Raw genomic sequence first — 144179 nt, 5'->3', positions numbered from 1 at the left:
CGGATGATAGGAGAGAAAAAATATTGATGTTGGTATGAGTAGATTCTGAACCGGATTATCTAAAATGAGATTATTACTGTATAATATTGTTCAATTCTTTAACTCTTATGATTTTGTTGATTTGTTATATTAATAATGAGTTCTCCCAGTTTGCTTTTCCATTTGTAAGCGATATTTCTGAGACCCGACCTTATGAACATAGAAACGTCACATTTTGCGATGTGGATGTGGAAGAAGGACAAGGAATTAAAAGGTTCCTTTAAAATGGTTATTCTTGTTTTTGGGAAATTTGGATACTTTTGGAAATAAAACTCCTTGCTTTACCTCCGAAGATGTAAATAATATATATAAACAATCATGTCTGGATCTAGATAACGATTTTGTGTGTCCATCTACTTCTCGCTATAACGATTTCCTTCGTCGGTCAACTTCTTCTCCTACACCATCTATCAATTTAACCCAAGAAAGTCAATCAATTTAATTTTTACCAACGATATTTTTTTTTTGGTACAAGATACTCCATCATCTTTGAGTAATTTATTAGAAGGTATAACTCAACTTTGATAGCACAAATACGGATTTATCTACATCTTTTGATCCGGATCGAGAACTTCCATATAAATCAGAAAATAATGAGTTTAAATCACAAGGAATAAAAAAAGTGATTTCCACGTGATGGATGTCATTTGTGCAGTAAATATTTGAAAAGGAGATCAAAAAATGAAGATATTGCACATATTGTATTAAAAATCGTACCAGTCATAATTTGTCATAATTATAAGGAATAAGAAAATTTTTCTTGTTAAAGGATTTTTGTAGTCTACTTCTTGCATTCAAAATAATTGGTTTTCGATAACAACCCATTATAAAAGTATATGTTTATATTTATGTTTTATAATAAATTATGGTTGTTAATAAACCAAATATTGATTTTTGTTCATTATTAAATTTATGAATAGTTCTGTTTTAATATTCATATATATTCTATATTGAGATTTAAATATATAATTTTTGTATATTTTATTCTAGATCAATTATTAAAATTATACATAAAGGGGGGATTTGTACTAACAATCCTTATTTCTTACAGTCAATTCCATAATATCTAATTTTATAAATCGAAACCAAACGTGACAACTATTTACTGTTAAAATAGAGCCGAAATACTTTATTAACCAATTGATAATAATAAAATAATTATCTTTTTTAAAGCAAACAGCTAAATCAATTTAATAAGGAATATAATAGTGTCTTTAGGAAGAAATATCTTCTTATCTTAACTGAAAGTATATATTAATCGACTAGATTGAAAACTTTTTTATTTCAAATTATAAGACTATCCATGGTACTTCAACTATTCTTAATCCTTCAGCAATGCGATCCTCTCTTTCAACTAATATATAATGCAATTACATGATACAAGTTTCATCAACAGTCTGGATGTGGTAAGTCAGTACTTTTGCATTTCAAAAAAGTAAGACATTAAACTAGACTAAATATCTATAATTCATTTGTAAGTTATATAGAGGGAAAAAAATCACTTTATAAAAGCTCCAAATTTGCTATTAGACGAAATTCATATCTGATTATTAAAGTTAAAAAGCAATTCACCACCAAACATTATTTCAACGATCAATTTATAGATAAGTAATTGAGACTAAATTATTTATAAATTGAAATCGGAAAGCTAAAATTATATTTTAGAGGTATGTAATGGCTATACATAGATACAATAGCATGTTCGAAAAACTAGACATTTTAAATTATAATTTATTTAAATTAAATAGGAAAGTTTCAAATCTTGGAGCAAAAAACTTTGATTCGTGGGCATTCTGTTATAATTACAATATTTACCAGAAAAATATGAGAATATTAGTATCTTATAATCCTTGAAGAGAAGATAAATGCATATTAGATTTGATATTTTCTTCTTGTACTAGAGGATATTATTTTAAGTCAAAATCATAGGATACTGAAAGATACAGTGGTATGCAAATATTATGAATCAAAATAATTTAGACAACTTGAAGACTAATGTTACTCAAATAAACACTGCTCGGGTCCTTGCTAAAAGCTCAATAGTATTTAACAGAAGTGGGAAAAAGGCTTTAAAATGTCAGTTCAAGTCCTTGAATATTTTGATCATATTTCTGCTGAGAATATTTCAAGTCCATAATTATAATAAAGGGGCCCATAGAGTTTAGGTTTTTCGCGAGTTTAGTATAAATATTTTCGAGTCGCTTTTCTTAACTATCTAGTCCAAGTTAAGTCTCGAGTCTTTGATCATGAGATCAAGTTGAGTTGCAAGTCTTCAAAATACGGACTCAAGTCCAGAGAATACTGCTCAGGTATTCAATTAATTCACAACATAATGAAAAAACACAAATTAACAAAATTAAACAAGGGATTTGAGTTTTGGTGGAGATTGAGTTTTTCTCTCATTACTTCTAAAGCTTTTTTATTCCTACCACTTACAGAAGTACTTCCTATTAAATGTGGGAATACTAATTACCATAGCTTAATTTTTATTTACCGGGATATTTTCATAATAATTAACCTTATATATCAGATCGTACAGTAGAATAATTGAAATTTTTCTCAAAAAGAAATTGCAGAGCAATAAAAAATGAATATAAAACTGTCTTTAGTTTATTTTTAGAAAAAAAAAAATGTTATAACCTTTTTTGTATTCATCAAACATATCCATTTTTCCCCAACTGTGGAATAACTATTTAATAATTCTAGGGAATGGTTCAAAGTTTAACAAGATTGAATTCGAGCTCAACCAATCAAATCCCAAAAGACTACGCACTGGTAATAAGTAGAGATAGGCGAAGGTTCGGATTCGGCATCGCCGAAAGAAAAACGAGGTTCTACAAAAAATATGAAAAATATCGAATCTCTTATTTCCCTTTTACTAAATAAGTTGTGTGTCCAGTTACTCTTTTAGTCTGTGGTACTATGTCAAAAACAAGAACAATCAAAGTTGAGAAGAAAAATATTGCAATTCTTTCATGATCACTCTTTCTTTCTTTCGTGCATCTTTATATTTGTGAAAGAAAAGGGGTTTGCTAGTTCATTGGCAGTCTATTTATGGTTCGGAGTGTAGTTTGGGAGCACTTTGATATCGACTATGTTGACGAATGTTTAGTGAAATGTAAGATTTGCTGGAAAAAAAAATTTATATGGGGGGATCGGTCTAATTTATCCACTACCCCTCTATGATTCAATGAGAAACGAGAAAATCAGAAAGTGTATCCCAAAGTTTCCTCTTGTTATTTTTTGGAATTTCTTCTCTATCTGTTACTCCGCGCTTTGAATTAACTTTGTGATGGGAAGCTGCAATGGTACTCTCTTCTTTGACGAAGAAGATCATTAGCATTCTCCAGACTTGAATTATCTAGGAAAACATGAGCTTTAAACCTGTATTACAATATTACTTAATTACATGAATTAAAAAACTTTTCCTCCTCAGCTGACTATACTGTCAGCCTTTTGACCTGACTCTTCATGTAGGGATTTGATTTAAGCCACCAAGACATTTAAGTGGTAGATTTAGTTGACCTGATATTGAACAACCATAAAACCCTACAGTCAGCATTTCACTCCCTACCTTGGCTCTGCAGCGGTAGAAAGGATGAGTTTCTCATTACCGAAGTGTTCCTCAAATCGTTTGATGATGGAGCTGATTAAGTTTTGCCTAAGAGTCCGAACTCTTGTATACTCTCGGTTTTGCATAACGACTCAATATATTTTTTGATGGTTGTTAAAACCTTGAATATCATAGACTTAGAATCTCTTATTAAAAGAGTGGCTTTTTGTAAAATAACCGAGACGTTTATTACTCTAAATATGAATCCCCATTGATAGGCAGAGAGTGATATCAAAGTTTACTCAGTCTCATAGGTGATTTATAATTACGTCATCTTCGACTTCAGTTTGAGGCGAAGGTAAGTCTGAACTTCGACCTTCGGCCCTACCTCGGTGTATCTCTACTAATAAGTTGCTCCTTACATTATGTCACAACTTTGTATCAAAAATTAGATAGAAAAAAACGCTCTATTAATAAGTTGCTCCCTATATAAAATGTCACAACATTGTATCAAAAATTAGAGCGGGAAAAAATGCCCAAAACTATGGGTAATGATGTTATTATTAAATAATTGTTCAGAATGTAACGTGATTGAATTCGAGTACAACCAATGAACGTACATGAGACTACTAAGGATAACAAGTCGTTAATTTTATTTTATCTCACAACGTTGAATCCGAAAACTGACATAAACTGTAGAAGACACTCTGTAGAGCGCAAAATCTCTGCCTAAAATCAAATTGAGTGATGTATCTCAATTTGATCTAAAGTTATGGTCTATAATGCATTTTTACTTTTTGTGTTACCTTGACTTCTCAAAATTTAATGGCCTCTAACTATGACCATATAAAATATTGGACCCAAGTTCATTCAAAATATATTTGTAATTCCTGGAGTAATTCTGGCAACCAACAACCAAATGAACTAATTAACAAACAGAGGGGAAAACATAATCTCTGTTCAACTTCGTTGCAGTGGTGCAAGATTGAATTCGAGTTAAACACAGCAGCATTCAAAACAATACTGTGGGTCAAAAATTCCTAAGCTTTGTTAAATTTTGCAACCTTTCTTTCAAAAATAGACAAAAAAAGGGACCAAAACAGTTGGTAAATAGCCTATTCTTCCCTATTCTGTATTTATAACTAAATAAATGTTGATAATGGTTCAGAAATGAACAAAATTGAATTCAAATTCAACGAATCAACATTCAAAACACAACCATCTTTATAATATATCCCAACCTTGCATTTAAATAAAGATCAAACTGGGTGATAGTAGTCCAACTCTGAAATTATTGTTAAATCCTTGTTGGGAATAGTTCAGAGCTTAACAAGATTGAATTTAAAACCAACCAATCAACATTATAAACCCTTGTAATTGGTAACAATTATGTACTTTTAGTATATCTTCCAACCTTTCTTCCAAAAATATACAGAAAAAATGCCTGAAATTGTTGGTAGTTAGCACAATTCTTACCATTTGTGTATTTACTCTATAAAAAATGTTTTCGGAGAATTATACGGAGCTAATTCGAATTCAACCAATTAACGTTCAGAACATTTATACAGGATAATAAAGATTAAAAAAACAGTAGATCACAACGAATTTTTTATTTTATTTTTAATAAGCAAAGCAAACGTGGTGAAAAATAGTTCAGCATCCTTTTCAAAAATAATTAATTCATTTTTATGTTAATAGGATAACGCTATAAGGGGAATCAATGTCCTTTATTAGAACAACTCTGACAAATAATGATATACTATGTATATATAGAGTCAGATGGGACCTTAATCAAAGAGACACAATTTATTAATTCACTTAAGCACTTCGAAAGGGGAGGTAATACTAAGATAAGAGAGAGAGACTCAATTAAGTAAGAAATCAGAAAACCAAACAGTATATTTTATACCTGTATATTATCAAAGTGTAAGAGAGAAAGCGTCAAGATGATGATGAGCTTAGACTATTTATCAGAGTTAATTTATATGTTGTATTATATTTCCTGTCTTTTCATTCCTTGTAATTGTCAAGCTTATGGAAATGATAGTAGTGGCCTACTGGAGGGTCAAAAAGATATATCAAAGATACAATATCGTGCTTCTTAGGAGTACCAGCAGAAAGCGTTCGTTCTCCAAGACCGAACAAATCCTGAGGAGGACTAAACAGAGGCTGAGAGACTACAACTTTTAGAAGTAGTTCTTGTTAATGTCAAGTAAAGAGCTAGAAGAGAAATGATTTATGTAGATATTTTAATATTCGCCGGCAGACTATATTGCTGTTTATAAACCGTTTATTTATGTTAAAATGGTATAATTATATAATATATAGGTTTAATTATAGGCTGAAAGAAAATTAAATTGATCGGATCGCTGATTGCAAATGGCCAGATAGTTATATAGCTAGATCACAGTTAATTTCTGATCGCAATTTTTGATGAGATCGAATTTTTTCCCTGATTGCTCACAAGCCTGGTAATTTCATTCCCAGTAAATTCGTCCCCGGATATTTCAATCCCACTTTGAAGAGGGATATTTAGTGGCGTCATACGGTTTGTGCATATTTACTTAGTAGTGTTTATATAGGGATGTAGAAAAAAGCCTAGGCAGTCAGCACTAGAAATGAGTGGAGAGTAATCGGTTAATAGTGATGGATGGGAGACGGATATGAATTATTTATGATGTTTATACATTGGGAAATAGAAGAACAAGATTAAGTACTTCTATATTCCAAGGTATAAATATTATCCATGGAGCGGGATTCCCTTCCGACTCAAAATATTGATTTATCATGACGTCATGTGGGTTAAAGGAAGCAGGAACATTGTTTTTACGTATTTTTAAATTATATAATTATTCTTCCGAGAGACGCCACAATAGATCCCCTTAGATAAGCGGAGCATTAGGAAATTTTCAGAAAATCAGATTCGTCTTCCACTTCGAGAGGTTGTTTGGGATCCAGTAGATTCGAAAGGAGTCGTCTCGTTAGGACCCGAAATATTTCCTCCAATTCTTTCAATAGTTTCTGGTGTCGATGAACTTTTGCTTTTTGACAGCCTATACATGCAGATACACAAATCTCGGTATCAGTACTTTAGGTTGGCCAAAAATAACGAGATTTGAGAATATTAATCGAAGCTTTTACACCAGCTTTTATGTCAGTGGCCTTCAGTCACACATTAAACAGATTAACCTTTTGGCATAATGGGTACCTTGCACTACACATACACTTAATTTAATCTGGGTTAAGAGCGTTAACTGCTGCCGCCTTGAGTCAGAGGAATTTTTTAACTTCGTACAGACACTTTTTATTCTCCTCCAAATCCACTTTCCGTTGGCAGGTTATTACAGCGGGTTTACGGCCCAATGATAACCACAGAATAGAAACATTAAAAAGACTGTCTGACATGACATGGTCAGCAAACGCACAAGCGTCAAAAGCACTGCACAAGAACTCTGGGAGGATCCAAGAGTCCTTACTGATGTTAAGTGATGACTCCAGCCAAAATCTTATAATTCAAAATGAAGCATGGACGATAGTGTCCAAGTAATATACAGCGGACACACACAGATGTAGAAGAAGAAAAAAACAAGCAGATGAGATAACTGAGCCGGGCTGTGAGCAGTCAGGCTGTGACAGGCTCAGAGCGATAGTGTTCATTGCTAACATTAGTTATCACTCCTACACACATATTCAGCTCACATTTGGATTTCTGGACAACGTTCATCTATCTTCACACGAGATCTCTGTTCAGAAGCAGCTGATCTCAAGAGGAAATATTCTGGTGATCTAGAAGAAGATTTTGGTGATGAAATTGGACAGTTCAGAGAATTCATTAAAGGGCAGGATGACACAATCTCAACTAGGTCACTGTTGATTCATATAAGAGGACGGACACACCAGTCAGTGTTTAGGAATGTTGATATAGAACTGAGACTCTTTTTGACTTAACCTGTTACCAATGCCACTGGGGAGCGTTCATTTTCAAAACTTGTACTTGCGAAGAATAAACTGAGGTCTACAGTGGCCAAAACAGATTCAATCATCTGTCTTTTATGAGCATTGAGAGTGATATTCTTAGAAAACTGGATTTTACCAGCCTCATCAAAGACTTATCATCCAGGAAAAGAAGAAAAAAGATTCCTGCAAAAATAATTTGTGTGTATTGGGCTACAGTTCGGTTACATTGCTACCACACACACAAAGTTTTCTGCTGCTGTGTTATGTTTTTTACTTAAAATTATATCACTCCGCGTGAGTGTTGAATTACTTTTTTTTGCGATAACCTGATGCATAAGGGAGGCCAAGAGAAAAAACAGCATAGAAGCCCATGACTACCTAAATCCTCCCCTGGTTGTGGCAAACAACAAGTTCAGTTTTAAGTTATTCATATCCAGCCAATACAAAAAACTTAAGTTAACTTGCCAGTTTTTTTTTTTTTTTTTTTTCATCAATCGCATTAAACTATTATAGAGCCTAAATATGTTGTAGAATATTGAAATTATTTCAAACTGCTAGAATTTTTTAAATCAATAATAGATTTGGGAATTGCGTAAGCATAGACTCCATAGTATCGTACATCGCTAAGAAATGTGAGCTATAAAACAATTTCCTATGATGAAAGGTTTTGAAATGGTTTGTCAAAAGAAACATGCAAAACAGCAATTCACACACCTAAAACTTAAGCGAACCGTAGCTGTAAAAATTCTAAATTCATTTTTATAAGAAAGGTAAATTCGGATCCTATAGAAAGTAGATACAGGTGGTATCGACAACTTGGTGGAGGAAATTATTTTATAAGTTGAAGGTAATTTTCAGAAAGTGAAAAGAAAATTCGAATAAAATCTTTATTAAGAACTACCATTTCGTCATCTTCATCTCTCAAGGAGATTTTTCAACAGGAAATGAACCAGTGATAAACGTGGAACATGGTGCAAATACAATTATAAAATTGGTTAGTCACATAGATATTTTAGATTTTGACGATACTGCCGGTGTTACTGTTTTATGTGAGCGGTTTCATAGCACATTCAATTTTTTTTTTTAAATTACCTCTGCGATGTTGCAGAATTTTAATTTGTACCTCATTGGAAGATGTAAAATAGCGATAGAGGAGACAAGAAGACGTCAAATATTAAGTTAATTCTTGGATGTTTTAATCAAGGAGTGTTAAAAAAAACCATGACATTTTAAATATGGTTGCAATACATTATTATAAAATGTTGCATAATAATTATTTGATTTCAGTGCCGAGACAAGTGTTTTCTACTACAATGGATCGAATAATGAACGAAAAAGATAATTTAACTGGGATAGTGGAATCAAAATGTAAGAACGGTCACTATTTCAGGAATTTCTTGGATATAACATCCTTTCAAAATGTTTAAGTTGTTTGAATCAAAAAATCAAACATCAGAAATTAAAAGCAAAGTCCAATCTTTAAAGAAAAGAAAATAATCTTTACAAAAATATGCCAAAAAAATGAAAAAATTACAGTCAAATTAAAAACTAATATTTATTGATTTCCTTATATATCATGTATCAGTTCCAATGACCATTTAGAATCGGTTGAATTGAATACTTTTGTTCCTACTAATAATCATCATCATACATGTAAATCTGGTGTGTTTGTTAGCTGACCCCTTAATTTGTAATTGTTAGTATACGAATTTTATTTTCCTTGGCAGTTGTCATTATTATTTAATTCCTGAGTAGTGAACAACATCCTATCCTAAAAATATTCAATTATATTCAAAACCTAATATGTAGAACGTTCGTGTGTGCTCATAAAAGACGGGCGTACCCCTGAGGATTTGTTGCAGGGTTATCATTAGAAGTTCTTGATAGACTAAAAGTAGAATTGGGAATTACAGTCGGGGTAATTCTAGCTCATGTACAATTTTATATTCGTTTTTCCTTCCTCTCTTGTCATCAGAGCTGATCTAATGAAACGTCATGAGCATTATTATGTATCTCTTCCCAAAAAAGAAACTGAAAATATTCAAATTGTTAAGGTTACCATATTGATTTTCGTTTTTTTTTTTTTTTAAACATGCCCATTCCACACCGGATTAGCACCTTTGATCATTGTTCTTCTATGAGTATATCAACAACTCTTGGATCCGATCCTGATGTCGGAAGAGATGTGTATTTCTTGTGTGCAACTAGTTTAATGGGAAGCCATTAGTTATTTTTTAATCCAACGACTGAAACTAATTCTTATATTTTAAATCAAGTATTCAACCCATCATTTTTGTATTATTATTTTTTTTCTTTTTATGATAGGCATTGATTCTCGAGTCCGAATCAGATGAAGGTGACAATATAGTTGGTAGCGTCGTGACATGCATTGCTGCTCTCGAACACATTTTGCAGGACATGGATGAAGCATCACACATATTCAGCCATATCAGCCAAAACTCAAGACATTCCCCAAGAACAATACAATATCGACACAAAAACAACAACATTTTTTTGTTCTATTGTACAACAAGCTTCCGATGATAGAGTATAGCAACGATATAGATGCAGTATATTGCTTTGCTTGCCCTCTCCTTTCGCCGCACAATGCATGGGTTGATCTTGGTTATTTAGATACCCTACACAACCAAGTTTTGTAACAATAAAAATATTTTTTAATGGTAAACTATTGGACGTCAAAACTGGACTAACAAATAAAAATACTTTAACTTAACTGTCTATCTAAGATATATTTCTCAATTCCTTTGTTTTTATTATTCCTTTATTAAATCCTGTTATTGTATCATCCTACAAGCTTATTTACAAATTATAGATAAATATTAATTATTACAGTGGAGAAAATAAGATATTTTTCTTTAAATATCCTACTTTTTATGTTCCTAGTCGATCAAAAAAAACAACTGTAAAAGGGATTTTTGCTACATATTACTTTGATTAAATTGAGATATTACTGCTTTGATTGTCATCAAGTAATATTCCATGTAGGTATAAGGTTGTTATTTTTATTCTTAAAACCATTTGATGAAGTTTCATGAGTATTTATGGGAGATTGGTTAATTCTATATAATAAAACTATCCCCTGTGATCCCTGAAAAATGGGCCCTCTTCCAATTATAATGAATGCCCTTCTAGTTAATTCTGAATATATTCTCTGTAGTATGGACCAATTTTATAGATGAATTGTTGATGAATATAGTTGGGTTTCCAAATTGTAAACCTCGTCACAATACCATTCCTTGTGTCAAGAGTTGTCTCTCCACCCTCACAATGCTTTTTCTACTCACTGTTTTGATAACTCTCTGGACAGGCTGGTGTGAAACTCCCGAGATTTTTTAAATGAGCTCTCATGGACTTGAAGGGATTAGCCTGGGCTGTTTTCTTTAACTCCTCTAATTGTGCCTTTTTGATAGAGGTATTCTTCCTCTCGAACGTTTGAGACTTCTTCGCGGCGTAGACAGATGTCCTAGAGAACCTTAATATACTTGGGGTGCAGAAATGAAAATTAATCGATCATGTTGAAGTATCATTTTCTCGACTTGTAAGTAAGCTAGAGAGCTCAAATTTATTTTGTTTTGTAACTTAATGCTCATACTTTAATATATCAATTAATTTCAATCACTCAACCTCTATTCATTATTGAATTAGTAAGTGTTCAGATTTTAATGGAACACCAGGAAATTTGTTAATACTGTTACTGGTTTTTTTTCAAGTACAAGTGATTACTTTATATTCATATGTTCTTCCTTCAAGAAAAAAATAATAATGATAACAACTTTGGAAAATAAAAAACACGGCTCAGTTTGTAACTTCAACAACCCTCACGCTCGTACAATGCCAATGTTTTGCAACAATACGCATGAATAATACAGAGTGACATTGATATTTTGTTGGACTCAAAGAAGAATTGAGGATCGGCATTGGGATCATTAGTGATTATGTCCCTGACATCGAATGGGATTTGTACTTGTTCCTCCTGCCTCTCATGGCTACTTAAAGCTAATATAATAAAATACATAAAACATTCTTCAAATTGTCAAACTATCTACGTCCATTTTCGGATTCTTTCCTTATACATACCGGCCGTACTTAGAATTTAAGACGCATGCCATGAAATGTTCCATGGACATGTTATTTTCATTTATGCAAATTTTATGCTATTATCAAAATTGGAAGCTAAATTAATTTGAGCTATGTAAAGTTTGTCAACTTTATGTAATGGTGGATCGAGTGGAAACGCTTGAGAATTCCTATTTGGTAATTGCAAATCAAATTAAGCAGGACATGTAACCCGACCCTCTCATATTAGGATGATGCAAACTAGCTCAAATTCATGAATAAATTAAGTGTACCAAATTTCAGTTTATAATATTTTGTCATTCATGAGATATATATACCCGTCCCAGTCCCTCATTGCAACAACATTTTCAGCGTCACTTTGTTTTTTATTAGCGACCGCAACTGTTTCTTGTAGATATATATATATATTTTTTTATCCAAAAGAGCTTACCTCTTGAAATTTGGTACTTAGCTATTTTGGGATTTGTTATTTTTTGTAAATGAAGTCAAAAGTAAAATATAAAAATATAATTTTTTTTTAAATAATTATGAAATATACTATAACAAGTACTTGATCGAGAATAAGTAAAAAGGCCCAACGCATATAAAAATGTAACTTAGTAACATGTTTTACATAGCTATAAGTATCACTGCGCAAAAAAACAGGTAGGCTTTTTTATCTTATCTCTTAGGATAGGATCTCAAATGAAGGTTAATTATCTCTGGAAAATTTTCCATATTTACCTACATGTTTATATTTTAAGCTTATTTTATGAGATAAATAGGTATAGAATAGAAAAACTAACTATAGCTATTCTCTATATTGATTAGGAGTTGATAAATTTTAACAAAATATGAGAAAGATATAAAATATAATATCACTTGTTCATTAAGCTGAATATAATTTTAACATAGTTTGTTCATTCCTCTTTGAGACTTGGAACTATCGTATGTCACTTCTGTTGGTGCAGTTATCACTAGTGTTGGTTCTGTTGTTACTAGTGTTGTTTCAGTCTTTATTTCGGACTGAGGATTGCAGTCCCCTCCAGTTCAGTCCTTCATATTAGTCCTAAAACTTATAAAGTTCGGCTCTTGATGACATCATTCTGCTTTATATATCCTTCTTTTAATCAGTTCTAGATTGGACAGTTCGAAGGACAAACAGTCTTAAGACTTAAGTCTTATCAACCTAAGACTGGACCGAATAAATGAGAATTGACACCACAACACTAGTTATCACAGCGTTGTTGCTTGCCCCTATTTAGTAGATTTCAAGCGCCTCCAATGTTTTTAAAGCTTTTTTACTACATAGAATGTAGTAAGGATTTAGTGAATGTATTACTATTATACCCTATTTGAAATGCCTTGGAGCGAAAGTTATATTTTTTGTTTGATAAAGACATAAAAAATCAAAATGGTATTGATAACAATTTATGTTTAACTTGCAAGTACATTTTTTTGAAGAATAATAAAACAATTTTAAGGAACAAAAGAGTTAAGTAATTTACTTATTATATATATATATAATTTTTTTTTTTTTTTGTTCCTTACAAGTAGGTTTGATATTTCTTCCTAAATGAACTAAGGGCTCTATTTTAAAAGAGAAAGACATGTAACTAAGAAAGAAATAAAGAAAATTTAAACGCATTCATTGTATCTTATTATACGTAACGACAATGCTTCTTTCTTAAGATATCTTTGAAATCTAAGAAAAAAAAACGAAAAAATAGGGGTTTATGCCCTTCATTTTATTTTTTACATCACTTTCTTTCATCACCCTTTTAGTCTCTTTTTCTTATCCAAATTAAAGTAGTATTATAGGATTATATTCATTCTGGATCTGGGTCACACTTTTGATTGTCAAAGAATAAGTTAAATCGTCTTGAAACTGGCAAACCCCACATAAATAAACCGCAATAATAATAATATGGATATAGATTTGATATTTCCACAAAAACGTAAATTGAAATGGATACTACTTAGATGCATTGAAAGATGACTAAGATACTACACCCAATAAGTGGTGTACACTGTACAATCTTACAAGAGGAATCCGGAAAGAACAAAGACTACAAACATAAACGATCTTACCTTATTTGTAATGGGAGCACCATCAACATTGAGAAGATCTTATCCAACTGTGACGACTATCTTGAGACACCGAATGGTCTAAGTGAGTTATGTTTTGTTAAGACTTTCTCACTTTAAGGAATTGAAATTTTTAGCTTCAGTGTCGATGCAAATAGAAAAAATAAATTTAAAATTTTATCTACTAAATAGAAAAGTGTCCGATTTTTCAATAAAACCCCACTCACTAGATATGAAAAATTGAAGGCCTGGGATATCAATATCAATTCCATCTGCTGATATATGTGTCTTTTTCAAAGATGATATGTGAGAGCATATATAAATTAAGGAAAAATTTAGTATGGGGCACGCAAGAGCATACGTTTCAAGGACGAGGATTAATGCTCATATAACTCGCTAGGGTTTTGGTTCTACACACATAGAAGTTATGTGGAAGGCGTTGAATCTCTCGTGGTTTTAAAATACTCAGAAGCTTAGTTATTTTTGGGCAATTAAAATCAAAACAAAAATCTACCAAAGGATTAGTTTTCAATTTGCTGAACGGATCTGTATGGGTCCATCTGAAATGCTTGGAGTGTTGAAAAGATTGGGTCATCATTGTAGGAAGATGTGCTCAGTATGGAGCTCTATCATTGAGAATGTCCTCCCTTTACTAGGTTCAAACGAACCACTTAATTATAATCCTCGACTGAACAGTTCCTTAGCAGTACAGGGATTACTTTTGTAAGCCAATATATATCAGACGGGAGCCCCGTGATGAATAACTTCTTTCTATGCCATAGAACACGGTGGATGAGCTCTGAAAGAGATTTAAAAAGTAACTATATGGTTCCTCCGATCCCTGATTTCATTGAATTAGAAGTCGTTCCTAACGAGATGATAAGGCAAGCTTCTACTGTTACTAGTGGTAGTGAAGAGAAGGATCCTTCATCAATCACAAGGCGAAGGTTTGAACGGCTTGGAACATGGAGATCTACACGTCATTTTGAATAACCCATTCACTGACACACGTCTTGTATCTTTAAAAACAAGTCCCAGGAAGATCCTTAGGAGAGAAATTGTTATTTTTTCAAAAAGAATTGGAGACTTGTATTCGTTTATTTTACCAATGTTTAAAAATTACCTCGATCCTAAGGATGGTGGAGAAATTTTCTTGAGAGATTGAGTCCCTCAGATTGGCTCATTGTAAAATCCTCACTATATAAGGATAGGTGGAAGAATAAGTGGTTCATCTCCAAAATACAATGTTTAATATATGCAGTGAAATACAAGAACCATGATTTTGTCTCTAAGGCTACAATAATCAACAATTCCTTCTCCATCGATGGGAAATACTAATTCACTAAACGCAATGTTTTAGAATGTGTATGTAATAATAATTACTTTCGGAATTAGCTCAAAATCCTCGCTTCATGATATAATATGGATTTACCGGGTTTTCTTTTTTTGTATTTTTATCCTTGTGTTGTTGATCTAATATTAATTAAACATGCAGTTGTCGTTTCTTATTATTATTTTTTTTTTTTCAAATCAGAACATGATAATAATGTTTCCGTTGTTTATAAATGTATTGTTTACAATGAATAAATATATTTCACCCTAAAAAAAAGACTACAAACATAAACATATGTGACGTCAGTTTATTACCCTTTCCTAAATTAAATACAGGCATACGAGAAGTTCCGAGTCACCTTCGGGATGTACTTCATAAAATGAAGAGAAGTCAGGATAATGATAAGAATCGTGTGAATTTTGGAGGAGAGCAGCTTAGTTGTCATGAGGCTTCATTAGATCAGCTACAATCTGTATGTATTCCTGCCTCCTATCCTAAATTATCATCTTGTAGTTATTGTTATTATATATGTATAAAGTACAATCCTCATTGTTCTTCTTCTAAATAGCCGTGCATTGTCTATGTTAGTCAGAGTAGTAATGATTATGTATTAATAAGAATATATACGTGTTCCTATTAAATTGCATCCTTGCCTTATTCCTCCACGTCACTTTCTCTCTTCCTTTCTCTTGGTCGTCCTGGATTCCTTTATTTAATAGTTTGAGTCTCTTCAACGTTTGTCAATACACAACACAATCTGTTGTGACGAGGGAGATGGAGATAAACAAGGCTATTAGCTAGAATGCCCATCTTTAATTCTAATGTGAGTCCAACAAGGACTTACAACTATACGGGGTTGTCGAACTAAATGTCCCCATTAAGCGCATCTATGTTTATTTACTTATATATATATATATAACCCGAGATATAATGCCACAAAGTTATGGGGATTTTTTTTTGCGACGACCCAGTAAATCCTCCACGCATCTTCAAAAGTTACTTGCCATCTTTTATGAGGCCCCACAAATGTTCAATCAGGCGTTTTTGTCATGTTGTTAAATTAAAAGTTTATTGAAATAGAAACCAGTTTGACTAACTTTATAACTCTATGGACAACTAAGTAAAACGTACCCTAGCCTTATTGAAATGTCGGCTGTACCCAAACTTGCAAGTGAGTCGTTTTCCTTACTCCACAAGTTCCTTCACAAATTGCACAAAGGTATTATCTACGTTTTCAGCTTTAGAAATTTTCTTGACCATGTGGCTATTGGACAAAAGAGAGTTCTCATTTTTTTTTTTTTTTTTCATTTTTACTCGTAATCTAGCTTAGAAAACTCCAACTTCAAGGTGAATCACCCACAGAGAGAAAAAGGAAGTCAAAAACATTTGAAACCAAAATTTTGTTCACCAAAACATTGTAAATTATATTATTTATGGAATCATTATATCCTTTTGTGAAAACCGAAGAGTTTCCGAAAGAAAAATATAAAATAGCAGGTTGGATCGAATATAAAAATATTTGAATCACTCTTGTTAACATACTTGTTTATTATTACAAAGATTCGAATGTTTTGGTCAACTACAATGGCGTCAACTTCTTCTTAACAAACATCCCTACATGTATTTTTATCTCTATGGAAGCACTTCATTTGAATGCCCTGTCATTATTCTTTTGATGAACCAGAACTTTAACAGATATATTCAATTTAACCTTATACAAATTGTATTTTAAAATTAGTACGGGGGTTAACCCTTTCTGGTTCTAGTGCTATTGGGCTCAGACCCCAAGGGCCCAACAGCTTAATCCCTTCCCTAAAAAAATTGGGAATTCATTGTCGTTAACATATAAAATGTATTCCCTTGTAGGAAAAATTGCAATCACAAAATATACTTTTTAAGTTTTCTTGTTTTTACATATTAATGGGGATTTGTAAAAAAAATCTTGTCTCTTATTAAAAATAAGAGCACCCTTTAAAATGAAATCCTGCAAACTCCTCTAAATTTACACCAAAGGCAAGGAGGAATTCTTTTTTTAGAGAAAGATGTAAACACCACGGTAGCTCCAACCGTTTTTCCTTGTCTAGTTTTTGATCAATTATTTTTCTCTACTTTTTCCCCATTTATACACGGTCATGGATCTAGTAAAATGGAATTTCACTCTAAAAAAGTAGGTTTATTTTAAAAGAAAGAATGATTTCAGAGAATACTTTGGCATTCTTCTTTTTTATAAAGGGCATATTCCAATTTTTTCTTCAGAGCATCAAATTTTCTGTACCGGCTACATTTCTTGACAACAGGTTATCTAATTCAAGTAAAATAATTGTTTTGATCAGATGTATATGATTTATTATTTGTACTGCAAACAAAGATTTTGGAATCATAAATCCTTCTTATGAGACGTTTCTAAGCCGCAAGAGATTTTAATTTATATATATATTATTTGATTTTTATTACAAGCTGTAATCATCAATTATCAAGTCATGGCAACAAAATAATTTTTCCATTGAGGGAAAGAGGAGTTAGTTGATACGACATTCACTTTTTTGCATATTTTTGATCTTGCAGAGGGTGATTCAGATGAATCGGGAAAATCTTTATAGGTGTATAATGAAGGAACTAAATGGGGGATAAACATAAATGTTTATCACCTGTTCCATTCGAATTAATGACGTGTTTGCTTATTCTTCTCTTTATTATTTATTTAGACTCTGGTTCGAACTCATTAGTAATTAGAAAAGTGAGATAATTATTTACTTTAAATAAAGGAAGGTGAGTTTTCTGACGAGTGAGCTTTATCCAAGACTAATTTTCCCAGGATGAGTAATCCTGGGACAAATTTTTAAAAGACAAATTTTCCGTCGGTGAGCCTTCCTGACACCGATTGAAAACAACTATAAATTATTTGATGAGATAATTTCTAAACATTTCAACATTAAAGGTGTAGGACACTCATATCTTAGTAAATGCATAATAAACTAATAATATTCACCTCCTTCATGTACCATAAACTATCATACTTTCATAAAATAACAAGGGCTTAAGAATTTCAAATATTACTTGAAAATAAATGGGTATAAAACAATGACTTCAAGGTAGTAAATAGAGAAAATGTCTCCCCCCCCCCGTCTCACCTCAGAACCTCACCAACCTCAGAGTGGCGTAGCTAATGCAGTACCAATAAATTGATGATCATTAAACTAAAGTTTTAAAAGTTGAGGAGTGTTTATTTTCCTGCGTTTCTACTATAAGGGGGCCAGATTTTTGAACTAAAAATCCCGGATATTTTCAATGCAATGGCAAAAAATCATCAAATACAATCACTATCAAATTAAAAACAAGGGATTTACTTTTTCAAATATTTTAATCAGCTTTTACTTCAGAGATCTTTTAATCAAATAATGTTGACATGACCAACCATTTAGCCACTGAGAAAGATAAAAACATCCATATAAATTGGGGGGTAGATCTTTCCGTAATAAGTTACTCACAACTGAATACTGAGTTGATACTTATACAAAAGCTATCACTATTGATAAAAATACGGTGTATTTTATAGTTAGCCAGTATTTTTTTTTTTTAATTGGAAGAAGGAATTTTCTTTTCATAAACTGTTATTAACTCAATAGTAATGATCTCTCTTTCCAACTACATTAGATTGTATTAAAAAACCTCATTGAACATTTGTGTGGCTCGTTAAAGACGGAGAGTAACCGTGAGGATTGGTTACAGAGTTAAAGGCGCATGTCATTGTTGGAGTTAGAATAGAATTAAGGATCGTCATTAGAGTCATTCTCAGCAATGTATTTGTTTATTTCCTTCTTCCCCTCCACCTTTATCACAGCTGATTGTAACTGATCTAATGAAACGTCATGGCAAGTAAGCTGCTCTTCGCCAAAATATTCTTTTAATTGTCACAATTCACGATTTTCACCACTAGTTATCACGTAGGATACAGCGGCGCCAAAAACAGCAGAATGATTATAATTGTAACAATTTTTAATATTTTGAAAAAATTTAATTTTTGGATTCTTTTTCGAAAAAATCAAAAAGGGAATGGATTGATGTAACTTTATTTTCCTACAAAACTAGATAAATGAAGTTATGATATTAATCAACATAACCATTGCTACTGATTCTATAGTGATTCCAATCGGAAGTTTTTTAAACAAAGTTATAATTATGAATCTTGCAAGAATTTCAAATAAAAAATTGGGCTTCCTTTTGACTTACAATGTATCACTCATCAAATAGTCTTCTAGATGCTAAAATTTTCATCTTTAAGGACTTACAACTCAGGGTTGGATTGATTTTAAGCTACAAAATTTCATTTCTGAGCTAATTTACTCTCAATAATAATACCAAATGAAAAATAATATAATGTATGTACTTTATTTATTCGTGTTTTAATCAGTTGTAGTCTTAAGGACTTTTGCTAAGGTCTGATAGGACGGCGGTCCTAAGACTGGACCTGACGGAATAAATAAGGACTAACACAGCAGCTCTACTTATCATTATCCTAATGATTCATTTCCTCTTGCATGAATGAAAACAATTGTTTTATCCCGCTATTGTTTTTTTGACTCAATATACAAAATATACCTATATACAATTGACTAACAATTAAGAATCCCAAGAAATGCTGTTAATATAAATATAATAAGAAAATCACGGCTCTTAACATACAACATACCTTTAAATAGGTCATGTTTCTTGTAGAGAAAAGCAATTATTTTGATAAAAATCAAATATTGTGAATGTGTTTTTATATCACAAAGACTCCTGACCCACGCCAGATCCCTTCTATTTATTTTTTTACCTTAAAAAAACTGTTAAGAAAAAAGATAGTCTTTAAGGGAATCACATTGTTGTTCCAACCTAGACCATTTGGGCAAATTGTGTTTTCACTATTACGATTATATGGCTGCTTTTTATTATTGATCTCCTCCTATGACCATTAACAAATGTAAAGGAACACGCACACTTCTTTCCATTCCTCTTTTTTGTGACCAACTAAAGGCTATATTTAGTCTTTTCTATTTGTGTAATAGTTATGAAATGAAAGGAAAAGCGGAAATAAAACAACAATGTATTCAGAGAATAAAATAATTTTATTAATTTATTACTAAGAGACATACCCAACATTGTCCGTAGTTATTAGACAATGCCAAGCAGAAAAACTAATAATAACCGTTATAAAAAATAATTGATTTTCAGTGCAAAATCATCTTCAGTGATGAAGTTCATTTTTGGTATAATGGCTTTGCTAATAAGCTAATATGCGTGTTTGGTCAGGACAGAAATCTTCAAGTCTTTCATGCAAACATCATTGTATCCTTAAGAAATTGCTGTTTGGTGTTGACTTGATGCTGGAGGGGTGATTAGGCCATATTTTTTTTGTTGATGATGAATGTAGCTAGGTTAATGGAAATGGAAATCGATATCACAGAATCATAATTGATTTTTTTTGGAAAAAATGTAGTTTCAACTAGATGGTGCCACTTGTTACACAGCAAATATTACAATGGATTTATTGCAAAGCAAATTTGGAGAGCAAGTTATTTTTAGAAATGGACCAGTTGGTTGGCCGCCTCTATCGTGCATTTTACCGCTTTTTGGTTATTTTCTTTGGAGTCACGCGAAGTCATTGGTCTTCACGAATAGGCCGGCGACGTTACAAGAGCTCATACATAATATTGGAAGCAAAATTTTTGCAATATATAAGAAGAAGGACTGAAAAATTAGGTTCAGCGATTGAATTTTGTAAAAGTACTCGCGGGCATGCTGGAGAAAACGATTTTTTTACAAAAATGTATATGCTTATAATTTGTACTGAAAAAATAAATTTGTCAAAATCTTTAACAATTTATGTTTCATCTATAAAAAAATTTGAAGCACTTGTAATGAAAAATATTTTATAATGGATTCGAATTCTACAATGAGTGGAGTTATCTCACAATTTTGCAACACATTCACATGTATTATTTGATTAATAATTTATTACTGTTTATCATAGTACATTAGTAGATATACATTAAAAAATATTACAGATATTCAAACATTACAAAACTCTACATGCATACGGTAAAGAACATGACCACACAAAGGGGTATATGTGCTATTATAGCAGAAATTCATCTTAAGTCTTACTTAATTTTATATTTACTATCAATAATTTGTTTCATTTTTGTGGTATTTAATACATTTTAGAATACTAATATTAATATTCATCCTTTTCTTGAATGGTTTGGTATCTTTCATATGAGAGGAATGGATATCTGTTAATAAGGTGGTCTGCACTTTGTGGTTCTTCCATGTAAATTTTGCTCATTCTGCATTTTAATTATTCCATTTGCTCAGATGGGCCAAAAATGGTCCATGACCTGTGTAGGTTTGAACCAGTAAGTTCATGTTTTGATGCATAAGTTTGACACTCTTTTGTCTTGATTTCCTTAATCAATTGATGTATATGTTTCATTTTTTGATCTTCCCTGTATCTGTACAAAACTTTTAAGAAAAAATCCCCCACCACATTCTATATGTAACTAGGAGGCGCTCCTACGCACAAACGCTTTTGAATTTCAGTACTACTCTTTTCAAGATTTCCTGAAATATCTGAATGTCATTTGTACCAATCGAGACATATGGGCAACGATAATATAAAAGCAAACTGGAATACTTTTTCTCAACGTTGCGGCAGTATGATAAACGTATCTGTTGATATGACTACTATAATTTATATTAATTCAAAAAAGTGATAAAGTCCTTAGGAGCTTCGGTTTTTAAGGTTAACTGAGCCTGAGAAATATACAAAGGTTATCTGGTATCACTGATCATAAAATATACTGAGACGTCATGACTTAATTTTTTTTTCCAAAAGAGTGTATAAGTATTCATGTTGCGAGAATAACAAAAAGAAGACAGGGATACGATGGGTAAGAGCATGCCTCACCAACTGAAATTGATTATATTGATGATATCAAAATTCGATTTAAAGTTCAAAGACCGCACGATCAAATTGACTGAACTTATAAATAATAGGTTCACGTAAAATTTTTAACAAATATCAGTTATAATTAATATCTTGTTGGAGTTTTTCAATGGTTTAATATTGTATTTGACTCTTTAAACATCACTTTTGGTTTTTCATACAGGTAAAAAAATTACAATGCGTTTTTCTCTGTTGAATCAAAAAGATCCCAGCTTACTAGTATGTTATCGCCACACATATATTTATTTCACATTTTCCTATGTTTAATATTTCTTTGCACTTCTTAATTGTCTCACTTTATGTTAACAGATTTAGAATAGCAGCAATTGCCGATTGAGAATCCGATCGAATTATTACGTTTTTTTTTAAGCATTGTCTTGGTTAAAAAGAGCTACCACGGATTGTGTGATGGCGATTATTTCAGCTTGGAAGACCCATGTTTCGTTATTTATTTATACTAATGATTGATGAATCGACATGTCACTTCGAGTGATAACCTGTCCCAAACCTGTGTTTGGCTTACTAATCGTTGCATCCCTTTGTATATATAATTGGATCAGGGTGTTCGACTTGACGGTTGTCGACCAAGCTACGATGCATATCTCATACTTTTTCCATCCATATATAATTGGGGAAAGTATTTAGATCTTAATTAATATGCTTTTGAGAATACTTTAGCGTTTTTCCCTATTTTTTTTTTTTTTTTTTTTTTTTTGAAGATTCTTGCAACTATTTTTGAAGAGGGATATAATATACTCCCTCTAAGTCAGTCAGATATCTGGAAACGAGTGATAAGAGAATGCCAGAAAAGCAAAGCCAAGATTTTTCAAACAGTACAGAATGGAGATAGTTATTTTGTTTCTTTTTATAGTTGGTATAAGATTAAGAAAAGAATAATAGTTTTGCTAAAAAATGCCACTTTGGAAATCAAACTTGGGCTCTTAAAATGTAAAAATGGTTTTCCCATGGCCATTTACAATAAATTGAATTAATTAAGTGATTACTACCAACCCTAATAAAATATTCGCATGATAATTACCGACACGGTAGCTGTAAATACTGGGCATATGAATGACGTATATAAGACAATGTCATATAGGGAAATTTTATTTTTATTTTCAAAAATAATAATATTCTTCTTCAACTACATAAAAAAGTTCCTCGTGTGTGAATAATTTAATATAAATAAAGAAATTGCCATTACCCTACGATATTGTCTTACTGACAGATGTTTTTGGCCTAAAATACAATCAAAAATGACTTTAATGAGTACAAATACACAGACAGACGAACATTGCGTCATCAATATAGATTATTTAGATAACGCAAAATTAAGGGGGATAAGTAAAATAATCTATTGAAATCTACTTATAATTAATATCAGAGATGGGGTTTGTTATTGAGACTACTGTCTCGACACTTGATCTCACAATAAAAGACTCAAAACTTGAGTCTATTTAATTTTTGGAACTCAAGAAAAGTCTTAACGCTATGGATCCTATATGAGAATTGTTTACTTGAAATAAGCCAGAAAGAAATCTGAAGACTCAAACTCGATTCAATAAAAATGTTAAAAGACTTGAATTAAAGTCCATAAAAATATTCAAGGACTTGCACTTCAGAGCAAAGACTTGGGACTCAACTTGGACTTGTCCAAGGATATAGCCACCTCTAATTCATACTACTATATCACTTTATTCTAATTAGTTACACTTATTTACAATCCATGCAAATTAACTGAATGTAGCCACAGAATAAGTACAAATAGTTGACACTTTTCAGTCACTAGTATACTTTTAATAATGAAGAAAATCAAATGTAAAATAATTATTTTTTATTCGTAAATCTGCTCAGGAGATGATGAAGTCAGATATTATATAACTACGTAACATTGATAAGCTCTTCAAGTATAAATTTTGTGTAAAGCTTAGTAAACAACGTACATTACAAATAAAGCGTAAACAAGGTCATTACGATATTGTATTAAGATATGAGGATGACGCCGCAGTGTCAAGATTATTTTGAAGGAGTCATCAACTTTTAATCAATTCATCAATACATACGTTAAAAAAGTAGATGTATCGGAAATTAAAAATAATTGGAAAATAAAGTATTATTTTGTGGTATACAAAGTGTAGCTTGAATAAGCAGATTGTACAGAGTGCATCACAAAAATATCATGAAATATTTTAAAATACAAAATAGAGTAGGGTAGTGTTTCCCAATCGGGGGGCCTCGACCCCAAAAGGGGGTCGCCACACCAATTCTATGTGTTTGTGAATTGATTTTGAGACGAATGGGAATACTCTGTAAAGCTAGGTAAAAAACTTATTAAGATAGTTATTTCAATTAATACTATGGAAATAAATGTAACAATTCGCCAAAGTCACTCAGTAACACGTTGAGCCAGTATTGAATATATTTTGTATTGGTCGCGCCACGGTTGTCTCTCCTTTGACCAATTTAGCCTAATTTGGCAGAAGTGAATTCATGGAGACTACAGAGTAAGTTAAGGAAACTGTATAAGTTTGTCATAGTTTATCTTTCTATCTATAAATTGTAGACAGCGACAGCGGAAAATTTAAATTCAATCCTAAGTACATTTTAATAGTAAGGAAACAACTAGAGGAGATTGTGACTTTGTTTCTTATGGAGAATTTGGAAAGGGGGAGGAGACGGACTCGGAGTCGATCCGTGGACAGAGGGATGAGGCGGCCAAGATACTAGACAAAGTCGGCGTGCCTTACATAATAAGATGTGATCTCCTACAGCCTCATCTCTCAGTCCACGGATAGACCTCAAGTCACTTTCCCCCTCCAAATATTTCATAACGATAAGTTCCTCCACATGATACCGTCCATCTACTATCATGATTCTCCAAGTGTTAATTGTCAAAAAAAAATCCCTTTAAAAAGTAGGAATCCATCTTGTCCCACTTTTACTTCGAACGAAATTATTTCCTTATTATTAAAAGGTTGCAATAAGTGAATTCCAAATTTCCGCTGTCCCTGTCTTCTATTTCGAAATAAAAAGAGAAAGTATGACGTCCAAACAGACTTATACAGTATAACTCACAAAAAAGTGTTGCCACGACCACTAAATTGTACGTACGAGGGTGATCTGAAAAGTTTCCTACCTAACACAGACACACGATATTTTTTTCATTTTTTCAACATAGTCTCCTTCTAACCCTACACACTTCTATCAGCAATACTTCCATCTTTGTAAACTTTTGACGTAGTACTTGGGGGTTTTCTCTGTTACATAATTGCTGAAGATGATTGTTTTTTCATTTGACAAAAAGGTTTGTTGTTCTTGGCGCAATTTTGAAACAGGGGAACTAAAAGAAGTCCTTCGATGATAAATCTGGTGAGTAAGGAGGATAGTCTAGCAGTTCAAAACATAATTCGGGGATTTTCGCTACGGGAAAAATTTAATTTTTTGGGAAAAAAATTAAATTTTGTATTTTTTTTTTTTTTTTTTGGAAACCAAAAAAATATATATATATATCATCCAGCGGACACCCCTGTCCCCTTAATTTATCATTCCTATGGATAACCATACAACTTATTCTTCCCTTTCCTGAATTTCACCTTCTTAGTTCAGTTTAAAGGGTAAGCTATTGAAGGTTGCATTGTTAGTTATCCAGTAATATTCAAATATACTCGACATCAATAACGGAAAAAGAGTTATCACGTATCATATTTGGACAAATTACCTTGCTGTCAAAAAAATACCACATATATTTTGTTATCAGCTGTTGATTCACTCCTCTGACTTCATATGTCATAGTCATTTGATAATTTATTCATTTTGATAAATGAACGAAGTTATAAGTTAGTGAATACTTATGCTCTGTTTCCAAAGTGGCAGAATACCATTATTTGTATATCCCTCGTGGTTTTATATATTATAGTTCTCTATGATATATAAATTAACTGGTGTTGAGACTCGATCCAGCACCGATTTTTATTTTTTTTCGGTTCGGTCTTAAGGTATTTTTTCTAGACCGATTTTCCGGTCCAACCCGTGGTCTCAACCAGTCAACCCATTTTTTTTTTCTTATCAACTGTCACCTATTTTTTTTTTTAAATCTTAAAAGTACACGATAAGTTCTATAAAAACTACTGTATACATATAAGAGACGGTGGGGTCAAAATTAATCCAAGCTATCTATGTTTAAACTTCCTATAACGTCATTGTACTTGAAAAAACATATGATGTCATGTTATAAACAATTTATTTGTAAAATCGTTCTAGGCCAATTTTTTGCCAATAATTTGCATGATGTTATACAATAATTTTTGTGACTTTTATTTAAAAAAATTACTCATGAATGAACAGATTTGACAGATAATAAAATCACTTATAAATAAAAGTAATTTATGACTTCTTACGTCAAACATCAATTATAATGATTGATTAGTTGGTAATTAAAAAGTCGGACCATAAATGATATCAGGGGCGTCTTTAGGATAACATTTTTTTGTGGGGAGTGTCTTGGTTTTTTTTTTTAAATAATCAAGTATTAAATTTTAAATTTATTAAAAATTTAAATATCTTTTTTTTTCAAAAAAAATATCCAAATTTCATAGATATGCTCAAAAAATTCATTTTTTTTTTGCAGAAAAATCCAAAACAAAACTACATATATTAAATTTTTTTGGAAAAAAATTCAAAATAAAATTCTAATATTAAATTTTTTCGAAAAAAAGTTCTAATATTACATTTTTTATAAAAAAAAGTTTCAAAAATCCATAGCTTGCTCAAACAATTAAATTTTTTCATAAAAAAAATTCCAAAGTTAGATTTTAAACTTTAAATTTTTTGGAAAAAAAAATCAAAATTCCATAGCTGTTAAAAAAATTAAATTTTTTACAAAAAAAAAATTGAATTAAATTTGTAATACTAATTTTTTGATTTTTGATAAATTTAATTCAAGTATTAAATTTACTTGTAAAAAGCAAAAAATTAATAAGTAGTTTTTTTTTTTTTTTTTGGGGGGGACTACACCTCCTCCAGCACATACTATGTAGAATTTTAAGACTTGCTAATTACTAAATAAACTTTACTTCTTGTCTTACATAATGAAATATTATAAGTTACAAAGGTTACTGATTTATCTTATGTATTGCTGCCAACAGTTCACCAAAATTTAAAAAGAATAACCAAAATCAAATATGTACATTTAAAACAAACCTTTAAACTGTATCTATAGGATGGGGATAGTAAAGCCGGGAAATTTAAGGCTACTTAGGTCTTCAAAGTAGAGATTTATTTTCAGTTGTTTTTTTTAGCTTCGGCTCAAAAAAAAAAAAAAAAAAAAAAGTTTGAGAAATAAGGATAAAATTGTGGAGGGAGTTACACTGTTGATTTTGGGTTTCCTTTTTTTTAATTTGCCTAAAATACAAAGGATTTTCATCCCGAACTATGATACTCTATAGGAGGGGTACCCCCAATCCTCTGACACCCGTCTTATACATTATATTGTGTTTATTTTTATCAATTATGCTTTCATTCATGAAAGAAAATATTGTACGAGTCTAACATAATATAGCTTTATGTCGAATCGATTAATCGAAATCTAAAGATTCAAGATTAATCCCATATATACATATATTAACAGTGGGTTTTATCTCATTCTGAATGCAATCCGATCATCCAATTTAATGTCTTTAATCTTTTTCCCTACTAACAACTATGATAATATTACCTTTTATTTTCTCTTATTTTTTGTAATGTTGATGAAAATTAAGATAAACTCAATGGGAAAGTATAAATCTTTTCTTGTGTTTATATATTTGTTATTATTATCCAACATCGTTTTGGAAGACTTTTACATGTAACCAATAGGGAAAGAGCAAATTAAAAAAGAAACAAGATGGTGCAGATGTACTAAGCTGTCTTAATATACAAGCTGATAATAAGGAATAATAATCCTTGAGTATGTTAACAAACTACTCAAAGAAAACTCCTCCAAAAAGGAAAAAAAAAACAATTCCTGAAATCATCTTGTATTTGGGTAAATAAGTCAGTCATACCAACTGATAATAATCTCGTAAGTACTCTCATTGTCCATCATTTATTCACGATCTTTCAAATGAATTAAATGTATTTGTATAAATATATTTCACAATATTAAAATCCTATTTTATTCGATACTGTATTATTTTACCAACTTAAATTTTATTAAAAGAAACAATATGATGGCCAATATATATATACGACAAGGGATCAACAAAAAATTGTATTTTGCTCCCTTTAGAAGCGGAACAAATGTGTTTATTACTTTGTTCATTTATTAAAAATAAAATAGATGAAGAGTACAATAAGTGAACAGATTGGCAGCTCTTGACGATGAAGCTTGTATCTATGAGGTATCACGATATAATGTATGGCAGCTCGTAGCTCATCAAAATTTAGATGAAAAGTGCAGCAGATATGCATCTCCTAGATGCTTCAAACTACAAAGCCCTGGGGTTTCATGTTAGAGCTGGAGGTAGCCATATTGTTTCTGCAGAAGTTTGGTGTCTTCTTGATTGTAATGAACTTCTTTGTTGTATATATGGTAAAAATTGGATAAAGATGTAATTAGATTGTATGTTTGTGGCTTGATTGATGAGGGAACAGGAGCCCGGGGACGCACCGAGAGGAACTTGAAAAAAGAACAGAACATGAAGAAGGGGACGTAAGAAATAAAGTAATACGTTGTTCAAGTATAAAGGGTTAGAATATAAATAAATTATACTAAGAATATATCTACGTTACAACAAACTACTTTTCATATGGTACTAAAATCAGTTTTACTTGCATTCCCAAGATATACAAAATACTCCGGCATGTTTTGAATTCCCAATCGGTATATACTGGAATGACTCCGGTGTCGATTTTCAATTCTACTCCGAATGAAACAGTGCCTTACACCTAAAACTCACAAGCAAAACCTCATTGTACTCTCCGTCTTTCATGAGTACATGATCATAAATAATACTTAGTAGAAAAAACCACTCCCATATTCTAGAAAATATTTTATACACTCTGTACATCGTACATATATTCAGTTCACATATATAATTTTTGCTCATTTGTTACTAAGTCATATATATTTTTGTAGTCAATTGTCAATATGAAGAGAGTAAAATCCAAATATTTATTCTACTAACTGTTGACAAAATATACTTGTAAGTTGATCAATGTTTATTCAAAGATAAACTGCAACGCCTAGCAGACAGTGATTTCTTTGTTTTTATCAGTATCTTTTCCACTGAGAGGTGTACTATTTCATTCATTATTGTGTGTTAAAATATAGTTCAGTGTCTTTGTATACTTAATCATTTGTTTTTTAACCAATTAACGCACTTATCTCCTCTCAAACATCATCTTTAACAATGTATGATTTGCAATAAAAGATTAACTTGATAATTATCGTAGAATCAGAGTTTAAAAGTATTTTGTTCAAGTAACAATCTTTGTAAAAGTCTATACTTCTTATTGGTGTCATTTTACTGTAATGAAATACTTTCGTTTTCGATTTTAATCCTAAAAAGAAAAATAATAAATGCCTTGTTTTTAAGTATTTTGTTGAAAATAAAAGTAGATACTTAAAAGACTCACTGAAAGGGGGCGCTTATTTCAAGAAAGAAAGGAGATAGACGTGGTAGTTTATAGAGGACCTCTATCAAAGGAAAAGTAAAGCTATGGCTTTTAACGTTTTTTATTTGAAGTATCAGCTAAGTAATGATGTTCTATATCTTACATGGAGTATGGATTACTTTACATCTGTATAAACCATTCAGATAAGAAACAATCAAAAAAGAAATCAAAAAGGTTCATCGAAATATAAAACTTATTAGGTTAAAATTAATGGTTTAATTAAAAAAAGTACAAATTATAAATAACCAAAGAACAAGTCAAGAGTCGTTTGTTAACTGAAGAATACGTTCATCCCTTCAATAATTTCAGGCTTGTGAACAGAACGCTAAATTGAACGGCATTCCATGGAACGTGCGTTCAATGAACGGAACGCTGAACAGAACAGATTTATTTTCTTTGAACCATGAATGCTTAAAATAAGATATTAGCGTTCCGTTCTAATAAGTGATGGTAATTTCGGGAAGGATGAAGTTATCCACGGGATAAGTATCCTAGAAACACTAGTAAACAAATTCAGGGGCAATTTTTGAAATTGGGGAGGGACCTAAAGCCTCCCCTCCTGCAGACGCCCCTGATATTAATGTAAATGTGAATTAATCACTCTAAAAAGTACATAACTATTATTTGTATCCCTTTTACGTAGCAATAATTTTATTTATCTTGTACTCAATGACACACATTCTCACGCTCTTTATTTTTTATTTTTGGCTGTAATTTTTCGTATGGATTTAAAGTACTTCACATTGAGTGGACATTTGAGTTTAATTATACATAATATGTTTAACATTACAAGTTGCAATCAAGGTTAATAGTATTTCTAAAATTATTCTTTCTAGTTCCCCTTTGGATTGACGTGCAACAAATATTCAAAATATGTTGGTCATATGTAATAAATAATAGATTTAAAAAATTAATTATGACTTAATTCATCTAATTTAGATATGGGATTAAGAGAAGATCGATATGATTGAATCACAACAGACATTCTACCTCTCTGAAAATAAAATATTGTAATTCTTAGTCGGCCATTAAAGCTTTGAACTTGAGCTTGATTATTTTTTTAAGGTTTCTCATAGACATTTTAGACAAAAAAAAGCTTTGGCGCCCAAACATACATGAAAGCGCTCTAGTTGTTCTTCATTCAGTTTAATTCAGCAATCCCATTTGGAGTATCCGACTTTTGTATGTCGAAAAAAACAACAACAACTGTAGAGCTTCATTTAACGAGCACGCTAGTGTATGTATGTATAAAGTACAAGCCTGGTACTACCTTATAATTGGAACGCTGAATAAAAAAAGAAAAATTGAACGGAACTCCAAAATAGAGGAACGCTTACAAGCTTGAATAATTTCGTTCTACAATTTTAATAGCAAAGGGTTGCACGGTTTTGCTCGGGCCAAGGAAGGAGTGGGACATCATCACATTGGCAATTGGCAATGCGTTTCTGATGATATTAAATGAATTGGCGGTGGGTTCCAACCCGTGTGTTAGTAGTGCTAGCATGCAAAACAACCCATACTTGGGATATCAACCGAATCTATAGTGGATGGCGTTTCTGAAGATATTAAATGAATTGGTGGTGGGTTCCAACCCGTTTGTTAGTCGTGTTGGCACGTAAGACAACCCGTGGGCCGGGATATCAATCGAGTTTACAATGAATCCCTTATTGCAATACATTAATTTTGGAAGGGTGTCGATTCTAAATCAAGCCTTGTGGGCATTCTGCATATGCTATGGGCTGAACATCAATTTATGTCTGAGGAAAGGGTCTCGGAAGATAATCTGACATTTATGATTGCTATGATTTGGCACCTTGACGATCTCTATCTGTTATTATGTGCATTAACAGTCTAGTTCAGTTATTATGCACATTATGTAGTTATTTTGCAAATTAACATTAATGGATTTTAATAGCCCTACAAATAAATATATATATTTAAACGTGTACATCCACATAAGGCAAAATTCCATAAGAAAAATGTATAATTTCCATAGGGATTATCTATTAAAAAAGTATATTTACTTTATAATTACTCAATCTCTTTAATATATGTTTGGATCCAATTAATTAGAAAAACATGAAATATTGTATGCATACTTATTAGTGATGTGTCGGTCCTTATTTAGTCTAACTCAAGTCCAGTTAATTCTTGCATATTATTAATCGTTTGATTGTGTTACAAATTGCACTTAAATTAGCCAAAAATTGATCATTAAAATAATAGAATAAGACATTTCTAGTTTTTATATGAAAGGGAGCATATCGGGGACAATATGAGTATTTTAAATTAAATCAGACTTTTACACCCTAATCAAATTTATCAAGCATCTTAATTCATCCCATAAATTTGAATAGCAAAATTATAATTGGCTCAAAAAAACTATGAAATATTGATTACGTAAAATAATAAAATTGGGATTTTAAACTTTTTTTGATTTTTGTTCAATATTTGATGTTGATACACCATATATGTAAACATCAATAAAAACATAGTGTAAAGATTGAAATTAAAGAAATATCAACTAAACTTCAAAAGGTGCATTGTCTTCAGTTTGAACTTTAGCATAGATAATGAATTGTTGCATTAGGTGAAACAAAATATGATGGGCTCAAGTATCACTACATTTTGATTTTTAATCCATAATTTAAGTTTAAATTTCCTGATGTTGATGATATAGAGGGCAGTAGAAAATAAATCCTTGTTAAATTTACATTCATTTAAAAGAAACACTATTAATATTGTGAAGAACGTAAGATTTTTTTGTTTGTAGTTTTTTTTTTTTTTTCAACTGCATATTTATATAATATACAGTTATTAAATACATCTACAGCTGATTAAAAAAAACAATGCAAGAAGAAAAGACAATAGGAGAGAGAGAGAAAATAAATCACGAACTGCCTTTGGAACACTATTAGTTAATGCATTGATAAATGAACAAATTCTTTCACTAGACGAAAATTATGTTCCTATACCATGGAGGTTGTGTATCTATTCTCTATCCAGATATTTAGTAACTAATGCATAGAGTACCGAATTTCCTCTTTTTTTGCACCCTGTTTGGGGGCAAATTGCAAAATTTAAAAGTTAGTGTAAATAAATAACAAATATTTGGATTAAAAAAAGACAAAAACAACTATAATTAATTGATAATATTCTAAAACATATTTAATTCAGAATCCCAATCCCTCTAAGCCATTTATACTCATTTTGGAAACCAAAATATGGACACCCCACTTTTTAAGAATCTACAATTATATAAAGTATAAAAAAATCTTTTTTAAAGCACAGTTATTGGCAAGTTTATGCCAGTTCAAGCTCAGTGGTTATCTCAGTCTCCGTTTTATCATTTAAACAATTTTGGTCTTGGTTCAGCATCATCGGTCTTTGGTGTCGGATCTTTTTTATAGGGGCTCCGTTTGGTAACATGTACTTAAAACCAGGGGACCCCCTAGCAAATTAGGGCCCAAGAAATGATATTAGATACAAACAGGGATACAGCTATCTTATTGGCATAGTGCGTAGTGCCCCAAGTTCTAGCAGTGGGCAAGGAAAACTAAGGTTGCTTAAGAAAATGTTTTTCAAAGTGGGGGCCGTGAGGGGAGGCTACATTGGGTGCAGTAAGATTGATAATTGATCATAAGTTCATTCTATACATCCATAGCACAAATGTTTCACCTAAAGGGGGCCTCAACTAGCAATGTATATCTATAGGGGGGCTTGGCATTGTAAATTTTGGGAAACGCTGGTATAAGAAATATTACAGGTATCATATTATAGGACCCGACAAGCATTGTAACGGACCTGGATCCATAATTTACCACACCACATTCTTCATTCATTTACACCGTCTGGTGGCTAAACCCGATTTTCCAGAACCATAATCTATTTGGAACAAAGATACAAATGTGTCACCTTAGCGACGTAAAAAATCAGTGAAAAAGCGTTTCAATAACGGAAACCGCTATACTGATAAGAGCACAACCTTTCTTATTGGCCCTTAGTGCTGCCCTTGTAAGGAATCTAATCTGCCGTAGGGATAAATTATATTATTCAAGGATAAAATTAGCTACAAGTATCCCCACGTCGGGCTTTTTATGTTTACTTTTCACATTAGAAAGTTTTTTTCAACAATGATGTCTCAGCAACTAGAAATAGGAATAATTAAGAAAATATATATTATTAGTAGAGGGAGGAGTTAGAATAATACATAACTCACAGAAGTTATGTTTTATCAGTGATGGATTTTTTCGACAGAACATTTGGAAATATGGATCTGCATCCTCCCATAATTCCAATGAATTCATATATTTTCATTTCAATATCCTAGGAGAAAGCCTCTTACCATATACTGATGCTTGGAGATCTCCTTATGGACAAAAGCTTGATCACTTTATTTTGTGCTTTGTCTTTGAATATATCTTAACCAAAAACTTTTAGAGTATTCATTCTGGGGAAAAGAAAGAAGTGATCTTCACAAAGATTTGTTGATTCAGCTTTATCAGCTTTTTTTCAGTTTCCGCGGGTATCCTGTATAAGTTTTCTCGCACGTCATACTTTCTCTTTCAATCTCAAAATTGGAGACAGTGACAAAGGAGAGTTTAGAATTCAATTATCGCAACCTTTTCATAAAAAGGAAATAACTTATTATAAAAAAGTTGCAATAATACTTGGAGGACGGGAAGATGCAAGCTTCACAGATTTATAAATTTTTAGATAAGCTACAAAAACATATGCCAACCAATAACATATGAGAGATGCCTAAATAAGATTGAGTATATGCTGGCACAATCAGTTCAAAAATCAAATTATTTTATAGGTCAAAAAGCATCAAAGATGATCTCATTTTTACCTTTCATACCTTGGAACTTATTGAAAATAGTGAAATGTGAATAATGGAAGTGTTTTATCCTAGAGAGATTGAATGGACGAAGGAACATCAAGAAGAAAAAAAGAATTGACGATTTCGTTGATGTCTCATAAAAAAAATGTAGAGTATGGTGGTCCAGTAACTTCAGGAAGTTCCGGATTAGACATTCAGTAAATAAATGATTATATGTTATATGTTAGGTGGATGTCTGATCATGAAAAAAAAGCATTGATAGCTGTGAGTTAAAGTTCCACTTCATATCAAGCCATCAAGATCATTGGTAAATGTCACTCCTATTTCGATCCTCAATTTTACTTGGAGCAGTGTTACTCTACATCAGTGGTTCCTAAAATGGGGGTCGCGTAACAGAACGGAGGTGTTACGAGATATTTTCAAAAAAAAAAAAAAAAAAAAGATATAATTTAAATAGGTTATTACTATTATTAGGTGCATCAAAAATTGAATAATATTGTTCATACACATTTTTTATAAGTCTCTTTCGGATCATTTTAAAAAATATTTCCCAAAAGATAAGTGCTCCAAAAAGCATAATTTCACCTGTCGTCTGATATGTAAGATGCGCTTATCATGTGACCAAACAATGTAAATAGATTTTGATTCAAGAACACTTTTCTGTGATGAAGGCAACTTTAGATTTACTTATATTATTTGTCTTAATTTATTTATATTCTTTGTATTAACTTATATCAAAAATAATTACAGATCGAAGCTTAACGTGGACGTTAATATTCAAGTTGCTGTATTCTAAATTAAATCCAGAATCTTGGATCTATGCTCAATGCACATGAGTCACATTAAGACCTTGATTCGTTTATAAACCTTGAAAAGGCTTTAATGTGATCCATAGCTTAAGCAACAATAATCAAAGACATAGTGTTATTCTCTGTTGAGAGAGTTTAGGTTAATATTTGTGGAGAACAACAATGTTTTGACCCAAAAATTCATAAATTTCATCAAGCAAATCTCAACGAGACAACCACTTACATTTTATTATTTTTACCAATTACCAATGATCCCCAAATTATACTTACGAAATTTATAAATAAAGTGTACATGAAATTCACAAATAGGGAAGATAAGTTGTGAAAACTAGCATTTTTTTAAATATATAATCCAAAAAATTAGTCTATTTTTTTGTCAACATTCTCTATATAAAAACGATAATTTAAAATTTATGCTGAAAAAAATAATAAAAAGGTTATTTTGATAAAAAAATATAGCCACTCAACCTCTACAGTTGTACTACAGATTTCCAAGATTAAGACAGCAAGTCATATTACATTTTACAATTGGATCATTCACATGTTATAGAGATTTTGTTGATGGATATCATAAATTTTTGGTCAAAAAGAATATTGTCCTCCCAAAATCTTAAACTAAACTCTATCAAGATCATATAACACTATGCAACAAAAATCACGTCTTTGAACTCCCATCGGCTTAAGCTCAACTTTATTACTGTTGATGAAGCCATGGATTACGAAAACGATCTTTAAAACTTTCAAATGCAAAAGGTTTGCCCTTTGATGTTTTTTTTTAAATCACATTTTTGGAGTATAATTTCGGTTCAGAAAACAATATTTTTTATCAACTGTTATTTTCTTTTATTTTCATGAAATAGTTGATAAAAAATATTCCAGCATTGGAAATATAAAATATTTATTTAGTTATTTTGAATACATTTCCTTAAGGATCTCGCCGTAGCTCATGGATAACGATCTCGAGAAAAGTTATTTCCTTGAATACAGTGTGTTTACTTTCGAACCCAGGTGATTTTTAAAGAAGAAAGTATAATTTATATATTATACCAAAATATTCCTAGGTAAGATGGAGTCAATAATATAATAATACTATAATGTTTACTAAACTCTGACAGTTTCAATTTTCTGATGAAATTTTTAGATATTTTGTACGATATATCAGCAATATTTTAATTGCTGTATATTATAGCAAAAAATACAGAATAACCCTTATGTTAGAACTTAAAACGAGTTTCCCCCAGAAAACAAATTCGATTTTGGCTGATTTTTTTTTAGTTCAACTTTTAATTTTTAATAGAATATTAAATAAATATGCTGAAAAAACCCCAGAAAAAGGTCAAAAATGGAGTATAAATGAGTTGATTAGATTATTTACATATAATCAATCAATACTAATCAAATATATATTATGAAAACATTATAAATTTTAAATCTTCCTACTTCTAAAATATTATTTGCTTATTAAAATTAGTGAAATATATCAAATTCCAAAATATTTTCACACAACTTTACATTTAAAAAAAAAATAATGGTCATCTTCAGGTTCTTTGGCTTACATAACAATAAAAAATATTAGTTTTTTGGTATTGTTGCATAGTATAATATCTTAAAATATTATTTTTATAAAATTTGCCGTGGAGGTGAAGTTGAGTGTTTCAAATATGAACCTATAATTCATGGAACAAATCCATATGGTATTAACAAATGCTGAAATGCCTCCACTCTTAGATAAGATGGGGGGTTATAACATTTTTAGACACCGATTGGCTGATATGGGTATTATATATAGGATGAATCTCCAAAATTATATCACAGGTAGCTAATGTCATAAAGTGTGTTATTTATTAAGTCAATACTAATAAGAAGTTTTGTCTTGATCCTATCTTCTTTTTGCACTCTACAAAATGCCCATCCTTACTATTGACCATCAAGGCTAGATAAATGATTTTGAAGAAATCTTTTGTTCTAGTTACTGTCTGACATTTTCCACAGAGTAAAAATTAAAAAAAATAATCATTTCCTGACGATTAATTAAACAATTTGATTTATATAGCTGATTATATTGTATTGCATTTGAGACATTCATATTTATCGATATCTAAAATGATTTGTGAAATAGTTTGTGCTTTCGAAAATACATTCTACATTTCAATCTCAGGCACAATGCTCATTTAAAAATATTATATACTAGCGGTAGTGTTCAGCAATGTCTAGAATTATTAGTCGTCGACGAACATACCAATTTTGCTTTAATAATATAGGAGAAAAATTCCCCAAAAATCCTGGTTGTCACTCACTGTTTTTAATGAGCACGTAGCTACTCACTCAATACTTGGACGTTTCTCCTCAAAAATGAAAAAATAATTATAGTGACTGGATTATGTTTATAGTGATTATGTGGTACACATAGGTTCCTACATTAAATTGGAGTTTCTGTGAACTTGATTTTAAACAGAGCTCCTTGTATAGGATAGTCCTTTATCTTTATATTGTATTGACGTGGGAAAACTATGCATAGTGCACTCACTCTCTGACTTCTTTTCATACGTACATAAATTATTTTGTACTACTCGCTTGATGGTCCTTTATTTGAATAATTGTTTTTATTTTTAACAACAATTACCAATTTTTTTTTTGCAAAAGATCAGAGTGCATTCAGTCAAATTGTATTTATTCACTGAATACTTAAATTGTATTTATTCACTGAATACTCGAAATCGTATCTAGACACTGAATACTCATATTGTATCTCATGGTCACAAAATAAAATGCCCTAATTCCCTTAATGGAATATCGTTTTAGATAAAAGGAAGCAAGAGTTATTATAAATACTCGGGAGTGAAAATTTGCTTTATTAATGTGATGATAATGGAATTCATAATAACATTGATATAAGACACGGCCTTACCTCACTAATACAACAACATAGATTATGGTTCCTTGTCAAATGTCTATTTATCTGCTTCTTTTCAACTAATCAGTGTTGTGGCGGTTGATAGGTTGCATTAGAGTTAACTCCTTTTAAGCTGCAAACAATTCTCTGAAATTATTGAACAATAGTTCTTTAGTTAAAAAGAATTGCCTATTTTCTTATTCTTTCAAATGAAAGGTTGCGTTATATAATAAAAGTAAGGATGTAAATACTTAACAAACATACTTGTATCACATACAGCGTGAAGTCATTATTTAAGAACAAACATTGAGCGCATGTACAGTTAAGACGTTGTTTGTTGTTTTGGAGGCTAGGCAGAAGTATTTGGTCTCAGTTAAAAAAAATGGCAGCGATCAACAATGTATACATATATTCTAAAATTGTGGAAAAGAAGACTTCCCTTGTTGCATCCTCGACGGACGAGATAATGCTGAGATTCTAAACTTCTTAATCCTAGAGAGGTCCTTTCTCTGTAGAGTCAGGAAAGAACTGCAAGAGTCTGTAGGTCATTATGAATCAAGCAAAGTGAGGATTGACTACCAGAGGGATCAGGATTTGACACCCTCCCACCATTTTATTTTCCATGGTATCCTCAAGGTAAATTCCTCATGAGAACATCATTGTCCCGTAAGATTATGTCAAGGGACACTGGTTCTCGTATTTTTTTTATTTATATTTTTTTACTCCGACCTCTTGGACTTTTTTTGTTTGAGGCCCAGGCGAGCAACACACCAACAAGTACTCTTATAACACCAAATCGAGATAATGTCCCGAATCCCAGTAGAATTCAAGATTTTACCAAAGGAGACTACTGATATCAAGACATTTGGCATTTGTTTTTATAAAATGGGACGATTAGTTAATGAGAAAATCTATTTTTTTTTAAATCGTGTTGTTTCTTAAATAGAGGTTGCGCCCTGTAAATTCATGAATACAGCTGGACTTCGATTAAGTACACTCTATAAAAACTAAAAGTAGCGAAAAAACTCCAAGCAATCGATGTATGCTATATATTTGAGTCCTTATGAATGAATAATATTTTCTTATACAAGTTCTTGTGAAGCCTTAGAAAAATTGGAGAGATCTAATAATATGTATGCACACTGTACAGTTCTAAAAAGTTATTTGATCGTAAATTGTTATATGTACTTTTGATAAAATAATACCATAATTTTAATGATAAATAAACTTCAATTAAATATTTTTAAAAGTTTCTTCTGAAAATTCTAGAGATGTCTCTAACTTTAACTATAAATCTTAGTATCTTACTGTGAAATGAATTTATATACCAGAAGAGTCATATAACATGTGAATCGATTTCCCAAACTGTTGAAAACCCTGGAGGATTCTATTTTGACTTCGACTTAAATTGGACTTGACAAGAGTTTGAAGAAAGAGTAATTCAAGTCACTTGTTTTTCTTTTTGGAACTCGCAAGTTTATGGACTACTTTATCGAATTTACTTATGTTTCTCGTATTTAAGTTGAACCAGGATGCCACAGATCTCAATATACTTATTGACAAAAATGAGATTTTGGTATTGAACTAATACTGAAAACCTTGTAAACCAAATAAAGCAACCAACCCTTGTTACATGGAAGAATATTAATGTCCAAAATACAGTTACAAAATAGGGATTGTTTAACGACCAGCACGACATGTCTGGAGATTCACGGTGCTACCGTCATAGCAAAGCTCAATAGGATTTTAAAAGATAACTATGACTGAAAACATTATAAAATGTCAAAAATGCAAGGTCAAAGCAAAGTTTATATGACACAAGAAAATGTTGCCATAGTTCCTCTTAGTGTGGAAAAATTAAATCCTGGCATGTTTTGATTAGATAGATGACACCCTAGAGGCTATTCTTATACATCAACCAGTCCATATGGAGCATGAACAAATTAAAAATAGAAATATTATACGCCAGATGGTGTGATAGTATGCCGTTTGGAGCGTAACATAAATAAATTAAAAGGTGTATTTTTCTTGTGCCCCAAATACAATTTTGAATTTCAACTTACAAATAATAAGTATATTTGCGGGAGTACCTGGTTTTCTTCAGATAAATAAGGCATCGATAGATTTGACTAGTGTATAATGGAAAAAGAGGAGAAGGACATAAAATGAATTAGGACTCTCAAGGTATGACATCCATAAAAAAAAACGACTTTTTAAAAACCCTTTTTACTTCATCACAGCAAAAGGGCTCTGTTACAGAACCGTTATCTCATCAATTTATTCAAATAAGTGGAATAATCAGGATGATAGTATAAATTGTACATTCTGTAGTGAGGAAATAGAAAAGACAGTACACATTCTCTAAGTGTATGATAATATAAGTCCTTTGGTACGAATGTCTGAACTAAAAATAAAAGACAATCTATAAGTAATAATCTCAAAAACTGATTGGGTAATGGCTACGGATCCTAATCTTCCTAGGGATTTTAAGATGGAGGCCATCATCAGCAATATGCACGAGATAATTTATTTCTTGCAGATGCAATATTAAAACCATTTCAACAAATTTGAAACTTTTAATCGATAAAGAAGTCATAGTTTTGGCAAATTTCTCTGACAATGGTCGTTAATTCTGACTTTTAAATATTTATATATGAAAAAAAACGAAAAATAGCTGGGATTTCTAGAGTGGTTTGTCTTGTTTGTCCTATAGTTTCTTTACTTTGTCAGATATGTGTTGGGATTGTATTTTATTAAGCTAAAATCCTTGCTTTTTGTTTGAATTATAAATTAAAAAAATATTGATAATGTTATATACAGGAGAACCTTCTTTATTTCAAAATCGTATTAGTATAGGGAAAATATCATAATTAACATCTTGACAGAAAGTTTTCAGATAAAGTTAGTACAATATCTTTTTTTATATGACGCACAATGATTTGCTAGGTAGCTTATTTTCTTCTCCGTTATGAAATATTCTTATTTTTTTAATAGGAATCTCTATTTGTACACAAACTCGTTGCTACATTTTTTTTTAGCTTCCATCACTCAACAACCTTTTTTAGAACGTAGTTAGTGAACTTGGTAAAAAAACAACCCCCAAAAATAACATATTCAGATATATGTTAAACAGTTGAACGATTATAATAATTACGCCATTTAACGTTTGTATCATTTTAGGCAAATTTCCTCAATTTCCACCCGTAATTAGACTCACGAAACATCGATTAAAGATACGGAAAAATCCTAAATAAGGCATTATCAAGATAAATAAATAATTACATTTAATTAAATTTAATGTGTCAAGAGCTTAATGAAAAGCATCACCTATAAAATATAGATTCAAAGGATTAATCAAAGGATTATTATTAATCTCGGGGTGTATATCATCCCAGTTCACTGAGGATTAAACTAATTTTTCGTTCACATTTAAAATATGGCAACACTTACATTGACTCTATTAATAATTAAAAAAAAGGAATTTATAAGTGTACTTAGTTAAAAATGATACAAAAAAAAGGAGTAGAGGAGTAATTTCAGCTGGTTCTAATTCCGATACCTGGTTTATTAGCGATTTCCATACCGATTCCTTATAAAATATTATGAAAAAAGGAATTATATGAACAAGACTTAAAATAATTTACTTCCTATTCTGTTTAGCTTTTTATTAACTAAGGTTGGACAAGAAAAAACATAAATATGTCAATCATAAGTATGATTCATAATTAGTTGTGAATAATTTGAAATTAAGATTATATAAAAAGTTGTTCACTTCCTTTGATTGGTTCACCGTTTGGAGTCATAATTTCTTTTTTCCATAATAATGTATATAAATGTGTAAGTACAGTAGATTATTTGCTATTTGCTTTGTTGACCAAATTCAGTATTATCCATGTCAAATGAATCCCAGAAAACATATGATTAAGAAAAAAGATACAAAAATTTAATTGTTACAAATCACTCAGCATCAATATTGAATAAAAACTTTCAAAAGTCTGATTTCATGAATTAATTTACTGAGAATTCAAAGATTTAAAAGCTGTGTCAGCTTATACTCATTTGTATCTTGTTCTTGGAAGTATATAATAATATAAATTGCTGAATACATAGAAAATCCATAATTATTTATTTATATATTTGTACGTCATCAATAGTTACCTCATAAGTTTTAACTTACAAAACCGACAATATAATAAAGTCAAAAATATATTTTTTCTTTTCGTATACCTTATTTATAATAAGATTATTTTTCTTTTTTTTTTCATTTAACTTCATTTTCAAGTACTTCCAGTACACTGGAACTTTGACTAGATTGAGGAAAACAGTTTTTGATGGAACAGAAAAAAAAAAAAAAAAATAGGAGGTAATTACCAACACCTAAAAACATCTCGTGATCTATGATAATTTTGAATTTGGTCAACTTTATCAAATACTTTAGCGAACTCTCTAATGTACAGGTATCGGCATTATTGGGGCTATTCTGAAGCATCAGTATACCCCTAATAATAACAAATTAGTAGATAAAAGATGCTAGCTATTATAATTAAATGGTTTTATAGTAACTGTGATTCGCAGCCCTTATTTTTGTATTTAGGTTTGTTTTTGACTACTTTAATGGAATAGAAAAAATTTTTCTTCATAAAAATATGGCAAATGGAGTACAAATGGTCTTTTAAACTAAGGTTATGTCATTGTAGTAATTTCACAGTTCTTTTGGGCGCTTAAGCCTTCACTTACAGGTGTCTACTATTATATTAGTCGACTGTAGGTATTGAATAGATTTGTACTTCCATTTTCTTTCCTTTCTTAATATTACATGCGCCTTTCTTGAAATCTTTTTAAATTTATTTTTTTGAATGTGCATCTCCTGGCTACTTTTTTTTTGTTATTGATTTTTAAACTGATTTTTCATCTACTTTTTACATATGGTAATGCTTGATTTTACTCTCTTAATAAATAAATAAAAAAACAAATCTTAATCCTAGTCAATTTAAATCGATAAAATATAATAAGGAATTATTAGATAATATTTTGATGAAATATAACAAATTTAGTTTTGATATAACATTTTGTGGGAATAACTTTGTTCTCATAAGAAAAAAGAACGAAAAAAGGTAGGATCAGATGATCCCATTTTTAAATCTGACTCTTGATAAATAACTTTTTAATCACAGAGCTCAACTTTGTTAATTTGTTATGTATTTCAAAAAATGCATGCAATCGAGTATTTCCATCAATTAGAATTACATCCCATTAGATACTTTTATTTTTTAATATAATCTGCTTGAGTTCAATTACAGCTTCATTTCTTCTTCTTTTCAATATTTTTTTCATCTAATTTATTTTCAAAAATAACTTATGGTTAGACAAGCTTAGACTACATAATATCATAATTAAGTAAACAAACAACGGTTATCCTCATTCCTTTTAAACATCCTTACCTTAATTGGATCACGCAGCCTTTTCTTAGAAAAAAGAAAGAAAAGAAAAAAGACTACAAAGTTCAATATCAATTGTAATTAGCCCAAAAATTGTTCGTAATTGTTCACATCCTACAAACAGCTGATTCTAATTCAACCAATCAAAGTTCAGAACACTGAATGCAAGAGGCAGAAACCTCTATAGCGGACAACAAAATACAGATAATTTTTTTTGAAAGCGAAGTAACGCCTTATTTAGAGTTAAAATTACAAAGTCAAGATGGCGAAAAATAAAAACCTCGTACAATGAAACGTGAGCAAACGTTGTAGGAATTATGAGTCGATATGTAAGGATGTGAAAGTTGTCTGAATCCGCGTGAGTATGAATCAAAAAGAAAATTATATGTTGATAAATTTGACAAACGACGATTTCTTGTGATAGAGATGATTATAAAAAGTATAGTAATGTATGCTAACTAATTTTCTATAAAAGCAGATAAAAAATATTTTTTTTTCAAATGTATAGTCACGAGCATTTCGACAATTTCCATATCCATATAAATAACTACGATCACAAGCAAACGTTAAATGAAATATGAGTCAATGGGTAGGGATTTGACAGTTTCTTGGGTGTAAATTAAAAATAAAAGTATATGATGGAGACTATGATAGACAACATATCTGCTAATATAAAACATTTTAAAAACTATGATGCTGCTTCCTTGCTAGTACGTTTTATTTAATCCCAAAAAGGGATAATTAATTAATAAGAGCACTAATATCTTGCAGGTAAGCAACTTCTACTTTTTTTAAAATGTATGTTCATATGTATTTCGATAATTTTACATCCTTAACTATGAGGCACGAAAATTTACATCCTTAACTATGAAGCACGAAAGTTTTACATCCTTAACTATGAGGCACGAAAATTTTATAACTGGTTCATTTTTGCAAATATTGTAAAAATTATGTATAAAATTTTCTCTAACTTTCAATATTGAGTGTTAGACAAAAAATAATAATTTATAGTATAATTTTTTAAGATAATTATAGAAGCAATGTAGATGTAGTCCAATATTACATATGGGACACTCAAATATCGTTATTTCCTTACACATTGGACCTTTACAACATTTCAACTTTGAGACAACCCTGATATAGCGCATGTCATGAGCAACATCAACGATCACTAATTACTATTGAAAAATGATATGTAGACTTTATACTCTACGAGAAATTTGCCTTTTTCAGGAAGCCATAATTTTGAATTGAACACTCTCGATTTGAGTTAGACTCTTGATTAATGCAGTGACCCAGTAAATAATTTATACTCTTCTTTTTCATAAAATACTAGCATTGCCTGCAGTTATTAAGAGTCGAGAGACGTACATATTGTGATTTGATAATATAAAAGATAACTCCTCATCCAATCTTTGTTCTTAATCCCCGTTTTTCATGAGCAAACTCAAACGTAACTACTCACTCAATCGTTAAATATTGTGGCCTCTAGAATAAAATAATCATAATAAAAGTTTAAGATTTTTATTAAAAATAGGATTTGATGATCCAGGGAGGAGTTTAGCTCGCTGCTAAACCTCATCTAAAATCAAAATCACTTTTTTCAATTTTATATAAAGTACTTTCATTTGTAATATGAGTTGTTCTAAAAGCCTGCGAGATTTAATTTATTTTATACAGTGCTCCCTGTATATTATACTTTGTGACGAAAGTCGTGTGTATTTTGGGATGTTCCAAAAAGAATGATAACCCTGACAATTTCAAGAATGTTTTGGAGAGGAGCAGTCATTACGTTTCATTAAATAAGGAGAAATGTATCAACCGTTTTTCCCTTTCTAATCACTATACTTTGTATTTTCATAAAGTATTACTAAAACTACAAAATAACATAATATATATGAATTTAAATATAATTATAAATTTTTCCCTTCGCCAAAGCTAATTCAAATGTAGAAGATTCTCCTCCTTCGGTAAAGCAGTAACTTATTTTCTCTCCCCAAATTAAAAGAACAGGCAGTTGATATTAAATAGTGTCTTAATTCAGGTGTTCCATATGTCTCGCTCCCCCCTTCTACTTACGCTCTGAGAAAAAATCCATATCTCTGGTTAATACTTTGTTTCTTTATCATAACGAATAAATTATGAAATAGCTATGACAAGCTAACAACAAAATACACTAGACATTTTCTTGTTAGCGAGGTAACCCCGTGATTGTGATTCTGAACGTTGATTTGTTTTTGCATTTGTTACATTGTTAGAGTTGTCCACCCTAGAGGCCAAGTTCTATACAAAAATATTGTTTTAGTTTAAGCCACTGGTTCCCAAAGTAACATACCGGGTCGAGATTTTAAATCTGGATTGTTTAAGGATAATATATTTTACAATTAATTTCCCAAAATAAATTTAGGTCTTCACAATTTTTTTTGTCTTACATGTAGGGTTCATAGTTAAGTCCCTCACTCAAACCAAGCACCTCTACCTTCAACCACAGCCTCCAACCTCGCCCTGAACCCTGACTCAGCCCTTCATGAGGAACTCCTTATCCACGTTGCCTCAAGAATAGAAGTCCGGAAGGATTCAACAGTGTTATGTGCACGTTTATTGGACCTCTCTCCAAGACGCCCCACACATTGTAGTAAAAGGGATTAATATACGGTGAGATGGGAGGCTACATTCGATCATGTTCTGCAGGGCCTTCAGTAAGTCTGGAGTATTATTTTTTTTTATTCTCAGAAAGATCGTCCTTGCATGTATTCCCGACCAATCAGACTCCTTTAAAGCCTTGGAAACATCGTACACAGTTGATTTGGACAGCTTCGTAAACTCAATAATCTCCTTGGGCGTGTGCCCTGCATAGAATCATAAAATAATGGCCAGAGAGAGTTTGTGTTCTAAGGAAATTTTGAGAATTTTGTATTTATAATTTTACAATTTTGTCAACTGAATCTGATGAGTAAACTTTTATAAGTATATATCTCCAGTCTGCCAAGATATACATGTTTAAACTTGTTTTGGATTTAAAATTCCCACACTTTACATTGATATAGAGTTATTAGGGCATAAAACCATTTGGGCGTGTGTCCATTTAAGCAGGACACGAAATTACAAAAACGCTGATAGATTAATATTATGTATAAACATTCACATAAAATTTTTAGAATTTCTTGCACATTATTTTCGTGGACAAATGCCTATTTCTCACTAATTCAAAACATGAAACCACGCTCAACTTCTACAATTTTCCCCCTGAATTTATGTTGCTATACCCTGTACTATTATGTTTACTTCAAAAAGTAACTCAAAGTGCAGCTTGGAAAGGGATATTATTCATCCAAAATCAAACCTTACTCATTTGAAGGCATAGGCTGTCAAATTGTAAATGAGTATCAAATTCACCCTTTCCATTTATAAATAAATCATTATTATCTTCTTGTAGTAGGTGATACTCATTCTATTTTTTTATTTGTTTCGTTACAATTTTGTGTTTTTGAATCTAATTTTTTCTCTATTATTTTATATTACAATGGTTCAATTTAAAAAGAACTTTTTTAATGAAATGATCCCTTTGTAAGCCGCTTAAAAATCAATAAATTTAATTAGGGATTTTGCAGGGAAAAAACAACAATTTGGAAGTGATATATCGTGTAAAAAAGTTTTAATAATACACTGTACACCTTTTTTTTACTGTCCCTCCTTGTGGGTAGTCAACAAGTTTGTAGGGTTGAATTTGAAAGAAATGAAGTCTCATGCCTTAAAAGCTAAAAAATGTTATTCGTCAGTTAAAAAATACTGAAGAAGACAAGACAATCTCACTATCGGCAGTATCTAAGCTTATGTGGCACATATATCAACGGAAGCAAAACTGATCGAGCCTTACGATATACGAGGTATAATGATCTTAGTAGCAGCAAGCCATTCAGTATTTTCCATTGTACGGAACAAATTGGGATTTTGCCGCAAATTTAATTAAATTTTAATCACCAATCTATGTAAGACATTTTCAAACTTTTTAATGAATGATTTATTTTTATTTTATTGTTCTTATCATTTCATTTTCCCATGTTTTGTACCTTTTTGAAAAGGTTTATTTGTACATTTCTTAGGCAGTTTTTATATTCTAATAGTGTACGTTTGTATAAGATTTTTTTTTTTTTTTTTGATTTTTATGTCTATAAAAGGAAATTAATTTTTAACTATATTGTTGAATAATGTTTTTACAAATCCAATTTTCCTTTCATGTATTCATTTTTATATTTATATAAATAATTTTAGAAAAGTTTGGAAAACTCTGGATACTTTGATGACGCAAGTCCCAAAGGATAACATTTCTTATATTTTCATTAAAAAAAAGTTGTCGTGTGGAAACAATAATATAGATATATGTTAAGTACCAGAATTATAAGATGTTCAGCAAACATTAAAAAAAGCCTTAAAAGACAAACAAACTTTGTTTTGTTTGTATAAATATGTTCAAGTTATAATATAAGCATTTTTTGAAAGAAAATCGAAAAAATACATACATTATATATAGCTATAAAAAATACATATACCAATTTTTTTTTTTTTTTTTTTTAGTCTACAGGGTTGTCCACTACAATTCGAACAAACTTTGAGTTCATCCAGATCCCGTACGAGTGCATCCCGACAGAGTTTTTCCCATTCATCCAAGAGGCTAGGTGACTAATAGTAATAAATTTATCGTTGTTTTCATTGGAGAAACTCATCAAGTAGTGTTTTGCTAATTTGAAATTTTCCAAATTCTTTGAACGCAAATTACTCCAAATTTAATAATACTGGAGTACTATGATTGGTATAATTTGATTTCCCATCATTCAAGAATTTCAAGATGGTCCCGTTGGCCCAAATCAGGTAAATGAAACCAACTCTAGTACCATTTACGGAAGATTAAAATATTTTATTTTTAAGTCAAATGGTTAAGATCGTTTTAACTTCATAGATTCATATAAGTTCAAATATTGAAATGTAATAGTGGAAATAGTAAAAAACTCTCAGTAATACCAACCGCTTCAAATGGTACCGTACGGCGTAATAAAGTTTGGAAATTCTGAAACTTTTTCAAAAGGCGACTATTCCTTGAGAAAGTGTGACACAGAGAAAATCCTTTTTATTCAAAACTGTGTATATTTAAAAGATCTACTCATAGTAAAAACAAGATTTGAGTTTTAAGTCAATAATACCAACTCTGGGACCGTTTATGCCAGACTGATATTTTTTTTGTGAAGTAAAATTTTAACTCCGTGGGAGAATTGAGATTAGTTTGATGATTAATATATTGTGTACAATCTATGCAACTAAATAAAACCACAAAGATCGTCACAAGAATTTGTTCTGGATCTGGATGAGGTCAACGTGTGTTGCAATTGTAGTATATGGTACTTTATAAATAACTAATATGTTCGCAACATATCTATGCCTTCACTTTGGAGAGCTATCTTGGGGAAACTCTCTTGAGTTCACTTAGACACCTGATTTTTGTTCTGTTAGATAGCTTGCTTTAACCTCTGGCAGTTGAAAATAAAATCAATTTAACAAATTTGAGGTTAATCGACTAATTTTGTTGTCCTAAATGCTTGGAAAAGGCTCGAACTCTGTGACTCATTGAGACGTTCGCTAGCGACGTTAGAATATAATTTTAGGACTATAAAGCACACAGTTCCCTGCCACACCTAAAAAAAAAAATCTTAATTTTGACAACTTCATCTTGCAGGACATTTGGCTTCCAAACTCGACGTATCTGAATCCGAGTTTTTTTTTTTTTTTTTTTTTTTTTTTTTTTTTTTTTTGAAGGGTACGACCAAACGACAAACCAACGAAGCCCCTTGTAACATCAAAAGGAACTTTATCAGTCGAAATAAGAAGGAACTCTAGAGTTTTCCAAGGGACCAAGCGGTGAAGGCCAGCTCAGCCTTTTACTTTGCTTAGAGACTTTAATTCAGACAGGAGTGATTATTTAAACTAAATAAATTAGAATTAATTAAGCTTTAAGAATCTTAATTAATTTTTTAAATCAGATTACAGGTTCGAGAGAAAATTGCATTTAAAAAAAACAAAACATTTTTGGGGTAAATATACCTTACACAATACACACCCTGTATTTATATATAAATTCTGGTTATTTTTTTATCAACTTGTGCAAGGAAAGGTTGAGTGATACGATGCACGTTTTGTTGTGACAAACATTATAATTAATTTTCAGGACACACTATTAGGAGACACGAAGGAGCATGGGATAGGATATGATGACTATGAGTAATCCTGATCTAGGTATTCTCGGAGAAAAAAGAGAGAAAGCAATCGTAAGGAACATTGAAATGAGAAAGTTTCACGTACAAGTTTTGCTTTCATTTATTCCTACACTTTTTTCCCCTTCTGTTTTCTTCTTATTATTGATATCATGAAAATACACACATGTTTAAATAGTAGAATCAAAATAAAGTTGTTGTAAGAGCAACCAGAAATTCATCATCATCATCATCAAGAGTTATTGGTAAGTTGATTTAATCAGTTGTTCTATATATTTAAGGTTAAGAGCTCATATGAAATTATGAATTGAAGTTGCACTTATTTAGAAGGGTTTAGATTGCATTAAGTCATCTTGCTCCCTTGATTTAGCAAGCATAATATATATTTTTATTAAAAGACAGTGTCATAAAAAGAAAAATATATTATGTTGACCTACATATTTCCAATCGAATTTGAACATACATTAAAACTGTGCGGGCATACATATGGGGTGCATCAATATTAACAGAACCTTGAACAAAGATCAAGAAGGGGGGAAAAACCCAATTCATTATTTAATTCATGTATACATACAGCTCAATATTTTATAGACATACTTGAGTCAACCATTTCATTATTATTTCAATTACTGTGATGAGATTAGAAAGTCAAGACAATTAGCCATAGTTTAGATCCTTCATTTGGCTTAGAAAGCTTGTTTTGGCCCCGTATGGTCCCTTTCTATTAAATCTGTCAATTTTTTATTATTTTATTGTGAGTATCAATTTGGAATAAAAAAGTTTTGTTGATAGAAATTTATGAAAATTTGAATACAAGAATACAAATGTAATCTTCACTCAACACTGAAGTGCCCATTCTACCTTGTTTTGATGTTGACGGGCTATATAATGCATGGACATCAAATACTATTAATGAAGAAAGGATTAATTATTAGGATCTCCAAAATGATTGAGACTGCCCAGAAAGACAATAAATTCAAAAAATATTTAAATAGTACTCTATTATCCGGCTCAGATGACGCCGTGGCAATGGTTTTCAACTCCTACAACTTCACTGAACGCTGTCTGTGCAGTCTTCATAGCTATCAAAATCCTAATCCCAGAGCATGTGCTTCATAAAAACAAGATGTCTTCCTGCAAAAACAGGTGGGACTCCAAAAACTACTTCCCATGGTCCTGGAAGACCCTAATCAGACCCCTACAGCACTTCCCTCACTCATCCTTATTGGCATGAGAGAGAGAATGGGCTGAGCAGGTATTTGAAGCGGAGGGCATTAGTCAGGATTCAGGGGTTTATTCTTTACCGAGTTCTTGACTTGGGCGATGTTGTTGGGTTGACAACTAGGGCAGGCATTGGGGTAAACGATAGTGAGGGGGTAAACCATCTAAGACACTGTTTTGCCCAGTTTGTAGGTTATCAAAAAGTACAAGCGAAAATTGTGAGTCTCCATATTCGGCGACAAATAGAGAAACAAGAGCAAATGTGGTATGTAGGTATTAGTTATTTAGTCTTTGACTACCCTACAGAATGTTTTTCCACCATAAAATTCAAGAGAAAATCGATGCTGATGGAATTTGTAGGTAACTCTTCTTCTCTCCCTTCAAATGAACCAGTCTTAATCATTTCAGAGCAGGGTACTATCTAAATAGGGATTTTTTTTATTTTTTCTTATACTAAATTGATGGATAATTTAGCATGTCTCTAAATCTGTATCAAATTCAATTCAAAAATAAAAGTAATTCGTTTCATGAGGATGTTACAAGCAATAAATGTAAATTGTATCTCAAGACGCAATTTTTTATCTTTTACTTTTAATGTTCATACATTATATATGCAAAAAGAAATGGAAACTACATAAAATCCTCTTTACTAACAAAAAACAACTTTTACAAAAATAAATTACTAACATACATCTAATAACAAGTTTACATTCAAGGCCATTCCTAGTATAGTCATTGATTTTGACAAACAAATTTAACTAAAGTTATTGTTCCCCAAGCCATAGAACTTGGGGGCATACTAAATACACAAGCATTTTAATCAAGCTAGTCAAAAGACGGGTTCCTCATTCAGTTGTAACCTATATAATTTACACTTCTGATAATTCCTTATTTTATTAAAATATCGGTCATTGCTTGGAGTTATTAGACGTCGACAACAGACACACTTTGCTTTGGTATACCAAATATGTACCCCCATTCTCTTTTCTTTTTTAATATGACGTGCTGGTATGTGCAGATACACATGTTTTATGATGTTTCTTTTTCTTCAGATTAAATAATTGTGTAAACACTCAAATCTTGTTATGTTTTGATTTTAAATTTTGTTACTCAGTTTATTTACTACTACTTTGTTGTTGCTTAGCCTTGCTTTATTACTAAAGATTTAAGAGTATATTAAAAACTGTGGACATTTGAACTTTATAATGTACCACATAATAACACTCCTTTTTTCCTTTGTAAGTTTCACCACAAAACTTAAACTGAACCATTAATATACCAACCATTCAAATAGTATTCCATTATTCTTATCACAAAGACTTTGAGTTCTTCATTCATAATTATTCATCTTATTTTTGGGTTGCAACTTGTACAAGTAACAATTTGTACGAAAAATATATTCATTTTTCCTCTTAATTAATTAAGTTCTACAGAAAAACTTAATTTAGTAGTAATCATTCATTATAAAGTTTTGTGTCATAGAGGAGTACCTTAAAAGCCACATAAGCACTTTGAATATATGATTTTTATGAGTATATGAGGTATTTTTTATATGTATACTAGCAGAAGCTTCTGATTTGAACTTATTGTTCGGAGGTAAAATGAGTCAATATTCTTTATTTTAGTAATAGAGTTAGGGATGAGAAAATTGCCTATATCCTCGTGAGTGTAAATCAAAAAGAAATATTTCTGTTGGCAACTTTGATTGGTCATATATCTCCTGACAGAGATTACTCTTGAAACTAAAGCGGGAAGTCCATTTATATCTGAACACTACCTAAATCTAGAATCAATGAAGTTTGAGGGATTGAAATTAGTTCATATTAAGAGATATTAAATCAAAAACAGTAAGTCACATATCAAAGCAAATCTAAGCCTCTAACTTACGTAAAAGTCGATAAAACGACACTTGAACGTGATTTAGGAATTTTCATTTGTGCAGTCTCGGAAAAATCTTGACGGAAGTCTACCAGCAGTTGGGTACCTCCAGGGCTACAATCTACGCCTTAATAACATTGGTGACGTCAGTCCACCACAATACTACATGAATGAACACTCGTAGGAACTACTGATTGAACTTAACAGATATTCAGTACTAGGATAATTTTTCAAGAGTGGTTTAGAGGTCAAGAACAAATACTTCTGATCCATTCACACTAATCTCTCTAGGAAAATTAACCCAAATTACTGAAATTAGAATCTAATATATATATTTACTAGCTAAGGATTCTCCAGTGTTGCTCGGGCTAAGGAGGGAGAGGGGAATCCCATTGAAAAAGGTCAAATTAATTGAGAAAATTTAAAAAATATATTCAGAACATACTTCTATATACTAATAATTATAATATGAAATTTGTTGTTATCGAAAAAAATCCTGATAATTCTAATTTTTATTCTCTGGGATTCTTCATACTATATCTATCCGGTTAAGTAAGGCAAATAGCAACTCCCTTCCCTCCCCCTAAAAATAACAAACCATATCAAGTTACTCTCATTATTGCATCTTGTAACCTTAGAATTATTATGAATATTTAAAAAAATATAAACTTTAAATAACATATATGCATCTAAAAAAAATTAAAATGAAAAGTACATTTTATATTTTCTTTAAAAAATTCCCAAAGGAAATTGTAAAAAACTTTTTTGCACAAATTTTGCAAAAAAATAAATATAGCAAATAGCATTTATTGGAATTCGAAAAGAAACACAAGACTAACAATATTTTTTTTGTACTTGCAAAAACAAAAAAGTTATGAAAAATAATGTTGTCGATAAAATCAGACTCGATAACCGGTTCATATTTGCAAATATTTCCTTGAGCTGCAAAAAACAGTTTTTAGGTATGCATAAGCCCTCCTATATGACCTCTCCAAAAATTGACACCCCCGTCTTAGCATGTCCAAGCTCAAAAGTGGGACCCATGAAAAAAATTACAGCCTCCTTGGTTTTAAGTTGTGGGGACGTATAAAAGATATCCACTTACACACAAAATCTCTCTCATAAATACACAGATTACTTCATTAGAGACAATTTATAAATAGACCCAAGAATAACTAAATAATAGAATTTTGATTTGCTCATATGAGCAAGAGCGGCCAGAATTGAGCAGTTTCTTCCGTAATAAAAAGTTCTTAAGAATCCATATTTACCTAAAATCTAACCAAAACGTATGCACTCTTGCACCATAGGTATATACCATTTGTACCATTTTAAAACCTAAAAAAGGCCCATTTCTTTGGGGGTGGCACTTAAGTAAAAAACCATAAATGCAATTTAGATATCGCTTTTTGTGTTGTACAGGAAATTGACTAGATCTTTAAATAATGAAAGAAATATCACAACTTTAGCAACAAAGTTACTGCAAAATAAAATTAAAGTCACAAATTAATGTGGGGAAAAAAAAAATTCCTAGATGCACTTTAGAAAATCTTTCATAAAGTTAGTTCAACTCAATATTTTCAAATTCAATTTTGTTGCATATTATGCACAGGACATGCAATGACGTCTCGTGAAGCACTCGTGGATTTCTTTCTGACAAATAACCCAAATTTTGCTAATTAACAAAGCAATTGAGCCAAGAATGAACTTCATCACGGAAAATGATTTTGGGGTTGAACGATTGGATGGTTATTTTGATAATAAATATGGATAACTAGCATTCGCTGATCAAATGGAATGAATACTTATGAAGTTTTTAAATGTCGAAGGAAGAAAAGAAATATGGCGTTGTTTTTCCCCTAATGGAAAAAAAAATTAAAATGTCCCTAATCAAAAACCCTTTACAATAGAATTTTCTAAATAGGGAGAAATAATTAATAGGAGCACTAATCTTTTAAAGGTTAACAATTATACTTTTGTTAACAGATCTGGTGTCATGCTAAAATTTTAAATTTGGGACATTTTTTCTCCAAATTGGGTACCTGGATCTAAGCCCCTTGGACTAGTATGTGTCTTAGAGAAACAGTCCAATAAACATGTACATAGTATTGTTGACTCTTTGTGGGCTTACATTCTCAAAGAAGTGTCTACATAGTATGGACAAGGAGTTCCTCGGTAAGATATGGCCCAGGTTGAAGGTTGTGATTGGTTTGAGTGATATAAATTGCAATATCCTTAAATTTTCCAGACCTAGAATTCCTAACCTGTACATACATACATTTTTGAATGTAATACGCATAGCATAAGCTACACATTCTCATTGCTACTTTTTTATTTCTTTGATAAAAAGTGACTTTAGACCAAACTTACATCTACACAAACTTTGTTTTCAAAATTTAGATTGAAGAGTAAAAGCCACATATTAAAAGTAAAATATTTTCAGTACACTATAATATTTTATTTTAAAAAAGAGTTTCAACCGTTTTGATTGCTTTATTGGGTAGTCCATAGGTAGATATAATTAATCCTTATTCAAGTGGTTAAGTATAAGTTATAAAAGGGTTACATAATAATTCTTTTATATTGTAACATAAAGGCTTTTATAAAAGTAATTTCAAACGTGTGAGGAAAAAAATAATTAATATTCTTAATAAAAAATAACATACTGTTTCCTGCTGTAAGTTCTCAAAAAGTAGAAAGGTCAAGGCCTCTCTGCCCTCCTATTCCCCAGCCCCTGAATTGGCATTATCTCAAAAAGTCAAATAATATTTCTTTTAAGAATGTTTAATTAAACAGCTACCATGACGTATATATAATTAGAGATATGAATTTTGTAAGAGACGCAGAATAGGCGGGAGCAACACCTATTTTATTACTGAATTAAGAATTTGGTTAATATCAGCGGCTTGTTATATGATTTTGGAGGAGAAAATGAATTGGTAGAAAACATCTACATTCGAAATGACATTCCTACAGGAAAAATATTATATTTATGTTTAAATTCATATATCTTATTATCCATTATTGGACGTATTTACATCAAAAATGAGATACATTTCTTGATTCAGAGGGAGAAGTTAACACCACCACAACTTATAAAATAAACATTAGACAAAAAAGAGCAAACGCAACAACTTTTTTCCTATTCTAATCGATTTACTTAGTTTAGGGTTTATTAGGGTATATCAAACACCCTTATGTCCTTGTATTTTCATACTTATTCTTTCATATGTAACATTTGAGATATCATAAACATGTTTGCAAAAAATGAATGAAATGATTGGTGGGCTGAGGGGACAACGAGCGCTTCATCTCAGAATCACTCAGAGTCAAAAATGAAAAATGCTTAACTCTTATATTTTTTTCTTAAAACTAGGGAGGCCTTGTTTGCTAGCAAATTAAGGCTCATTATGCGGATAACAGAAACACAAACAAAGCCGTTATTGATCCTAGATATTGGACTTCGAATAACAGACAAACTTTGTTTTAATACTATAGACGATTTTAGAGATCTTTGTTATTACTACCAATTTTTAATGTGCACACTCACACGTAGTTGCTCAATACTTGCATGTTCTCTTCTCAGGAATGAAAAAAATAATATTAAGGGCTTGAAAAAAAAATCCCCCTAGATGTTAAAAATGAGTCTTCCACTCATATTTAAATTATTCCCAGAGTTGTATAAAATATTAATTCATCTAACCGCTTGCAAGATTTCATTTATTTTGACAACCCGTTTTTATACCATTTTACTTTCCTTTTTTGATATGACGGCATGCTTGATGCTACATTAAACACGCATGCTAGATTTCAATAACATGACTACATTGTTATTTCTTGGATAAAAAATGATTGTATTACAGAAATAGATTGATACATAAAGACAAAGTTTCCTTTATTGATATTGTAAATTATGTAAAAATACCAAACATAGCTAGGGTCTTAAAGAAAAAATAAGAGAGTTAAGGATTTTTATATAATGCCCCCAAATATCTACATAAGTATACAAGGTTTATAATTGAAAACATGACATTTCGTATCTGAATTTTTAACAAGTATAAGTTTAGAAACGAGGGGACCTACATTAACTGAACTTTGTGATTATATTAACATATGTGTTGTCCTTTCTAATCTTCAATATATCCTCCATGAACTCTGATAGTAGCCTTGATGCACTGCTGGAAGCTCTTATATGTGGTAATTATACAATTAGAGTACAAGTACATTGAGTCTACTACAACTCTACATATAATTTATTACTTATAGTTTTACATAAGTATTCATGAAAACGAGTACTCATACGTGGTTTTAAATGTAAAACTTGAGTACTTCTAAGATAATTCCATTTAAAATTAGGAAAAAACTTATTTCGTCTAAAAAAAAACACACAATAAAGGGGGTCAAACAAAACCTTCTCATCCCTTCCACTCTAACTCCTAAGCTGTTTCCTAGAAATATCAATAATCTCATGCTTCATATCAGAAAAAAAAAATTCAAATCATTGGTCATGATCGGCTTAAAGTCTGTTTTATAGATCCCCCCTTCTACTAAAGCTTTTTAAGAGAATGAATATCAGTTTAAGATTATTGACTCATACAAATGAAGAACAAACAGACTAAAACCAATTTAAATCATGATATCGACCAGTTAATTATGTTATTTTTTGTTCCAATTTTGACTGAAACAATGTATATACCTACAACGGCGATACCTCGCTAAAATAAACATAAACTATATATTTAGTTGTCAGCTGTCGATTCCCTCGTCTTACTTTGATAGTTCATTATTTTTGATCCATAAACTATGTCATAAGTTTCCAAAAGAACAGGAATACAATTTCTTGTTAGTCATTCGTCGTACTTATACTGGGTTCGGAAGCAAAACGTGGACTGCATGAACGATTTTAGATAAATATTAATAATTTATGAAGTTTTTTTAAACAAAACTTTAAAACACGGCCTTTGTGAACATGTTCACTCAATATGGTCGCCCTCAGTAACAGTCACAGGCTCCACACGGCGGTGGACAGCCTTGCAGGAGTTGATGATGAACTTCTCGGACAAGTTGTTCCACTGCTTCACAATGGGAGCCTTCAGGGAGTTCATGTTCGGATGAGATGTCCGGTTAATCTCCCTCTCCAAAGTTCTCCTCACAACAAAGTCCAATGGGTTCAAATCCGGCGAAGATGATGTTCAGATGTCATTGGTCCAAAAATCAGCCTTGTTGTCAGTGCAGAACTTCTGACATTTGGTCGATGTGTATGAGGGTTTACTTTCTTGAGTCCACACATAGTTGTTCTCTGGGTAGGTGGCCTTGAGATATGGTGAATCTAAGCACCTTGTAGTAGGATTCCTGACCAATTTTCTCCCCACCATTAAAAAAGAAGGGAGACATAATGTTACCGTCAGACTCCACGACCCCCAGGACCATTGTTTGGAACGGATGTTTTGTACGGAACACCCCTTGACCTCCTTTGGTGATCTCCAAGCCAACAGATTGAACTTGAACACGTTTTCCAATACCTTTAACAGCTACTGCACATTAAATCAATATATTTCAATCCGATAGATTTTCTTTGCTTACCAATCCACCCTATTCAGGGCTTTAAATACTTTGTATTCTCCTTCTTTTCTGGGTTTATATAATACATTATAATCCTTATCAATATCATCCATTGTATTCTTATCATCAATACTAAGGTAAGTAATGGGATTTATTTATTGGGGTCAGGTTGTAAGCTTTTTGAAGTTATTACAGCTAATTAATAAACTAATACTTAAACTAATAAACTTGAATGAAAGATAAAAGTCCGTCTTATAATATTACACGCGTATATTTCTTTTGATAAACATTCTGTAATATTTTTGCATAATTAAAGGGATGAAGATATATCATAAGCTGAGAAAACTTCTTTTTTATTCCCATTTCATTTTCAATCGAAGATAATAAAGTAAAAAAACTCACTTTTTATTAGGTTAAAATTGTTATAGTATTTCAAATTTACTTTTTTCCTCAATATTGGCGGAAAGAAAGGATTTAATTCTTATAAAAATTGATTATTTTGGCACCTAAAATGGCTACTAAAACAATGCTGACGTCATATGAAACACACTATAGTAAATGTATATTTTTTGTCTCTTATCTGCAATGCAATAGTGTGTGCCGCTCAAAATTCTTGAGCGAGAAGGAGAGTGTATTCGCCCCTTTAGAAGAGAGATAAATTTTCTCACATTAATGTAAATTTCTATCACTTTTTCGGTTCCTACATCTTATGAGGTAACATAAAAAAATTAAAGATTGAAACAATAAATGTAAAGATTTCAGAAAAGACAGTTGAAGTTATTGGATTTTTTTTTGTATGTTGTATCTGTGGCTCTCTGCGGTCTTCAGTTGATGAGTTTGCCTCTCATATAGCTGGCCACTCTAAGAAGACATCAGTTCCCTCATAGACACTCCAAGCTCCTTCTTGCGTGGAGATTACGTTGGATGATAAATCTTTCTTTTTTATAAGCAAATTTTTCCAACTGAAATACAATTTTTAATATTTTCATTTACTAAATTGGCATATGATTTCAAAATCTCACGCAAGTATAAGCTCAGAAACTTGAGAAGCCTTAGATCAAACTGAACAAATTATCAGGCTTAACTGAATGATAGTACACGAAAATTTTAATAACATGTCCCTAATTCAGTGATTTCCACACTTTTTGTGCCCAAGGAGCACCAAAATAAAAATAAAGATTTGTTGACCAATCTACTTTAATTAAACCAATTATTTAGATTATCATAAGCTATTGCAAATTATGTATGGTTGTTCCAAATCCTATGGTACACTTGAAATTACCTTAAGACACACTGTTAATGAACCACTACATTCAAAGATATTTGAATATTTGGCAGAATTGCCGTTAAATTTAATTAAGCAAAAATGTTACCCGCTGATTTATACACTGCTGTCCTTAGCTACAGTTGAGAGAGTATTTTTTAAAAGTGGTGAATTATTTAAAGATAGATGCTAGAGTTTAAAAGGTGAAATTTAAAAAAAAAATAACTTTTGTCAATGAATCAAACACTTAATAGTTAAAACATTGGATTCATCATTTTATGGATTTTTCTTTAAAATTTTAATAATTAAGTTTTATTTATTCTTGTACACTATTTTTCTTCAATTTTAGGAAGAAATAATAAATAAAAATTAGAGGAAATTAATTGTAATTATAAAGAGTTGTCAAATTCGAATACTCCTAAACGAGCGAAAAAATGAGCGGTACTCATTGCTTTTAAAAACAAGCGAGAACTTGTTCACAAAATTAGTGATTGAGCGAGAGCGCGCTCAGAATTTCTTAATCGGCCAAATACTCTGCTTATCTGTTATTTCTGCTCTAAAAGTAATTATTAATAGCATTTAAAAAAAAAGTTCAAATCTTAAAATAAAAGGCCTTCTTCCCTAGTTTTTAATGGGGAAAAATTAGACTTTTAGAAAAAAATAGAAATTTCCTTTTTGAATAGTGCAAATCAGAGACAAATTGTGTTTTAAGTTTTTTAAATATTATAATTCATTTCAGTTGATACATTTGAAAGAATAGCTAACTCACTGATTAGAACTTATAGTAAGTGACGTATTATTGTTGACTTTAAATTAATCTGGATTAATTTAGGCTCAACAATAAATAACAAATTTTCAAAAATCAACAGCAATTGTCACCATGAAGGCAAAAAGCAAAGTATGTCTGATTTGCTCCATGTATCTTGTTTACAAGATTAAAGACATAGTAACTTCAGGTCAGAGGCTTGAGAGGTTCCCAGAAGAAGTAGACTCTGAAAAACTGGGATCATGGATGACTTGTACACCGTGATCATAACACGTATGGTTAAGTCGATAAGGCAGGATACCAAGGGTAACAACAACAACAACGTATGATGTGAAACAAAATTACGGAAAAGATAAATAGCAAATAATAATAATTAATCATTTTAATATTAATAATAAGTTCAATCCTTAGAAAAAAGAAACCTTTGAAGGATTAATGTTGATAAGTCACAAGTGTATTATTATCTTTTTATATAATTCAAATATAAAGAGTATATGTTATCAATCAATTATTTTTCAAAGTATGTATATAATATACATACATAAATATTACGACATAACATAAACTGTTGTTAAAGATTTACAGCTTAATGTATATTTGAATATATAAACTAAATAAATATTTAAACTTCTTAATTGTTCTGAATCACGCTTGTGCAATTATACACGCATATATAGGTAATTAATTAACTCTTGCTAATTGGTTAAAGGAAGTTTTTGGGCAGAAAATATTGTAATAATATTTATTTTATTATGCATCTTTTAAAATAGTCAACACCAAATATAGGGCAGAATACTTACTTCAGAGGGAGAAGTTAACAACACGATCCTGTATTAAATAATATAAAAAAAAAGAAAAAAAAGAGCACAAGCAACAACTCTTTTTCCCTTTCTAATTTTTAAAAATCTTATTTTCATTACAAAATACTCTAACCCGTTCGCCATGGTTCAAGTGCTTCCGCTACAAATGGGGACATAGATGTGATATGCTTGATATTGGAATTACATCATTTTTTTTTTTTAAATATTTTGGAATTTTGTAGGCCTGGTTTTATATATGGATATACGTTAGACTATTTAAATCTAATAATTTTAAAAAAATCTTCAAAATTTGTTGACAAAGGATCAATAAATTATTTGCCTTTTGAAGTTAGGTTATGTAATTGTATTAATTTATCAGTTCTTCTATAGCATTTTGTAACGGGCACGCTTAAAAATTTGCTCACAGATTTTCAGTATTATATGACTTGTTTTTACATTTTTTTTTCAATTTAAATTGATTCTTTATTCTCTTTTAAAACATGAATTTACTCTCTTAATAATAAAAAATATTTTTTTATCGTTCGTAGACAATTTAAATCGTTAAAATATTATTTTGATGTTAAATATAATTAATATGGAATATTAAAAATTTAGTATTGATAATTAATACATGTCAATAACTTTGTTCTCATAAGAAAAGAAAAGGAAGAAGTAGAGATGAGATGATCCAGTTTTTTAATCCGATGCTTCGTAAATAAATTCTTAATCGCTGAGCTCATCATTGCTACATTTTTATTTATTTCAAAAAGTGCTTGCAATCTTGATTCAGATTATATTCTGATCAGATATTTTTCATTTTTAATATGATACTCTTAGTTTTGCTAGACATCCTCTTTTCTTTTTTGAGTATATTTTACATAGTTTAGTATGACATACTAACCATTAGCTACACAAAATTGTTGATAAATTGTTATTCATTTCAAAAATTGTGAGTAATTTGAGAGTTACCTTTTTATATTTTTATATCATTCAGGGAGTTGTATTATTTTCCCTAATAACGCATCCTCTAATAAACTAATATTAGAAAAGTTTGTCTGTCTGTCTGAAAATTTGTCGATACCTTATTTTTGAGTGTTATGTAGGCGTGTGTAGCTCCAGCTTAGTGCATCATATTAAAAAAGCTAATGAAAAAGGGAGTACGTAATTATCTAGTTTAATAAAACAAAGTGTGTTTATCTCTTTGTCAGTTTTTTATAACTATGAGTTATTCTGGGTGCTCCACCTAATATATAAATATATAAGATAGTCCACAACACCACTCTCAAACGTTTAATAAACAAACTAATATTAGTAAATAAAGCGAATATCCTATTTTCACTGATTTGTAATTGGAATATTGTTTAGAAATTTTTATATAAAGGATTAAAAAAAAAATCACTATTCATATCAGTTGTTGAAATAATATGTCAAAATAATTTATAAGTATAAAGTTGAAGATAAATTTAGTTTCTCATAGTGTTATTAAAAGTGTAATATTACCCCATGACCTCGCAGAAACATAAATTCCTTCTTTATAATGCATTGTAATCATTCTGTAGAAATAGTAACGGAAGGAAAGGCGTGGTCTCAGTCTAGATCTAAAGTTTTCTTTGAAATACATTCAGTCGTTATGATACACTGGAGTACTTATTAAGGAACGCATTATTTGTCCTTGAAAATAAATATTAGCAAAAAATGGCTTGGCAGAATATTTTATGAAATTAAAATAATAACAATATACCAAAAGGGTTTTTTTAAGTGCAATTTATGAAAATCATTGAATTGCTTCAATTTATAGGATACAAATAATATTTTTTCATTCCATTTTCATTATTTTATATTTGAAAAATTCTCTGGAGGCAAATAACTCAACGAATGATATAACTAGAGATCTAAAATTAGATTTGGTGCCATGCAAAAATAGGAATTGGCATAATTTGTTGAAATAAAGTAATTCAAAACGGATTTATTCTGGAAAAAAATTTAAACTTTTTCAGAATAGCCAATCCACAATTAAAAAAAATGTTTTCAACCAAATTTTGCATCTTTTAGTTTACATCTATTATCTCTCCTAAAACTCTAAATAAAAAGTTTTTGGCTGGTTTCACAAATTATATGATTTGTAAACTTAAAACTTTAAATGTGTACTATCATTATTTTAAAAAAAAACTTTTATATTTGATCAAACTTATTTCATTGCCTTTTGAAATAGATTTAGTCACACTCTGTATTAAATAATACTATCAATTAGGGAGTTGTAATATTTTGCTGCAAGACTCCACCACTCTCTGTCGCTTTGTTTACAAACGACTCGCTCATCCCCCCATTTAATATTCAGTAGTTGACTTGCTATAGATAATTCATATTCAGGCATTTGTTTTGTCCATGCAATGCAGAATAAATTGTAAAGAAACTTTATCTGAAGGAAATCCTCAATTAAATGTCTCCAACTTTTCATTAAATGAGTTACATAGAGCCACCTTATATAAGGAAATAATTAAATGCGGTACATGCAAGATTTTCATTCGGTATTTCTTTCATGTGCAAAAACCACAAAAAAATCCGGGATTTCTGATATCCCAGGAGAGAACCCCTAGTTGTGATGTCTGTATCTTTTCAAATATGATATTTTTTTTTCACACATGCATTCTATGTATTTTGTACTTATTCTAAGGTGTCAAATATTTTCGTCTAGTCGAGATAATGTTGGCAATATTCAAGCGTCGAAAAAAGCAAATGAAGTGTACAAAGTACACTTTATCAAAAATAGTCTGTACAACAAAAAAGTTCATCAAAAACATTGAAGTAATATATGAAACACATGAATTAGTGTTGGATTCGAGTCCAATTTTTTGATTTGGATCGAGTTTAAGTTTTCGATAATTTCCACATAATATGTATTGTGGTTTCACTTTTCAACCCGAGCTATTTTATTCACACAAAGGAAAATACAAAATTGAAAAATTATCCCTAAATTTATTAAAGTTGTTGGTCATCTGACACAGGGATATTTATTAAATGAGATAGGAAAAAAGGAATTCCAGATATCTTTAAAAAAACAAAAAAACGGTGATGACATCATACAAATATATAATCCCTGAGACACAAAGGCACATAGACGTAGGATATTTTTTTTATGGGGGTTACAAAATTGTGGCCAAATCTTTGGGACTCTTTAAAAAAAAATATCTTTATTTTTTTTAGAAAGGTCAAATATGTCCCGAATGACCATATTATTATAGGGGCAGGTAGGAACAAGACTTATGGTATACAATTGAATTAAGAACCTTGTAGACATTAGGTGCCTAATATAAGTCGATCTAATCAAATAAAAGAATTTGAAATATGGTTCTTGGGTATCTTAATTCATCCCACAAATTATTATAAAAAACCCATAGCTGTATCAAGTATATCAGTAGAAAACTGGGGTGTATGTGTAAGTTCAATGTGAATTTGCCATGAACCTTTTCCCCTCTTCAAAATTTTGCCACATGACATATTCACCGCCATTTTATGTTATAGATTTGTAGTTTACCTTTAGTTTTCAACGATAAAAAAATCGTTTTTTTCTATCGTTGCAGTCATTTACATTTCTTGAAGCATCAACTAAGATAATCGCTATGTGTGAGGTAACAATAGCCAATTAGTCCTTTCGAAATAGACTCATGATTCCACATATGTGATTCATATCTGGAATCTTTATTAACACGATTCATTCTATTTACTGTTTTTCTTATTGTTCAGATTTATAGCTGAGATAACCTTCAACATTAAAGAGTAAAAGTAAAGTTTGAACCTATAACTAAAAAAGGCGGCAAATATGCAATGCGGCAAAATTTCCAAGAGGTGAAAATTTATTCGGACAAATAACCGTTGTGAACATATTCACGACCAGATTACCGGTTACGTACTTATATATGATGTAAAAAAAATTAATCTGGAATTTGTTTTTACGTTGACACACCGCACATTAACTCTCCTTTTAATAAGAAAGGAGAGCCCATAGTATATAAATCATATATATATATATATATATTTGTGATACTTGAAATTTTACTTGAATTATTACAATCATTTGTCATTTACAATATTTGAGTTCAGGGAAAGTCGATCTTTTTTTGTTTTGGATTAATTTTCAGAAATTTGTGACCTTGAGTGAAGTCTAGTTTTTTTCGAGTTCGAATACTACTTGAATCCAAGACTACATGATACATAATAGAATGAGAAAAATGAACGGTATTTATTAATATACAAATCCGATAAACCTATTATAAGAATTCTTCTACTTTTTCACGTAGATACATCGCTTAATAGGTTGGTAGATATAAGTATGTTCATTAGGCTGTTTCAAAATGAGTTAATATGGCATTTGAATTGGAGGATAGGATAGTCTATGTATTTGGTTGAGTTGTAGGTATTGTAAATAAATAAACATAATTTCTGAAATGATGATATTGAAGTTAGAAACTTGGAAATTGTGTAATATATAAAGAAATTTCAGAGTTCTTTAATCCTTCCATCTCCTTTGTACATATGTTGATATGTATTAATAAAATTTCAAATGGAGTGAAAGATTTAATACAGATTGAATTATCCTTGCTTCATATAAAAATGTGATTAGGCAAGTACTTCAACAACTAAGTGTAAATGAAGTTCAGTTGCTAGCTAATCCGATATGTTAGTCCAAGGGTTATTTAGTTCTAAATACGAATGCATTCATTTTTCCTTTATTATTTGACCCATTATCAAAATACAACTTGAACACAAACGGAATCATAAATAAGTTGAGACCGGAGAGTAACTAACTTTTTGAAATTTAAATCTATTAACAACTAATTATGATTGATCGATTTTCCTATCTGTAATTAATATAGATAAGTATAGTATTTATGCAAATCCTAAATTGGTTTTGAGTTGTCGTTTCTTGATCCCATAAAATTTTTGTAATTAGGTCATGCTACTACAGGTTTTGGTTCACCACTCTTCATATCATGAAACTTTCGAGAAAATGAAATCAATAATTTAAATGACAGATAAAATTGGAGATTGACATTGAAAAAGATTTTAATTCATAATATTATAATAATTTTTTCTATACAAAAAAAAAAATGTGTACTTTCAATTTTGAAGTATTTATTGATCAGAAGTCCCATCTTTCTATTGTTTTTTCCACTTATTAGATTGCCAAACATCATTTTTTTTTTCTGTAGGAAAATTTTTCATGAATACATAGAGAATTTCCCAATAATTAATTTGGCTTTGTTACGAAGAATATTACAGAATTTGTATTTTTATTAATATCATATTAATTATTAACTATTCCACTCTATTTGTTGAGTGATAACAGCAGAAAATATTGATTGATCCCTCTCCGAATTGACATGTAATTAATTTTAATGAGGATATCGATTATTACAAATAAAATTAGTATTTATACAATATTTCTGATTCTGCAAATAGGTCACTTCCATTACGAATTTTAAGGAATTCAGTTCTGGAGGTTTCTTATTATTTGAAGGATACGTACATATAATCTATCCTAACTTCTTCAATAGCCTTTATTTCTTCTGGAGATTCGATTGAAATTATATTCTCTCAGACTGGCATTTCACACAAACTAATATCTAAAGTTTGTTTGAAAGATGAAAAAAAAAAGGAAAAAAAAGAGGACATATGGAAACTGTTCTCAACGAAAAATATATGAACATTACTACATGAAAGGATTCACCAGGAGTCTATATGGTCAAATTTTATATGAACTGACCCTATTGGAACTGTTAGTCGATATTGTAAAACGAAAAAAGGAAGAAATATAGTCCCTGTCCTAATTCAATTATAAAATACACCTCATATGTGGGAGGAGACGACTTATGGGACAACAACATTTCCAACTATATGATATCACTGCAAGCAAAAAGATGGTACTGAGACATATTTAACTGGTCTTTAATGCTATGATGGTTCAGGCCTGGAGATTTTTTTGAACTGGTGGCAAGTTTAATAAGAACAAAAGAGAGGAGCAGATGAGCCATAATCGTCTTTATGAGGAATTGTGCTTGCCAATCATGTTGTAAGATATTAAAACATGACATGCCTAAATACAAATGCAGTCATAAAAGGTATGACCAGAACAATTATTTGGTTTACTTCAAAGGCGACACAAAAAGGCATAGCCTAATGTGCAAGGCGACCCAACTCGGAAGAAGGTGTACTTATTAGATGGATGCATGTGTAAAGATTTTAAGCTATATGTGGACTACTTAATTTCGATTCATTCATGTAAATAATATATATCTACTTACAAATACTATATACAAATATTGTATAGGCATATAATTATATGATTCTTAGAATTCCTAGTCTAATTGATGTCTTCTATTATTCCTATGGATTCCCTCATTTTCGAAATCATTTTCCTTGATTATATTCCCAGTAAAAACATTCTCAAAACAGGAAAAGCTCTCCAAATTATATTCACTCTATACCCAACACAGGAAGCTTGGCCTCACCTAAAAAAATTTTATTTTTTCAAAAAAATAAAATATTTTATTATAAAAATTGTTGGTTAAAAAGAATTTTATTTTCTTAAAAACAAAGTCCCTGAAGAATATTTTAAATCTAAATTCAATTTCCAGATTGAAATTTCAGTCACACACAATCGGGTTCATATCTAAGGCTCTTCACAAACTAAGGTCGGCCTGAAATTACAAAAACTACAAGGATTGATTGCACATGTTTGCTCGCACGTCACAGTTTCTCTTTCTATCTCAAAATTGGAGACAGCGACAGTGGAAGGTTGAAGTTCAATTATTGCAACCTTTCATTATAAGAAAGTAACTTTGCAAAATGAAGAATAAATTATTAGATATGGAAAAGAGGGACCTCGACTTTTCCGAGATATTCGGACAATTAGCACTTTGGAGGGGCATGGAAGTAAATTGATTATGCGAAGGAGGTTGTGAATTGCCTCTTATGGATGGAAGATGTATCTGTTCTTTTCAAGGCTGGACAGCCAATCGACCAGGAGGCCTACTATATAAATTATTCATTTAAATGTATTAAAAATGGTGTGCGTATACGGGAGTCATCAAAAAATTGGTATGAATTTTCCCTTTTTGCACGATAAAATACCATTTCAGGAAAAAGTTTAGAAAATAGTATACCTAGATTCTTCTAACATCCAAGTATTGTATATTTAAAAAAATCTATGCATTTATGAAAAAATATAACCAAAATAAGGGAAAATTATCATTTTTTCAAAAACTTTTAACAAAATATGCCACCTGAAGATCAAATCGTAAAGCAAATATATTTTGTACAGTTTATTTCCACACCCCAAGGCAACTTTTCCTCCCTTCCCGTAATCGAAATTCGAATAAAAATTGGAAAAATCAAACTAGTGCAGCGGCCATATTTAGAGAAAAAAGTAATGCAATTAACTTGTCTACAAGTTTTGTTAACATATTTTTTTCCCTATTTTTGAAAATATATAATTATTGATGTATTTCTAAATCCATCTCCCGAGGTTACGTTTTTCTGCCTACACTGTATGATTAATTAATTAATTTAAATAGAAATACATCAGTATCAATTAATGCTCTAATTAATGAAAATTAACTATAATTAAAAACAAGACATTGATACCAAGAAATATTGACATCTTGGATTTACGTAGACATATTCTACGGATATGAAGATTCGATTTAATTTGATATCAACATATTAAATAAAGTCTAACATACACTATATGCATTTACATACAGGGTACGCAAGTTATCTACGACAACATTTTGGCACGCTCTCTTGGTAATTTAAGAAGCTGTTTTTTCTTTGTTTTTTTTTTAATTAGATAGGCTGTTCAATCTTACACCACCTGGAAATAAATTGAATCAATAATTCTTTGTTCTGAATATTTGAAAAAGGCACAGAGCCCTCCCTGAAATCCACACCGGGAATGACAACGTAAACATGTTATTAAAATAGTTTGAATATATTTATATGTATTGAAAAAAAAAAATCCAACGTAGTAATTGCTGGACGTGCTAGCGACAAATGTGAAGTCAAGGATTGACATGGTTCCCAACGGGCGGCCTTACTTTGTTCCCTGCCACGTGTCAAAAGAAGTCTCAAATGGTTCCACAATAATTTTGGCGACTTAACCTAGCCTGATTTTTGACCTCCAAACTCGCTGAATATGAATCTTATGAATTTTCTTATGTGGGGCACGATCGAACGACAAACCAAACAAATCTCTTTAACACATAAGACGAACCTATTTGTCTAATCAAGAGGGAATTCCAGGATTTGTAAAGGGCCGAGAGGCAAAGGCCTACTCCCACGTTTGGCTCCACAAAGAGGTTGTAGCTAAGAAACTAATTCGATACTCAATTTCTGAATAGTACAACAAAAATTTTATCATATAGACACTTAGGTTAATTTTCACGTAGCTCGACAATACCAACGTAAATCATAAAACTATCTAAGGAGCATATTTTTGTACTTTACTCTTTGAACTTTAAAAATTCCTGATTTCAAAAATGCTTTTTTTTTGGGAATCAAAGTTAGTTTAAAAAAAGAACCTCGTGGACTTTTCAAACGACTCTTAATCGTCGAAATTATCACGGAGTCATTTGAGACTCCTTTCGATGTATGCCAGGGAACGGAGTCAGGACTTTCATTGACAACCAAATAAATCCAGGACTTCACCTTCGTCTCTAGTACGTCCAGCAATTACTACATTGAATTTTTGATTTTTTTTTTCAATACATATAAATATATTCAAATTATTTCAATAACTTGTTTACATGCTCTGATTTCTTGTGATAGTTTTCATTTATAGACAAGTTAAATTATAAGATTATTTTTTATTTATTGAGGTTATCATTTTATTTGTACAAATGATATTAGAAATAAACGAAGGAGGAAGGATCATGTAAAAAAAATAACATAATCAAACATTGCAGGTTCTAATTATCTCTCTCCTACAAAATTCCCACATCATTATACCTTGTACCAGGCCAACCGTTATTATTTACTCATCTTTATTATGCAAATTTTGAGAGGTTAAGAGTCTTTTTTTTTTTAAATATTTCCATAAGCAATTTTGTAGAACACATAATTAGCTGTATAATTTACAATGTATGCATGCAATTAAAGTACGTGGAGGACTTCAGTCACGATCCAGGAGCTCGCAGTAAATCCTCCGTCTCAGTCAACCCCCTGAAGTCGGCCTTCAAGAAAACGCCAAATTCCTGATTTGATGACATGACCAGAAAGATGAATAAGTCCTCATCAGGAGTCCAGGTTTCTAAAAAGACAGGAAGAAGTTTAATGCTGACCCTATCTTCAACAGGTAGCATGATCGAGTAGTGACATTTTAGGATGGAGCAGAAAAATACCGATGTCTCTATGATGTCTAGTGAATACTTATTACTAACTCTTCCCCCTTAAATAATAACAGCTTTAGAAAAGCACTGTATATTTTTTTTATAAAGATAATATTACCATTCAGGCAGTTGTATTATTTTGCAGCAAAACGCTCAGCCATTTATAAACAATCTTAGTTATAATTGCAAAAAAAAAAAAAAAAAAATACTGTGAGGGAGGGTTCATCCTATTTTTTCACTATTCTGGTCATGACATTCTGTTGGTCTCGAGTAAAAGTAGTAAATATACATCAAATTTGTCAAAACCGAATATTAAATACTCATATATTTATTGAACGTATCCTTCATTCTTAATAAGAGTACATCTACCATACTAATCTCATTATTATTTTATTTATATCAAGATGTAGATTAATGTCATAGAGGACATTAATTATGAACAGAAAAAATAACATTTTATTAAACTAATTTCCATACACCTATGATATCTTGCCTCCTTTGGTTCTTAACTGCTCTTGAAAATAAGACCAAGATTTGAAAATATTCTACTAGAGACGAAAATATAATGAATATTTTATAAGGTGTCAAATAGGGAAGAAAAAAAATAAAAAAAAGAAGTGAAATTTATTTCTTAAATAAGCAAATTTAGAAATCCATTCATAAATTATTATGGAAGGAGTCCGAAAAAAGATGGGATTCTTTTTTTTCTAAAACCAATACAAGATCCGAAGTTCTAATAACGAAGAGCTATTTAAAAAAGAAAAATTGGCTGATGTTAATCTATAGTGCAAAAAAACCTACAATTTTCACATCGACTTTCTTGTGAAGATAGTGTCACTCCGTCATTGGCTGTTTTTTTTCTAAGAGGGGAGTTAAAATTTTTAATTCAATGTTTTATATTTAATTAACAAGGAAAAATAGGTAAAATTTATTTGTTAAAAATAATAAGTTTCGAAATTTCCTTTACTAAATAAATATTATAGATGGCGTCCGAAAAAAAATCTGAGTTTTTTTTCTTAAAACAAATACAAGTTCCTTATAAAAATTAGACTTTTATTTTTAATTTTGGCTACTTTAAGTGCCCTTTCCGATGCCTCCCAAGGGCTAATAATAATATTTTCTAGATAAAATTTACGATAATTTACCAAAGAATTCAACTGACATCCTAACTTTTTTACCAAATCAGAAAAACGTTGCATTTTTGTTGACGGACCTCATCACAAAAAAATTATATTTAACTTAAAGGGTAATAACTTAAGCCACCTACGAGTTTTAGTTTAAGTTGAGAATCTTTATTTGATTAAGTAGTTTCTGTTAATCCTTTCAACCCTAAAATATGTCAACTTGACATATTTTTTACCGGATGGTCCATTGAAATCTGAACACTTACTTATTCAATAATTAATGAAGGTTGAGTGATTCAAATTAATTTAAATCTGATATATTAAAACATAAAAAATTAGTTACAAATCATAACAAAGCTGTGCTCTCTATCTTACGTCGAGAAAATGACATTTGAGCTTGATCAATAAAATTACAATAGCGTACTCCAAGCAGTTGAGTATCTCCAGGACTTCTTTCTCGCCGTTAGCAAGTCTGAAACGTTGGAAAAGAGGAAATATTCTGTCAAAATGGCCAAACTGGATCTGAAGGAATTAAGAAAACAGCCGAAGCCAATCCTTTCAAGTTCTTGAGGGGCCGTGCAAGAGATCTTGGGATTTCACGATAGACTGTCCAGAGAGCTATCAATATAAGTGTTTGGAGAGAGCCTTTATAGGGTGGAGAGGCCACTTTTGACACCAGCATTGAAAGAAACTCATTTCCTCCATTACAAGATTGAATGAGTCTTTGGAACTCTTTTTTTGACACTTTTAGACCCCTAACAAGGAAATGCCAACTCCTTCAATTACTCCTGTTTGAGTGCATGTCAAGGGAAAGGCCTCCAGTATCTGTTATCTAAACACCGTTATCTTATAACACCTGTCAGTCCGCACTGGGACTCCACGACAGAGGATTACATCTGCAGCAAGTGCCAGGCCTTCCACCGCATGGAAGCCGTCATTAGTGCTAAGGGTGGCTACAAAAAATGAGTAAAAGAGGTCAGATACACATCTATTTATTGTTGAAATTATATTGATAATCAATTAATTACAGAGTTCGGAAGTAAAAAGTGGACTGAATGACTAATTTTAGATAAATGTCAATAATTTTATTTTTTGATTAATAATTTTGAATTTTTTTTTGACAAAACTTTGTAACACGACCTTTGTGAACATGTTCACTCAATATGGCTGCCCTCAGCAGTAATCACAGCCTCCACACGTCTGCGTAAATTCTTGTAGAGGATGAACTTGTCGGACAAGTTGTTCCACTCCTTTACAATGACGCTCGGATGAGATGCATATTAGTGCCCTCTCCAAAGTGACACACACTGTATAGTCCATCGGGTTCAAATCTGACGCACATGATAGCCACATGTCCTTGGTCCAAAAATCCGCCATGTTGTCTCCTCAGACCTTTTCTGGCATTTGGCCGATCTGTGTGAGAGTGTACCATCTTGGGTACAGACATAGTTGTCCTTTGGAAATGCAGCCTTGAGCCATTGCAGTATGTTGAACCTCAGCACCTTATAGTAGGCCTCCTGGGCGATTTTCTCCCACATCTTAAAAAAGATGGGAGGTATTTTCTTGCTGCCTCGGACGCCACTACCTCCAGGACCATTTTTGTACAGAACACTCCCTTGACCTCATCTGGTGATCCCCTAAGCCAACGACATTCAAACGTTTGTAAACCTGGTCCACGGTGAAAATCTTTTCCAGAAGGTCTGAGATCCTTTTTGCTCACTCATAATGAAAGATTTGAGAATTGTTTATTATTGCTTATTTAGGCAGAAAGGGCAGGAGATTCGGAATATGCGGGGGGAAATCACAAAACCCTCTATTTTAATTACATAATTCACATTTATTAAAAGTCCACGTTTTCCTTCCGAACCCTGTATATCTTGTTGAAGTTTAAAATTCAAAGTGTTATGACTTTAATGGACACCTTGGTATTGTGAGAATCACTTTTGACTATTTTAAATGCAATTTTTGACACCTACAAATGGTTAATTTGTTGATATAAAACGACGATAATTCACCAAAGAATTCAACAGTAATCCAAAGTCAAATTTCCAAATGAGAAAAATCATTCTAGCTTGATTTTGTACCAACAGACCATATGCCTAGAATAGTATATGTAAAAGGATAAATAAGTTAAGAGCCCGAAGAGTTTTAGTTATAGTTGATAAGATTTATGTGATTTCAGGGGCTTATTATTTCAGAGACTCTCTTTTATTATGGTGACGCGCATTTAGACTACTTTAAATGCAATTTGGGGCCCTCCTCAAATTCTTATTAAGAATAATTTGTGGTTAGAATTTGAGGATAATTCGTTTTAGAATACAAATGTAAATACTCAACTCAATTTTGAGAAAAATTCTTCTAGCTTTCTTTTATATTGACGTGGCACATATTAAAGAAAATAGTACGTTTGCCACAAGTCTTGAACTTGGAAAAGAAAAAAGAAAATAAAGAGTGGGGAGGTCTTCTAGGAGGAGAAAGAGAGCAGAGGCAACGTGTTGATAAAGTATATACAATATGTATATGTATACTCCATGTAGAAAGAAGACAGATATTCATCGGCTTTAATTATTACTTTAGATACTCGGTGTTAGTATTAAATTATATTTGGTTAGGCAGAGGCGAGTGATTTAGAATTAATACTATTTCAAGGATTGAGTGGAGTAAGTACCATCATACTTTATTTTATTATGCACCTAAGAAGAACTTGTTTTCACCCCTAATATATGTATTTATATAGAAGGAATTTTAATATATTACTATACTTATTTTTATAATAAGGGTCCATCCCTTATTGAAGACAGTTACAACAGAAAGTTTTAATTTAATGACTAAGGAAATAACTTTGTACAGCGAAGAATATAATAATACCATTGAATTACGAGGAGAAGGATCTGGCCTTTTATATTTGGACAATTAGCGCTTTGGAGGATCATGAAAGTAGATGGAAGATCTCATTATGTTCAGAAGGTTATGGGGTTTTTTCTTATGGAGTACCCGGGGGAGGGGAGGGAAAGGGGTGCTCGGAGGCGCTCCATTGACTGAGAAAACAGGACGGAGGAGATCACATCCTAGTACTTTAAATAATGAGATGTGATCTTCTCCTGCCTCATCCTCGGTCCACGGATCGACTCCTAGTCCTTCTCCTCCTAATCCAATGATATTGTTTTCACGTCGCTTCATTTAGCAAAGTTATTTCTTTATTATTAAAAGATTTCAATCATTGAATTTCATCTTTACGTTGTCGCTATCTCCAATTTTGAGATAGAAAGAAAAAAATATGACGTACGAGCAAACTTCACAGAGTACCCGACAAAAATATTAGGTAGACCTGTGATTATCAATTTTTTCTTCATTGGACAGACCATAGGCATATTTTTTTGGACGGGGAAGTGCTTAATTTTGTATTAAATATTTGAGGCTTCTTTATAAGCTATGGTAAATCTGGGCACCTATCCATGTGTAGGGCTGATACGACTATGTAAAAATAGGGAATCACTACTTGTTTCAAAAGTGGCCCCACTATCTCTTTTTTACTTATGTAAATAATTATATAACTGTGTTGATAGCTTTTGGATCCAAGCCTCTCCCCCCGCCCCAAAAAAAAAATAAATGTTGAAAACAAGAAACGCCCCTGGATTTCAGAACCCCGTCAGGATTCTTGATTTTATTAATATACCTTATAATCAAATTTACATTTGAGATATATACAAAAATTTCATGTTGACCACTGATTCTCCATTTTTTCATGTATTACTGAACCCCTATGCGAATTTTTGGATGAGGGACCAATTAATTTTGCAACAAATATTGGGGTTTATGATTTCTTTTTAAACATTTTTATGACATTTTTTAGAAAAGGCATTTCTCAATATCTTTATTTAAGGTCATCAAGACAATTATTGATGAACTTTTTTAGAAAACACATTTTGTGTACACAGTGGATACGGATGAAAAGTTGACTATGCCCAAATTTTTTCTTTTATCCAAAATGGCTTGGTAATATTTCCTTAGACTTCCTTTAGGACATTTTGCTTTATACAACTTTGCCTCAAGAATATTTCGCCTTATTATATATATAAATGGGATTTATTTGCTAATTTTTAGTTAAAATTCATATTAGCCTGAAATTATTTAATCGAAATTTGTTATGTTTATTACTAAAAAATTTATTAAATGGCTGTTTCCTATTGGAAAACTGATGGGTCATGTCCCTAATTTAAATGCATACAGCAAAAAAATCACTATTTAATGAATTCGAACCAGAGACAAAATAGGTTATAAAATTAGGATAATAAGAAAAAAATAAACAAACAAGGCATGATTCGAACGGAAGAAGTTGTAATCAGTACTCCGTTAGTAATTATTACAATAAATAATAGATTATTTATAATAGCAAAGACTCATGGATATACGAACGAGTATAATGTTAGAAAAGAGCATCATTATTACAACATAAAACAAACATTGAATACATTTTATAGTAATAAATATTGCATATTTTGATTTCAACCAAAAATAAATAATAATAACATATAAATTATATTCATTTATATATTAAGGTGCAATATCCTTGAGCCAAAATGGCTTTAAGGTAAAAGTCTTGTGGCAAAATGGTATGAAGCAAAATTACTAAGCATTATCCGAAGTATATTTAAAATCATACTGTGTTGATATTTTTGTAAATAAGTCATTGTTAAACTTGTCATTTCGAGGTTTGATTAGATTCTGGTTTTTACATATCATAAATGAATTTCAAAAGAAACATACTGAACAAATGTTGGCATAGGATTTGTACCTATAACAATTATTCATACTCATGAATTCCTATAAATATATTTAATATAAAAGGAATTAATAAAAATTAGACTTTATGCGGATTTTTTCCTTGTGTTTCTTCTATGCAAAGTATTTTATGTCGTAAAAAAAATGGTGTCTGAGATAAGGACGACTATTTCTTATATTCGGATAGGTCTATTTATACAATGGCAAGAAAAAGTTTAGAAAAAAAAGGAAATTGGTGCTGCCAAAACCTTTGTTAACCTTTTGACTCAAGTTAGCTTGACACAAAATGATGCGTCAGTTTCAGGTCGGGGAGCTATTTAGAAAAATTTGACTAGACACCCAGTTGTAGCAGTAACCTTAGAGCCAATTCAGAGTCTTTTTCCCCACCATGACCTTTCTCTACTCTGCAACCCTTTTCCTATCAATGCACGCCATCTTTGAGACAATATCATTGCTCCCCGAAATTATCAAAGCCACTGAAAGTGTAATAGGTTTGAAATCTTCTAGTGTTGACTTCATGGCCGTGTTTTGGCTAGCATATATTTCATTAAAAAAAGCATTGCGCAATTTCCTCATTCTATATACCAGAAAATCTATATACCAGAAAATCCAGAAATCTGAAACGTTTGATTTCCTTGTAAGACCCTGTAAATATAATTTTTTGAAGATTGAGATACGTAAACTCATAAGTCCTTGTTTATTTTGAAAATAATGACTGTTACAAATATTAAAATATGCTTAATAATGGAGCAATGAGAAGACCGGAGTCATTAATGATTGTGATATGAATAATTTTGTAAAGTCATCATCTCCATTATGTAAATCAGAATGTTTTTATTTATTATTATTCTATAACGGTGGACTTAGGTATAGTTCGCATTAATAAAATATAAAAATGCTCATTGTGAGCAAAAGTAATAGGTTAAGATAAGGCTATTAAAATTTTATAAATAGCATAATAGTGCAAAGTAAAAATTAACACAATTTATTAATCACTAAATGTAAATAATATATATATATATATATAAATGTCACACAAAAAAAGAGAACTAACTAAAAATCACTTCCCTGACAAAAGTATAGAGTTAAAAAATTGAATCCCTTACTAGTTATTATCTATCTCTCATCAATTATTTGAATATGAAACATCTATAAACTTTTATTGATCCCCATACATCTAAATTATTAATTATATTAGTATATATTATTATTTAAAGCCTGAACACACAATTCACTTTTTTCCCTTGAATATTATTGTAATTAAAGGACAAATCTTTAAAGGTTGAAAGTTGTTCTTTCTTTGACATTTTCGTTTTCTACGGCTATATTGATAATAAATGTGGGGTTCAGCCTGCTAGAACTCCAAGTCCTTCATTTTTTTTGCATAGTGTAATATGCTATTACATCGTTACACAATATTATTTCCATATTGTAGACAATCAGTTGACTATTATAATGAACAGAATAACACATTTTTTTATAATTACCCCCCTACTTCTCTCGTCCCCAATTGATCAATTTTGAATACATATTTCTTTGACTTACTTCAAATATCACTATTTATGATTGGCATCAAGTAGCATTCAATGAAATTGTGAAGTCTTATTATATTCTTAACGAAGTTGAAAGTTTAAACTGTAATCAAAATAAAAAATTTGAAATGTGTCTATTTCATATAGTAAAAATATCAACTTTGAGCCACAACGATGACATCTCCTACAATTATGATACAATTTATAACGACAGTGAAAACGCTTTTTATGAAAAACATGATGATTTAATGATGAAGTGGGGATGAGCCAATCAAACAAACATAAAGTAGTTGCATATGCGTGCAGTATATATGCTTGTAGTAAAGCAAATACTCTACATAAATAAAAGAAGTGGAAGGAAGCTCCTTGTAGTAGGAATTGTCATTTGCATTATCTTGAGACTTAATATCCCAGACATTGCCAATGAGATGGTGAGAGTGAGAAATATGATAATACTATGTTAAAATCCTTGTTCATATCAACTGCCTGTTAAATGATTTTGGATAGAGAAAATGAATTACTGCTATGAAAAGAAGAACCTTCAACATTAAAAATTCGCAATAGTGTAGGGAAAATATCATAATTATATTTAAATTCATATTTAGCATTTTAATAATGGATTTTTAAAATCCTTAACACCAAGATAGGCTAGAAGGCTCACTTCATAGAGAAAATTAACCACCACGACGACGAATTGAATAACAAACAAAAAAGAAAAGAGCACTCTCCCTAACCGTTTTTTTTTCTTTCTTTAATATCTAAACTTAATTTTTCCCCTACAAAAATTGTCAACTCTACTCCATAAAAGACATTTGACAATTTATCCACAATTGAATCACTCTAGGAAATATTTCCTCAATATCTTGGCAAATGGTTTTGATTACGTTATGGTTTTAATATTAAAATTATACCTTGGCATTTTTGTGTGATTTTTACAGCTGAATGTTCTAGCTCGCATAAAAATTGGACCGATTTATTTGTTTGCTATTTTTCTTTTTTTGCCCAAAAATTGATTTTGATATCTGCCTCCAAAAATCCATATCGATCCCGATTTCTTTGCAAATGATACGTTGTAGTTTGTCAATGCATGTATCTACTATAAAAGTAAATCCATACATTAAAAATTTCTCCCTACCTTTTATTTTCTTAATACTTGTCTCTCTATTCATCATTGACATTCTGAAATTTTACAAAGTAAATTTCGATTTAGTTGACTCCTATAATACAACAATAAATAACAAGGGCATTCCTACAACAACTTTTTAGAAGGAATCAGGTTAACATACTCACATTGTCAGGCAACCCACAGGTTTGGGAACCATTGATCTAAAATAATCGTTAAGAGTTGGTAACAAGAAAAACACAGGAGACTAGATACTAATTGTTTTGTTGTTTTTGTCTTTCTAAATTTTTCATTCCCTTTTGACCTTCGAGGTTTAGAGCTAGTGATATTCCTCTCGAGCTTTTTGAAATAAAGAAAGATACCGTGAATTTTTCTTTAGGCTCTTTTCATTAATTTTCATGAGTTGACTCTTAAAGGCGCTGACTCTACGTATTATGAGCTCAAACAGGGTGTATCATAAGATTACATATTAATATTAATTTATGTAAATCAAGGCCTTGTGTACATATATTGTACAATATATCCATAGATACAACAATATTTATTTATCTATGATAATATCTAAATAATAAACAGTTGTCAACAATAAAAAAAACAGAAGGCTAGGTACCATATGGCTTTTCAAATTATTCCTTGCCCTTTTGTCAGTCGAAGCTGTGACTGGGTGGATAAAAAGCTCGATGTACTTATTGGATATTATATAAGACTATCAGCAGCTTCTATGCCGTTGGAGCAGAGACGTAGGAGAACGGAGGTCATCGGAGCATCCCTTCTCAAAAGAGAAAACTATCAATAATTGGCTATTTAATATGATCCATTGAGACATTTGACCTCCATATTCGGCCAAGTTATTTCATTGCTAGGATTTTTGTAGAGAAAAAAACACACCTTAGTGATTAGAAAAGGAAAAAAACAATTGATATGTTTTTTTTTTTCATTCTTTAATTGACCATCGTGCTGCTAACATCTTGATTTGAATTATGAATTATCAACCATCTTAGGGGTAAATTGTTTTCAAAATCCATAATAAAATTGATATCAATGTATGTAAATATACTCGTAATTAATATATTTTCCCTACAATGTTATTATTTTTTAAATGCTGAATGCTTTCTTCCTTCTGGCAGTAATAAATGCTATCCTCTGAAAAGGAAACAAATAGACAGTTGATGTCTTAATTCAGTAATATCATAAGTAGAGATGGGTGTTTGTAAGAGCACGAGGAGAAGGCAGGAGGGAGATACATGGTACACCTGAATTAAGACCTTTGTTGATATCAACTGCTTGATTTATGATTTTGGAGGAGGAAAATGAATTTTTGTAATAAAGAAGAGAGCCTCATACATTGCAAATAACATAAATGGAGGGACAATATTATAATTATATCTAAATATTTTTATATTCCTTTTATTATGCAATTTAAAATCAGTTTACACCAAAGATTGTCGAGAATTCTTCTTTTAGATGTAGATGTTAACATCCCCACGACTTATTTAATAATGAGCAATAAAGAAAACAGAGGACAGGCAAGAACCATTTGTCATTTTCTAATCGCTATACTTGGTTTATCCTTTGCACATTTAAAACTCTTTAACCATAATTATTGCTGCAACTTTCTTATCTTGCTCTCCGCAAATCCCATTCTACACTAATATGCCACATTTGAGCAATATTTGACCTTTCTAAAATAAACATCATGAAAACTTTTTTAAGGATACACAATGATTAGGCACAATTTTGTCAATAAGTGAGTATTTGTTCAAGAAGGGTTAGTTAAGCCGCAAAATTGACTTGTCCTCAAATATGAAAAACTAATGAGAAATTCTTGATCAGCTCACCAAGTAGGATTGAATTTGGAATTTCAATTTGTTGACTTGTGCAAATTAAACAAGTTTTTATAACTTTGTTTAAAATTAATTTTCTTTATATTCTACTAGTTTGTATACTTTATGATGCTTTTGAGGGCCACTGAGAGTTATCTGTGAACTACATACTAAAATCCTTGTTTTTACTATGTAAGGTGTTAAAAAAAAGAAATCAATGAGCACTTATATTTTTGTATACTTCTTTAAAACTTTCAATATAATTCATCAATTTAGCAGTTGTTACAATTGAAAAAAGATGTATTCTACAGACTTTTTCAATTACAAGCTTATTATAAAAGTGTAGAACGTTTGCGGACACTAACTGCTATGATTATGCGTTGATTGATTAATATTTTATTCATTTCATTATGAAAATACTCTAAAAGTTGGCAAAAAACGCCATTATAGCCATTGTTACAAAAATCAAAATAACCCCTCAATAAATAAATTAGTAAGATAAATTATGTTTTAAAGAAGAAAAGGTGTCAATTAATCAATGATTGAGATTCAATAAACAATGTGAAGGGATCAATCGTTTAGATCGAATGTGTTGGTATAGTACAAATTAGTATTCATAGTATCCATATTATTGGAGCATGAATCATCATCGAATATATTTATTATTTCGGGAAAATGACAGTCGGCAAAGTGCAATAGAACCTTTAAAAACGGCTACTTGGAAATAAAGAAAAATAAATTGAAATGTTTTTTTCAAAAAATGTTTATTACATTATATATTATACGTATACTAACAAAGAGTTATATGGCGTTGCTCGGAACAAGGATGGGATTTTCCACTCCGGGAAATAACACCGACAATGTTCAATTCTATTTATTTTTAATATTTAAACTTTATTTTATCTACCAATCCAATATTCCATTCGAAATTCTTTTCTTTTTTTTCCCTGAAAAAAAAGAGAAACTTCAATTTTCCCCGATTCATTTTTATAAATTTATAAAACGTCCTTATTTGTATAGTTGTTTATGAGAAGACAATCACTTTTAGATTTATTACTCAGCCCCCAAATCTAGTCTCTTTGAGCTTCAAAAAATATTTTTTGTGCTTTGGGTATGGATTAAGCCCCCTTAATAGAGCTCCTAGCCTGGACAGGTTCAAAAGAGGTACCAATGCAAAGTTTCAGTTTCCTAGTCCCAAGGTTGTTCCAAGATTATTTTCTAATTAATAGAGAGACTTGACGAGTTTCAACATTTTTTGTTTTTGGCTCAATAACTCTGAGCTGGTTTGATTTATATACTACATACCCCCATATACGTCTCCTATTGTTTAAATATAATTAAACTAGTCAATAGTTTCTTACATCTTTCCTTGTTGGCACCTGTTCTCATAGCCAAAGACGGTTGCAAGAGTTAAAAAGTATTGACTTTTTTAATTAGGAATTTATAAAATTAGACTAAATAATATTTTTCGATGAAAAAATAAAAAGACTTTCAATGTATTATATAAAATAGATCAAGATATAATCAGGTTTAAATTATCAGAGGAGTAATCACCCAATAATTTGTAAGAAGTCAAATTTATCCGCCAAATAAATGATTCAGTGAAGTGTAAATATGTATGTAAAAAAAGAAGATTCGGCTTACCCAAAGTAACACAAAAATATCCTATGTGTTTTGTTATCCGTTGTCGATTTTATCCGTTCATGGCTATTTCATACTTCTATCTTTTTTTGATAAATAAACAAATTAATAAGTCATAATAATATATTTATGCTCAATTTCCAAAAGGATTTCTAGTTGATCCTTTATTGTATATATATGAGGTAGTCGTTTGAAATCTGAACACCTACTAATTCAATAATTAATTAAGGTTGCGTGATTGAAATTAATTTATATTTTCGATATATTAAAGCATTAACAATTAGTTACTAATCAAAACAAACTTGAGCTCTCTAGCTTACATACTTTTTGAAAAAAGGAAACTTTCCATTCGTGCACTCCAAGCAGTTGGGCGTCTCCAGGATATCAATCTACCCGTCTCGAAATGTTTTAGAGGAAATAGAGTACAAGGTTCTAATTTCTACAAGTGACAACTTGTAGAAACATATTGTACTTGTTGCATCCAAAAAATGAAGAATTTACAGTACTTTATGGGATGAGAATAATACAATAATTGATTATTATTCCATGGATGATGAATATATATATGGTGTCATTATAAAGTTCGAATGCTTACATTTATATTTCTCAACAATGCAAACTAACCATGTTATTTTAATAGACACAAATGACATGATGGTATGAATCAATATTTGGTAATTAGAATGACTGATAATTTGTAATTAAATAATACATTGCATCTTTTACAGTTTACTTATACAAGTTGCAATTTGTATAGATATCACGACTTGTTTACCTGAATATATAGTTTTGATAGACAATATACAATAATTGTTTTTCTTTTTCTTTTTAAGGATTTTATTTCAAGTAAAATGACCTTACTCAAGGAAAGCAATAGTAGTTTGGTAGACAAAAAAGAACAATATTCAAAATATGGAGAAGAAATCATTAAATTCCAGACAGATGAAAGTAGAATTAACCGACGGATGTCTCATATTGCACCTGAGGGAGGAATTAGAGGATATATTGTAGTTGTTGCAAGTTTTCTTGTGAATGGAATAATTTTTGGATCAATCAATTCATTTGGTATATTTTTCGTAGAATTAAAAAATCAATTTAAAGATGTCCCGGATGTGTCAAGTAAGGTGTCACTTGTGGGTTCCCTTGCCATTGGAGCGACTTTTTTCTGTTCTCCGATATCCGGAGTTTTGACGGACAAATTGGGAATTCAAGAAAGTGCATTTCTTGGTGGTTTGATTGCTACAATTGGAATGTTTCTATCATCATTGGTATACCATAAGGTACTTACTCATTTAAGAATTCAATATTACTGTTGTTTTAATCATCAAATTAATGTTTATAGTTGGAGGCTTTGTACTTTACTTTCCTTCTATTCGGCATTGGATCATCCATTATATACACTCCCTCATTGGCTATACTTGCTCACTACTTTCACAGGCATATTGGACTGGTAAATGGAATTGTTACAGCTGGGAGCTCAGTCTTCACTATTATCATGCCACATTTATTTCGATTTCTTCTTAATTCTATTGGGGTAAGCTGAAATTTGTTCAATGATTTATTGATATATAGATAGACTTGAATATAACATCAGAGACATGTAAGCGTAGGCTGCATCGTGACCTTTAAAAATGTGGTAAAAGAACTGAGAAATTAACCCAATCAATGACTGACTATAACATCAGATCAGAAGTCCTTTTGTTATATTTTTGGGGGGAATAAATATACATTTATTACATATAAATAAAGATACTTTACTAGAAAGAGTAGTCATGTATATCCATCAAGAATGTTTTTTTTATCTTTAATTCTGATTCGTTTAAAAATTTTAAATGTGCTTTGAACTTCCTTGACACAATTCATTGTTATTTCGTCTTTTGACTAAGATTCCTCTAATTTAATTTAATAGAAGTCAAGTTTTAGATTTAACTAGATACCTAAAATATTGATAAAAACAATAGCTCATTTTAAAACAAAAATATAAAACCCTAATCTTCTACGAAGGGAATTTATATTCTATATTTTCGATCGAGGTTACGTGAATCCTGAACATAATTCATATACAAAGTTTTCATTTACTTTATATTTGAACCATCTTGTCTCCTCTTTCCTTTTTAGTCTCTTTAGATTTCAATAATCGAATGGTTATGTATGTATTATTTATTCCCTTAATGGAACAGAGTCCCCATAACACTTTTTAAATCATTGCTTAGCTTTAAAAGTATTTTTTCTCCCTTCAAGAAGCAATTTAAAATTGAAAAACATATAGTTTTTGATGGATTGTTTTGTAAATAACAGAAGTTGCATTAGACTTGGTCCAATAACTCACAGACAGACTAAAAATAGATTGTCATGAAATTTTGACAGCTGTCGTTTGAAGGGCGGATTTAACTGAAAGTAATGTAAATAAAAAGTAGCATCATCAATTTGTGAAGCCTTGGGCTTTTAACACATATGTTGTGTATAAAAAAGAGACCTATGATAGGGTTGATATTGGAATTAAATAATTATACAAAACTGTGTTTGATTACTTTCAATGGTCTTTTATATATACATATATGTTAGTATATATTCGGCTAATTAAATCTATTGAAGACTTTTTTTCCTTATAAATATAAAAGATGGTTAAAAAATGACCTTCTGAACTTATGTTCTGTCATTGTTGTCATTTATTAGTTCTTTTTCTCCATTTCTAGCGGGTGTATTTGAGGCTAGGCTTACAGGTCTCAAATATTATACGTATAGGGATAATTCCATGGAAAAATTGCACTTTTTTTAAAGCTGCAATTGGAATAAAATTTAGTAGGTCAAATAAACTATTATTGAGAAACACAAATATGAAATTTCAGATGGATAACTCAATCCAGCTCTGAGTTCTGAGCTTTTTTTCATGATGTAATTGATCAAAGGTTGTCTTGTTTTTTTGTTAAAATTTATTTATCTTGCAAAACTAATAACTTAGTTAAACTGTTCGTTGTATTAATATTATAAAACCCTTAAACAATGAAACTAGGCGACTACTTTAATAACTAAACAATTCAAGTAATGTTTGAAGATTTACGATATTATATAAGCATTATTCCTCTAGAAATCATTATACATAAGTGTGGAAAAATTATATCAACAAATTAAATCTCTGATACTAATTATAAATCAACTTCAATCTTCAAGTTTTTCTTCATAAATTGGGTTTTTAAGGTGGTAATTTAGTTGAATTGTTTGTCTGTTTTGTTTGATAAATACAACCAATGGTTAGGTATACCATTGGTTTTGTATCAGAAATCCAATCCAACAATAACCATTTATGGGAATGAATATTAAAAGGGAATTGGTTTAAAATCATGAGATTTGTTTAAGTCTATTAGCAATACACCTCTAAATCTCATTAAATAGGAAATTGTATCATTTAATTGTATATACTAGTTCCCACCATGAGACAACACAGTACGAAATTATTGAGTTAGCAGCATTCCTCCACACGGAATTGTCCCAGAAGGTAATCAGGGAAGAAGAGAGGGGCCTAGTGGAAGACTATATACGATGTCTCCATTCATAGAAAACTTTGTGAATCGTCTTCCTCAATGGCCTCCTGCAACAATCTTGCGAGGAGGAATACTGCTATCTCAATCTCGCACTGTGTGCTCATGGTGGCGGCAACTAGGACAATGGTTTTCTTTGCAATCGACAGCTAATTATGTGTTCTACAACATTGCTCATAGGGAACTTGTAAAAAAAATTACTTTTAACCCCTTAAAATTTGCATAATACCTATAGATGAGTAAATGATTACGATTCGCCCGGTATATGAACAAATTAAACCTTCCATATCTCCTAACCCGCCTCTTTCTTATTTCTCAAATGATTTATCAATTTGAAAATTTAAAGATAATATGTTTGATATATTTAAGGTCCAAATATATACTCAAGGACAACCACTTTTTTTTTGAGAGAATATAAAAAAACTATTTTGTTGCATTAGTTAATAAGCTATAAAATGATGTATTTATTATATTCGTTCACCAAATAGTGATTTAGCAAATATAAGCCAAAATGCAATCGTCTTTAAGACAATTTATGATCAAATTCATCATGAAAGGAGCTCAAATATAGATAGAGTTATAGATATGAAATTTTATTTTCAAATTTCCCAATTATAGGCTTTTTGACATAACTATTTTTTTTATTGGATGAAAATTAAAAACAAAGTGTAATTTTGATGGAATGACTTATAGATGTATGTGTTAAACTAAAATAAATAATGGTCCACTTTAACAGCTTCAATGGACATTCTTCTTTGTTACGGGAATGATATCTATACTTCTCATTGCGGCTCTAACATTTCGACCTCTATTCAAACCTGATATTGGAGAAAATTTATACGAATCTAATAACTTCTTAAAAGCTCATCTCAACTTCAGTGTTTTGAAAAATAAGAAATACATTGTTTGGGCATCTGGAATTGGTATGGCTTTATTAGGATATTTTATTCCATATGTATATTTAGTAAGTTAATTATGTCAAAAGTTTAATTCCTTAATGGTATCCCTATTAATCATGATTAGCCAGCATATGTTGGAGATCTTAATAAGCAATTGAATAAAGATTTTGACGGAGGATTTCTCCTTACATGTATTGGACTTACTTCTGGTATTGGAAGAGTTATTTTTGGAAAAGTATCTGATATGAAATGTATTGACCCTGTTTTTCTCCAACAAATTGCATTTTTCTTAATTGGACTTTGCTCTATGCTCCTAACTCTTGCGCCTCTTTTGGGAAACTATGCATTTATATTCCTTGGATTTATATCTCTCATCATGGGACTATTTGATGGTTGTTTCATTTCACTTTTGGGACCCATTGCAATTAAATTTTGTGGTGCAAAGGGAGCTTCTCAGGCTATTGGATTTTTACTTGGTATTACCTCAGTTCCACTGACTGTAGGACCTCCAATTGCAGGTATGTTATTTAAAATATAGCAATAACTTCTTCAATTTCAATTCTCTTAAAATGATTTATATCATTATTTATTTATATCAAAGATAACTAGAATATGTTATGTTTGCTGTGGAGAGTTCAGACAGAAATCAGGAAGAATGATTTATTAATTTTTTCACATCATATACAGTCCAATATTTAGAGACAAATTTCGTCCAATTGGGATACCCAAGAATAACAACTACGGTATAGAAATTTTGTTTGATTTATAAGACTTAATTTGGCCCAAATATCAATTTATAATCATATAATTGTGACACTGAGTTTTTACTAAATTCTAGTGTGTCTTGGAGTCTCTTCAAAAGATTAATTACAATAGTTTGTTGATATAAATTGACAATAATTCGATGAAGAATTTAAACGAAATCGGAACACAATTTTATGGGGAAACCATTATTTAAAAAAATTATAAAAGATTGCAATTCTATCAGTCTGGTCCTAATAAAAATTTTCAGTCCTAAGACCGGTCCTATTCAGTCTTTTTTTGTAAGTAAAACAGCTGAAATGATGTAGTTAAAGCCTTTTTAGTTGTTTAATTCTTATAATAACCTCTTTGTCAGAGACAAGGCAAGGGAAGTTTAAAGTAGTGCCTTAGAACTTATTATTATACGTACTAGCTATTATTTAATATTTTCTTTGGCTTTATATTCTTCAATCCTAACTAGAGACATATCTAGCCTTTTTATCTACTTTAAGCCTCGACTGTCAAAAGGAATTTTTCTTTTTGAAAAAAAAATATATTAGCTACCAAGGTTTATACAAATATTTCTAGTACCTTTGATAGTTGCTACCTTCTGTATTTCTCTTGTTGCCAACTTTTAATCATTACATACAATGAATTGATAATGTTTATCGATAACTAAGTATGAAGTAACAGGAATTATAAATGAAGGTCATTGATTGATATAAATTAATATAAAATAAATATTAATATATATGATATCTTTTTTGAGTTCATAATGCGTGGAGTCACCTACTTTAAATCGTACTTGAGTCAACTTATGAAAATTAATTAAAACAGCTGTAAGGAAATTCTTGGAACACTACTGCTGTGAGCATGAGAAGTAAAAATAAATAAAAGTATAGTTACTAGGACCATAGGACTGAAGACCCAACAAATCGGTCCATAATACTGTTGAATGGTAAAAAAGCTTGGAATGATAAAAAAAATAATGAAAAGGTGTGATATCGACGGTATTAGTCACTATGAATACTACGCGTCACAATTTATTTCATTATAACTCCAAATTTGTGCACTATAATTTAATTTATGAGAGGTGTAGTGAAATATATTTATAGAAATGTTTCAGTTATGGAAATATATAATGTCCCAACTTAAATTAACTTTTTATATTGTTTTCTAGGAATACTCTATGATCATATGAAAACTTTCACAATTCCATTTTTAATATTTGGTATTCCACCTATAGTGGGATCCATCTTCCTTCTCATACTTTTGAAGTATAGAAATCAAGAATCATACCAAAAAACCATTAATGAGGCTGAAAAGGAAGAAGTTTTAATGGATCCTTTGGTATGCTAGAAATAATTTATTTATATTTGTTTATACACAAAAATATTCATTCTCTTTCAAAACAATTCAATTCAATGACCGTAAAAAAATTAAAATATAAATGTGTCAAGAAAAGTTGTATCTTCATTACTTAATGTATTCTATGTTTATTCTTAACTATGGGTTGTAATATTTGCGGTTTGTATACATTTATGCGTGTTTATGTATTTTGATGACTTAGTTTATGCGTTTAAGTACAATTTTATTTAATTATAGTACATTAGTTGGCTAATTTGAGTTTGTTTTGTAGTTTTTTATAATTATGATAAAGAAATGTATAATATATAACTGATTGAAATTGTTAAAATCATTTTTATTTTTTATTTTCTGGGTAACAACTAGTTTGATGTTAGTCCTTATTTTTCCGATCCGGTACAATCCATTCTTCGGATTGACTGTCGCTCCTTGCGACTGCCAGTACTGGAATTGATTAAAGAAGAAGAAATACAGTTGAGATGCCATCAAGCAACGAAATTTATCAGTTTTAGGAATGAACTGGACCGAACTGCAGTCTTCAAGTTACAACTATGTAGTTAGTTGTTTTTGTTCAGAGCTGTCGATTCTCTCTTCTGAATTAATACGCCATGGCTAAAAAGCTTTGACTTTTGATATGCTCAATTATTTCCATAGCTTTTGTTTTAAAAGCCCCATTTCAATAACTGTCTGGTATACTTTTCTACCTGTTTTTCTATTTCTGACGGCTATCCGGACCATACTGCTAATATTGTAGAAGAGTGAATCAGTAGCAACATAAACTTCTGGTCCAAGTACCTTTGGCCCCTTCAGAATCCAGATCTGAATCCATTGTATTACTCCATTTGAAGAAGTCTTCAATGTCCGCTAGCTAAATTTTGATACCCTGTAGACATCTATTCACCAGCAGTGGAAGATTATGAAAAAAGACTACGTTGCCAATATATGCAAGGGATTCCAGAGGCGATCAGAGGCTGTCATTTAGGATGATGGTGGCCAGATTCATAACTAATGTGCATTGTTATAGTAAAAAGTATTATAAAATAAAAAATTTCTACGTACAACATCATCCAGAACAATTATGAGTATTTTAATGACTATTTAGAGGCAGGTCTCAGGACTTTTTCTACACTCGGTAGATTTGTCAATGATAGATTCAATATTTTTTTCCTCCATTGGTTCATCAATTAACTTTATGAGTGTCTTTGGTTCTTCCATGAATTCTAGGTTTGGATAAGATTCCATCTCTTTGATGTGAATTGATTCTTCCATAGTGGGTGATTTCATTTAGTAATATGCCAAACAATCTTAAAAAGATTATAATGGATCACTTTTAATAGATCTTTAAAAAAATTATATGAAGTAACACCTTCAGGTGTGAGCCTCCTTTTTAATGATTTTTATCAAGTCAATATCTCTCTAAAGTAAAATTGGCATCAGTAAAATGCTTGCCACGAATTATTGATGTCTTTAGTTTAAACGACTTTTTTAATTTGCACAAATGAATCCAAGTCTTCCTAAGGAGATGAGTGGATAGAAATAATCAATTGGATTTGGAAAATTAAGGATGGCACAAGATCTTGTCGAGTATTTAAGTCTTTCCGTAAATTGATCAGATTTAGAATCATAAGTTGGAACTTGAGTTTCCAGGATATCTTTTAGTAAGTTTAAGGAACTAATGTATAATATATAACTAAGATTACCTCTATATAAGTATTTATTATGTTCGTATATTATTATAATTAAAGAGTGAAATTTGCCATAAGGAATACTAGAAGTGAAGATGATTGTATAGGATTTAGATATTATTTATATATGACGTCAAAGTGCCGAGTGAATCACGTGTGAATCAATAATATCTTCATGAAAGCGTCTCTGACCAGCCTAGTGTCTAAGTATCTTGTTTTTTAGGGGAGAAAATGAATTATTAAAAGGGGAACCCTCAACACTAAAATTAGCATTAGATCTTAGAAAATATTAGAATTGTATTTATTTATTATTTATTTTTGAATCAATTTAAACCAAAGATGGGGAAATTTTTTTATTTTAGAAGGAGATCTTAACTCACCACCACATAGTAAATATAGAACAAAAAAGAAGAAAGAGCACACGCAACCCCTCTTTAATTATATTCGAAGTCTTGAATTTGTTATCTAACCATTTGAGCATAATTAGTTTTGGATTTTGGTATGGAAGTTATAGACCAGTCTAAGACTACTATTTTTTAATTCGGTGCAAGCTTGGTCTGGATCGGTTTGATAGTCAAACTCGGTCTATACAAAAAAAAATTGGTCTTAATCACTCCCATCAAAAAAAATATGACCTTTATTTTTTTTTAGAAAAGTAAAAAATTCTGACCTCTTAATTAAAATAGGAGTGCAAGAAGAAGATGGGAGTGAGACATATGGTACTTCTGAATTAAGAACCTTGTGAATATCAACTACTTGTTTTATGATATTGAAAGGTGAAAATAAATTACTGCTCTAAGGAGGGGGGAACTTTCTACATTTAAAATAGCAATAGTGTAGAGAAAATATTATAATTATATTTAAATTCATATACATAACGCTATTGTAAACACTGTGGATTTCGTATAAGTCGGTATTTGAAATTGTTGCTCCTGGTCAGCCAGTAACTTCATCTGATCCCCTTGCTTTGGCATTCCTTCTTTGTATCTAGAGTTTATTCCTGTTCCTTTTGTTCAGTTTTTGTTCCTTCGTCACTAAGTGACGTCCACATTAATATTCAGACAAATAAAATAAAGTAATAAATAAACCAAGATCCTTTGTTTCATGTGATGTTATACAATGAAAAATATCTATTATTTGAATGTCACATTTCAATTGCTTATTGATTTATCAACTTGTAGATATCTCCATAGTTTATAATTTACTTAAATGTTGCGTATTTTTGTTATTTGTCCTTGAATAATGTTGTACTTACTATGATTGTACCTATACACCACCAAAATATGAAGGCCTCTTATATTTAAGAAAATTATATTACTCAAAATATGACTGCTATGATTATTGTTGTAAATTTTTTTTTTTTTTTTTTTTTTTCTAAGCATTTTTCCCCCTTCGGTTTTTCTTGTTGTTGGCAACCTCAATAGTTTTACTTACTTTATATTGTTGTTAGTGTCATAAATCACGGACCCCCAAAGTTAAGCTATGGCCCATTCTGACCCCAAAAAGCTGCAAATGGTAAAGATAAATCTGTTTTGCTATAAAAAAATGTAGGAGAAAAAAATTTACACCCTTCCCTTTTTTTGTCTGGAAAGGTTTCGGTATCAACTAAAAGAAAATTATGAAATAAAAGATTTTTTTTAGTTATAAAAAAAGGCTTATGTGCTTAAAAAAATGATATTGCACGATATGTAATTTTTTTCTAATGATAAATCTCTTACTTCTACAGCGAGATAAATGTTGCGCGCCCCCGGATTTAGTGCGAAAATAGAAGAAAAAAAATCAAAATGACTTTGCTAGAATGAGAATGAATGATCAGAATGTGTAATAGCTTAACTAACTTTGGGCTCCCGTGATCCCCACTATTCTGTAGCATTCTTGCTGCAACATAATTTAGCTTGCAGTAGATGAGTCCATTTTACTATTAAAGGAATATGTTCTTCTCGCTTATGTTTGTTTATGTCAAAGATGAAAAGTTGGTTTAAGAAATGATATTTGTAAGAAATCTTATAATAAATACTAAAGGAGAGTCAGCATCATTGATATTTTTTCCCAATAGAAAAAACAACCCACTTGCTAACATTCTTGTTGTACAATAAATAGTGCACCATTCCTCATAAGTCGTCATCGTTCCTTCATTAGTTTCTTGAAAAGCCGTACCTGGTGTACTTGCAGTGCTTTGTGCAATCAACAGGCAGCATTTGGTAACATAAAAATCTTAGTGGACGACTTCACAAATCAATTAATACTGTTATCACAGCAGTAAATAAGATCCAAGTACATTCCAGACTGTTTCAACACCTTGGCATTATTAATGATGAACAGTTTTCATGTTTATTCCTACAAACAGAAGGTACATGGCTATCAAAGGGAAACTTTTTTATAAGTACTTTTTCAACATTAAAACTGGGCTTTTTGATGATCTAAAAAACATACAGGATGGCATTCATTATTTTAAGATATATTCACAAAATTCTATCAAATTCATTGGCAGTTGCAAGGAAATTATACTAATCGTTTAAAAGTTAGATCTTGTATCTCCTAACCGCTATCTAAGTGAAATTCATTGATATGTAGCTCCCATTATCTTTACTATTTTTCAAGCCGCTTTGAATTGGATAAAGAAAATTACATATCAGATTATCACCTTCAAGTGTATTGTGCTCTCTTGGAAGGGTTGCAAAGATACATGTCTGAACGATATCAGGATTTTTATAGGTAATAGTACCAAACTGAGTTGTCAATCCATTCTTAGAAGTCACCAGTGAGGAAACAAGAAAGTTAGAGCAACAATTATTTCTAATTAAGAACGATGGGTGCATTGTATGTATAAGTTTGCCTGCACGTGCTATTTTCTCTTTCGATCTTGAAATAGGAGAAGACGACAATGGATATTTGGAATTTAATTATAGCAACCTTTTAATAATAAGGAAATAACTTTTCAGAGTAAAAAATATATATTATTGTGTTAGGAGGATAGGGATCTCGACTTTTTCGAGATATTCAGACAGTTATCACTTTGGGGGATCTTGAAAATAAATAGAAGGTGACATTATGTAGAGGAGATTATCTGTGAGCTGAGGGATGAGGCCGCAGAAGAGCACATCTAATTAAGTAAATCACTACAACTTATCTTTTTTCTAGGAATATTACTTTTTTTTCAGCCGGAGGGAAAAGTCCTCTACCCACCTTGAGTGTACTGTTACTACTCTAATTCTTAATTATCAAGTTGAAAATGAAGATTTTCGGGGGTCTTCTTTCTGGAAGAATATGATGAAAATTGACGTTAAGATTACAAAGATCGGGCAATTTATTTTTAGAAATGCAATTATAAATATTAATTGAGCTTTAAAAAATTATTATAATAACCCTATAAAAAACCCTTGTAGCTTCGATTTTATGCAAAATATTTGAGAAGATATATATATATATATCATTCCTGAGTTGAAAGTATTTTCATAATTTGTCATAACCTTACTTTTCATTAAAGATATGCCTCGAATAAGATTATAACAAAGTATAATAAAATTAAGATTCGTCGGCTATATGTTTCTCAAGTTAATAACATAAAAATTTACTTGACTGCGTATCATTTTTAAGTATTAAAAATATTTTTAACATATATTTTTTAAAAAGAAATAGAATAAAACAATTTGTTAATTTGGAGTTTTATATATAAATATATATAGATTTTTAGGATGTGTATCTACAACTTAATAAAGAAAGAAAATTAGCTAGATTTAATCCATTCTAGAGGTTTTTATTAAAGGGAGGATTGGTGAAATCTGTTAAAAAAATGGGAAATACACCTCATACTTCCAAAAATAATTTTTTTGAATCCAAATTTGATGCATTTAATGATACAAAGAAGGATGGCATTCATGTTGAAACAATACAACTTTACTCCAGTCCAGAAGGAGGGAAAAAAGGATGGATGGTTGCTATTACAAGCTTTTTGGTGAACGGAATTATTTTTGGTACCATCAATTCATTTGGAATCATTTTTCCAGAGCTTCGAACAGTGCATAAGGATAAAATTGAAGTTTCCGCAAGAGTGTCTTTCGTGGGTTCACTTGCATTTGGAGTAACTTTTATATTTATCCCAGTATCTGGCATGCTCATGGATAAATTAGGACTACGAGTTTGTACTTTTATAGGAGCGTGTATTGCATTTTTTGGAATGATCATGGCATCTCTCGTATTCCATAAGGTTAGATTTTCCAAATTAAAAACAAAACCCTTTTAACTACGATTGTCAATTAGCTTGAATTATTGTATCTATCAAGTTTACTATTTGGTGTTGGTTCATCCATGGTATTCGTCCCATCCATGGCAATTTTACCTCAATACTTTCAAGATCAACTAAGTATGGTTAATAGTTTTGTGTCTTGTGGTAACTGTGTATTTACAATCATGATACCCCACATACTTCGCTCAATTTTGGATACGTTTCAAGTATACCGACATATACATATATCTTGTGTACAAGTTGCGATTTTTTACAAGTTGCAACCAAAAATGAGATGAATAATATTAAAGGAAGGATTTACAGTACTTCTTGGGATGAGAATAATGGAATATTTCATGATGATCGATGTATTAATGGTGTAATTTTTGACTATTTTACTACAAATTACTAAAATATATATATTTTGAAGCACATTATACAGTTCAAATCCCCACAGTAATATCTCTCATAAATACATAATAACCATTTAATTTTAATAGATGCAAATGAAATGAGAGCATTAATTAATAGTTGTTAATTAGAATGACCGATATTGTGATTAAATAATGCATTTAAGACAAAGAAATTGAAGCTTGTACAATTAGCTTAAATACAGTCTGCATCTTGGACATACACCCCAACTTGTACACAACATATATACATAATTATGTATCATAAGAAATACATTTTATTAATATTGTTTCTTTATTTCAGTTAAAAGGAGCTTATTACTTCTTATGTGGAATGACGTCTCTTTTAATCATTCCTTCAATTACATTCAGTCAAATATTGAAAACCAAAGTCAAGAAGAAAAGTTGTCTCAATGCCTTCAAAAGTCATTTTAATTTGAGCTTATTAAAAAATAAGATATATATTGCTTGGACAATTGGATTTTGTATTACTCTCTTAGGATATCTCATTCCTTATGTATACTTGGAAAGTAGTCTTTTTATTCACGAATCATAGTTTATACGAGCCCTACATAATGTAGGCTTTTTTCATTGATGAGACTTATCTTTAGATTTTGTAACTTTGAGTTATTTTGTTATTGGCAAAATCATTGACCAAAGATGATTATATCAGAGATGTGGACTCGAGCTGTTAATTTGATTACTTGAGATTTGACTGACTCGAACTTTGATCAGTGACTTCTCTACTTTAGTAATTATTAGTAATACTATTTTTCTACTCCATATATAGCTTACTTGAACTCTAACAATATTTTATCAAGTACAGTCTTTCAAAATAATGATCGATATACAAATTCTTTCCAGAGTAAGAATTCATGCTCAAAGTCAAAATAATTTAAAAAGAATATATATTCCTAGTATTATTTTGGAAGACTTAATTTTTAAAACATAGGACGTATCGTTTTGAGAAGAGGCATATTGGTTTATACTTGATCTGAGATTTGTCTTCATTCTCTTGATTAAGACATCTAAAATGTGTTACTTGACTCGGATTCGGATCAAATACAATTAAATAATTACTTGGAACACGCAAATTAATGGCTTTTTCATACCTCTGATTAATTCTACTTTGTTATGTCATGGATTTTAAGCATAGTATATTTGTTTTTTTATTATTATTATGTTTGATTCCTTTTGCTTAACTAATCTTCACTCGTAAAACTTGCATTAAAACATTTTTTAATTATCTTTTTACATATACGAAAAATCAACAGCCCATATATATAGAGAAGTTGGACCTAGAAATACATAAAGACTATGATGGTGCAGTATTGATCACTACAGTTGCATTAGCATCAGGAGTTGGAAGGATATTATTTTGCAAAATATACAACCTAAGATTCTTAACCTCCTACAAAATGTTAATGACCTCATTTTTAGTTATTGGCTCGAGCTTGTTTGTAATGCCTTATACAAGTATATTCTTTGGTTATCAAATATATGTTGTCATTCTTCTGTGTTTGTTGATTGGATTATTTGATGGGTGCTTGATATCACTACTCAGTCCCATTGCAGGAAATTTTTGTAGCAAAACAGAAAAATCACAGCTCGTGGGAATTATGGTTGTTATTTTAGCCATACCAGCTATTTTAGGACCTCCATTAGCAGGTAAAATATAATATTAAAATAATCCTAATTGGGTTCTTTTTATAGATTTTCTTGACAATTTTTTTTAAACATTCCTTGATGTCATTTCTTTAACAAAATATAATTCTTTTTGGTCGGCTTTTATTTTAATAGAATTTTAATCATATTTACCCAAAAATGTTTATTTTAATCTTTAGAATGACTTATTTTTTATGAAAGTATTCTTTGTATACATAGAACATACAGTACTAGAATAGGATCGGTCCTAGGACTGATTTCCTAATCAAGCACCCCCCTGCCCCCATTTTCAGTCTTTTTTTATCGGTCCGATCCTTTTTTCAATTAACAGTTTTAAGGACCGATACATCTGTCCTTCAGTCTTACTTTCCTATTATCTTTTTATTCCCTTCAATTTTAGCTAGGATTCAATGAATTATAACTAGAATAATAGCTAGATACGTTCTATTGACAAACCTTCGAGTTTTAACTTCAGACATCTTGTCTCTTTGAAATAACTCATAATTATGAATTATGATGAAACTAACTGAAACTGAAATGACGTAGTTATTAATAACTACGTCACAAAATTGGGATCTCCTACGCCTATGTGGTGGATGCATTTTTCTTCCTCAGAACACTTATTTTTGTTCATATAATGTATCTCACTGTTAACATAAATGTACCAATAAAATTATAGACTGTTTTTTTTTGTTTCAGTGGGTAAACTTACAAAATCGGCAAGGGATCCAATACTCATTTCCTCCACTGTAGCTACATAAATAGTGAAGTAAATCGCGTGAATTTTGTAGCTGGCCCGTGATTTTTTATTTTTTTTAAATCTGAAGATTGATTGTTCTTTTCCTTAACCATTTATGAGCGTAACTGACTAATTTGTCATACTATAAAAAATAAAAATATCAAGAATAAATAAAGAAGTAGAGTTTAGAAACGGAACAAGGCTTTAAGTTAGTATTGTATCAGAAAAGTGCACCACTTTTCAGTCAAAACTAAAACTTTGGTTGTTCATTTACGTGCATTTCAGTTTTCCTTGACATCAGTTTCATTTGACTGGATAGACAAAATTCTGGGTATGCTAAGTAGTAGTAAACAATCACTTATGTTTATTAAAGTATCCATTTATGTCACTAAAACACATTATAAGTAGAGACTAAGACAAATACAACAGTTTTTATCGGTGGTACTTTTTATTTACATCTGCAATACCAAATGACATTATCGTTAGTTGATTTTGAGAATACGCTTATTTCGAAAGAAAAAATAATAAGAGATAAGATCGAAGACCTCAGGATAAATAAATACTTCGTAAAATCTAAATGCAAAGTCCTGAGACTTTTTATTAAGGATGCTAAAGAAGATTCTATCTCATACCTTCAAGAGCAACCCTTCAACAAATTTCTTGGAGTTTGCGCGACCAGGGGGTTAAAAAAACTTGACCAAGTTTACTAAAGCTCAATAGTTGAGCTTTTCCTGGAAATTGAATGGTGCAAGAGAGCAGTACCACCACCGTATTTCATTTTTTTAAATACAGATTCTGAAGACCACCCAAAAAACATAGAATCACAAGTTTTGATAAAAATTCACCATGTTTGAAATTCCCGTGATAATCCCTCGTCATAATTCATAACTGCACTTCTCTTTTTCTATTTCAATTAGGTATTCTATATGATCATCAATATAACTATAAATGGACCTTTCAACTGGCAGGTATTCCAATGCTAATTGGAACACTCTTTTTGTTCGTATTAATGAAATGGGTTCAACTTAGAAATAAAAATAAAATGGCTAATGAAATCCAGCAATTCGAATAGAAAGAATGGATAATTATTTGATTGTTTGTTGTTGTTGTTGTTGTTTTAGTTTTGATGAATTATTATTTATGACTAAATTTGTTTATTAAATGTAATTGTATAAAATTAATAAATATGTATTTATCCTTCAGTACGACACAGGAACATATAAATATAATTCATGTGAGCTCCAAATTATATACTATAGAATATTACAGAAAAATACAAGTGTTGGATCGGTCCTCAAAAGTCCACTTTTTAATATTTTCCTCGTTTTTTTTAAAATTTGGTTTGGCAAAAAAAGAACATTTTATTCATGATCAATTATTTGAAATAATGTATGCTAGACAAGATACGTGATTGATTTGATTTTTAATCCGTTCATTTCAATACTGTCAAATTTAAATATCGGAAATTTGCGAATATTTATTTAGCTGACTTCTTAATTGCAAATTTGTATGATAAGAATAATCAAAATTTCGAATTCTAGGTATCAAATCAAATACTTACAGGACACTCCCCCTACACTAAATTAAACACTTATATTACATGAATATATAGGCAAAATATTATCGAACTAATCAACAATTACAAAAAATTTTGTTTCACTAAATATACAGTTTTTGTATAATTTATTATTATGAAATAAAAAAACGCGATATGAATATACCACACAATACGGAGAGTCAGAATAATAATCCCAAGCACTGCGTTATACGAAATCTGCGTTTTTTGAAAGTGCAGTATGCGTGGACCTCATGTACATAGTTTTTATTATTTACACACATTCACTCTTTAATTAGATCCCAAGTGTCTAATTTGTTGTTTAATTTTTTGAAAGTAGAAATCCAATTATTTAGATTTTAGGTCATAAAAATATTGTAATTACTGTTGGTTTTCGGTATGAAAATATTAGACTGGTCTGAGATCTTAACAAAAATCGGTCTTAATCAGTCCCATCTAAAAAAAAATATGACCTATTTTTAGGAAAATAAAATTTTGTTATATGGGTTCAATTTCAATTCACAATTTTAGACCACGTTCTGCAACAAAATATCGGTCTTGAAAAAATCATTTAAGATCGAACTGGAAAAAAATTATCGGTGACCGAGTTTCAACTCTAATTTTAATTCTACTTACTGCTAAAAATAAAAAATTCCAAATACTAAAAGTTAGATATTTAAGATTTGATGACCAACTTTTATATATCTTTAATAGATTTTTTTTTAGTCTACAAGAAACTACGATTTTATCAATAGGATCAATTAATGAAAGCTATTTTCTTAGAAGTAAGAATAATGCAAAACTTAAAACCTTGAAATAATTGAATACATTATTTCTTTTTAATTTATGTTTACAAGGCATTTTTTGCAGCTGAGAAAATATACAGAAATGCTATAAAAAATTATAGAATCTACAAAATATATAGTTAAAATTATATTGATATTTTATTCCATTATTTTTATCTTTCAAGGCAAAATATAACACTATAATTATGTAAATCAGTGGTTCTCAAACATTTTACATGAGATCATAATATATAGATATTTCCCTGTATACTACCACTGTGATAAAAAAAATGGACAATCTTCTTTTTATGAAAGACTTATGTACGCCTCCCCCACTCTAAAGATGTACCCTGCTCCACGTACAACTACAGAAAGTACTTCTTCCGTTCGAATTGTTGTTCTATTAATGTTTGTTTATTTTAATTTTTTTCTTATTATACTAATTTTACAATCACCTATTTTGCCTCTTGTTCGAATTCATTACATAGTGAAATTTTGTTGGTGTATGCATTGAAATGGGGCATGATTCAATCATTTTTCCAACAGAAAACAACCATTTAATTCTTTTTATAGTAATATACAAACATATTTTGATTAAAGATTCCAAAGGAACACCAATTTTAACCCTAAATCTCATTTATATATATATATTTATATAACAAGGCCACATATCCTAGAGGCCAAATTACCTAGCGTTGGCATGCAGGACTAAACTGGACCGGACCAATACCGAACCAGACCCGACTGCAGTCTTCTTTTCCTAAATAAGGATCCGCACAAAACTAAATTTGAATGCATATATTTTCAACAAGGAAATCTCATCACTGATATCTAGCTTTATTAACAATGGAATCCTCTCTAAAGGTGAATGATAAGGTAAAATAATCCGATGTTTAATCCTTTAAGAATACTTGTGTTCCTATGTGGGGCCAGCCACACCTTCTATACTATCTATAAGTCTATATACATCTACAGATAACACCAATGTGGAAACAATTCATATACAAAATAACCAGCGCACTCATTCTCCAAATAAATATATATATATATACATTTTTTTAAAAATCAATTCCAAGTGTATCAAGTAACAGTTTTTCGAAAGAAATCCATAGGATAATGACAGAAAACGCAGGACAAAAATATATTTTGACATATTTATTTCTTACACTTGTAGTTTGGAGTGTTTCGATCATACCCTCGTGTTTGGCTTTAAAGACAACGTAAGTATTCACTATAAATAATGCAATGTCCTTCCTTAAACGTATTTCGATGCAAATCTATTTATAAAGTATGTACTTGGTCAAATGAGTTTGATCGTTTAGAGTTGATAAAATTCAAGTAAATAACATAATTTATAAATTATAATAATTATATTACTTTTTTGTGGAATAAAAGAAAGTATTTACAAAAGGGGGTAAGAGATAAGAGGAAGGGGTGTAAGTTCCTACTCAACCTCCACTTTCCCCATTTTAATATTTTTTATTGTCATCGGGAGGTATGTTTAAAACATGTCTCAAGGACGGAGGTTGACTCTTAACTTTTACTTTCCTTTAATTTAATATAAAAAAAACGACTATTAATTCTTCTCATAAACAAGGAGTTTGTGATAAAATTGAAAACATGGATTTATTTGTTAAATGGAGACGACAAAGGTACACAGATAAGATATTACTAAGCGAATGAAAAACGACTTTATTTCCCTTAACTTAATATGCACTCGCAGAATCATGGAAGGTTTTTATATACAGACGTCAGGTTTTGAGGTTCTGAAAATTATTCCTATAAATGATTGTAGGGTCGACCTTGTGACTAACTTATCCTAAAATAATGGGTAATTTATTTTATTATTATAAACATAATATATGTATACCCAGCTAAGTATAGAGCATTTTTGCGTGACGTCACACTGTTGATGTATTCCATTTTGGGGACCTAAACAAACCAGTTTTATAACAATGAACACCTTATCAATATGTATAGCCTATCCTTTACCCAAATACAAAAACTGTTTCTTGCGGCTCAAGGAGACTAGATACGGGGTTGAGTTATCAATAAAAAAAGGGATTGGCGTTTCAAAAAACAACGATACGAATAAATACGTTTTCTACATTTTTCAAAATCAAAAAAGTTATGGACAAAAAAAAAATGACTTATAATTAAAATAAAGTTTTTAGAAATGCCTATGGGAATCCGTCGGCATATAAATTTCACTCATAAAAATTAATGTTTAACAGCAATATCTGCCCTTTTCTGAATAATTTTTTAATTTTTTTCTTTTTTTATAAATTTTTCTTTTCAATTTTTAAGAAGAAATGCCATAGAACGATGAATTTTGGACATACATTTTAATTTCTAAATGTTCAATCTCGTATTTCTAATTTACGGAACATTTGATTACATAATTTTTTAAATATTTGCAAAAATGAACTATTTATCGAGGGTTATTTTTTCGACAATACTATTCTTTTTAACTTTTTGATTTTGTAAATAACAAAAAAATAATGGTAGTTTTGTGTTCCTCTTTACAATTCCAATAAATGCTTTTGAGAACTTTTTTTTGCAAAATTAGCACAAAAAGTTATTTGTTTCCCAAATATCTTCGCGAATTTAAATTTGGGAATTTTTAATGTAAATAATCATCTAGACAATTTTGTAGATGCATATATGTTAGTATGTTATTTGAAGTTTATATTCATAATAATAGTACTAAGGCAATAATAAGCCTATTTTTTTGAGGGATGATGTTGTTATGATGAGCCTTAGTGGATTACCTTACTTAATTGGATTGATACAATAGCTGTGAAGAATCCAAAAGAATTATAATTATCAGGATCTTTTACGAGAATAACGAAACATTCAAATTATAATTATTTGTATATATAAGTATTTTCTGAATATTTTTTTTAATTTTCTAAATTAATTTGACTATTCTCAATGTGATTTCCCCTCCCTCTTTGGTTCGAGCAATGCCGGGTAAACCTTTGCTAATTTGCATGTATATATGAGCCTAAAATTAATTAAAAATATGTTATTACATCGTTATAGAATCTTATTTCCGTGTTGCAGATAAAATTTAGTACTATAATGGAAAGAATAATATATTTTCTCTGATTATCCTACTTTAGTCGTCCTTAATCGATATTTTTTTTTTACAAATTTAGCCATTTTTACTGATTTTGATAACATATTCAGGAGAATCCGAAGTATTTTGGTTTTTGAAATCGATATTACTATGCTTTAATTCCAATATCACCTTTTATAATTGACATCAAGTGGTATTCAATACAAGTATGAAGTCTTTTTTTATTCCTAAAACTATTTGATACAGTTTAATTAAGATTTGTTGGAAATTTGTTCATTTTATTTAGTAAAAATATTAAGTTTCAGCCCCCAAGATGGCGTCTCCTTGCAATTATTATTATGCAATTTAAGATAGCAATAAAAACGCTTCATTGCATTAATAGTTGTAGTATCACTATTAAGTTAAGCTAGGACAGTAGGACTGAAAAACCGAGGTATCGGTCCTTAGGACCGTTGAAAAGTAAAGAAAGTATTTCTGAAAAAAAAGACTGATTAGGCAATCAGTCCTAGGACTGTTCCAACACTACTGACGAGTGATGAATCATTTATTATGATTCATCACTCATCAAGATCAATTACTGATGAGTTTATTTACACTAACTTTTAAGTAATTTGCACAGATAAGGATTAACTTAAAATCTAAAAATATCATTGAAGGTGAATAGCGAATACAGGCATTAAAAAAGGCACGTATAAAATTTAAATGCAATTGATGAAGGCAAGGTAAAGAAATAAGAATGACGTCACGTCTAATAACAATTGTTTTGTTAATCATAAATGTGTTTTTAAAAGTCGAACTTGAGAGGGAATTCAAGCAGAATCAATGATCCACTTAACCATTCAAACATTTCAATTATTGTTCAACTCATGAAAGGCCTTTTAAGCATTATTGTGAAAGGATTATGGATCCAACTTAATTCTCTCAAACTCCAATGGCGTCGATCTAAAAAAGAGAATCCAAGGGGCACCGTCCTTTTACTCCTTGTGTTAATCTTCTTTTTCATTATTTATTTATTTTTGGGCTCTTCAATATGGGCATTGTCTTCCGAAAACATGACAATCAAAGTGTAAAATCTGTATAATTGTTAATCATTGTTTTATTTGAACATTTTCTTTTTTATTCCCAGGGAATCACTTACGACTTATCAGTGTAGTATTTCAAGGAAATGTGAACGATTTATCATTAAAGAAGGAGAAACTCCCGTAGGTCTCTCAGAATGCAAAATGACTTGTAATCCCAATGGTCTTCTTTGGCCCCTTCCAACTGGATCATTTGACCTTTCTCAAGATGTAACCCGTTTATATCCAAATGATGTGACTTTCCATCTGGAGAGTCAGGTTCCAACTGCACCTGGAAAACTAATCGCTCAAGCTCAGAATATTTTCAAGTTTTATCTTCAAGCTCTTCATCCAGACTATGATGTTAATGAAAACCCCAAGCCTTTCAAAGACCAAAAGTCTAAGACTAAACTTGATGTGAGGATATCTGTCATCTCTCCCTCGATTGATATAACTCTTAAAACGGATGAAAGCTATTCCCTTAATGTTACTTCCACAAAGGATAGAGAATATATTGCTTATATTAACGCAGAAACATACTTTGGTGCTAGACATGGATTGGAAACTCTAAGTCAATTGTTTGGTTATGATGAAATGAGAGATAGTCTTCTTCTTCATAGTAAAGTCACTATTTATGATGAACCAATGTATGTTCATCGAGGTATCTTGGTCGATACTTCAAGGAATTTTATGAGTTTAAAATGTAGGGCTTAAAATGATTCAATTATTAAATAAGAATAACTGTACAATTTTCTCTTTGTTTTGAAGCTTTAAGATCCGTGATCGATGGAATGAGTTACAACAAATTAAATATATTCCATTGGCACATTACAGATACACACAGCTTCCCCTTTGTTAGTGAGTCCGTTCCTGAGCTCTCAGAATATGGTGCTTATAGTTCTAGAAAAACATACACTAAGAAGGAAATTAAAGAGTTTGTCGAGTATGCAAGAATCAGAGGAGTCAAAGTCTTGCCGGAATTTGATGCTCCTGCTCATGTTGGCCATGGTTGGGAATTTGGAAAAAGTAAGGGGTTAGGAGATCTTGTCGTTTGTCTCAACAAAGAACCTTGGAATAAATATTGTGTAGAGCCACCGTGTGGCCAACTCAATCCAATTAATGAAAAGATGTACGATGTACTTGGAAAATTATATAATGACTTTTTCGATGTATTTGATTCAGACGTGTTTCATATGGGAGGAGACGAAATCAATCTGAATTGTTGGAATACAACCACCGAAATTTCCAATTGGTTGGAAAATCAAGGGCTCAATGCTACTGAGACCGATCTGATAGGCTTGTGGATCATGTTTCAAAAGAAGGCACAACAACTCGTCTACAATGCTAATAAAAAAGAGAAACTACCCTTGATACTTTGGACTAGTCGTTTAACTGAAGAAGGTGAAGTAGACATGCACATTAATAAAGATGACTACATAATTCAGATATGGACAAATAGAGAGGTGAGCTTTTAAAGCTTCTATAAAGACTCAATATTTCTTATTTATTTCAATATTCTTGCTGATTAGGATAAATCTATACCTGATATAATCAATAAGGGATTTAAAACAATTTTTTCAAATTATGATGCATGGTATTTAGACTGCGGATACTCAAGTTGGGTTGGAGAAGGCAATAATTGGTGCTCTCCTTATAAAGGTACCACACAATATCTTTTCCTCTCTTAAGCCCCATCTTATTCTTTAAATCTAGGATGGCAACTTGTTTACGACAATAGTCCCAGAGGGATTTATAGAGGTACGATGGAATATGATGAACAAAAAGAGAACAATATTTTAGGTGGGGAAGCATGCATGTGGTCAGAGCAAGTAGATGAATTTGCACTTCCAACAAAATTATGGCCACGCGGTGCCGCACTTGGTGAGCGACTTTGGTCGGATCCAGATTCAAGTATGAACATACATTTCGAAATGAGTGTTTGATATTCTTGTCAGGATATTCATTCATCATTATAAATCATTTAACACAATAATCGCTGTTATCCATTTTTAGATTGGAAGAAAGCTGAAACGCGAATGCTTCACAATCGTTTTCGAATGGTAGCCAGAGGAATTCAAGCCAGTGCACTTCAACCACAATGGTGTCATCAACATGAAGGACATTGCAAATTAAATGGAGAAATCGAAGAATAGTCTTAATATTTTATTTTATTTTTTTTATTATGCGGTAACATAGAATAAGGATTGACATGTAAAATAATGAAATAAAAGCAAATTAAGGTTAAGCATATACGACCCATGATTTATTTACGACCTTTTCTACGAGCCATATTAGCCGAGCAAGTAGGACAATACCATTTTCCTTTAGGAGGTGCAGTTATCGTAACACAAGGATAATGAAACCACTCGTAAGGACACTAAATGAAAAATCATAATGAAATATATCTCATGTCTAGTTTAAATTAAAGGAATACTTACGTCCTGATTGTCACAAGCAACCATGTCCCCATATGAAACCTGATTGCAAATACAGTATCGAGGTTCACTTGGATCATAATTCCACTCTTGATCCTGAGAACTTCCTGCCGAAAGTAATTCTTCTGTAGATGGGGAGTTTCCCCCAATTAAGCTGGGATCTAACAAAGGTTCATCAACTAAAGATGAAGAGCCACCTCCACCGTTCACTACGTCCAATACTTGTTGTGGAGTAGAGTCTGATGTAACGGTACTACTTCTCCTAAAATTAGAGTTTTAAAAAAAACAAACGATTTTACCAAATTACACTGAAACTTAATGATTCAGACAATTTATAAAAATGCACATTCTAAAGAGTATAGATATTTACACTTCTTTCTATAACTTTAGAAACAAGGAACCCCTGATGAAAATCTTATGTGGCAAGATTTGTTAAATACTTACTAAATTAAATTTTGCATAAAAAATTAAGATAAAAAAGCTTAGAATTAATTTTCATTTCAATATAAAAACCTATAACTAAAAGTATTACTGCCAATTTCAAACCAATGAGTTAAATCCATTAATTGAATTTGTATCTTAATTATTTTAGTTGTAATAAAAAGTAAAGACAATAATCCAAATCAAAATTACTTCACTTTAATGTAATCTATTAAGATGATTAATTGATAAAAAGATAATTAAACTTTAGTTCTTACTTGCTTATTTTCTGTCTTTTAGCAGGATTGTTCCCAGAACCTTCTCCTATGGAAGAAACAGGCTGACCTAAAGCCGTTGCAGCAATAGCATTTTGAGCAGCACCAGCTAACTCTCTTCCAATAGAAAATTCGTGAGCTTGTACTCCCAAATTAATTGCCTCGTATGAAGCTTTTAAACTTGAAGTCCTTCTTCCAGGTACAAGTTGCTGTGTAGCTTGAATAGCTTGAGAGGCGGCAGCAGCAATAGCATTTCCTCCGGGACCCATATGTTGCAAAGGAATAGTCGTTTGATTCAAAGGAGATGAATCCGTTGATGATCCAATCATTCCTTCCACTAAACCAGAGTAATGATTATTTTTTCTATCCGTGAGTTGCGATGGCCCCAGTGAAAGAGCATTTAAAGGACTCGTGTGTGCATTGGTTGAGTGATATTTACGATTCTAAAAGAAGACCCCTCACGTAATATTAATAGTCCTAGATATATAAATAGAATCACTTACATGTTTACGAGGAAATCTATTTTCTTTCAAAGCATTTGGTGCTGGTGCATCCATTTCTAAAGAACGCTTTTCCAACACCTCTGTAATGCCTCGATTATCTGCTTCTAATTCTAACTTGAACTTATGAAGCTCTTGGTCTAATTTACGAAGGTAACGATCAACAAGACTATAGCAATCCTCGGCAATACTGATCTTCTCCGAGGCTTCTTCTCCTACTTTCTTGTACTCTTTACGAATTTTAACAAGTTCGTCTTCTCTTTCGGAGGGGCAATAGCGTTTGCAATTCGTAAAAAACGATTTTTGCCGTTCTTCCAAACTATCAACTCGATCTGAAATCAAATTATAGAGTACAGATTAGGGCACGGAGTTCTGTATTCTGTTTACTCTTTAGTAGAGCAGACATTGGGCATTTAAAATAAAGAGCATGAATTTTCTATTGAAAAGCACATTTATATTAAAAATATCAAGAGTAAAAAAAAAAGTACATAGAAAAAATCGATAGAAAAGAAAGACGTGTCAAATTTCATATTATTTACTTTGTACGGACAAATCCATTTCCCTCATCTCCGTGAACCGATCCCTCAATTCTGAAGGCAAATGTTCAATCACTGCAATTGAAAATATTAATGCTAGTTAAAAAAATCATTAATGGAGCTTCCAGGATGATTCCATATGCTCAAAATCCTTTCAAAGTTGCGGACATTTCATAAAAACACAAATCTACTCACTCTCTAGGTAGTCCTCTAAATACAGCATTCTGATACTTCTTTTGGATTTGTCACGGATGAAAAAACGAGAAACTCAAAGGTGTAATAATATAAATATTAAATTGTCAATTGACTTGTTTATTTATTTTTTCTGTTTCTTTTGTTCATTATCCTGCTGATCAATGGACAAGACAGGAAGAATTAAATTTCCTAGGAATTGGTGTTGGCCTTCTCTGCCAGTTCTTCTTTTATTTTAATTGCCAAGTCTGCCAGTTTTAGCTGCGGATACCTCATTTAAGGAATGCGCTCTTTTTTGTGCTTGACAAGAGTGCAAAATAATGGTCACATATTAATAAAATAAATAGCCAATATCTAAAGTACTTGTTTAAAAAAATATTTTTTTACAGAATATTTCACCATTAAACAATTACCATTTCAAGTCGGAAAATTTGTATCGGCTAAAAAAATTATTATAATTTATGAAGTAAATAAAACTTATTTATAATATAAGGCTCACATTTAGTGTTCGTAAAGTTTACTCCTAAATCCTTATAAATTATAGGTATTAAGTACTATTAATCTATTAAACTTGAAAGAAATTTATAAGTTTAATTCACAAATTTTAAACGTGCTCTATAGTATATACAATCACAATTCCAGAACATCTCTAAAGTATAAATCAGTTATTCTGGATCATTACATAGTCTAGTGAATAGTGTAACATTAAAGTGACATGCTGTGTGTGTGTTGCTTTTCCTAGATTACGATTACACAAATTTTATCTTCAGAAACTTATAAATGTATTATCAATAAATATAAGCTTTTGATACATTTCATTTGTTGTTCATCATGTTAAATATTTTATATTTCAAATATTTTCTTAATACTTGGCACAATTTACTAAATACTATAGCTATAAATTAAATCTTTGTTTATAGCTTTTTTACTCAAATAACTCAATGGTACTTATATAGGCAAGCTACAAATTTTGTTTTGGAAGGGTTTTATGCAAAATAAAAAGTGTTTCAAAAAATTATTTTACTGATGATTTATTTTTTCAAAGGTTTAATTGAATTGGGAAATAGCTCCATTTTATTTTCAGTGGTGCCAAAGTGCATATTTTACATAATATATGTGTTTCATTATTAAAATTGGCTTAAATTAAAAATATTTTGCACTTGAGTCAAAATTAGAGCAGGCCAAAAAAGATATTGTTCATATTCATTAATCATTCATCAATATATGATATAAATATATAAATGCTAGACTTGATTATATTATTTCCATGTTACATTAATATCATTATTATTATGCGTTTCATTTTTTTAAACATGAAGCCCTTTTTTTTATTTTAACAAAATGTCAAAATGGATTTAGCTAGCTTATTTTTCATACATATTTTAAAATAATAACAGGTTTTTTATATTTTCTTATTAGTGTGACGAATTACACACGGAAAAAAGATAATCTGATTTGATCATTATAATTTAATGATTATTCAATCCAATTTAGTAATAAATATAATTCAATTTCCTCTTCAAATTAAATAAATAGTATTATCATGTATTTACCAATACTTCGATGGTCATTTTGGGTTCGATATATAACCCATGCCTAGGTACACAGGTCTTTATGTAGAGTTCCACACGATTTTTACTTTGACAATTGACCTTATTGATGATTATGTCAATGTCAGAGAAGACTCAGAGGGAGCTCTTAAATTGTGACTCAACTTATTTCAACAAAATACTTATCCTAATATAATTTGATTAATATTATCTTAACAGATAAAATGATTAATTAATCATATTTTGATTTGAATTGTCTTTTTAGAAGACACTCTATGAAATATTTTTAAAACTTAATGAGTAAGATGTTCTTGATTAATAGGTACTCTATTAGAATTTGGTGATCTGCCAAATTTTTTAAGTTATATCACCAATACTTACTACAAACTGAATCACCCTTTCTTCTGGCCCTCCTTCATATCTTATTCAAGTATAATCCTTTATGAAAAATTTTCTAGATGTTATTGCTAAATGATAAGAACTATTAATATGCTACATAATAATATATTATACAATGATTTTCAAATAGATACTATTTCTCCCTACAAAATATTCTTCAACAGCTGTTCATTGTTCAACAATACAGATAGGAGTTTTTATATTCAATGAACCTATCTTTGTTTTTGTAAACTACTCAATTATGTCTCAACAATGTGTAATAATTATGATTCATGTATAATAATTATATATTTTACGAAAATTTGTCAAACTTTAGCTATTTTTACTGAACAGAGTAATGTTTATCATATAAACATCTAGATGATTCACAATGGTTAAAAAATGATCGCCCCTAAAGCAATCACATATCATTTTAGTCATGTCCATATTTTGGTAAGATTTTTTTTGCTATAGTTACATAAAACATAATTATAAAAAAAGAATTCATTGTCGAGTACATTTCATAACTGACAGAAAGCCTTTTGTAATATTTAAATACATTAATTTTAGTTGAAACTACCTAAACAAATATTTTTATTTTATGGTGATTTTGTGTGTAATAATTGATTGCGTTATTTTTCAATGATTATGTTAGACCCTGATACTATTTGTACTTTTAACGATAATAAAAGGAAAAGAAAAAAAAAATAATAGATTTCTCATTTCAAGTAATTTTTTTGCACATTTAATTATAAGTATTAAAGTATTTATCAATCACTTTTTAATGGAATGTTCAGTCATAACTCATAACTTATGTTTGATGGTATTTATATTTTCTGCATATAACTTAAAGAACTCTGCTTTTAATTCCATGAAAAAATATCCTCACATATGTCCATTTTGTCGATTATATTTTTTCAAAAAACAACAGGGTTATATACATCTTATAATTCCTTATAAAATCTCTTGACTATACATTAATCTTATACATATGTATGTACTTAACTTCACTTGTTTAAGTTAATAAAATTTAAAAGCCAAAGTTTGAAAACAATGGTTTGAAATGAATTAGTTAATGAAGCAGAACATGCTGTCTTTTTCTAAGTAACTGTAAGTGTAGTATAAGTTGCTTGGGACTCCATTTTCCCGCTACAAGTGCACAAAATATTACCTTTATCAATCAAGTCGTAGAATTAGTCATATGTAATATTATTAATTTAGACATATGTATGAGGGAATACTGAAATGAATATTAAACGATATATTTTTTTGGCTGTGCTTATTTTGACTCAAGTGCAAAATATTTTTCTCATATTCATAAGGTAAATTGTGTAAGGTCAAACTTTAACAGCTCATATCAAAAAATAATTACATTAGTTTTTATAAAGAGTTTAAGTATCAAACAATTATCATTTAAAAGACATAAAATATGTGCTAAATATTTTTTTATTTAACTCAATTTTATAATGAAGCACATATATTATCTACAGCAGATATCGACAACCTATGGCACGCGTAGGCATATTCACTGGCTCGCATAAATTAGAACATATTCCCGTAGTTTTACCATTATTGTGGTTAATGATTAATGGCACACTCATTGATCAGAAATGTTGAAGTTGGAACTCCATGTCTCAAAGGTTGCCTACCCCTGATCTACAGTATGCACTTTAGTACTGAAGATAAAATTGTGCTAATTCATAATTTCTATCAAACTTTTGGAAGAAAAAAAAAAATATCAGGTGAATAATTTTTTGAAACACTTTTCCTCTTTTAATTTACATGACATTGGCTTTTCGCTTGAGAAACAAAAAAAATAGGTTAGACACTGAAGAATTTTTGTTGAAAAAAGTGCTGAGCTGGGGGGGGTATTACTACACAGACGCGCGTTAGCAGGATTTCAGTTTTATTATTTGGAAGAGGCTGAATTTGGGCACTATAAATATTTTTAATAATTAACAATTATTTTAGATTGTGCTGACATTCAAAAAATTGTTTTTAGGAGGGAGGCTAAAGCTCCTCCCCTGCAGACATCCCTGCTACATGGGAAATTTTGAAACCATGTTAGTTGAATAGGAAATTGATATTCTCTCGCTCATTTATAGAAATTGGTTTGGATATATACTATGTCTATGTATAATAATTAATAGTGGATATTGTATTTAAGAAATGCGTTTGATTATACAAATTGCATTCAAATTTAAAATGTTTGAAATGATAATTGTTTACAAAATTTAATAATTCTTTGAAATGGGGAGGACATGAGCTGTTTCAATGAACTGCATTTACTTTATAAATATGAGATAATTTTGTTGGCCTCCCGTCAAGCACAAAAAAGAGCGGTTTCCAACTTTATTTATTTGCTCCGCCCTCTATGTATGAACTGACTAATAAATAGAAAAGAATAATTACAGGTGGTAGCCCTGGTGCTTTCTTGAGACGCAAAAAAGGAGAACACGAGGCAGATTTTGGCTGTGAAATGACTACAAAAGAATACGTAGAAAGAGAAAAAGAAGAAAGGAAAGAAGAAAACGAGGGTAACTCATCAGTTGAGATTTAGGTCTTATCGAACGAAGTTAATTTATAACTCTGGTGTAGACCTCTTCCCGCGTGTTTTCTCCCTACGGAACTCTTGACTCATTGAAAGTAAGTTTTTATCCTAAATTATCCTTATTACTTATTTCTGCCTGCTCCTACTTATGTGGAGCAGAGAAAGAGAGTTAGTGACTAGTGAGGCTCGTGCTCTCCAACCCTTTGTTCTCCTCCATTGGCGAATGAAAGAGTTTGAAGGGACGCGAGGCACATTTCTCTCGCAAGCTCTCATCTTCTGGCTGTATTTCTAATTTCCCTTCATTTTCTACCCCCTTCTAGATGCCTTCTCGTGAGGGTTGCCGCGTGTTTTTGGGGAATTTGCCCTACAGCGTCCGTGAAAGGGACATTGAGCGATTTTTCGAGCGTTATGGAAGAGTGTACAATATCTTCATCAAAAGTGGAAAATATGGATTTTGCGTATGTATTGAAACCAAACCTAAACCTCTGGCTCCTATCATTTCCCTTCTAGCGCCATTTTTCCTTTTCCTTCATTTTATAACCTTTTTCGTTAGCGCAATTCTTTTTTTAAAGTCTGTTAATGGACTCATTGATGGGTTTTTAGCCTTGAAGGATGAAGATGAACTCAATCCCTTCCTCTTTTAATACTTTTATCAATTAGTGAGTTGCGCTCACTTCTGGGAGACGACCAAGATTTTGATATATCTTCTAAATCCTAAATAACCCTTAGTTTTGTTGAGTTGTGGGGATTCCCTCATGAAAGCAGCTCTATGTTGGAAAGAAGGATTTATCAATTCCCCTTGATTCTATGTCATTTCAAATAACTAAATCCTCCGTTCCGCTTCTTGATCGTAAGTTGGCCTTAATCTCTCTTGTCAAACTTGATGAAGTACATTTGAAAGACCTATTTCTCCTCATGGACCTCACACTTGTTCAAACAATACCTTAAAATTGAGAATCTGGGATTGTGCAACCTTTTTTTTCTTTCTTGATTTCATGTTGCCCACAATTGAATAGATAAAATTACTTGTTCCATTGTTTTTATACACAAACGTACGTTTGTTTCTAATTAAGTGTCAAAAGCTTTTATTAAATCAATTGTGGTCTTCGTGAATACTAAGATTTGAGTAATCCTCTTGTCAGCGGCTTAATGTTGATTTATCTAGCATGCAGCGTCCACCTACACTCCCAGAGGGAATCTGACTTCTAGTCTGAATGTAATAATGGAAAATAGCATTGTTTTAAGTTTTATCTTAGTTTTAATTGTGGTCTCTAAATGATCCCAGCTTAAATAATAAATATTTTTTTCCTCGTTAATTTGGGAAAAATCAAAATTATTCCTTTATTTAAAGAAATATAGTATCTAAGAATTGTTGCTAATTCAAGATTTCTCGGTTAAGATGACCGTGTCGGATAATTCGCAATAAATTTAAGAAAATACTCCGTGGGTTCGGTTGGGGCAAAGTGGATTTACTAGGCCTACCATATTTCTAAGGTTGTCAATTCGGAATTCGGCTATCCTTATTCGATTTAATAATGAGAAAATCTCTGGCAATTCGGGTTCTTAATTTTGCAATTTCGCGTCTTTCGAGGGTCGTGGAGGACTTCTTACAAGACTGCTAACTGCTGTTTATAGTAAGTTAAAAACGCAAGAGTTTTTATTAACTAATCTCAAATAGGTGATTTTAAGATAACTTAAGATCCATCTTTCAAATTTCTTCAAGCTCTATTTTTATTAGATGTTTAAATTTTCATGAAAGCTCAACCACCCAAGGCCTGTATATGAGTAAATTTATTGAAATATTTTAATGTTATTTTATTCATGATGAACCTAAGTGATTTACTTCTTTTTTTTTTCTTTTTTTTTGTATTCAAGATTATTTCATAATATTACTGGAGCATGGTGTTATGCCTCAACTAATGCTTACCTGTTACTAATGTTTATTTTGTGTATAGGAATTTGATGATTATCGGGATGCAGATGATGCCGTTTATAAGCTCAATGGTTGTGAATTAAATAGTGAGCGCATAACTGTTGAACATGCCAGAGGTGGACGCCGTGCTGAGGGCCGTAGTAGTGGAGGCAGCGGCGGTGGTGGTGGTGGTGGATACCGCGGAGATAGATATAGGGGCCGTGGGGGTGGACGTGGCAAATATGGACCACCTACTAGAACTAATTACAGAGTCATTGTAGAAAACCTTTCAACTAGGGTGTCTTGGCAGGATTTAAAAGATGTAATGAGAAGAGCTGGCGAAGTCACTTTTGCCGATGCTCACAACGATAAACGCAATGAAGGGTACGTTTGCTTAGTTCGTGCTGAATTATTCACATGTCTAAAATTATTTAATTTCTTTCAGAGTGGTTGAATTTATATCTCGTCGGGATATGGAGAGAGCAATTGATAAATTTGATAATCATGAGCTACATGGGCGTCGGATTCGTTTAGTACGGGACCGCAGTACGAGTCGTTCTCGGTCTAGAAGTGGTTCTCGTTCATCTTACAGTAGGTCTAGGAGCCGTTCTAGTTCTCGGTCAAGATCTCGATCCTATGAAAGAAAGAGACGGAGTAGGTCATGTGACTCGGATGAGCAGCGTAGCAGAAGAAGGCGTAGTAGAGAATCGAATGAAAGAAGAAGAAGTCGCTCAAGTTCAGCTGACTCTCATAAGGAAGAATATCGTTCATCTCCTCCGAGGGATAATGGTAAAAGATCTCGAAGCCCTGAGGAGAACGGGAACGATGACTCCCATACAAAGAGACATAGGAGATCTGAGAGCTTAGATCGTCGGGATGATATGAGTGATGAAGGCCGAAATTCAGTTCCTCCACCTGGGGAGGCTGAAAACCCTCCACCACCCGGAGATGGAGATGAATAAATGATATTCCACAACGCTATAATTATGATTGTAAATAAGGCTATAATACTCGATCTCCTTCTTATATAGAGATATATATATTTATTCTACAAAATTATTTTGAGAGACTAGCGTGCTTCTCATTAATGAAACAACTATGGTTCAATATGAAGTTGTACTGTATTAATTTAGATTTAAGTGTCAATATAACCCTGTATTTTTTTAACAGTTAAATGTTCACTCAGTAATTGCATCGTCGATTCCAACTTTCTTCCGAAATCTAGGTTGCGTAAAACTCGTAATTTCTTCTCTGGTGGTGTTTCACATCTCACTGATACAATTTTATTTTTATTTTCCAACTTACTATTAATTCAATTTAGGAGTTTGAAAACTTCTCCTGTGATGTTTGATTTTATCTGGCAAATCTCTGGTAAATGAAGACTTCGATGATAGCGTTGATGTAGTAACTTATGTATATTATTAAAAATTTCGATTAATAAAGTCTATGGACCTCTTATTAGTTGGTTAAATTATTTAGAATTTTATTTTCGTTAGGGATTACTTGATCAAAACTTTTCATTTTCCTTGAAACGAAATGACTCGTTTTGTGCTGGGGAAATTATCTTAATAGTTATTTTTTTGTGGCTTTTATCACTTTTTAAGTTGCAATCTCTTCGTTTTTAAATGCATTAATTAAATTAGTTATTTTAATTATCTACTATTAAAATTACAAGAATGTTATGGATTTATTACAAATGAAATAACTGGGCATTTGAACTTGATTATGTATCTCGGAATTAATTTTATGAAAAAAGTTAAAAATTACACCAACTAATACATTAATCGTTCATGGAATATTAAATTATTGCATTGCACTCGTCCAAAGTACACTTAAGTCCTTCATTTAATATTATTCGTCTCATACTTTTCTTCTACAAAATCTCAATTTATACGGAACACAAAGAATGGATAATCTTTGACTATAAATATTAATTAAAGAAAGCTAGACGAAACAAAATTAGTATGGATAATTTGATGATTAACTCGACTGGAAAAATCTTTGAAGTTTGCCACTCGCAACAGTAGTGATTCATTAGTGTCCCAAAATTTTGAGAAGCTTCCTTTATCGAATCCTTATGAATTTTGGCAATTCCCGGGAAATACAACTTGATTTTAATCTATTGCACATAGTGGTAATATCCAAACTACCAGCTTAATCGTGCATCTATTATTTTTAATGTCATTGAGACTGTTCTAAACAAAATGTCAAACCTTGTGGATGTGAGCAATACTCATTGTAGCTAAGTTTAGGATCATTTTTATATAGAATAGAGTTTGTGGTGTCCTTTATGCGTCCCGGGACTGTTTAACCTAATAGGCTGAAATTTTGCATGGATGCCTCTTTCAAACAAGGTAGAGGGTTGAATTTTTAATCAAAAAGTGATTGGCGTCTCTGAAAACAACTATGCGAATAACTGTTTTCTACATTTATTCTAAATCAAAAAATTTAAGGGCAAAAAAAGAAATCTATGAAAATTCTAAGTGCAGTATCTGTCATTTTCTGAATAATTTTTATCATTTGTTTGGCGTCCGGTAAAATGAGAGTGGTAAAAATTTTGCGGACAAAAAGGTTGGGGTAAATCGTGTAAATTATCAATGTGAGACAAAAATGTTGTGGGTAATATAATCGTGAAGCAATATGATTGTGAGTAATTTCATTGCAAGACAATATCATAGTGTACGATTTCGTTACAATTTATATTATATTTGGAAGATAAAACTATTGAATGATGAAGAAACGTGCCAGGATGGAACCCTTCTAATCTATAATATATCCTCGCCCACAGATTGTACAGTTGAAGTGCTGGGCCCAAGACAGTTTAAACTTCACCGCTTTTCTAAGCAGAAGGAACCATTCTAACATACTATAATACACCCTTGTCCACAGGCTGTGTAGGTGAACTTCTGGGCCCCAAGGTAATTTAAACTCCACCACCGCGGCGTTTCAAAGCACCAAGGAATTTTTCTATTTTGCTATAATATACCCTGGCCCACAGGGTGTACAGTTGAAGTGCTGGTTCATAGGCATTTTAAACTCCACCATCACCGCGTTTCTTAACAGCAAGGAACATCTCTTTTTTACTATAATACAACCAGGTCTACAGGTTGCGTAGTTGAACTGATGGGCCCCGAGGCAAGTTGAATTTATCCGGCTCCGCTTCCATGAGCATCAAGGTACCCTTCTAATATCCCAAAATACACCCTAGCCCACAGGTTGTACAGTTGAAGTGCTGGGCTCTAAGGCAGTTTAAACTCCACAACTACGATCTTTAATTCGGTGATATATTCTTGCACTCTGCTTCCGATAGAACCCAATTCTCAATTTTATAATGATTTAAAAGAACTTAGATTTAAAATCGTGGGGAATAGCTAAGATGATAAAAAAAAAAAGATTTATTTAGGTTTTCAAAATTTTAAGAGGTAATTAATTATAGGAATTAGCACTTTCAAAAAATTCTTATGGTAGTATTTTCCAATGTCAACCAAATAATGACAAAATAATATTTCTAATTATTCATAAAATGTAAATAATTGAATGATTTTCCTTTACCAGAGGTCTCCGCAGGATTATAATTTGGGACTTGATTTTTTAATTTTTTTAATTTCTACCTTGGGACATATCATTACGAAAAATTATAAATTTAGTGCATACCATCAACGAATAAGAAAATATAGCTAACTGTACTCCTCCATGGCCAGAGTCTAGGTGTGGATTTGAAACCTCAGACACCCTTAAAGTTGTAAACATAGGATAATCAATTTTATTGTTTGATTCTGGATCAATGGAAGAAAATCGAATAATTATTTATATTTTTTCCCTTTATTAAAAGTTGTAGGATGTTTTTTCATTTGGGTCAGTCGTTGAGTCGTTGTGGAGGAAAGTTCAAAAGTAAGAGCTACGACAAATTTGTAGTGAAAACAAGAATATACTAACTAAAATATAGAGTTGTATTAACTTCCCTACCTCCTAATAGAATTATAAATACTTTTGAGATCCTCACAGAAACATTTCCTGAGGATCTCAAGAGTCATTGACGATTATTTTGTTGATAATTAAATCGGTAAATATGTGGGAAGAACAAGAAGAGAGCCAAGATATCGACCAGCTTTATGGAATATGAGTAAAAGAACGGAAGAAGGTTTACCTTGAACAAATAACTCCTTAGAGTCTTCGCATATGGCTTTCCAGTCTTCAATGCAGAGCCAGAACCCTTCTTTGGAAGCTTCTCAATACCATCATAAAGAAAATTGGCTTATAAGAAGTTGTCTTACAACAAATTATTTGTTAGGATCAGTTCCTTTGACCCCCCCCCACTAAAAAAAATATATTTATAAAGATAAATGATAAACTAAATGATTTAATTCAAAATATAAATAATATACTTATTCTTGATTTTTTATATAAATATTAATAAATATTTAATTTTAAAATTGATTTTGTTCCAACTTATTTTGATATATAATACCTGAGAAGTGACCGAATCCGCACTCCCTCTTCCTTGAAGGCCTCAGGAAGTCCATCAAGGCTTCGCCGGGGACTTCCTTATCCAGGTTGGTCAAGAACCGTGGAGTGAGCAAGCAGCTGGTCTCCAAGGCTGTGAATGAGGACCTCGGATACAGGTCAGACCGAATTGCCAAACAACACATCCTCACGGTATCCATGAAGGCCACCAGGCTCACCAAACGGTAAGCGTCTCCTCAATGACTGAAGAGCCATGGAGGAAGAATCATCTTCTTCTCCGACGAGAAGAACTGGACTGTCGACAGAAGCTACAACGTCCAGAATGGCAGGTGGCTTGCCAAGGAGAGAGAAGAGGTCCCTGCGGTCTTCACCACAAAGTTCCCGGCCTCCGTGATGCCCCTGATGATCTTCAATCTCAAGGAAAGGGTTAATGCGATAAGGTACTGCAAAGTCATGGAGGAGTTCGTCATCCCCTTTATGAAAGATACGGCCGCTGGGAGGGAGTTCATATTCCAACAAGACTCAGTGCCCGCACACATCGCCATCAGGACCACTAACCTCTTCAACTCCCACAACATCACTTTCTGGGATCGCAACACCTGGCCCTCCAACTCACCCGACCTCAATCCGTGTGATTACTACTGGTAGGAGAAGTTGGAGAGGGAGGTGTGCAAGGTCAGCCACAAGAGCATCGCGGCCCTGAAGGGCTCCATTACGAGGAAATGGAATGCTGTCGATTCCGCGGAAGTCATCAGGGCATGCAAATCCTTTAGGGGCAGGATGGAGAAGATGGTGGCTGCTGAGGGAGGACATGTTGAATAAATTTATTGTTTAATATCATGTCTAACTTTTTCATATTAACAAATACACTCCAAATTCCATTTTTATCAAGCAGGTTGAATTTTAAGATAGTTGCAATTTATCGTGGACACCCTGTATACAGCACATAATAAGTTTTTTTATCATAGGAATAGTTATAGTTAGGAACGAATTTGGAAATATCCGAGGAAATATTATTTTATAAAATTTTATCAAATGAACTTAAAATTTAGCTTCGATTCATTTGGTTCAAATAAGGTGTTAAGAATTAGGAATCACGCATCAAGTAGTTGTTGTAAAATTGATTGATAAAACAGATTTTGAAATATACTAATTTCATATGCTTAGATTTATACAATTTTGATCCAAGCTAAACTCCAGCAAATACATTTTTTAACACCATTTTGATCCAAGCTAAACTCCAGCAAATACATTTTTTAACACCATTTTAATGCACTCGTTCTAGTTTAGCGTTCAACTACTTTGCTGAAATAAGAAAATAAGCGGACTAGATATGGACCTGCTTACGAAGATGTGAAGTCGGATAATATTTTTTTCTACTCAACATTTTTTTTTTATCATTTTAATAAATTGATGCAAATTATTTAGAACTATTTATCTACGAACAAGCATTTCAAACTATTATTTCCCTATTCCATACTAAAGGGGCTATAAGGGGTTCTGTACTGTGCCGTATGTCACGAAGATTTTTCGGTCCACTTTACAAGGGTGAACGGTTGATTTTCAGTGGTGAACGTGGGATATTTAAACAGGGCAAATGCTACAGCATAGATTAAATCTTGCAAGAATATCGTCCAATGGACTGTCTGACCATTATTTTCTTTAGGCAAACATTGGGAAAAATAAAATGAAAAGGAAAAGCTCTAGACGGAAAGTCAATGCCGACCTATTCATTAAGGAAAGCGTATAATGGAGTATAAAATGCACGGTGCAAGAATGAGAAAATTTTTGAACTATACAATTAAGTCAAACAATTTAAACCTCCTTAAATATTTTTAAAATAATAACGGATGAAGATAATGAACGAGATTATAATATACCATGAAACGGTTACATCGACAGAAAATAAATTATGTTCACAAGTCTTGATGTTCTTAACTCGCATGTATACCTGGTGATGTGTTTGAAAAAAAATGCATGTGTTCTTTATCATGATTAGAAGAAGAAGTTTTTCCTCTCTTTCCTTGACGCAAAGGTGTCAATCAAACTGTCCATGTCTTCATGGAGCACCTTGTCCACCATCACCCTGTCCATGTTCAAGAGGGTGAGGGAGGAGAGCCTCTCCTGGTCCATGGTGGTCCTCATGTGGTTCTTGAGCCTTCTGAGAGAGGAGAATGACTGCCTCACAGCTGCTGATGGCCATTGAGGCCAGGATAACGATCACCTTGTATAGCTCCGGCATCAGGCGGAACACTCCCGAGCTTATTAACTCTGCAGCAATTTGTGACGAAACCATGTCTTCTGTGTCAATATCTCCCTAGAGAAACATAAATTTTAAACATATAATGCAAAATGAAACGTTATAATATTAACCTTGAATTGCTGGAAGATTGCATGGTCTGACTGGAGCTGCTCGAGTTCAAGTCTGTAGTGCTTGGCGACACGCTCAATGACACAGGTCTCCACTTCACTGTCATTGACGATTGCAATGAGATCCGTTGTGATGTTTGTATCGTCGGTGGCAAATCTGCTCTCAAGCTTTAATACAATCTTATTGATTGCAACATCGAAATGTGTTTCACGGAAGTAGGATTCAGTTGTTCCTTTCCACTTTATTCTCCTTGGAATTTTCGCCTCCTTGAATTCCAAATCAATTGAGTCCTCCTGGTCAAATACTGATTTCATCTCAGATGACTTCAACTCAGCAAGTTTCCATATTGATTCAAAGATTTTCTCATTCTTAAGATCTTCAAGAGTCCTAATCACTAGGTTGACGTGTTTCCGGGCCTTTGTTAGGTCAACCTTTCTGCCTTGAAGTTCATCTGACAAGCTAGATGTGTGTCTGAGGAGTGTCTTCAACAGTTCAATGCCGAAAACAAATTCGTGACTAAAGATGCTGTTTGCAGAGAAGTTGCTGTTGAACTCGAGAATGTATCTTTATCTTTTCTCATTATTATGAGGGTCTTCATGATTCTGACCATCCTTAGAGATACAGCGTGTACAGTATCGTAGCGGAGACTCCAGCGGGTAGCAGACTAGTTCTTCAGGGTCATCACCTTGGCATGCTCCTCATCTTTACTTGTTATTTTCACCGACTTGTAGATTGCTGACCTCTTTGGTGACCCTTCAATGAAGTTGTATAAAATTTGTACTGTCCCCATTGTATTTCTCAACAGGGCTATATCTGAGAGAAGATCCTTGACTACAAGATTGAGGACATGGGCGTAGCAGTGGATGTAGACACACAGTGGGGCTGCTTCCTTCCACCTGGCGGCAAGACCCTTCTTGATGCCCGATATGTTGGAGGCACCGTCCGCGGCCAGGGAGACAGTGCGGGCGGGGTTAAGGCGGGGATTCTTGACAGCCTCGTGAAGCTTCTCAAACAAATATTTGCCGTCAGTCTGGGTAACTTTTACAAACTTGAGGAAGCTCTCTTTCTTGATGCCTTCACTCGTCAGATATCCCAGTGACAGACTGAACTGCTCCGTGTTTGACATATCTGATATCTCATCAACAATCACAGAGAACCAGTAGTCATCATCGCCGGCACATGTCTTGACATCTTCAATTATATTTTCCGTCATATTGGATGCTATAATCTCTATCAGCTCATTTTGGATGTCAGGTCAAGTCCATTTGGCAAAACCTGCCCCAGCTGAACCAAATTTTTTAACTTCGGCCTCCAGTTTATCTTTGAGAATACGATTGTCGTGTGAACGCAGGGACAGAAGCTCCAAGAAGTTTCGTCGATTGTTTTCATTAGATTCCGTCAACTTTTCTCTTGTTTCGGAATCGCCCCTAAAAGCCAATCCTTGCATTGCGAGGAACCCAACAGTTTGGAAAAGATACCTCAAATAAGCTCGCCACTTCACGACTTCCTCTGCATGTTGAGACTGAACATGACCGAGAACCGAGGTATTCTTTCTCTTTGATGTGAGGAAATTGATCCACTTCTCCATCGACAGTTTGTGTTTTTTGATGTTAGAATGAACTTTCAACGAGGAACTGTTTTTCCATGCTTTGAACTCAAATTTTCCAATGTTGGAAATGGAAAATTTGGAACAGGCGAAACACTTGGCTGACTTTTCAACCTTGTCGTATTCTAGTCACGGGAACTTACGGAACCAATCATATTGAAAGTCCCTGGAGTATTTGTCATTCATCTGAGGACTGTATGTTTGTAACTTGGGCTGTAGAGGATGATCTCACTCGACTTTAGGCACAGTTTCCCGCTCAGTCTCCACTCTGATTCTGGTCTGGATGTCCTTCCGCTTTGGCTCCCGCCCGGTAAGTATCGGGTCACCCAGCTGGCTCGTGAAGACGACAGGGTACTCGGGGCCTCTGTCCACAAACTCCATCTCCTCAGTCTTGCTCTTCTCACCTCCCTGGACATTGTCGCTAGTCTCAGAGTCCTCTGCAGAGGGAATATTGTTGTTGTTGACTACAGAGAGCTGCTCGGGAGAGATTGGTCCAATATCGAGATTAGGAAGTCTTATTCCATGAGAAATCCGTCCGCTGGGGTAATTTGATGAGTCGCCATTATTTTCTGTGTCTGTAGTAACTTTCTCTTCAGCAGAAACGGACTTTTCAGATCTTGGTTCAGGCAGTAAGGTCTCAACTGGAGCAAGGTCATAGGGACAGGAGGAGGCAGTGACTGAGGATGAAAATGTAGCAGAGGAAGTTTTCTTAACAGCAAAGTTCAATGTTTTCTGCTTCTTATGATCAATTTTCACTTGATACTTGCAGCTGGGGTCATTCTTATGGAGTTTAACTTTGTGATCATTAAAGTTGTCCTTCTGTATTTCCTTCTGACAGATAGAACAAATCACCAACTCTCTGTTAAAATGCGTTTTCCGCTTCCCGTGATACATTTCTGATAATTAATAGATTACTGCAACAATCCACTCTAAAAAGTACATAACTATTATTTATGTCCCTTTTAAGCAGTAATAATTTAATTTATCGTGTATTCAATGAAACAAATTCTCACGCTCTTAAATATTTCAAGAGTACTCCATACGAAAAATGTTGTGTGCGTCTTTTTTTTTTTGGCTGTAAAGTACTTCACATTTGCAACCAGTAACGTTAAACGTAATATCTAACTCAAATATCCACTCAATGTCAAGTACTTTAAATCCATACGAAAAATGTTGTGTGCGTCTTCGTTTTTTATTTTTGGCTGTAAAGTACTCTTGAAATAATTGCAGTAATTTATTAATTATCAGAAATGTATCACGGGAAGCGGAAAACGCGTTTTATATTCAAAGGTTCAATCATTTATATTTATAAAATGACAGGCAATATTTGAAAGAGATATTACGGTAAATTACAGGATTTGAATTCAAATTTCTGCGATGAATTGAGATACCCGAGAGTGTTAACTGTAGTTTAAAACCTCCATTTGATCTATCTGACTTAATTTGGCCCCAATATTGTCTTAGAGATATAATTTATTAATTTACTAATTCTATAAATGTGCCAGTGAATTTTGGCTACTTTAAGTACGTGCCTCCAAAGGATTAATCAGAATCCTTTTTTCATTTAAATGAACTATAATTTGTTGGAAAATGTATTCCATGTTCAATTTTGAGAAAAATTATCTAGCTTCCTTTTGGGTGGACGTGCTACAAATATGTAATTTTATTATAATGACTCAGTACTATTATGAGTTGGTCATAAGTTACTGTTGCGTCTTGACGAGGGAGAGACACAATCTTATTTATAATAGGAGAGATCCAGGATGACCGGGAGAGATGAGAGGAAGAAATGGCGTGGAGGAATGAAACTAGATCATGTGTATTCTAACTATACTCTAATATATTTACAAAAGACGATACTATTTATAACACGTAAAACTCAGTACTTATAATACATAGACGAATATACAAGAAGATAAAAACCAGAAAGGACATATTAAATACATAACAGTTACATATATATAATAGATTTTAATAATTAATTATGACTTAATTCATCTATATTTACATACCTATATGATTGGTGGACGGTTGAGTAAGGTTGTTTTTTTTGGTCTGCTGAAGCGGACAAACCGCAATACTGACGTACGGCCCTGATTCTGTATATGCGCTATTTTTATAAATTGTACAGTTCATTGTTTTCCCGTTTCTTTTAACATCTATCAAAAATCCATTCAATTGATCTTATAATGGTGATGTGTTTTGTCCTTAATTACATAAATGAGTGTGAAACCTACAAATTAACTTCAGGTTCTACTCCTCGAAGAATGGGTTCCTTTCTAAATGGGCAAAATTTGATGAAAGTTATAGATTAGCGCTGCCAGACGTCCCAAATATACTCCTTCAGATCATTCAAAACATTACAATGTAAGGATTTCTGTTAAATTCAATATTTATTTGAATAACAAAGGCTCCTTTTGAAGATAATTTGATTCGTCGTTGACCTGAGAATGACGATGCCTATTGACCCACGATGCAATTCTAACTCTTTTTGATTATAAGAAGAAAATAAAAGTCAAAAACATTCATTAAATAGGAATAGAGAAGCAGAAGAGCTTATAAGAAATAAATATATCCTCCTTTTATGTCATTCATACTCTAATAACTTTTCATGCTCACCCAATAATGATATTGAAGAAGGCGTTTTTACGGATTTTACAGATGAGAGCAGTCTATTTATGATTAATTGACAGCTAAAGAGAAGTCTCAGTCGTTGTAATACAAAAATATTAACAAAATCCCTCAGAATCATGTACAAATTATAAATATTAATTATGTATGAATAAAGTTGTCTCAGAAAAGAATGCACAACTTAAACCAAATTTTTGTAAATATTTTTTTGATCATCAACTTATTATATAATATAAATAAAGCTTTTATTTAAAAATATAAGCAAAGTAAAGAATAGGAGCCTAAAGAAACATAATATATATCAATTAATGGAAAAATGCTTTAATATTTTATTTAAATAATAACAAGAAATAAATTATTAACTATATTGAAATCAAACTTTAATTTAAAATTTATCATAAACTGAATTTAGTAATGACAAATTCATCAATTTTTAGTCACAAAATAATGGATAAGCTGAACATTTCTTCGTCCCTAAGAGGTTTATGCATACATAAACATAAGTTTATTATTTATTTAGGAGTCCAATCGGACATATGGTTTCAAAACTTGTGAATAAACATCTCAACACTAAGAATAAATTGTATCGTATTTGTGGAATGATAACACTGAGATCCCATTAAATTTACTACCATGTAAATAAGTAATTACTCATTTCTATTAAATAAATAGATCGTTGGTTGAGTACAATTATATATTTGAGTAATTAATTTATAGATCCTTAGGAATTTTATTAAACGTAGTGCAAGTTTGATGATTTCAATAGATTTATCCTAATTGACCAAATTAGTACGATAAATTAATATTTTTGTCTTGTTTTTTTAATTATTTGAGCAGTTCATATGACTGTAGGCGTTTAACTTTATCTTTTAGTTTCGTATATCCTTCATAAAAGTTATTCGCTGGACCACATCTTAGAAGAACTATTTGTATTCTCATATGTTCAATAAATATTCAAATTTGAAAAGGATGTATAAGGAATCGAGTCATTGATAAACTCGGTTGACGAAGAGTTTGCATTGACTCAGGAGAGGATAAAATGTATTATTCATTTTTTTTTTAAAGTAAAAAACTAAGCTATATTTTGATTAAGATTAGTCTAGTTTAATTTAATGTTGGTCGTCATTTCAGACAGGGTTATGTATTTGTCTTTAGAATAAACCAGAAATATAAACTATTAATTAAAAACTATAGTTCATAGTATCTGAAGGATAATTATACTCATAAAAGTTATTTTAAAACAAAACATAACCCTACTTATCAACGCAGGGTATTTATTTTTAATATTTTTTTGATCGAGGCTAAGTGAATCCTGAACATAATTTATAAATTTATTGTTTATATACATAGTTTTTGTTTACTTTTTATTTCAAACATAATTTCTTTTTAGTCATTTAACTCCATATCTGTGAAATTAAGTTATATCAGATAATCAGGTATCTGTGTTGTAATTCGTTTAGACACATAAAGGGCGCGGAAGATATTTGAGTCGTGAGTGTGGCAGCTCATATTTCAAAGAAAACATTGAGTATTTTTATGTGCGATTAATTAACCCATAAATTATTGGGATTTGCGATAATATTATCATTTTTACACCTTTTTCAAATTATATAATGATAATTGTCTAATAATACAATAACACCCTTTCCAAGATCAATAAACTTTTATTTTTAAAGAACACTGGAACTGTACATCTGAAGTACATTTAAAATATCCAGAATTATTCAACAAAACATCCAAAAACAATAAATAAAATTATTTTAAACAAAAATGCTCTTGAATAAAAACCAAAACTAACCAAAAACAATAAATACAAGACTAAATAAAAGGGAGGTACACCACTTCAATATATTATAAGCATTAGACTCATACATACAGGCAAAACTGCCAATTAGGACCTTTCTGCAAAAAAAAAAAAAAGTGCAGAATAGTAACAAAAAACAACACTGGATTAAAAACTTTGAAGCATGCGTATGGAATATACTGCAGCCGGCAAAAAATTAGCAGTCATTATAATTTATCGTGCAATTAATTGATTTATTCAATTATTGGATATCGCAACATACCTTAGTCTGTTGCCACAGGCCCAGTAGTATGTAAGCATTTACTTTCCCCAAGAGTGGAAACGTTACGAAGTACTCATGATGATATCCACCGGACACGAGAGCAAAGTCATTGCAGACATATTGAAAGCTGCTGAATCGTCAATGGTCAAAGAGATGAACGTGAATAAGAGACCATCAGAAACTGATGAAAGAGGACATCTGGTACAAGTCAACAAAATAGTCGCAATAATAGATTGCTGAGAACTTATTTGACTTCAACTGCCCTGATGTTTGGCATTTTAACTTATCCGACTGTTAGCCCATGGACTTCTATGTGTGGGTGCGGTGGAGAGAGATACCAACAGGACTGCCTGTAAAGATGTCGTTATTAAGGCCTTCTTGCAGTCCAGACGCCGTATTGAGGCTGTTATCTGAGTCAAGGGAAGCTTCTGTACTGAATATAATGATTTTGTTCATATCTTTTTAAAAATTGGAAAAAACTGTTTGCTAATAAATACATTCTGAGTAAAGTTATGTTGTTTTTAGTTCTGTTCTTTTACGCTACTCAAATTACCTCTGCACCCTTTATATTAGTGATACTGAGTTGACTAATTTTTACAACACGCGACACCCACTATAAAATAAGTTAAAAATTATATCCAACCCACTGCCAATATTTTTTTTTTAGATTTTCACAAATCTTGGATTAGAAAAAATTGATTTCGGCCATACTGATTGTGCACAAGCCATGTTGAAAAAAGGTTTGAAATTAAAAAAAAAAAAAAGGTGTTTGATTCTGGGCAAGAGTTAATTTTAGAAAAAATTTAGAAAAAAATTCTGAAGATACAATTAATGGACCTTATTTTTTTTTTCTATCGACACACTGATCGTACAGGTGATTATTATTATTTTAAGAGTAAATGCCGCGAAAATTATTGGAACAGAACGCTAAAATCCCATTTTTAACGTTCAGCGTTATAAAAAAAAAAATCTTCCGTTCATTGAACGTGTTATGTGCTGAACGCCGGTAAATTTTGCGTTCCGCTCGCTATAAATAGTGTTTATAATGGGTATGTTAAAAAAGAAGCCGAAAATCAACATTGATACACTGACAACATGAAAAATAGTTTGGAGGAGATCAGCTACAATCAGCTGCGACAAGGGAGGAGGGGAGAGGGAAATAAACAAGGATGTGGCAAGAATGACTCCTATTCTACTCTGAGTCCAACAATTATAACTCCACAACAAGTCATTAAGATTACTCTCCTTCTTTCAGGGACACACAATAATGTTCGATCAGGTTGTTAATATAATTGAATCTATTTAGGAATGGAAGTGAACTGCTCAGGAGTTAAATATTATTCGCAATAGTTGAGGAAAAGAAAATTAATTCTTCAGATTACCATTTCCAAAAAAAATACAGACGATTTACATCACTATGTATAAACTATAATGTGTAACCTTGAATGACTGATAAGTTATATATGTAAGACTTTGTTGGACTCGGAGCAATTCTTGCCTATATCACTGCTAGATACGGAGTGGGGTTTGTGTTTATTTTCTTAATGTCATAGCTGGTGGCAGTGGATTTAATAGAAAGTAATGACAGCTACACTGTTCTCCTCCAAGACATGATTCAAATTGTCAGGGGGACCAAATTAATTTTTGTTTAATTTTTTTACAGAGACCGGTGGATAGTATTATTTACATATTACTCGTTATTAAGTAAAGTTACAAGAGTTACTACCTAAGATATTATGAATGATAAATGTGTTTCATCAACACAAAAGCAAGCAAGAATGATTTTCTTTAATTCTATTTTCTTATATTTTCTCCGTTATCTTTTTAATAGATTGTATCTAGGGATCAAAGGGAGTCGGAATAGAAAACCTTCATTTGACAAATTTGGTATGGTAAAAGAAAAAGAATCTACCAAGAAATAATTACTTTTTTTTTACGTTTCTTGGTATTGTTTCAGTAATAAGTGAAGAGTAATCGAACCTATTGTATTAAAAATCCTGTCGCTATATGGTTACATTGAAATAATTAATAACAACTTGGAATCACGAATTCAAAAAATATAAACCCACAGTCATCTTATTCAACTTAGAAGAATGGAGAATAATCACATTTTCCTCTCAAGAAGTATATTACCTCATTAGAATCTAAAGTAGTTGGGATTCGCCCGTAACATGTGTAGGTCCATAATATTCCGGTTGTTTGTTGGCTTTAGAATTACTTTTCTGTTTTCGTCTCTCCTATTTTAAGATTGTTTTATCCTGTAAGATATGAATAAAAACAACATGAGGTCCTTGTATGGCAGTCCAATGGTTCAGAGCAGCTTGAAGCTCTGCACGGTGTTACCTCGCTAACACAAAAATACCTTATCTATTTTGTTGTCAGATGTCGATTGCCTCATCTCAGTTGATACATCATAGCTATTTCATAATGTATTGGTCTTGTCAAATAAAAAAAGTAATAAGTTATTCTATACTTATTTCTATGAAGAAATTTTGGATATCATACACAAATAAAAATGTATAAATACTCAAGGTTAATAGAAATACAAGGTTATAACATAACGCATGTACGACTGATGTTCACTTCCACAACGCTTTTAATATTAACGCCATAGTAGATGAGTGGTTGCGTGTTTATCAAAATCTATTTTTCTTGCCCAGCTGTCGGCTTCTATACATTCAATTGAAAATTTTAGCAATAGTGACACCGAAGCCTATGAGGGGTTACGTGTTTTGTCAAAATCTGCATATGTTGCCCAGCAGTTGGTACAATCAAGGACTCCTGTAAGTAGGACCAGTCACGCGCAAACATGAATTCAAATACGCATGCAATATGGGTCTATTGAAAAACAAACAAAAAACAATGCAACATGTTTGGTAAGATAATAAGTAATAGGTATTAGTTACTTTTTGGACGCCATCTTTATTGTGTTTTGTAATTCCAATCATACCCAATAAGTGTTGTGCTCCAGGGTGTAGAAACAGCTATGAAAACGAGCCACACCAGTCTGGTGTTACGATCCATCTGTGGCCAAACAAAGGGAGAACTCCCGGATCTCTTACCGCCTGGCTGAGAGTAATTCCAAGAGAAACAAATCTGAAGAAGACAGATTAGATATCATCCAAAAGTACAAAGCTGTGTTTTCTGCCTTTCAACGACTCTGATTTCATCTCTGCACGCTGGCAAGTGTGATTCACGATAGTGCCACCCTCAGTAGATAAACCTACCGCTAACCTCAAGTTCTACGAAAAACTACTTTGCAATGGCGAACAGAAGACTTCCATTCCTCACCCTCAGGAAGAAACAAAGAAAATTCCCCTGCCGTTTGACCCAGTGCACAACTTCAAAAACATCTACAACTGCTTCCAACGGGTGGAGGTACTCGAGTGCCCATCAAAACTTGGAAGATCCGAGACTCTCAGACCAAATTTTGCCCACCTCAGGGAGATTCACTTCAAGGAGTCTCACTTCGAAGTCAAACAGGGCCACAAATTGACCCTCTAAGTATTGAACCCTACAAACCTGGAGAAGAGCAATGTGAAATTAGCTGATGCCGTGCTTCACGAATCATCAATTGGAACACTTAAGTACTACTCTAAAGAAGAAAACAGACTGGAGTTTCAAGACATAGGTGAATTTTCAGAGTTTGTCAGAGCTACGTGGAACATCTTGAGCGTCAAGGCACCTAAAGTTGACTACGAAAATAGAGATGAACTTCGGGAACCAATCTCTTAGAAAAACAAAGTTGGCCTCTCTTTCTTGAGAGATTTTGTCGCTTTCTCGTCGAGTGGCAAAACAGTAAAGCACCTGGCCTCACAGCATAAACCCTTCCTAGCAACAAAGCAGACTTGCTTTGCTTCAGCAGATCTGGTAGAGTATCTTCTCCTAGATGTAGACTTCTCCTATGTACTCCTCGGCATGTTCCAGTCTGCTCCCATCGAAAGAAGGTTTGACTGGTACAGAGAACTAAGTGAAGGTATCTACTACATCAGCGTGAGACAGATCCTGGAAGCAGAGAAAAATATTCGTATTCTGAGTCTTGTCAAATTCTCTAGTTAATAAGATATTTGTTAATAGTAAGCTTCTTTATTTAGGTATTACTTATTTTTACAATATAATAATATCATTACAATATTTTACTTTTTTAAGTTTTCAGGTATGACTTCTTCAGAAATTAAAGCTCTGTTGGATGAAAACCTGGTAAAAGCTGAGCTCATTTTGACTAACTGGCAACCAGATGACCTCCAGAAACTAGCCAAAGGAGAGAGTAATTCTCTCTACTTTGTTGCCGGGTATATTGGGTTTTCTTTGAAAAAGAAGATCAGCTGTACATCATGCCAAGAGTTAATGGTTATCAGAGACAAACCTCCGGACTCAATAACCTTCGATAGCCCAACCAATCAGCATTTAGACCTGAAAGAGTTCATTGACATAATGAGTAGAGGGGGGTTGTCGACTCCATCCCAACTTCTCTACCTCTCCTGTCTTCATGCCTACTCCATTTTCTCTTACATCACTGCTACTCCTGAAGAGAAACACACTTTACTTGGCACCCCAAATCCTAGAGCTTCATTTGCTGCTACGTTTATTGACAAGATGCAAGGCAGTTTATACTCTGACATTATCGCCGTTGTGGGAGTAAAGTCCAAGGAAGGACACTCCTGGTCAGCTTTTCTTCAAAGAATTTCATTAGCTTTGTTTAATGTCACGGGTAAAAATTTAAGTGCAAAACTGAATAATGACATCCGATTTTTAACAAATAAGAGAATGGCAGCTAAGAATTCAGAAGCTAATAGAAAAGAAGCTAAATTTCAAGCAAAATCTTCTGACTTGTAGACTTTTAACAACTTTGTACTTTTTGATAGTACCTTTTCTTTTTTATATGTTTTTAATGTTTATTTTGATTAAAGTACTAATAAAATACCACTTCTATTAGAAATATAAGCCTCATTTTTATTATTTTGATGGGTTTCCCTAGCCAAATACTTTTAAAAACTCTTTATCTAGTAGCAAAACACTTAAAGAGAGGCATTCTATATAGAATAAACAAAGATCCATATTGGAAACGCATGAGTGCAGTGTCCTGTCCTGCTTGAAGGAGTCCTTGGTACAATACATCATATTGAAAATTCTAGCAAGCCCGATGACATGATGGTCTAATCTTGTATTTCCTTTAACCTTGTAACTACTCAAGGTTAATAGAAATACAAGGTTCTCGTGAGGAAGGGCCATATCTCTTTTACACTTGGCAGACTTGTTTGAAGGGACACCGTCGTGATTCCACACGTAGTTACCTTCTATGTAGCTGGTTTTCAGCCATGTTAAGATGGGGTACCTAAGCAACTTATAGTAGGTCTCCTGGGAATTTTCTGTTCAGTTTGGAAAAAGAACGGAGGCGTCTTCTTTCCATCAGAGGCCACAACCCTGAGGACCATTGTTTGGGCGGGATTTTTGGTGTGGTAAATTCCTTGGACCTTTTCTTTTATTTCTGCAATCCAGCGGTCGTCAATGACCCTGCTGGGATTTCCTCTCTCTTTTTTTCCCTTTTGAAGTAGTACTTTTTCATTATGTTTATGTTCACATAATTTCATATATTTATTAAAAAGTGTGATAGATTGCAAAACCCAACAGTATGTAATGACTAGGAAAGTGTATATCGCAGAAGAAACACACCTTTTCAGTCTACCGCAAAAAGCAAATTTTTCAAATGAACACTGTATCTTCCCGTCCTACATATTTAATTAGATGATAATTTGAGCAATTTTGGAAATGATGAAAAACTATGACTGACCTTTCGAAATATGTTCATAGTGCGTATTTTTAGAGGAGAGCATCCATCAATGAATTGACCTTTAGAATAAACTTATAATTTCTTTTCAATTCTATAATTAATATTTGTATTAGAAAATTCTACCATGGATTACTCAACATCAGTTTTGAGTAAACCTGATCTTATTTAGTATAGATGTTGGTACCTAATGGTAAATCAGTTTATAGATTTTAACTTCATTATTTTTCGCTGGGTTATACAGTTTTTATTTTTCTAGATTGAGCAGACATTTATTTTATTTTTTTGATTTTGTGCTACTACAAGGCTGTTCATCAAAATTTTGTTAAATTTATTGGATATTATGGACAAAAAAGAAGAAAAGAATTGACTTGATTTAGAAGACTTTGAAAATATTTGGGAACATGTAGGTAAGACATAATAACTGAGTCTTGAGATTTTTTACCAGGTATCCTATAAATTCATATGACTAATTTCCATTTATGACGAATATCCATATTTGATGTAGGAAATTTCTGTGAAGAAGTTCTTATTTTCATTATCTTTGAGCTTTCGACCAGATGCTTTACCAATGTGGCGAAAAGAAACTGCATATTTCACATCTGGAACGAATAATCAATTTCTATTCAAATTATATAGGTATTTATTTTTTACATATTGACGATAATATAGTATAACATATTCTATAAAAACTGTAATGGTTAAAATAGATTAAAAAAAGTGAATAGTTTATTCAGATTATAAGTAATCCATGGTATAATTTACATTTGTATATAACACTGTAGTGAGTAAGGGATTCCAAGAGACGGTCATTCGACGGAGTCTTTGTAGCAAACCCTCACAAAATAAATCATAGCGGCCAGAACAGTTCACAAGGAATTCCATACCACAGATGCACACGCCTTCATTGATGAACACCAATCCCAAATCTCAGAGCCAGAGGGATTTTCTTTTTTTCCTTTTAAACTCCTAGAGCTTTGTTTTCTATCTCTTTCTCTTTCCTTCTCTCTCTTCCAGCTAGGGAAGTCTAAATATATGGACTTTTCCAAAAAGATCAGTTCAAAAATGAGTTTCATCCTTGAAATATTGTCGCGGTCCTATCTCAAACTGACAACATATAGAGTGTTTTTGAGAAGGTTCTTTTTTTTATAAATAGAAGTTAAGACCTTTAGCTATCCAATGAGATACTTTTAAACTTTTTCCATATATTTTGTCTTTAAACTATGAGCCTCTGAATAAAAACCGCCTATTTTCAACTTTAAACAATGATAACTTAAGTTATGAGCATGATACATACATTTTAGAAATAGTTTTAGAATTTTAAGCCTTTAAAATATCTTTAACACCAAGACCTTACAAAAGCTCCCAATCATTTTTTAATTTAATTAGTCAGATTTTCTCACAAATAACTTTTATTGAAATGTCTGGCCGAGCATTTTTACCGCTATAGACGATATTTCTGCTGACAAATAGTCAAAATATTAATGGTACAATTTTTGAATTGTAATGAAAATGACTATTTAATAAATATTATGTGGTCAATTATAAAGTTCAAATGTTTTTATTTTTAATTTTCCTAAATATATTACTAATAAAGCAATGTTTTCTGTCTATCCAGATGTTTGAATGCTTGTAGATCCATCATTTTTGAGTGTGTGCTGAATATTTAAAAAAAAAAATATTTTTCAAAACAATATATCACTATATAAAAAAGATTAGAGTGCCTGATTTCATTTTTGTGAATAACTTAAGTCTTTTATATCTATATTAATTTTAGCAAAGTTATTCTATCGGTAAAATCCTCATTTTTAACAACTAACATGTGTAGCCAAAGCTCAGTGCCTTGTATTAGATAAAAAAAAAGCAGAGTTCATTTATAAAATATAAAACTATGAATATAACTTTAGATTAGGTTTAGTAACGAAAAAGCTCAACACTTCATATTAGAAAAAAGGGGACTACATACATATCCATATTATTAAATAAAATTTGTCTTTTTGTCTATTGTCGGGGCCTATTAAATCGAGCAATACTGGGTACTCCTGCAAGGTGCTTATAAAGTATATTCTCTATTCTGCATAAATTCTTAAGTTATTGAATATTAGCATAGGTTCATTATTTTTTTAAGCAACTCAACAACTAATTATTTACACAAGTTTTGTTTTATCTCTAAATTCTTTATGCAGCATTTTTCAACTGACTGTTATGTTTTTTTTTTGTTAAAAACATTTATAACAACATTTATTAAATAAGTTTTGCTCTCATTCTTCCGGATGAAGTTTCAAGAGCAGAACCGCAAAGTGATACACAACTTTTACTGCCCCAGAAACACCGCAAGGGATGTCATAAACGTCTCAAAGTACAACAGAAAGACTATGTACAATGTTGTGAAACGGCTGCAAAGGGTGAGGGGATCAAACATGATTGGTACACTTGCCACACGGACAAAAATCGAACCATAATCATCTTGAACGGCCTCAAGAGGTCCATCATGGCAAACAAATAGGATCACAACCTTAAGTCCTATGTCGAAGGACACAGACAGCCTACTGAGAAAATAAAGCAATTTAGAGATGAGAGAGGCATCAAACCGAGTCAGATCTGCAAAGGTAACTAAAATACCATCAAACTAATTTTTGTTAAGTACACCTTCACTGCTGATGGTGTTTACAACCTTCAAATCGATCAGTAGCTATCTGATTCAAGATCCTCAGTCCCTTCGATGATTAAATCAATAATCCATCCCATGTCTTTGGCAAAATTGTGTAATTTCATTATTATACCACAAGAAAACAAACATTTAATGTATTTTATAGTAATAAATATTACATATTTTGATTTAGAAAGTTCAAAGGGAAAATCAATTTTAACCAATAATATATAATAACGACCTATAAACTCATTTATATATATATTTATAAAGGTGAAATATCCTTGAGACAAAATGTTCCAAGCCGAAATGATTTAAAGCCAAATTTCCCGAGGCCAAATAGAGGAACGAGGCTCATTATCTACATCACTGGCTACTTGTGATGCTTTGGAAATTTAATTGGGTCGATGAAAAGGTAACTCGGTGGTGACAGTTGTATATACACACATCGATGTTTGTAAGCACAAAATTAGATATTTTTTCGAGCGAAAAAAGTGTGTTGTTCAATGAAACTATACAAACAATGAATGAAATATTATTGGGACCTGTCAAAATAAGCATTTATATTTTTGGACCGGTTGTTAATGTCTAACTGGTGACACCTAGGGAACAATAGTGTCATTTTATAGGTGTCGTTTAAAATATAAATTGAAAAGAAGTGAGGGGTCATATCCGTTATGAACCTGGCGGTAGGGAAGACTCTGTACTATAAATTGTATATCGATCCATAGATAATGTAAATACTTGATGATACAAAATTGTCCACTGAAATATAACTTGATACATTAAGGAGATATCAGAACTAAAAACTATTTTTAGGCATCTTTTTAGCCTTTTATTTTTGTAATTAGCTGATGTGTTTAGGAATAAAAAGTGAGGAGGCGTCAAAGGGAAAGAAATAACGAAAAATATAGAATAATACATATATTACACATGAACTTTTTCTTTTAATTTCCTTTTTAAGTTCACTAGTATAAATACAGATGCATTCATACTTCCTATAGTATACAAAATTATATGTCATATTATCTTCTCGTTTCTAGTTCATATTGAGTTCATTCTAAATAATATAGAAGAAAACATATGGACTGGTAAACTACGCGGCACACGTGGTTATTTCTATTGTATCATTTGTATCTACTTCTCTAAAAGAGACAGAGAAAAGGCCCAAAATTAGGTGGCTGTTAGCCAAATAAGTAAATTACTCAAACTGTTTAAAATATATATTTAATAATATTAAAGCCCTACATTTATTCGATACTGTATTACAATATATATATTAAATGTGAATGTCTATGTATGTGTTGGTGCAAGTCATTCATTCACACACCAAATCAATCTATGGATTTTGTTGAAAATTTTCAAATGGATTTCTATGGCTCCAGAAACGGTTCTCTTAACAATTTTTTTTGTTGTTCTTGAGGACCGAGTTATATTTTAGATATAAGACGAGTTCTTGGATGCTCAGGGAAGTCAGCAGCCGACAACTCGTAAGTGGAAGTGGTAGAGTTTAAACTGCCTCGAGGACCTGTACTTCACTTGTGCAACCTGGGCCTCAGAATTGGGATAAATACTTGCCTTGGGCCCATCAGTTCACCTGCACAGTTCATGAAGGCTAGGTTGTCTTTTGGATATTGCAATGTTTATTTTATGCTTAGGGAAGTTGTGGTGGATAATTTGAGCTTTACTTGGCCCCAGCAGTTAACTTGCACAACCCGTTGGCTGGGGTGTATTACAGTATATTAGAAGGGTTTCATGGTCTATAGAAAGACGGCAACGAAAGAGTTTAATCTATGTATACATTCTGAGATGCAGGGTGTATTTTGGGATATCATAAGGCTTCCAAGATGCTGAAAGACTACGAGTTTGGTGTCTGATGTTTTCATCATTTTGTTGTAAATTTCCATGCATTTTTGAATGAGACGTTCTTGACTCATAATTATAATTTTTTCTTAATTTTTAATGATTAATGAGTGTTAATATTTAGTACATTAAATGTTTTTTATATATATTTTTGAAATTTATTTATTCAGCATATAGTTGATTTAATTCAGTTAAAAGTAAAATTTCACGTATGTGTTTTAATTATAAAATATGGGTTCTGTCAAATTTTGGATTAGATGATTTATGTTTATTTGATGACTTGTTTGAATATCATTTTAATATCAAAGATTTTAGATAATTTGTAGTGACATGTAATTTCTAAACTATTTGTACAATTACATAATTTAGAAGGATGAAGTGCATCAGAAAAGTGAGGATGATGATTCAAACAGATGGCTCGAAAAATCAAATTAAATTTCAAACCTACTTTAAGGATGCCAAAGTATATTTTTGATACTTTAGAAAAATAATTTCAATTTCTGGCTTAGCTCCCCGACCTGAAAATAAATTTTTCCTTATAAACAATCATTTACCAAATTTCACTGTATTATTGTGTTTATTTTTCCTACATTTTCTACAAGTACTATCAATGATTCGATATACAATTTTTAGTACAGGGCCTACCCAGTCATCATCTAATATATTTAAAGCGTCTTAAAACCTTTTAAAACACCCAGGAAATAGTCTAATTAAGTTTGGAAGGAATTATGAAGGAGGTTTAAGCTTTAAATAAGAGTCTTGTATCATTTCTAAAAGTGTCATAAGGTTCAACGCGTGATATCAGAGATACGCCGATTTACATACACTTGAGAGAACAACTCAGGGTGATGAAAATAAAATTTTCGGCCACGGTTATGGTCCTTAGTGGGGTTTTAAGCGAAGGCTACATCATCCCACCTCACATCTTCAAAGAGGCAATTTTAAAAGTAAAGCTGTAGTGTTTTTTATCTTTTCAGACAGTACATATAATAGAAATGAGTTGTAACTCTGTTTTCCCACCAATATTTATTGTAGAACAGATGTGAACAAATATCAATCTGAATACTGTGTATTCATAGGGTATTATTACTTGGGTCTCAGCCCATTTTAGGTTAGTAAACATTGTAGCACTTCTCATTTTTTGTTTCAAATTGCGATAGAAACATATAAATTATTTTCTTTTTTTCTCAATTGAAGTCAGTAGACTTGTATGTAAAATACTTCAATAATGAATATATAAATTGATTCGTAGGCGAGACCATGAAGAGTATCAATGTCTGGATCTTGCTACAGTCATTCATTTCCGCTAATGGAAAATGTTTGTTCATTTAGCTTTCATTAACTTTTATCACAAATATATTTAGGAAAACTATTAGAATGTACTACTCCGTTTGGAGATTGTTTATTTCCGTTCACCTACTATGGGACGCATAAAATTTGCACTTTTGTGGGTAAAGATATCTATCCTAGGCCTTGGTGCTATTCAAAACATGGTCAGTGGGACTATTGCTCAGATGACTGCTTTGGTAAGTGTCATAAATTCATTGCAACAGTATTATAAATATTTTATTAAGACTTTGGAGTATCCAACGATTTAGGAAACTCATGTAACCAGCAAAAAGCTCAGAGGGACGTTTTGATTGTGTTGTATTCCCTTGGCATGCACGTATAATACACAGATATAAACAAATATTGTGTAAAATGGAGTTATCTTAACCAATGATTGTGTGCTAACTACAGCTAATTGTCAAGGACATTATCACAGATATGGAATTAATGTTAGTCTAATATTTTACTGGAACTGAATTCCAATGATGATATGATATATATTTTTTCAATAATATGACAATTATTATAAATTGGACTTTCCTTATCATATAAGGTATATGCTGGAGTAAGTACAAACAATTATGCCGATGGTTTTCAAGACGGAATTATTAAAAGTTTTGTTCCACATGAGGGTTACAACAGGTGAAAACAACATTGCCATAATTGTCTTACATGAAAGATTAGTATGGAAGGATAGAGTCCTTCCTGATTGCTTTTCCAATGATTATTTTCCAATTAAGGACGGACAATCAGCAATTTGTAAGTATACTTATAGTTATTTAAATAAATCTGAAGTTGGTAACACATGTTCTTATATTGTATTTTTCAGTTAGTGGATCTGATATTGTATATACTTGGAGTTATGTCCCATTTGTTCAATTTTCCATAGTGAAAAAATTGGGAGAAAATATCCACAAAGATTGGCAAAAAAAAAAATATCATCTATGCACAACAAAAAACTCAGTAAGTGAAGGCGAAAATGAAGGTGGACCATTGAACATATGTCAGGATTCGAAAAGATGTGTTCTGGCTGACATTTTATCAAGCATTAAGAAAAATCCAAATATTCTTGTTTTTACAAATATTTCAACGCATATAAAATGGATCAAAAATCATCTTTAATTATATCGGTCGGATTGATAATAAATTTTTTGAAGCATATTTATACTTAAATTTAAGATATTTAAGATTAATCAAAGAACCATAATCCGCTCAAGCAACATATGTGAAATATATTGAAAGAAAAAAAAAATAGATATATGGAGACGACAAACAATAGTTTGGCATTTAATTATTGGTAGGACTTCGGAGTTGCAGGAAAAAGTTGAAACAAAAACATAGTTTCAAGGGCTATGAATTCACAAATAGTAAATTTTGGAGACGAAAGTCTATTTCCCAAATAAAAATTTATCAAACAGATCCTTCCTTGAAGGACAGTTTTGCCAAAATAATAATATCTAATACCTCGATATTTGCAATGCCACATTTTAATTCATTGAAATATGATATTAAAAAAAAAATAATAAAGTTAATAATGTGAAGTCAATATACTTCCACTAATCCATGTCCTCTATTTCTCCATTGAGTAATGAAGCTTATGTGTTTGGACACTATACTGCCCTGGATAGTATAAAAGTTCAAATTCCAAATTCGTGGACTTGTATGCCTATTTCTTATTTCCTTTTGTTTATTGGGAAATTTAAGGGTGACTGGCCAGGGTTGGACCACTTTACATTCTTTTGGAAATAAAATGTAAATGAATTATCACACAGCCTTCATATTTATGCTCAATATAGATTATTATGCTTTGCACATTATGCACCTAAAAAGGATTTTTTTGACCTCTACATTTTTTTCTGTCTCTGTCTTCTACACAAAACCGTCCGTCCAACTAAGTCAATCATTTTTCAGCGTGTGCTATATACGCAGTCGTTGTGTTGGTGAAGATATCAGAACAGAACTTAAGCCAGGTAGCATAGTATCTGGAAGAAAAAAGGAAGAGCTACCGCCACACTAAGCAATTACTCGTAGTGAAGAGAATTCTAACCGAAATAGCATAATGTACAATACATATAACTAAAGGGCTCAAAAGAAAGTAAAGGGACAAGACATAAGGTGTGTCGTTAACAAAATTGCAATGCAGTCTTGCTTAGGTTAGGTGATAACTTTTCAATTTTCAATTCAATGAAGAACCTTACTTTTTTTTCTTTCTTTTTATTTCATAGTAATATTGAAAGTAAAAGAAAAATATATTTTGAAAGTTTAAGTAAATATATTTTTTTTACTGAAGGATATACAATTATAAGTTTTTTTAATTATTGTTAGTTCAGATAATTTAAAATCACAATCCAGACATAAAAACGATTTAGAAATATATAAACTCTTAAGTATTTCTTCATCAAAACTTCATATCTCAATAAATTTCTTAGTGATGCGTGTTAAATAATGTCAAAATAGTTTCGTTTTAGTTTTGCAAAATGTCTTCAACAAATACGTCTATACGTAATTGCTCAAACAACTCATTTATAGGTCGGAGGAGTAATAAAAATTATTTAAATATATTTTAAATTTTAAGAAGTAAATACTTAAAAGTGAATTCAATAGGAGGACCTCTTTATTCGTGAATCAATACCTTATTGATCAACATCAACAAATAAAAAAAATGGAGATTCAATCAGAAATTCCTAATGGGTAGAGGTAACAACGTAAACACGTGGGCCTCCTGAATTACAGAATGTAATTACAGTATTTGTTTGAATATATTCAGAGACACTTTGGCCTCCAAAACTCCAATTTTTGTCAAGCTACTAACAAGATAATTGTTATAGCAGTAAAGTTAAAGGTGAACCCTAAGTAGTAATACATTGTTTTCCAGGTTTATCTTCGGAGGAACTACCTATAAAAGTGATATTTGTTCATTAGTGGAACCAATATATTAATATTATATAAAATATATACCTAGAGAAAAATGAATTCAATGGGTAAAGATAACAATTTTCACCATACGTCATAATTACTATTTCCAGCCGATTTTTGTAGAAAGAGGGGAGTTTCAAAAACGGGGAAAAAATAAGTTCAAACAATATGAGTAACGATTCGGTCGTTATTAATTTTACATACAATTACAAGAAACAAAGAGCCGTAGTGGGGCAATTACCATTATCATAATGAATGCAATTCAATGAGAGATAATCCTCCTCTGGGCTTATCTTCAGTTCATGTATCCATTCTGAGTCCTCTGTATACTTCATAAGATACATATTTAAAAGCTCCTCTATGTAATAAGACGTTGTATTTATTTTTACGATCCTTGTACCCAGCCAACACATAACGTAATATTAACGAAAGAATATGGTTAAATCAAGGTTTGTTAGAACTTTACCAGAAAGTAACGTTATATTTACGTTGACTCATGGTTATCAATATAACGAATAGATTCGTTATTTTGATAACCATGAGAGAAATTAATAATAAGATTGACCGATCACACTTAAGTTATTATGAAATTGTTTCACATTTATGTAAATAACAAAAAAGCTAAGTTATTATTACTTTGTATCATTATTATTAAATATCTAACTCAAAATCGATCAAGTGATATAACGAACAATTACACAAGTATATACTGCTCAATTGTGCAATTGCTAAAAACTATTGTAATTTACTCATTTTCTTGTGCTGAATTCAAATCTAGCAAAATGTTAAAATTACTTTTTTCTACACTAAATTAGGGGGAAAAATATCATTTTTTAATAATTCCATAGATTAAAATCAAGAATAATCAAAGAAAAGGACAAAAAATGTCGAAAATCAAAATGTTTATAAAACGCTCATAATGTAGGATTTATTAGACTTTTTCAGATTTTAATACGAGTATGTAATTCTAATAATTATCAGAATCAACTTCAATTATCGTAATCGGGTTTCTAAACTTCTGCACCCACCCCCACCCAGAGTTGTAAATTTATAAATATGTCTATTGATCAGAGAAAAAAGTTATCCGGTTGCTGTTGTGCTTCAGATCATTCAAGAGTTGACATCGCTGAAGACAAAGTTTTTTTTTACGTTGGTACAAGAG

At 31.4% G+C, this 144179-nt stretch overlaps 5 protein-coding genes and 1 long non-coding RNA gene across 13 annotated transcripts; 5 read left to right on the top strand and 1 right to left on the bottom strand.

The window, feature by feature from the left end:
* Positions 1–50063: 50063 nt before the first annotated feature.
* Positions 50064–89711, top strand: LOC121124118 (monocarboxylate transporter 10). 6 transcript variants are annotated; one of them, XR_011781695.1, is made up of 7 exons: positions 50075–50179; positions 83670–84116; positions 84179–84370; positions 87112–87339; positions 87399–87792; positions 87876–88017; positions 89196–89711. XR_011781695.1 is itself a non-coding variant. In XM_071890902.1 (7 exons), the coding sequence occupies exons 2-7, from the start codon at positions 83496–83498 to the stop codon at positions 89372–89374; spliced, it is 1455 nt and encodes a 484-aa protein (XP_071747003.1). In that variant the 5' UTR covers positions 74504–74595; positions 83152–83495; the 3' UTR covers positions 89375–89711. The 6 variants fall into 6 exon arrangements, 4 of the variants coding, with proteins under 4 accessions (XP_071747004.1, XP_040575168.1, XP_071747003.1 ...); XR_011781694.1 differs by lacking the exon at positions 50075–50179 and adding an exon at positions 74430–74595; XM_071890902.1 differs by lacking the exons at positions 50075–50179; positions 87876–88017 and adding exons at positions 74504–74595; positions 83152–83510.
* Positions 89712–94732: 5021 nt separating this feature from the next.
* LOC121124725 (monocarboxylate transporter 10) lies at positions 94733–99333 on the top strand. The gene is made up of 5 exons (XM_040719909.2): positions 94733–95272; positions 95326–95517; positions 96005–96226; positions 96975–97368; positions 99022–99333. The coding sequence occupies exons 1-5, from the start codon at positions 94859–94861 to the stop codon at positions 99174–99176; spliced, it is 1377 nt and encodes a 458-aa protein (XP_040575843.1). The 5' UTR covers positions 94733–94858; the 3' UTR covers positions 99177–99333.
* A 1590-nt stretch (positions 99334–100923) lies between these two features.
* On the top strand, positions 100924–106834 carry LOC121124347 (chitooligosaccharidolytic beta-N-acetylglucosaminidase). 2 transcript variants are annotated; one of them, XM_040719500.2, is made up of 6 exons: positions 100924–101664; positions 104653–105287; positions 105353–106047; positions 106114–106243; positions 106298–106495; positions 106598–106834. In XM_040719500.2, the coding sequence occupies exons 1-6, from the start codon at positions 101561–101563 to the stop codon at positions 106735–106737; spliced, it is 1902 nt and encodes a 633-aa protein (XP_040575434.1). In that variant the 5' UTR covers positions 100924–101560; the 3' UTR covers positions 106738–106834. The 2 variants fall into 2 exon arrangements, with proteins under 2 accessions (XP_040575434.1, XP_040575433.1); XM_040719499.2 differs by lacking the exon at positions 100924–101664 and adding an exon at positions 104083–104592.
* Ing3 (Inhibitor of growth family, member 3) lies at positions 106735–111026 on the bottom strand. 2 transcript variants are annotated; one of them, XM_040719501.2, is made up of 7 exons: positions 110874–111026; positions 108946–109242; positions 108754–108825; positions 108218–108546; positions 107718–108157; positions 107023–107281; positions 106735–106961 (listed from the first exon to the last, which is right to left on the bottom strand). In XM_040719501.2, exons 2-7 carry the CDS (start codon positions 108971–108973, stop codon positions 106848–106850), a joined length of 1242 nt encoding a protein of 413 aa, XP_040575435.1. In that variant the 5' UTR covers positions 108974–109242; positions 110874–111026; the 3' UTR covers positions 106735–106847. The 2 variants fall into 2 exon arrangements, with proteins under 2 accessions (XP_040575435.1, XP_040575436.1); XM_040719502.2 differs by lacking the exons at positions 108754–108825; positions 110874–111026 and having other exon boundaries at positions 108946–109116.
* A 2325-nt stretch (positions 111027–113351) lies between these two features.
* On the top strand, positions 113352–116804 carry LOC121124349 (serine/arginine-rich splicing factor 5). Its single transcript, XM_040719503.2, has 4 exons — positions 113352–113516; positions 113742–113879; positions 115377–115717; positions 115779–116804. The coding sequence occupies exons 2-4, from the start codon at positions 113742–113744 to the stop codon at positions 116293–116295; spliced, it is 996 nt and encodes a 331-aa protein (XP_040575437.1). The 5' UTR covers positions 113352–113516; the 3' UTR covers positions 116296–116804.
* Positions 116805–128986: 12182 nt separating this feature from the next.
* LOC139906418 (uncharacterized) lies at positions 128987–131021 on the top strand. Its single transcript, XR_011781917.1, has 3 exons — positions 128987–129345; positions 130135–130646; positions 130719–131021. It is a non-coding gene; the product is annotated as an uncharacterized lncRNA (long non-coding RNA).
* The last annotated feature ends 13158 nt before the right edge of the window (positions 131022–144179 follow it).

This window comes from Lepeophtheirus salmonis, chromosome 9, assembly GCF_016086655.4.
Source record: "Lepeophtheirus salmonis chromosome 9, UVic_Lsal_1.4, whole genome shotgun sequence".
NCBI lineage: Eukaryota > Metazoa > Arthropoda > Copepoda > Siphonostomatoida > Caligidae > Lepeophtheirus > Lepeophtheirus salmonis.
The sequence above is the reverse complement of the archived record's forward strand: the minus strand, read 5'-3'. Positions and strand labels throughout refer to the sequence as shown.

Coding starts and splice junctions, on each gene's coding strand:
- Ing3 (XM_040719501.2), bottom strand. CDS start 108,973: ATGCTGTATTTAGAGGACTACCTAGAGA. Junction 108,826..108,945: donor TTTAGAGGACTACCTAGAGA/GTGAGTAGATTT, acceptor TTTCAATTGCAG/TGATTGAACATTTGCCTTCA. Junction 106,962..107,022: donor TTGCTTGTGACAATCAGGAC/GTAAGTATTCCT, acceptor TTTTTCATTTAG/TGTCCTTACGAGTGGTTTCA.
- LOC121124725 (XM_040719909.2), top strand. CDS start 94,859: ATGGGAAATACACCTCATACTTCCAAAAATAATTTTTTTGAATCCAAA. Junction 95,518..96,004: donor CAATTTTGGATACGTTTCAA/GTATACCGACAT, acceptor TCTTTATTTCAG/TTAAAAGGAGCTTATTACTT. Junction 96,227..96,974: donor TCATTCCTTATGTATACTTG/GAAAGTAGTCTT, acceptor AAAAATCAACAG/CCCATATATATAGAGAAGTT.
- LOC121124349 (XM_040719503.2), top strand. CDS start 113,742: ATGCCTTCTCGTGAGGGTTGCCGCGTGTTTTTGGGGAATTTGCCCTAC. Junction 113,880..115,376: donor GTGGAAAATATGGATTTTGC/GTATGTATTGAA, acceptor TTTTGTGTATAG/GAATTTGATGATTATCGGGA. Junction 115,718..115,778: donor AACGATAAACGCAATGAAGG/GTACGTTTGCTT, acceptor AATTTCTTTCAG/AGTGGTTGAATTTATATCTC.
- LOC121124347 (XM_040719499.2), top strand. CDS start 104,393: ATGAAAGGCCTTTTAAGCATTATTGTGAAAGGATTATGGATCCAACTT. Junction 104,593..104,652: donor GAAAACATGACAATCAAAGT/GTAAAATCTGTA, acceptor TTTTATTCCCAG/GGAATCACTTACGACTTATC. Junction 106,048..106,113: donor AGATATGGACAAATAGAGAG/GTGAGCTTTTAA, acceptor CTTGCTGATTAG/GATAAATCTATACCTGATAT.
- LOC121124118 (XM_071890902.1), top strand. Junction 84,117..84,178: donor CATCATTGGTATACCATAAG/GTACTTACTCAT, acceptor TAATGTTTATAG/TTGGAGGCTTTGTACTTTAC. Junction 87,340..87,398: donor TTATTCCATATGTATATTTA/GTAAGTTAATTA, acceptor AATCATGATTAG/CCAGCATATGTTGGAGATCT.